The sequence below is a fragment of the Oryx dammah genome, unplaced genomic scaffold, assembly GCF_014754425.2.
Source record: "Oryx dammah isolate SB20612 unplaced genomic scaffold, SCBI_Odam_1.1 HiC_scaffold_3, whole genome shotgun sequence".
Lineage (NCBI taxonomy): Eukaryota > Metazoa > Chordata > Mammalia > Artiodactyla > Bovidae > Oryx > Oryx dammah.
Window position 1 is genome coordinate 56,432,579 of NW_024070187.1, and position 144,179 is coordinate 56,576,757.

The window sequence follows — 144,179 nt, forward strand, 5'->3', positions numbered from 1 at the left end:
GGGCAGCTTCATCTGGGCCTTGAGAGAACCCAGGACTGCCTCTCTCCCCTCGGCATGTTCCCTTCCTTTCTTCAGACAGGCTTCCTCAGCACGTCAGGAAGCATAGCCTCCACCAGCTTTAACCACCAGAGAAATGAACCACTTTCTTCAGCTCCAGTTGTTAAATATCCCAAGAAGAGACCCCATTGGGCCAGGTCACAGATGGTCTTGTGCCCACCTCAGTCACGTCCAGCTGTGGTCAGCAAGTGGGCCACCTGGCTGTGTTCTAAGAGGGAGAAGTGTTCTCCAGGAAAGGTGGCATCATTCACAGAGAGTAGAGGTGCTGGGCTGGAGTTTCAGCTGCCCCTTACACACACTACCTCTTCATCTTCAGATCTTTTTATCTTTTTCTTTTAAATATTTGTTTTATTTATTTTGGCTGTGCCAAGTCTTAGATGCAGCACGTGGGTTTTTTTGTTTTTGTTTTAGTTGCAAGATATGGGCTCTAGTTCCCTGACCAGGGATCGAACCCAGGTCTCCTGCAGTGGAAGCACAGAGTCCATGCAGGACGACCAGGGAAGTCCCCTCAGATCTTTTTTTCTACTCCTGTGCTCTGCCTCCTCCAAATATGGACTATCCTCTATTCAATGCCTCTTCCATGAGGGTTTTGAACTCTTAACTGTGGTTCAGACTCAGAGCAAGAAATTTCCTGGCTCAGCTCCACACCTGGAGAAAATTCTGTGTGCTGAGACTCTTCCCAGGCCACCTTGACCAGCTGTGGTGGGACAGAAACACACAGACCCTACCAAGCCTGGCTGTTGACAATGAGAGCACTCATCATCAGAGTGAATATGGAGATCATGGCAGGCCCCATGACTTTGCATGCATATTTCTAGTCCTTAAAAATCCTGTGAGACAGATCACTTTACAGTTAAGGAAACTGCATCTCAGAAGACAATTTCCCAGCATTATACCATCATGAGCATCAGAGCCTGGATTCGAACCCAGTAGCAAAGACTGAGCTACTTCTCTGAGATCCCACTGCTTCTATACTCATACCACTTTCAGGGCAGTATTCAGGGAATCAGGTTCCCTTCAAAGTGGAACTCAATGATTCCTACCAGCATCCAAGGTCACGCATGCAGGAAAGCAAGTTCCTAGGTAAGAAACTGGGTTTCCTGTGAGAAAGACAATAGAGACCAGCTGGCAGGGTCAGAAAATGAGTTAAGAAAAATCCAAATTTTTACTCCCATAAAATAGTTAATGATAATCTTTCATCTTTTTAAAGTAGATTTTTGTTTATTCGTTCAGTAAATCATCATGAAATCATGCCTATATACTTTCTGAGCTCCAGGCCCTGAGAGAAGATCCCCACCATCAACGAAGAGCCAAGCTGTGCCGCCTGCAGTTCTCGCGTTCGGCCGGCAGAGGGCGCGAATGCCAGCTCTGCGAGAGGCGGACGACAACCGTCAGGACAGCTGCTGAATCCGGTGGGCAGCGACACCAGCTGGGCGGTTACAGAATGCCCGGACAGAGTCCCAGGTGTCCTTTCAGGCGTTTGGATCTCCCATGAGGGACCTCCAGAGATCTGAGAACGGTCCTGAAGAATGGTCCTGGGAAGATGAGGAATGAAGGAAGCAAGCCCTGGACAGAAGCTGCCCCACAGACAAAAGGGTCAGAGGATTTAAGATCTGGCAAGGATCCTGCAAGCAAATCGGAGTCTCCTTTGACCACAGCCAAACCCTTTATTGGCGGGACCCCACTTCCAAAGCATCACCATCCTGCTGTCGTGGGTGGGAGGGAAAGAAGTGTTTCTCCATGCTTCCACTGTGTCAGATCAGGGTGGGGGAAGCCTTGATACCTGATTTTGAGGAAGAAGGGCAGAAGCATACAGGGCCATGGGCCCACATCTCCCTGGCACTTTCACCAGGACCTACCTGTGTTCAGAGAGAGCTGAATCCTAGGTAAGATCCTAGAGAGGATATCAAATTGTTGATTAAGAACAAAACCTGTAACCTCAAATGACCCCTTTCCAAAATGAGAGACTGGCGGGGGGAGTCCTAACATCTGCCCTCATGCGTACATTCTAGGTTTCCTGGTTTTCATGAGCTGAAAATTATAAAATTAGCTTTTCCACTTCCTTAGCATAAGCTGTTATTGATCATCTCGTTTTCAAGGAAAACACACACACACAGACACACATGAAAATTCAAAATCAGAACCCAATGAGGCACCACAAAACTGAAGTTTGCTGTTCATACATTTTAAGAAACTTAACCTGGATATGAAGGAAAGATGGAATGCAGACGATGACAAATGACTGTGTTAGAACTGAGTCACATAACCACGCCCAAGGGGTGGGGAACGAAGGTGCTGACCTAAGTAATTTTGGCTAACGGGCCTCTGGCTGGATTTTCTAAGGCTCAAAACTAGAAGAACAGTACACGGCACTACACCCTCATTGGAAATCTTTCTTTAGGGGTCTATATTCAAACTACTTTATACATATGCTACAGTTGAAACACATATAAAAAATCATAGATCATAAGAGCCAGGTTAATTGTTGGAGAAAAATTACAAAGGGGGAAAGTGGGAAGTTTAGAGGGAAGCCTGTGGAGCTAGGCTGGGGTCAGAGGCAGCAGTTACTTTGTTCTAAAGATAGTTACACAGAGGGTTTCCTTGGTGGCTCAGTGGTAATGAATCCACCTGCCAATGCAGGAGACATGGGTTCTAACCTTGGTCCGGGAAGATCCCACATGCCTTTGAGCAACTAAGTCTGTGTGCCACACTATTGAACCTGTGCTCCAGAGCCCGCTAACCACAAGTGCTCAAGCCTGTGAGCCCTAGAGCCTGTGCTCTGCAACAAGAGAAGCTACCACGATGAGAAGCCTGTGCACCATGATGAGAGTGGTCTCCGTTTGCTGCAACTAGAGAAGAGCCCAAGCAGCAATGAAGACCCAGCACAGTCAAAATAAATAAGTTAAATTAAAAAAAAAAAAATAAAGATAGTTACATAGGGACTTCCACTGTAAAAGGCACACATTTGATCCCTGATCAAGGAACTGAGATCCCACATGCCGCATGGTACGGCCAAAAGAAAACATAAAAAGTTACATAAAGAGGTGTACATGCATAGGTTAGTAGTGTGTGTGTGTGTGTGTGCATGCCTGGAAGCAGTAACACCCTAGCATCAGTGAGCACACCTAGTGCCCTGATCTCTACTTCTAAACACCATTCTCCAATAAAGGGAGCCAGAGCTCCTCGATTAGTGGTGGATTCCAAGGCTGAGATGAGGAAAGCACAAGATGAGAAGATGAGCCCGAAGCATCTTATGGTATCCGAAAGGTAGAGAGGGTAAAAAGGATAAAGAGAGAAAGTGAAGACAAAATAAAGAGAAGGAGCCATATCAAAAGGTCACAGCCACCGACCTGAAAGAGTCCCTCACAGTAAAAAGAGCTGCAGGCAAGACCCACCAATAGATGGTGTGGGGGGTTGAACTGTGTCCCCTAAAAAGATAGGTTGAAGTCCTAACTCCAGGTTCCTGTGGAGATGATTGATCGTATTTGGAATTTGGGTCTTTGCAAGTGTAATCAAAATGCAGTTATCCGAGATTACAAAGGGTCCTATATCCATATAATGATTGGTGTCCCCATGAGAAGAGTGAACAGAGGCCCACGCACACCCACGTACAGAGAAGATGTCCATGTGAAGAAAGGGGCAGACACTGGAGCAAAGCAGCTACAGAGCAGGAAATCCAGTGACTGCCAGTAAGCACCAAGAGGCAAGATGGGGCGTAGGACAGTCAGGCCTTCGCTTCCTCAACTGTGAAAGAATAAATTTTTGCTGTTTTAGGCCACCACCTTTGTTTTTTATAGGAGCCCTAATAAACTAAGACATGGTAAAAATTAAAGGGTGAAAGTTTAAGCAGAAATAGGATGTGCCTATTCTCTGGGGAAACAGTGGAAGACTTTATTTTCTGGGGCTCCAAAATCACTGCAGATGGTGACTGCAGCCATGAAATTAAAAGACGCTTACTCCTTGGAAGAAAAGTTATGACCAACCTAGATAGCATATTCAAAAGCAGAGACATTACTTTGCCGACTAAGGTCTGCCTAGTCATGGTTTTTCCAGTGGTCATGTATGGATGTGAGTTGGACTGTGAAGAAAGCTGAGCGCCGAAGAATTGATGCTTTTGAACTGTGGTGTTGGAAAAAACTCTTGAGAGTCCCTTGAACTGCAAGGAGATCCAACCAGTCCATTCTGAAGGAGATCAGCCCTGGGATTTCTTTGGAAGGAATGGTGCTAAAGCTGAAAGTCCAGGACTTTGGCCACCTCATGCGAAGAGTTGACTCTGATGCTGGGAGGGATTGGGAGCAGGAGGAGAAGGGGATGACAGAGGATGAGATGGCTGGATGGCATGACTGACTCGATGGACGTGAGTCTGAGTGAACTCCGGGAGTTGGTGATGGACAGGGAGGCCTGGCGTGCTGCGATTCGTGGGGTTGCAAAGAGTCGGACACGACTGAGCGACTGAACTGAACTGAACTGAATCTCAAAGTGTGTGTGCGCACGCATGCACGATCAGTTGAGTCTTTTTGAAACTCCATGGACTGTAGTTCACCAGGGTCTTCTGTCCATGGAATTTTTCAGGAAAGAATATTGGAATGGATTGCCATTTCCTCTCCAGGGGATCTTCCCGATCCAGGGATCAAACCCACATCTCTTATCTCCTACACTGGCAGGCAGTTTCTTTACCCCTATGCCACCTGGGAAGCCCCAATCTCAAAGTCTCTCCCCTTAAAAACTTACTCATTACAAAGGGAAAACTAGTGACTTCATAGAAATGAAAGCTGGTGGCCACCACCTGGGCCACACAGTGGAGGCTGACATCTCTGGTGATACATACGAAACTCACGTTCTCCCCCAACAGCCCCCGATATGGAGCAAGAGGAAGGGCATCATTTCTGTAATGCAAACCCTTGCTCTAATCAGGAGAAACAGCTGGCATACTTAGGTTGAAGGGCATTCTATAAGATAACTGGTGAGTACACACCAACATGTGAAGATCCTGAAAACCTGAGGGACAGTCACAAGTCAGAGACTAAGGAAGCCAACGGCTAAATGCGGTGGGTGATCTGGAACAGAACAGGATGTTAATGGGATACGTGGTGAGACTGGAATGACGTTGTGACTTAATCCATAGTGTTATACTGATGTTACTTCCTTAGCTTTGATCATCGTTCAGTGGTTATGTAAGATGATACTAGAAGGGAAAGTGGGGTGAAGAGGATACAAGAACTCTTTGTACTGCTTCTGCAATTGTTCCATACTCCAAAATTATCTTCAGACTTAAACAAAATAATAATCGGGGGTGATATCACTATGGGAAGAGGAAGAACCCAATGAGGAAAGTCAGCCAAGTGATCGCTTGACAATTTAGACATAAGGAAATGGTCACTGTGACATTAAGCTTGATAAATTATACCAACCACAATTGTACTTTTCAGCATCCAAGGCACCAACAATTGGATCATTCAAAAACAGCTCCCTGTGTTTAACATTTTTATTTTTAACTCTTCTTTGGTAGTACAAAAGTTGTAGAAGTACAAACCAGACAGTTAAAAATACATTTAACACTCAAAATGGTGAAAAATTCCCTTTACAAATTTTTACATCGAGGTGGTAGCCAACTCATTTATTACATCAGAAGTTAGTCCATCATTAGTGTTTTATACAGTAACTTTGTTGTGGCTTCCCAAGCCTTCTAAAGAAGGAGGAAAAACACAAAGACCTGTAAACATCAGTTGCACTGGAGACACTTAAGGATTCTTATTAGATAACAGAAACCAGTAAAAAGCGCATATATTGAAAATATTGAATGCTTAACTCTTGGCATATTTGGAAGCCAGTCAGACAGCAACTGCTCAAGTATTAGAAAATATTTAAAACATATGTACTCTTGGTATAAATACAATTTTAAATATTTTGAGTATTTTCTTATCTGTTGTATTGCTATTTAAAAAAGTGCTCTGACCTGAATAATATTAAAAAATAATTAAAGCTGAAGAATATCTTACACTTTATCCCTCATCATTTTGAGGGCATGATATTTTTAAAACAAAAAATGATTCCTTTTTATAAAACTACTGGTCTAGACTGCATGTATATTATTTATACTAATGCACACCCCCCCCAAAAAAAATTCTTATATTGCTACTTTTTGGAGCACAGTGAAATTTATTTCCATATTGCCTTCTCCTGGCCCACTGTGTATATGCAGGCACACGTACACTTTTTAATTAGTTGTCAGCAAAAATTCACATGAAATTGAACCTACCATTCACTTAAAAGGTTAGAAATTTTTAGTCTGGTGCCAGAAAAAGAATGGAATGAGTATATTTACAGTAAATAAAGTACATTTTCATAAGAATTATCTTTGGGGAGTAAATGAGAACTGTGTTTTCTTTTTGCAATAAAGGAAGTGCCCCGAGGCACCACAGCAATACTGGCGGGAGGCAGGTCTTGGAGAACCTGCACCTGGACTCCTTTCCTCCTGGCCCAGACCTACTGTAAATATACTATTTCCTTCACCTCTGGGTTCTTTCAGGTGTTCTGTAAACAGCTTTTTTAAAGTGGGGTATTCCAGGCCTACAGGAGAAAGTAACCCTCAAGAATCCTTTAAAAACAGGCACTAGCTACAAGATGGAGAACAGGAAGACCACCAAGGAAAACATACCAGAGGAAGGTGCAGGCCCGTCTTACATCAGAAGTGGAGATTGCTTTGTCTTGGTCTTGGGTTATCAAAACAAGGCTTTTTTAGAGTGACTTTAAACCATTTTCCCCCTTATCCAATGGCTAAATAAGATTTGCTTAGCTTGAGTTTAAAAAAAAAACTCACTATTTTATGAGAGACCTAGGAGTGGCATGCTGGTAGCAGGTGAGTGCTGGTTTCTGGTCTCCGAATCCAAAGTCTAGCATCTGGTTCCCTCCAACTCCATAATCTCTTGGGGGGGATTAAGTACCCAGGGCTAGACTACATCTTCAAGAAGACTTCACCAGCGAAGATACATCTTTTATTTTCTATTACAGTTAAACTGTAAGAGGATCGTCTTACAACCAGTAACAAAATGAGATCCAAGGGTTGGGGGAACAGAAGCACAGGTGCACAGACGTGTACACACACACGCGTGCACATACACACACACCCTGAGCATTAGCTCAGACCATACACAAATAGCGCCACTGTACATAGTGGCCGTACTGGAGAAACCGCAGTGTGTACATCAAGGCCACGGATGGGGGACTGGGAGGGACAGTGGCTGGGAATATTAAAAATATGAGCTCTTTTCCTCCTTGGATAAGGAATAAAACTTTTCATCAGACACTTTTTAAACCAAAATTTGTTTCAAAGCAAACTGAATTCTGTATCCAGCATAGCAACAATATTCCCTTTTAGCTTTCATCCACTTGCCTGTAGACTCTACCATAGAAATTGTATAAAAGATAAAAAATAATTCCCTAGGCAACTTCGCATGTTTTAAGTTCTTAGTCTTTTAGAACTCTTCACATATAGTCATACCTGCAAGAGAAAACAAAAAGGTAAAGCATTATAAAAGGCAAGCATCCTATCCCATATTAATCTGCCTGAATATTTAAGAACATGGGGGAATTGCAATCCATCCTCACCTCGTTCCATCCTATCCCACTCCATCCTTCCCTCATTACAGGTTCTTCTAGAATTCAGTCTAAGGAAATTTAAGTACCACAGGACCTCTTTATTTTACAAACCAAGAAAGAACAGAACTTGAGAACCACCCTAGTCTGAGGGCATTGGTCTGCTGGACACAAGGTTCTGGGGTGACCGGTGGGTATCCTCCCTGGATATCCTGTATTACTTATTCCAGGAACCTGTTCTTTAACTTTTCATTTACATTCTATCGAGTAACAAGTTACAGGGTGAACGTGGTCATCACAAGGATCCTTACGTGTGTCAGGCACAGGGTCTTTCCCAAGCCACACCAAACTGACTTAACTCCACATCTCCACTGAGCAAATGGGGCAGCCTGACTGGGACTTTGCTGGGCGAGTAAGAAAACAATGATAAAATGCTCGATCCTAGGTCTTCCTTCTCCTTCAGAAAGCTATATACAATATTTTTAGGTTCTTCTAACAACTGGCCCACATCAGAGTCTATGTTTAAATTATAAATGATGCCCCTTATAAACCTGAAAAATAATTTTCTACTTTTTTTTTTTTTCAAAGAGCGTTTTGTTTGGTTGGTTTACAGCGGTCTCACCTAAGTGACAGAGTTATTTACCCTTTTACTTTTCTGTCTTGAAGATCCAGGATACACAGGCATACTAAAATTCTACGTATGCCTGTGTATACCAAAACACACAAACCATGCAGGTTAAGGAACAACCTACATCGGGTTAAGGAACAAAACATTCTCTTGTCTCTCCAGATCGTGTTTGCCTATAAATGCTAAACAGAAAGAGATGAAACCAACTTATAGAAATATGAAGAAATAAAAAGAGTCAACAGTATGTCTTTACTGAAGTATTACTTTGTTTTTGTACTTATTTTTTTGTTGTACTTATTTCACAATTCATCCTTCAGGATATGTAGTCCAACACTGTCCACATTATCCTTTTCTGTCATTGTGTCATTTATAATATTCAGTGTGTGTGTGTGTGTGTGTGTGTGTGTGTGTGTGTGTGCGTGTGTGCGTGCGTGCATGTGTGTGTGTGTGTGTGTGAAAGACAGAGAGATTTCCCAAACTAAACGGGTTGGGAAAAGGACCCTTATCCCTTTAACTGAAAAGGAAATAAAACAGTGTTCTCTAAAACAGCATGAACCAAGTTCCTAATTATAAATGAATAAGTAATTCCCCACACTGCATTGTTACAACCCAGCACAAGTGAACTACGGATTTGTGCCATAAGACAACAAAGTCAACTCCGGGAATACTGTCATTTGAGAGTTGATTAATAATTATATGGAAGATACTAGCAAGGAAAAAAAGTAGAAAAGCCAGAGGTGCAAAAATAGAAAAATTGTCCTAAAAGAAGAAAAAAGTAAACAAAAAAGAGAATTTTCTCAGGAAAACTTCAAACTAGGCCATTAACTAGAAAATAGGTACTCAACTATTTTTATGTCTCCTTTTTTATCAGCTGCTCCCTCAGCCCTGGACTTTCTTGCATTACAGAAGCAAGGTCAAAAGCAAGGGATGTCAGGCTTAGAATGAAATGTGCCATCAAAGTAAACATTTTCATCATTCCAACTTAGTTAACTTCCCATTTAGAGTTCTTTGCACAGGTTTGACCAACCCAACTTTAAGGAGAGGGCATGTAAGCCCAAGGCTGGCTTAGGACGAGTCTGGGGCCAGTGGCCTGTCCCCAAATCCAGACCCCTGTGACTAGCTGTTGAACCTTGACCTCTCTGCAGCATCCCTCATAGAGCTGTTGGGGGGTTTTACATAAGAGGATATATGTACAATGCTTAACACAAGGCCAAGCAGTCAGTAGCCTCCTTAAAGTTAGCTATCATGGCCATCACCAGCATCCCATCACAGTGGCTCTCTTCTACAATGGGCTTCTGTGGCTGATTAAAAGTGCACTGCATACAATGTCTTTGAAAGAGGATGTGAAAAGTACAAACTGCTGCTTAAAGTCTTGATTACTAATATCTGGAACAAGGCAGAAAAAAGGAAAGTTAACCTTTTCAGGGGCTACTGAACACTACACCCAGCACTGCTTACAGTTCTGGGCTCTCCCTCTTCACAAAGACACACTTAACAAAAGGGAAAACTTGACCACCATGGCAGCTATCAATTCCCAGGTAAATGCCTGTCTTATCTGAGCAATAATCCAGAGGAAAGAAGACACCAGGTTCTGAACAACTTATAAATTTCCAACTGCAGCCTTATTTCTGGTACTGTGTCATGGTGCATTAAATTCCTTCTCATTTCATTCTACAGCTGTGAATACAACTGTATTTATAAACAAACATTTAAAAATAGTATTTCTATACTACAGCACATTAATGTTAAAAGGTGCCTTCTCTAAGGGCACACAGCAGTGTGAATGCCAGGGATGGGCTGGCGTGAGAGCTAACGAAGGCCAGAAGCAGGGACCACAGGGGGGAAAAACACTCCATCCGCCAGTTATTCTCAGGTCCACCCCTATGGGACCTTACATAATTAATAAGACTGACCTTTCTTTTGGGGGGGTAAGATGGGGGAAATTTGGAGATGATTATCTTACACAAGTGATTACTCAAGCTGGGAGAAATGAAACAAAACTTCCATATACTGAAAAGACAATTCAGAAGTCGCAAGTGTGACTATTTCCATCATAGAACAAGACTGACGGAGAGAAATTAAGAACGTTAGAGGGAAAAAAAAAATCTAGAAAAAAGTGGTCATGTTTTTCTGTAAAGTTTACTGCTTTCTACACATTTCTAATAATAAAAACAATCATTCCATTATTAAGGTTCCACACAAGCCACAGTAGAGCTTTGATTAGAACACATATGTCCCTTACTAAAAGGGATTCTCCAGAAAAAAGGATCTAACCCCTTTAATAATGACAGCCATGTTTTAAGAAATTACAGGCCTAAAAACACTCATTGACAGTGAACACTAAGACCTCCAAGGACAGGGGATTAAGGCAGGAGCACTGTCTGACTACCAACAACAGTGGCTGACATTTACACAGTGCTGTGTACCAGGCACTGCCATGCTAAGCACTCCAGATTCAGTAACTCACTCTTTCCAGTGACTCCATGAGTCAAGGCCGACTCTCATTTTTAATAAGTGGACACTGAGGATAGCAGGTTCAATAGCTCACCCAAGGCCACAAAATTAATAATAGGAAAGCAGTGGTTCCAGCCCAGGAGGTCACACCTGGAAGCCCCACAGTCACTGCCACACCAGTCACATGGGGACATTCATGGCACCGTGGGGTCTTCCGAAGCCTGCCCTTGTCTGCTCTTTCCTGAACACCAATGGGGAAGCTGTCCACTCCCTGTAGCTTTGAATTTTCTCACATTAGTTGTGGATATTATGGAGAAGTCTGAGGGTTAATCTGAGTTATAGCTTCACAGAACTTTTTAAAGACTTTTTGATGTGGTCCATTTTGAAAGTCTTTATTGAATTTGTTACAACATTGCTTCTGTTTTCTGTTTTGGTTTTTTGGCCACTAGGTATGTAGGATCTTAGCTCCCCGACCACAAATCAAACCCACACCCCTTGCACTGGAAGGTGACGTCTTAACCACTGGACCTCTAGGTAAATCCCACCTTCACAGCAATTTAAAGGTGTTCATATATTTAGCAACATTGGGCTTCCCAAGTGACAACAGGTGAGCTTGTGATTTACCAATCCAATGGATGGTGAGAATCAGAGGACTTATATTCCAAGTAAAATGGAAAGTTATTCTGTATCTGGAAAAACAAGGGTTCACTTGGGAAGGATTTAAATGAAATATAGCACTTCCCTACTAGTCTCAATACACCTCTGATTCAATATCTACACTAAGCTCCAGGCAGAACCACTTATGACTCCGAACAGTCCCACCTCTTTCTACTAAGGAAAACAAAACGAGCTAAACGCTGCCTGTCTACTGCCTTGCCTTTAGGAGGTCTCTCGTGCTCATGCTAAGTCACTTCAGTTGTGTGAGACTCTTTGTGACCCTATGGACTCTGGCCCTCCAGGCTCCCCTGTCCATAGGATTCTCCAGGCAAGAATGGGTTGCCTGGAGTGTGTTCCCATGCCCTCCCTCCAGGGGATCTTGCTGACCCAGGGATTGAACCAGCGTCTCCTAGCATTTCCTGCATTCCAGGCAGATTCTTTACCACTGAGCCATCAGGGAAACCCAAACAAACAAAACCACAACATCTTATAGGTTACATCTAACCTGCCTCTCTGAGCCTCAGGAAAATTAAGAAACATCAAAAACTATTCATTTGGGGGACTTCCCTGGTGATCCAGTGGTTAAAACTATGTGCTTCCACTGCCAAGGGCACAGGTTCGATCCCTGGTCAGGAACTAAGAAACTACATGTTACATGCCCCCCCAAAATTAAATTTTTACACTTTTATTTGCTAAGTGTTTAAATAGGCTCCATCTGACACAATATTGCAATAATAACATGAAGCATTTGCCTATTTAGCAGTTGCGAAGTGCCATGGAACAACATCCCTAGGAGGTAGCTGGTAGTATTATTATTAAGCCCATTTTGCAGATGGAAAAGCCAAGGCATCAGAAGCTAGGGAACTTGTTCAAGAATACACAGCTGTAAGATGCCAGGCCAGGACTTGCCACAAGGAGTCTGGTTCCAGAACCCATACTGTGGAGCTAGTACATCATACATCCTTGTAGAAAATAGATGACTACTAGAAAACAGGGACTACTGTTTATGTAGCTAGTTAAAGTCAGTAGTTCCAAGTCTTGAGTTACAGATTAAGAAACATAAAAACCCTGAATATGACTATTAATTTTCTCTTCTTTGCCATTTTAGGCCAAAATGTCTCCAAAGGCATTTCCTAGGATGCCTTAGGTCTGCCCTTTCTTTCATCCTCCAAAATCCCCGTGAGCCTCCAATGCTGCAGCTTCTGTGGTGAAAGGGCAGACATCCCAGCCCTCTTTCCTAAGCCTTGTCAGAGGGTGGCAGGGCCACCTGGGAGGACAGATAAGCTCCCTGAGCGGTCAGCGGGTCACCTTCCAGCCAGCACTAGGGAGGCACCCTGGAGCAGACCCTGGCAAGGGAGCTATTGAGGAAAGGAGACAGTTAACTTTGGTGGCAAAACAAAACAAAACCTCTGGGCCCCCAAGTTATCTACATTCTGGGAACACTGATAAACATTTCAGTCTCTCTGTACACAGATCAAAGGTGTGGAGAATAATTTAGAACACTATAGTTATAAGTATGTTTTAGGTCTACCCCAGACTCTCAGATTATGTCCATAAATGTTTTGGGGGCTATTCTCAACAACAGAGAACCAACAGGGCATACAACATTTTAAATTGAGTCCAGCATGTCCACTCCTCATGGCTAAATCAAGGTGGGAGAATAAAAACAGTTCAGGGAAGTTATCAGTCATCAACGTCAGTCAAAAGGAAGGTGCAGATACGTATCTAAGCTCTTATTTGTAGAAGGGCAAAGGAGGGGGCTGCAGACACATATGTACGTTTTTTAAAAAATTCTTTACATATTTATTGGGTCTTCGTTGTGGTGTGGGGGCTTCTCTCTAGTTGCCTGGTGGCGCATGTGAGATCTTAGTTCCCCAACCAGGGACTGAACCCACATCCCCGGCACTGGTAGGTGGATTCTTAACCACTAGACCACCAGCAAAGTCCTGACACATATATGTGCTGTATAAGCAGGTACATGCATAGCATAATCCTGAAAGGATACTGAGGACACAACCACCGTGGTCCCCTCTTGGGAAAAAGACTGGGAAATGATGTGTGTGTGTGGTAGGGGTGAAAGGGTGTAGACAGGATAAAGTCTTGGTTTTTCAAAGACATTTTTCCCTCCACAACTTTTTAATGCTATTTGAATATTATATTGTATGCATGTCTCATTTTTCCATTTTAAAAAAAGTGATTCCATTTCAAACACTTGTAATATCCAGGCTCTCAGAAGCAGTGAAGAGGTTGAACTATCAGGAAGTCCAAGCTCAGGCTCTGGAATGAACCATCCCTGATAAACTTGAACAATGTCCCTAATGTCCGAGGGCCTCTTTATTCTTAAACGAGGGGACGGGGCCGTGAGGAGAAACAATTACTACAAAAACTAGCAGAAGTTCCGTGACAGCAGGGCCCACCTCTGTCCCTTTTCCACACTGTTGCGATCCTAAGGCCTGGCACATAGCAGGAGCTCAATAAATACTTTTAAAAGACAAAACTGTACTGGAACTGACCTGAATTAGCCATCACAGGCTCCTCTGAGATTACAAAGTCTATGATCTCAGTCTGCTTGTAAGAAAACAGAATAGCTCACAAATTTGGACTGATCCAGACACAGCTCTATCAGCCAAAAACATCAGGTGGTCCCCATAGGAGATGGAGCCTAGGGAAAGTTGATAACGTTGAAATGATCACTGCTGTGAATTACAGGGCTACACTGAATGAGGATTGTTTTCTCTGTTGAAGAGAAGCTTCCTTGAACTTCAAAGCCACATTGGAGCATATTGGCTCCAATGTGTGGATTTCTTCCCACCTAAGCCCTCTCCCTACCTAGCTCAGGGATCTGGGAAAAATTCATCCCACTGAGCCTGGCTCTTCAACTACAAAGTGCAGAGATGACCACCCATAACTCATCAGGTTGCAGTCAAATGTCTATCCTCCACTTAGCTCTTCTCATCTGCCTGGTTCTACAGGCCTGTGTTTTGCACAGGCAGTGAACAGTCAAGGACAGACGTTAATCTCCCTCCACTTTCATATTTAAGATGGACTCAGTGGGATTGGTCTTTCATATAAGAACAACACAAGCATTAAAGAAAGTACTGCTTTTACTCTTTAGAAATGTATTATGCCATTTCTAAATCAGCCAAGTGGTCCTATCCATGGCTATTTGAGTGTAGTTTCTGTCTATAAATGCCAAGGAACCAACTGAAGGGGCTTCCATCAAATACGAGATCCTTTGGCTTTAAAAAAATATATATGTATTTTGCCCTGAAAAAAAATATAAGCTATAGAGAAAAAAATTAACTCATGGTACCTAAAGTTTCTCAGGCTTCCCAGGCAGCACTAGTGGTAAAGAATCTGCCTGCCAGTGTAGGAGACATAAGAGATGTGGGTTCAATCCCTGGGTCAGGAAGATCCCCTGGAAGAGGGCAGGGCAACCCACTCCAGTATTCTTGCCTGGAGAATCCCATGGACAGAGGAGCCTGGTGGGCTACAGTCCATGGGGTCACAAAAAGTTGGATACGACTCAGCAACTTTCACTGCGCTGCCTGTCACAAGAGTTCAAAGCAAAATGGAGAAAAGCATGCCTTCCCTCACAGTTAGTGTAGGAAATGAAAGCCCTGGAGGTCAGGAGAGGTGATCTTGTGCCTGGCCGTGGTCCTGAAGAGAAAGGGAGCATCATCCCTGAGATAGTCTTGGCAAAAAGGAGACTTTTATCCCAGAGCAGAGCCCCAGCCACGCAGCAGCACAGTTAAGTGCAGATAATTCAGTCCACATTGCCTCTTCATATAACCCCTCCTCTGATCTGTCTAATAAAAAAATTGAAGCTACAACACTTTTCAATTGCCTTGTTACAAATTCTGATTCCACCTCCAATAAGAGGGGCATGGTTATTTCTAAGCCCCTCTTAACACAAACAAGAAAATAGCCCAAATTCCTAAGAGACTTGCCAAGTATCTATTTCTGAAATGTCATCAGAGTCCAAAGCCCTAATGTTCTTAAGAAGTAAAAAGGGAGTCACAGTATCCAAAAGTGATGCTTGAGGAATGAGCTAATGAATAACGAAGACCCCTGAGAGTGGGGTGGAAATTACTGATAATAGTGAATAGTGAGTTAGTTAATACTAACTCTGTGCCAAGGCCTGATTTAAGAACTGTACATATACAGTATGTCATTCACGTCCAAACACCCCACCCCACACCACTTTAAAGATGAAGAACTGAGGATTGGAGGGGTTAAGTAACTGGCTGAAAACAATCAGTAGTTAGTGGCACAGTTAAAATTAAACCTAAGCAGTTTAGGGACTTCACAAGAATCCATCTGCCAATGCAGGGGACACAGGCTTGATCCCTGGTCTGGACACTAGGATCCAACGTGTCTCGGGACAACTCGGCCCGTGCACTGCCACTACTGAAGCCCTCGAACCCTAGAGCCAGCGCTCTGCAACAAGAGAGGCCCCTGCAGTGAACAGCTGGGCTCGCTGCAACTAGAGAAAGCCCATGTGCTGCAACACAGCGCCTGTGCACAGCGCAGCCAAAAATAAAATAATTAAAAAATAAAAATAAAAAAATTTAAAGCTTAAAAAAAAAGGAATTCTTAAAACAAACAACCCCCATCCTCAACTCAGGAAAACCTAAGCAGTTTAAAACTCAGCTGTCCTTTCTATTTTTTTTCTCTTGGTAGCACCACTCAGCTTGTGGGATCCCCTTAGGTCCCCAACCAGGGATCGAACATGGGCCCTCAGCAATGAGATTGTGATGTCCTAACCACTGGACCACCAGGAAATTCTTAAAACTCAGCCTTTAATCACTAGGCTAAAGGACTGAAATAAGAATTAATAGAATAGCTCCAATAACAAAAAAAACTGAAACAAAAAGATATCTTATACAATTTTTGTTTCCATAAAAAAGCATTGTTCTGTAAGCTTACCAAATCAATGTCTTCAATAAGGTACTACCATAAATTGGGAGAAAAAAAAAAAAGGCGGTGGGGGGAGAGATACTTCAGAAACATGTGCTGGAGAATGCTTACGACAGCATCACTTTTAAAAAGCAAAAGACCAATGATAATGAAGACAAAGCAGTGGCATTTGGAGGCTGAAAGCAATTTGATTTATTTAACTTTGAAGAACAAAAGCTTATTCTTCTAAGAAGAAATAAAAACACATTTTCTGTGGAAAAAAGAAACCATTTTAACTGCATTGCCAAAATAAATCAAGCAGAGGGCAAATCAGATCCAGCTACAAAACAGAACTCAGGCCAAGGAAACAGAGGGGAAAAAATGCCAAACAGCAGATTTTATTTTTTAAAAATAGAAGGAAAATGCCAATAAAAATTACTTTAAAAAAAAATAAAAAGAGAAGGAGAGGGAGAGAAATCCTAAATCCAGTTTGTGGTATCAGCCACTGGATTTTTTTTTTTTTTTTAAGAAGGAATCCTAATCACTGGGTAGATGTGCATTTGCATTCAAATATTTGGATCAGTCTTACATTAAAACAGTAGCCCCGGTTGGCTCAGACAGTAAAGAATCTGCCTGCAATATAGGAGACCTGGGTTTGATCCCCGGGTTGAGAAGATCCCCTGAAGAAGGAAATGGCAACCCACTCCAGTTTAAAACAAGGCATTTCAGTAAAATAGCATGGCCAAAAAATCCAAATTTAAACAAAAATATTTTTCAAAAAAAAATACAACTCTAAAGATACATAACACTCCTGTCTTACTGTATTAGCTACATTCCACTGCAGATCCTTTGATTCAGCTCAGAACAAGCTTAGAACTCTGCTATCTGGGTCCAGAAGGAAAAACTTTCAGATTTCTCTAGTTGAAAAATCAAGTCCTATTAAATAGCCATCTCTTGGAGGATGATAAATAATAAGAAACCAAGCAAGAAAAATTTTCATGCATACATAAATATTTTTAAGTGTCAATGAATATTCCCTTCCCTCCTTTCTTAGAGTCCATTCTCTGTTGGGCTCACCAGACATCCTTACTTAGCAAGTCCCAATCCCAGTAGACTCTAATCCCAGGACCTGATTTTCCCAGACCTGGCTGAGTGGTGACGTCTGGGACTCCAGGAGCCAGACTGCCTGAGTTGGACTCTAAACTCTACCACATTCTTACTGCTAACTTGAAACAAGTTGCTTCAACTCTCTGTGCTTAACCTGGCACCTCCCTACTACTCCTTCCAAAGCATGCCAGGTACACAGTAGATACTCAACACACAGCACATATTATAAATAAATTAGTCCTATGGGTATTCATGACACTATTCTCTCTACTTTTGAGTCTCTTTGAAATTTTCCAAAATAAATATTATTTTTTTATTCCAAAATTAATTAAAAAGTTGAAGGCTCAGAAAACACACGCCTTTCTAAGGTCACTCATGTGCTTGTTGATCCTTTGGCCAGCACAACACCACCGAGAGCCTACGACATGCCAGACACTCTCCTGGCACTTGCACTCAATTGATGAATTCAACATCATATTTCACATTCAAGAAAACCAAGAGTAAAAACAGTTAAGGACGATTTCCAAGCAGCAAAGCTAGGATGAAAGCCCAGGTCTCCTAACAAACCCAGTACTCTTTCACAAAATCCTGGGAGATGATTGGATGCTTTGCAGAGAGTATAGAATTTTAAACCAGTGAGATGTGGTCAGAATTTCGGATGACTGGATCAAATCCAGATACAGACAGAATTTGGACCAAGAACACTAGTTGAGCAAGCCTAATTCTTTTAACCTTCCCAGATCCTGAGTGCCTCTCTCTGGGCAGTAGTGGCCAAAACCAGCCACGGCACATTAGCAAGGCTGTAATCCTGCTGGGCCAGACCAAGGATCACCTTGCACTTCCTGCCTGAGGGCGAACAGTGTCTTCTTACCCATGGTATGCTCCATCCCTCAACACACTGCCAGGCTGATGACTCATCTGCAGAACTGTCATTACAACTCATGCTTTCTTTGCAGCTGACCTGGCTGGCCTTCCTCACCTTAGACTTGAATAGCCACATACTTCTCTTCCCAAAAGGCAAGCCCTCATGCTTTCAGTCAGAATGCTTCTCTAATTGACCCAAATCACTCAGAACTCCAGTTCTAACATCTGAGGACCATCTACTCTGTCAGTAACACTTTCTGCAACGATGGAAATGTTCCATATCTACATTGTCCAATATGGCACGCCCTAGCCATCTAAGGCTACTAAACACTTAAAATGTGACTAGTGCAACTATAGAACTAAATTTTTTCTTTTAATTAATTTAAATTTAAGTAGCCATAGATGACCAGTGACTACCATATTAGAGCACCAGGTTTTAAATCATTGGTGGAAATGTTCTGCATTCGTGGGTCTTCAGCTGCCCCTTCACGAGCACCCCAGGATGGCAGAAGAGTGTGGCTGGTCGTAGAGTCACAGACCTCAGCTCACATCAGCTCCTCCTTCCAGCTATGTGACCCACACCATGTATATTACTTATCCTTTCCATGCACTGATTTCCTCATCTATAAAGCAGGGATAAAAGTATTCATCCCATTAGGAAATGTTTATAATAATGACATGTGAGATATATCTCAGTACAACATCCAGAAGACTAGAACTCTGAACTGACATCAGTTGCTTTTATTATTATCTTCATCATCCACTTCCTTTTTCTAAATACTGGTTCCCTTCCCAAGGCAAGAGTAACTGACTAAAAAGGAACTCTGCTTTTAAGAAAGCCCCTATTGGGCTTCTCAACTCATGGAGAGGGGCCAGATCTTTCCAAGGGCAAGACAGCAAGAGTTAGTGCTGGAAAGCTGTGAGAACCCCTATGTCTTATGAAATTCAGGAGCACAATTCCTCCAGATGACTTCTGGATCATCCCCAACCCCTCTGAGCCTGGGGAGGTTATCAGAGAAGCTGCACTCTAAAGCCACTTCTCCCCCTACACAGCCACACTGACCACAAGTGAATTCACTTATAATGATTAGTAGCACTGACTGAGCATTTCCCTATCTGCCAGGCCCTGGGCTTCCGGCATTATTTCCCTCATATTTTACTGCCATCCCTCCAGGCAGGCAGTATTATTTTTACTTCCCAGTGAGGAAAGTGAGGCACAAAAAGCCCAAGCACCTTGCCCAGGTCCCAGCACTAGTAAGCGGTAAATGGGGACTTGACCTTGCTATTTCCCTGTACCTTCTAGGACCCTGCCTCCCCTTCCCTTTGTAAGTGGAACCTCTCCTGCCTTAACACTCAGGCTCTGATGGTTCCACTGAAGACTCTGGAGCTGGTCACTCCCTTCCTTTATATCTAATAAATAACATGAAAGGGATGGGCAGGACTCAAGCCAGGACAGAAAGCAAACAGGAAGATAAAAGCTAAGCCAATATCAAATTAGCGGAGGCGCTTTTTTTTTAAGTAATATCTTCCAAAGTTAAAACAGCCAAACTAAGAAGCATTCACTTTTGCTTTTAAATTGCTTCAAAATATCTGATGGAAAGAGTAACATTTCTACTAGGGATATTAGAACTGTGACGCATCAAAGAAAACTAGTTTCTCAAAGAAAAAAAGCATTGCTTTGCTTGCTCCAGTCTTTATCAAATCACCGTTAACCTAGAAGTGATGACAAGATTATGTGTCATTTGGCCTGAATGGTTTTTAGAAGGATTTTTACCAAGCTGCCAACATTTAAAAGTCTGTGGTGATTTTATATGTAAAAACTAGATTTCCATCTTTTTTTTTGCAAAGATATAGCCACACTAAGTGCCTCCTGTCTTGTGGGCATGCAAACCCTATGGATGGGGCATGTGAGCTCTAGTTTACCACAATCTCTACCACTCCTCATTGCCTCATAAGTAATCCTCCTCCTCACCACGTAGGCCAAGCCTCTAGAGGCACCTGTGTTGACGGGCTCTTCACACAAAGCTCTGGGCAGACAGGAGATGGTGTTCTGTCCCCTAGAGCCCTACCTGCTCCACTCTCATGTCCTTGCTGAGTCACTCTCATGTCACCACAGACCCCAGGGATGCTCTTCAGCACCTTCTCCCCGCCACGTGCCACCCCACCCCCATGCCGCCACATCTGCAACTCACCTGCTACTCTGCGTCACTCTGCTGTCTCTTCACAGGCGTCACCGGCACCTCCCCATTGACACTGTCGGTCCCGCTAACCGACATCAAACTTCTCCGCTCCTTCTGATTGGACTTGGGTTCCACTTTTGTAACTCTAAACCTGAGCGAGTGGAGTGGGGGGAAGAGGAGATGTGATGGGTTTTGCTTTTCCACTGAACAAGAATCACGAATGAACTAAACATCCACCTGGAGGATCCCAAAACAAACGCAGTCAAAAGTTAGGACAGCAGTGAAAATCACCACATTCACAGGTGCACACTACTATATATAATAAAATAACCAACAAGAGCCTACTATGTAGCACAGGGTTCAGTTCAGTTCAGTTCACTCAGTCGCGTCCGACTCTTTACGACCCCATGAATCGCAGCACGCCAGGCCTCCCTGTCCATCATCAACTCCCGGAGTTCACTCAGACTCACATCCATCGAGTCAGTCATGCCATCCAGCCATCTCATCCTCGGTCGTCCCCTTCTCCTCCTGCCCCCAATCCCTCCCAGCATCAGAGTCTTTTCCAGTGAGTCAACTCTTCGAAAGAGGTGGCCAAACTACTGAAGTTTCAGCTTTAGCATCAGTCCTTCCAAAGAACAGCCAGGACTGATCTCCTTTAGAATGGACTGGTTGGATCTCCTTGCAGTCCAAGGGACTCTCAGGAACTATACTCAATATTTTGTAACAACCTATAAGGGAAAAGAATCTGAAAAAGAATACATGTGTGTGTATAATAAAAAACAAATCACTGTGCTGTACACCTGAAACTAACATGACATTTTAAATCAACTATACCTCAATCAGAACAAAATTTTTTAAAAGAAAAGAAATTCACCATATACAACAGGAGGGACCATCCCACAGAGCAAGGCTCCCAGTCCCCCTCCAAACCTCCCAGCTACTGTTCACTCAACACATCACAGAGTCTGGTACACAGTTTATAGAGCACGTGAAAATGCACTAAGAAACAAGGACACTCAAATACGAAACAGCCTCAGAGCTGTGGTTTCTAACAAGGACCTGAGCATTTACATCAGTTGTTTTAACCACAGAGACTAGAAAAAAGCTTGACTAGTATGTAAATCAGATGTTCACCAGGCAGTTGCCTTTCTCAAATTTTTCCTGGCAGAGTGTCTATCTCTACACAAAGGCACACACACACACACACACACACACACACACACACACACACGGTCCCAATCACATGTTTATCAGCATCAGTCAAGAGGCAGGGATTTTGTGTATGCTTGGGTTTTGTCTGTTTTTTTTTTAAACAAATTTGGCTTTCATTAAGAGTTAAGGAATTTGAGAGAAATTTTCCTTAAGAATTAAAAGAGAAGGAAAATTTATTCAACTGGAATACTTTTCTCATCTATCACCATCAATATCCTTAAGTCTTTTGTAAGTCTCTAGTCCTGGTCTTCATTTCCCTCATAACCATCTAAAATAAATTCTCCTCCTTTGTCCAAAATGAGCTCACCCACCAGAAGCAGGAGAGAGATGCCTCAGAAGTGAATGGAGGATCAGGAAAAAAGCTGTCACCACAAACCTAGGCAGTCAAACTCAAAGACTCTCTTGAAGCAACATATGCTGAAAAGCAGCCTGTGCTCGTTCAATATTCATAGTATTTATTCTATTAATACCTCCAAGACACAGGGTTGGGTATGGGGCATTTTTTTTATTAGAGTTTAATTACTCTACAGTGTTTGTGCTAGGATCTGGGGCATTGAGAAAAGCCATATTGAATCTGAGTAAAAAGTTTCAGCAAATTTTTTTTTAAAGCAAACAAAATACACTCTGTCCAAACAACTTGCAGGTTCTCACCGACTCTACATTCGTAAGTTCCCATGACTCTGTTCTGAATAAAACAGCATAGTCACGAGCAGCACTGTTTTGCTGTAAGTGGCAAAGAGCCATGCAGTCTTCTTGTTGCCTGTGCAACACATGGTAAAACTCAGTGAAACTTAAATGATAAAATAATAATAACAGACAACAATTCCTTATTTCTAATTTTTATTTTATATTGTAGCAAAGCTGATTAACAATGTTGTGTTAGTTTCAGGCATACAGCAGAGTGATTTGGTTATACATACACATGTATCCATTTTTCAAACTCTTTTCCCACTTAGGATACTACATAATATTAAGCAGAGTTCCCTATGCTATATAGTAGGTCCTTCTCGTTAATAAGAGCCAACAATTCTTGAGTGTATAATAATCGACAAAAACTGAATTAAGATCTTTACATGAGTCACCTTATTTAGTCTTCACAGCCACCCAGTGAGGTGCCATTCCCATGTTATAGAGGAGGATACTGAGGCACAGAGAGAAGAAACAGTTTGTAGTGATGCCAGGACTCAAATGAGGGCAATTTGGTGAGTTTAGGCTACTCTTCCTAGAGTTATCAGCAGAGAAAGCAGGACCACATAGGCAGCACTGTCAGTGTTTGCTCAGGGCTTCCCCAGTCTGGCTCCAGCATGCTTACTCTCCACCACTACTCTCTACTGCCTTTGCCCATGTAGCATTAGCCATGCAGTTCCTGTGGGACTCTCAAAATCAACCAAAAATGCTGTGTGTGTGTGTGTGTGTGTGTGTGTGTGTGTGTGTGTGTGTGAGCACTTAGTCACTTAGTCACGTCCAATTCTTTGCAACCCCATGGACTGCAGCCCGCCAGGCTCCTTTGTACATGGGGATTCTCCAGGCAAGAATAGTGGAGCAGGTTGCCATGCCCTCCTCCAGGGCATCTTCCCAGCCCAGGGATCAAATCCAGGTCTCCCGCATTGCGGGCAGATTCTTTACCATCTGAGCCACCAGGGAAGCTCACTATACGTATCATCAAATTACTACCCTGGTTGTTCAGACCGTAAAGAAACTGCCTGCAACATGGGAGACCTGCATTCCCTCCCTGGATCAGGAAGATCTCCTGGAGAAGGGAATGGCAACCCATTCCAGTATTCTTGCCCAGGAAATCCCATGGACAGAGGCACGTGACAGGCTGTAGTCCATGAGGTCACAAGGAGTCAAACACAACTAAGTGACTAACACACACACATCGTCAAATTGAATCATCACCCCCAAAGACCTCCGCATCACATATAGGTCACCAGTAAATGGAACTTTAAGACCGGAGAACCAGGGCACAGAGGAGGCGAACTAAAGAAAGCAGTCCCAGGAACCCACATGATCTTACACAGCAGAGACTGGACCAGCTCCTTCTCCTTCCTTCTTCCCAGCACATGGCCGGATGACAATTTCTACCTCCCTGGGCATTAGGTGTGGCCAAGTAATTGAATGCCAGCCAGAGGAATGTGAGAATGAAATGTGCCACTTCAGGCCCATCCCGTTAAAACCTTTTGTGAACAGTCCTCTGAGGACTTTCTCCTGCTAGCAGACCTGGCAGAGGCACAAGATGGAAAGGACCTGGGGCCCCGGATGACCGCCCCAAGAGCCACCACCAATCTGATCTCCACGAGTGACAGGAACTGCTGCATAGAGTGGAGATTCTTTGTCTACTGGAGAAAGTGTGATGCTGTCACTTGTCCAGGCCAAGGGCTGCACGGGGAGTTGATAAAACATTAGTTCTGGGTGTTTCTGAGGGCATTTGCAGAAGGCTTTTGCAGAAGATATTAGCATTTGAATTGGTAGATTGAGTAAAGATCTTCCCCAATGCAAATGAGAATCATCCAAACCCTCAAAGGCCCGAATAAAACAAAATGGCAAAGGAAGACTGAATTTGCTGTTTTTCTTTGAGCTGACACATCACTCTTCTTTTGCCATCAGACATGAGCATTCCAGGTTCCTAGGCCTTCAGACTGGTGCCAAGACTAACACCATTGGCTTGCCTGGTTCTCAGACGTTTGGGCTTGGACTGAATTACCACCAGCTCTTCTGGTTCTCCAGATTGCAGACAGAAAGTCGTGGGGCTTCTTGGCCTCCATGAATCATGTGAGCTAATTCCCATAATAAATCTCTTCTCATACATATGTATGTGTGTGTGCATACAAATATAATATGGTGAAGGTTTAGTCCCTAAAGTCATGTCCAACTCTTGGCGACACCATGGATTATAGCCTGCCAGACTCCTTTATCCATGGGATTTCCCAGGCAAGAATACTGGAGTGGGTTGCCATTTCCTCCTCCAGGGGATCTTTCTGATCCAGTAATCAAACCCACATCTCCTGCGCTGGCAGGCAGATTCTTTTCTTTACCTGAGCCACCAGGAAGCATAATATAGAATCTTATTGATTATGTATATATATGCACGCATGCTCAGTTGCTTCAGTTGTGTCCAACTCTTTGCAACCCTACGGACTGTAGACTGCCAGGCTCCCCTGTCTGTGGGATTCTCCAGGCAAGAATACTAGAGTGGGTTGCCCTGCCCTGCTCCAGGGGATTTTCCCGACCCAGGGAATGAACCCATGTCTCTTTCATCTCCTGCGTTGGCAGGTGGGTTCTTTACCACTGGCGCCACTCTGGGAAACACACACACACAGACACAGACACACACACACACACACACACACTCTTTTACTGATTCCTGGAAAACCCTAATACAGCAAGTAATTAGTTACCTTAATCAATACATCTCACATCTGATCTCACAATAGCCACCTCTTAGAATTCTTCTTCTGTTGGAAAAATGCAGGACTCAGACCAGAAAATATCAAAGAAGGCAAGAGACAGGACCAAGCCAGGCTCAGGAGAACACACGCTACATTTAACAGGTGTACAAATCCACACAGCAGAGCAACCATGTCACACAAACCCCAAGCATCCCAGGACTCACCTGCCCACAGAGAGGACAGTAACCTCTCCTTGGCGCCTCGGGCGGCCCTCTTTGGACTTGTTGGTGGGTTTTATGAAGTGCCACCGCTTGTGCCTACACCGATGACACACGTCCCGCTCGACGGGACCCCCCACTGTGTGCAGATGGTGGCCGCAGACATGCTTCCCTGGGGTGCCCCCTGGTGACAAGGGCCCGGGGCTCACCGGCGGGCTCCCAGGAGTGCTGGGCGTCACTGGGCTAAGATAGGAAGAAAAAAAAATTAAAGGTTACTTGAAAGAAATAGCTATGTCATTCGCTCCCTCTATAATGTAAGAAAGGTTTAAATTAAAAAAAAAAAAAAAAAACCTCTTCCAATTATACAAATGGGCTTTGTGGACTGATCTCAGGCAGCAGGTACTCAGCTTTTGAGACTACACAGTGACAGCTCATTGTGAACAGTAATGATGTGATTTATCACTTCTAGTTAACTGGTTGGAAATGAACGACTGCTTTTAATGAAGATGCAGTGTTTGTCTTTGAAGTACAAGGTTTCTTTCCTTGTAGGGCTGATCTCCCTTCTCATACAATCTAATTTCATGCAAACTAATTTCTCATACTTACTCAAATGCCTTCTAGATCTCTAAGCAAAGAGAGGCCCTGAATATATACCCTGGAGGAAAGAAAAACTTAAATTCCAATCAAATCATTGGATGACTTAGGAAAGAATATTTGATCCAGTCTGACTATTGATTGGGTCAAAGGAAGAAAGCATTTAGGCCAAGATATCAAGTGATGCTCAAAAGAGATGTTGATAATAGTAATAATAAAAACCTAACACTTAGCATTCTAAGCATTCGATCTTTACAAAACCTCTAAATCGGAATTCTTTAAAAACAAGGACACGGAGCATCAGAGCAGTTAAGCAACTTGCTCAAGGTCACATAGCTAATAAGTAATGGCTCTGAGATCCGAATCTAGAAAGACTAAATCCGAAACCATGATCTTAACCATCATGCTACAGTGCTTCAGAAACAGAGACTACTTTGATAACCTAGAAGAAACCCAGCCAGACCATCCAAAGTATAAAAAGCACAAGTCTAAAGGTTAGATGCTGGCTGCTTTCAAAAGGCACGTGTCAGGCCTCTGGTAATCTAGAAAAGGAGGAGTCAAGACACGACAGGGCTGGCCTGACCAGGAATCTGTGCTCTGATGTGGAATAGGTGGGTGTGAGTGTGGGTGTGGGCCAGTCAGCGTGTCACAGCAGAGCCTGACTCCTGAGACCAGGCCAAGAGTCCCAAAGGCACCTGGAGGTCTCATGATAGCATCAACCACCCTTCATGCTACAGATAGTCAGCCACTTGTCCACCTCAAAAGGAGCATGCATAATTGAAGAGAAAGTCTCAAAGACTCCAAACAGCCAAAAGTTTCCTGGCGTTCGTTAAAGATACTTTTTAGGTTGTTAAAATAAAAACACACAGCTGCAGCTTTCTGGGGTAAAACAATGTTAATACCACATGTTAGGAGGTTGAATTGAAAGTTTAACAACATTCATTCAAGAAACATTTATCAAAAGAAAAAAAAAGAAACAATTATCTATACGTGCTGTGCATAAAACCCAGTGATGGGGACTTTAGGACACTCTAAGATGATCGAGGTGACACGGTCCTTAGATGAGGAGCCTGTGGTCAGGGCTGGAATGTGGGGGGACCCACAGCCCATAAGTCTCTATGAACTACACCAGGGCTCCCAACGCTGTCCTTGCTGAACTGAGTCACCTCACTGAAATGCAGATCTAACGCAGCCAGTTTCACAAACATGTATGAAACAGCTAAGATGTGCTGCATGCACAACCCAGAGAGTAAGCAGAAAAAGGTCCAAACCCCTTGCCAGGTCACTCAGACCCAATTTGCTTCCTTGGTCCTTCCCGCTTCTGTCCACAGCACATCCTCACGCCACCCTAGACTGAACCTTCCCGGGGCATCCCACACTTTCACTCTCCTGGGCTTTTTGTCCTGAACTTCCTCTCCCCACAAGCTTCCCATACTTCTTGTTTCTACTCCCCATTAGACTGAGTCCTCCTTGGCAAGGATGTATGAAGGCCCAGCTCCAGCATCATGCCCACCACACAGCAGGCACTCAATAAATGCTCTCTGAAGCATGAAAGGCTACACAGAAATATAGTTGCCTGTGATTATAATTACGACCAACTGTAAAGTTCAACAACCATAATCTAAAACAAACATCTATACCCTAATACAAAAATAGAACTTAGCAGGTGCTCCCAAACCAGCCCAGTTTTTCATTTAAGCAGAATTGTTCATGGAGGTCTTTCAATGCCCAAGATATTCTGTATTTCTTATGATGTTCCAGTTAGGTTGGTATGCTGGTTACCCCCAGTTTATAGATAATGGAACTTGAGCTCAGAGTAGTCAGTTAACTTACCCGATAAGAGGGGAGCCGTAAGTGGTGCAGGGAAGACAATTCAGGTGCCCAGTTCCAGGGCTTCCTCCTCCCATCATGGTTCGCTAACCCAGCAGTTCTCAACCAGGGGCGACTTCACCCCCAGGGGACACGGACAATGTCAGGAGACACTGTGGGATGTCACACCGCAGGAGAAAGGGACAATGGCATCTATTCACTGGAGGCCAGGAATACTGTTAAACTTCCTACAAGGCACAGGACAGTTCCCCACAGCAAAGAATTCTCTGGCTCACGTATCAATAAGGACAAAGTAGAGAAACCTGCTCCAGCAGATAACTGAAAACAAAAGCCTCATAAAATCAGGGGGAAAGCACTCACCTTTCAGGATCATACACGCTGTTATCTGCTACCATTGCGGCTAAAACATCAACATTTGCTAAAGAAAAAAAAAATTAAAATGGAATGTATTAGATGAGTGGTCATAGAATTAGCATATCAGAAAAACTGTTGGAAAAACACCTATTGAGTTTCTTCGATTCACAGATGAGGCCTTGGGGCCCTGGAGAAGGCAGGGCCTTTCCCAAGGAAAGTCCAGGTTTGTCTCCATCTACAGATAATTTTCAACCCGCAGGAAGTTAGTGAGAGTGGCAGAGGATCTATGCAAGGGAAAGCAGATCTACCACAAAGCTCTGCTTCCTATCCATCATCAGCAATATACCATAGAAATTGCTTTCTCCTCTTCTCAAGCCAAAGGGAAACTCAATTTAACTCACTCTCACAATTAGCCCTAAATTCTGGATACCCCATGTAATATCAAGTCTATGGGCTTCCCTGATAGCTCAGTGGTAAAGAATCCGCCTGCAGCACACACAGGAGACTCAGGTTTGATACCTGGGTCAGGAAGATCTCCTGGAGGAGGAAATGGCAACCTATTCCAGTATTCTTACCTGGAAAATCCCATGGACGAAGGCGCTTGGGGGGATATAGTTCATGGGGTCGCAAAGAGTCTGATCTTTGGACATGCCTGATCAGAGCACAGGAACAGCATCAAGTCTATCCCACACAGCGCTGGGGATGAGAAAGGGTTAATTTTTCAGGTGGGCCATTTGGTTAAGCTCTGCTCAAGGACCATACAAGACCTTAACTCTTGCCAGGTATCTTAAAATTTCAAATGCTGGTCAGGGTCACATGTGTGAGTGCTAAGTCACTTCAGTCGTGTCCGACTCTGTGCAACCCTATGCACTGTGGTCTGCCAGGCTCCTCTGTCTGTGAGGATTATCCAGGCAATAATACTAGGGAGGTGGTGTGCCCTCCTCCAGGGAATCTTCCTGACCCAGGACTGAACCCCAGGTTTCTTATGTCTCCTGCACTGGGAGGCGGGTCCTTTACCACTAGCGCTAACCTAAGAAGTTCACTGGTTACACACATCAGTTATCTAATACGGACTGAGTCAAATTAGACTTCTAATGTTAAATTTTTTAAAAAATCCAAATTTGTAGGTGGAGCCTAGGCTGGCAACTAAAGCCAGCTAAGGCCAACTAAACTGAATCTCAGCTTCTTGGGTGCCTACCGTACACAGACACACATGTGACTTCATTTTTTGTAGGGTGTCAAGTCTTAAGAATAAAAGATGGAAGTGAATGGTCAAGTTCCTCTTGGGTATCTCCTGGCCAGGCCAGATGTTATGACTGACTCTTGACCCCGTTCCGTTGATTTTCTTTTAAAAATCTTTATTTATTTTTGGCTATGCTGGGTCTTCATTGCTCCCTGGGCTTTTCTCTAGTTGCGGCAAAGTGAGGGCCCCTCTCCAGCTGCAGTGCACGGGCTTCTCACTGTGGCGGCTTCTCTTGTTGGAGCACAGGCTCCAGGCACATGGGCCTCAGTAGTCGTAGCTCCCAGTCTCTAGTGCACAGGCTTGTAGCCATGCCACACCGGCTTAGCTGCTCCACGGCATGTGGGTTCTTCCCGGACCAGGGACCGAACCCATGTCTCCCACGTTGGCAGGCAGACTCTTCAACACTGAGCCACCAGGGAAACCTCTCCATTGATTTTCAAAGTGCTGTTCTCAGTACTAACCACACATTCTCTAGACATAAAACAATTTTTTAAAAAAATCACTATTTATCATGTGAGCTAACACCAACATTTAATATTCAACAATCTCAAAATTCCAAGAGAAGGAAAATTAGCTCCAGTTTCAACACTGCTGCTTTTAAGTCAACAGTTAAAGATGGATCTAGTGTTCTGCAACTTTTTCTCATGACTGCTCCACCTAGAAGCTTTTTTTTTTTTTTGACATTTTTTCCTAATTCATCCTCCCATAAAACTATAATCTGAAGATAATTGTTTATGTATTATATGCATATCTGTGTTTTACATATAAAATGGTGAGGGATTTTTTTGCCCCCACAATCCAATATTATCCCCTTCACAACTGTTGCAAATGTATAGGATTTTTGAAGAAATACCAATGGAACACTTCATCATTTTCAAAAAGAAATAATTTCTTTGCCTTTCATGACTATCTGTGAAAATGCACAAAAACATTTCCAAATACAAGTTTTGATATAAAAAGACTCTTATCATTACAGAAAAAAGCACTGAAATGGATCAGTAGTGTCTTCTCCCACAGGACAAAAAAAGGCATGTTACCCCTCTAAGTCAAATTTAAATATAATTTAATCATTTCCCTTGAACTAATACTAAGAATTCCAAAAAACATTTTCTTTCAGATAAAGTGTTTAGGGAATACACAATAATTTGCCAGTTGACATTTATGTTATGCCATCTTTTACTAAACTTCAAAACTGTTAACAAAATGGGGGGGGAAATAACAACCAAAGAAAGAAATGGAAACAAAGATAACACTAATAGCATTCACTTATAAAGATGAGCTTTTCAAAAAGTTTATATAGTTACCTGAGAAAATTTATCACCTGCAAAATGATGACCGCTGTTAGAAACATCAAATTACAAAATGCTCCCAGGAAGATAATTAAAATATATTAAAAGCATTACTTTAGGCTTGCGTTGTTTCTCATATATTCATGTATCCCTGTACTTCACCCTTATTTCTTAGAAACAATAGTACACAACCCCTTTGTTTGCTATGAGCAATGATTTAAGAGTAGGCTCAAGTTTTTATGCAAATAACATGCATACTCATGTAGGACCAACACGTGCACACAGGCACTCATGTAGACCCTTGTCTCTAGGCTATCACCCAGTCTATACCAGGGAGTAAATCTCAGTGAACTATCCCTTGTGAACCTTTTTGGTTTCCTGTGATGAGAAAACCCTAACATAACACCACCATTAGCACATAAACACATGCTTAAATTTGGTTATAAAATTACTATAAAAGAGCAAAACCCAATTAAATTCTATTAAATATACATCTCCTTGTGATTACTCATAACTCCAATAAGCTCCAAGAGACGGTTTCCCCTACACCTTTTTAAAAAAACTTTATTTATTTGGTTGCATCGGGATCTTTGTTTCATCTTGTGGGAATCTTTCTTTATGGTGCACAGGCTCAGTAGTTGTAGCACACAGGCTTGGTTGCTCCACAGCATGAGGGATCTTAGCTTCCTGACCAGGGATCGAACGTGTATTCTCCCCATTGCAAGGCTAATTCTTAACCACTGGACCACCAGGGAATTCCCCTCCCCTACACTTGTCCATATTCTGTCCAACTATACTTCCTTTCATGGATGTCCAAAGGATAGGAGGAGTCAGTTACAGGGCAAGCAAAACCTGTCAAGAACAGGGGAAATTTTCTAGTGGGCAGTCATTTCCAAATACTGCTTCCTCTCTTCTTTCCTGAACTTCTGCCTGATAATATGCATAGAGTAATCACAATCAGCCCTGTTTTCTCTCCCACCATTATTCTCTTTAAAGTTTTCCCTTACATTCAAGGCAAGATCCTGGTATGTGCCAGCCACTGTCAAAAAGCTTTGTAGACCTTCCATGTTGGATTCACTCTAATAGCAGGCAGAATTATCATCCCCATTTTACAGACAGACACTGAGGCCTAAAGACTGTAACTGACTGTTCAGAATCCCACAGCTAGAAACAGACCTAGATACAAAAACCTGGTCTATCTGACTCTAGGGTGGGTGCATTTCACCCCAACCAACTCCTCCCTACTTCTGAGTCTCCATCCAAATCATGATGGTTTAACAGTTCACAGGATGTTTGCATACTCATTATAGCAAGTTTCAGAGATCTACTCAGTGATGATGGTAGTTTATGAAAAAATGCTTTTAGCCATCACACAGATTGAGTGCCAAGATAAGAATTTCACCAAGGGACCCCTCTCTTCTGCCCAGTGTAAATAACTATAATCAGGGGTGCTTGGACAGTAATCACAATACTGACAGGTGCTGCTATTTTCAGACAGTGTCTGGCCCTGGTAGAGAAGCCCAGCTGGAGAGTTGCAGGTACTTTCCAAACTTCCACAGTGATCACCCAAATGCTCTTCAGTCCTGCTCTGTTTAGAAAGGATTACAGACTAGTGGGAAAATAATCAATGTGCAGCTTAGCCCATAAATTCATCCTACAAGAGATATTTGTCTAAACAAAATGTGATCTGCAACATCCAAGACATGATAGGTTTAAACCATAAATAAGAATGTCACCATGAGTACTGGTGAAGTATTACCCCCTTAGCTAAATTAAAAATGCAAAGCAGAAGATGAGTCATATATCAGGACTGAAAGTGTTTTAAAATATGTAAATATAGGCAAAGAAAATCTAAATAAACATGGGAAAAGGGTAATGGTTTGTACTCAACTTTATTCATTTTTTCTTCAATGTTTAAAGAAAAATTATGTTATAGTGTGTTATTTTAAAAAAACAGAAAGTTAATTAACCTCAACATGGAGATCTAAATGGATATTAAGTTCAGAGTCTGTTAATGACAAAGAAAAGAAAAATACATTTTGTTCTACAGAGAATTTAAGTCTCCAAGGCAAACTAATAAAACTAGGTTATAAACTGGTAAAAGACCCAGTACCTATTTAATCCTCCAGCTGTGGTTTTGGCACAGGCTGGAAGCTAGAGAGGTCATTGTGTGTGAGTACCCAATGAAATCAGCTGTCTCCTGGTGGCCAAGGAGAACCAAGGCCACACAAGGATGAGGTCACAGGAGAAATCATAGACGGACAGAAGAAGGTGCTTACAGGGAGAAGAGTGAAGGATAAGAAAGGCAGAAGGCAAAGAACTGGGGAGCAGAGGAGAAAGAATGAAATCAGTGCTTTGATTACTCCACTGGTAATCAAGGCAGCAGAAAGTAAAAAGCTACTTTCCAAAAGGAAAAGGACATAATTAAAAAAGAAAAGAGGAGTCCTAGAGTCTGTGAGCGTGGGAGTGAAGAAATTATATAGTCTGCTTCCTTCAGGGACCCACAGGTTTCACCTCGGCTGTAATAGGAGAAAGGAGCCCACTGCTGGCACCATCCTGCCACAGGCCAGCTTGATGACCTTAGGCGACTTTCTTACCCTCTGGGCCTCTGTTTCCTCATCTGCAAAATGGGATGGTAACAAGGCTGACTTCATAAGGTGGTTTGGATAATTTAATGCATTAATATTTAGAGTTCTATAAAATGCCCCAGCTGTTTATGTTATCTCTTTGAAAGGAGGAAGTTTATCGTTCATCCTTCCGGACACCAGGAAGAAGCAGTGACAGTACACAAGTATGGACTCTGATATCAGAGGCTGGAGTTCAAATCTCAACTCTGCTAATTGCAGCAGGGTGACACTGGTAAGTTAGTTATGTGCTGTGGACCTCGGTTTCTCAACAATAAATTAGAAATGATATATCTGAATCATAGGCGTCCCAGAAAACGCTTAGAACAGGCCTGGCAGTTAGCAAGCATTCAGAGCCAAACATGAAGTTATACAGGAGAACTTCAGCCCCCAGCAAAGTGTTCACAGCTGACATCTCACATCACTCACCTCTCAGTAACCCCTCGTGCAGCACTCACTCACTCAGCAGCTGCTTCAGCTCTCAGAAGCCCAGGTCCCACAGGTCTCCAAGCTTCCCAAAGCCATGAAGGCGTTTTCTTTTTTTCTTTTTCCACCCCCCCAGCATTTTTTTTTTTGTATTGGAGTGAGTGATAATCACTCAGTCTTGTCCGACTCCGCAACGTCATGGACTGTAGCGCACCAGGCTCCTCTGTACATGGAATGCTCCAGGCAAGAATACTGGAATGGGTTGTCATTTCCTTCTCCAGGGGATCTTTCTGACCCAGGGATCGAACCCAGGTGTCCTGCATCGCAGGCAGATTCTTTACCATCTGAGCCACCAGGGAAGCTGTATTGGAGAATAGCTCTTTAACCAAGTTGTGATGGTTTCATGCGGAGAGCAAAGGGACTCAACCACACATATACATGTACATGAAGGCAGTTTCAACTGTGCAAGACCCAGGAGAAATGAAGGGCCATCCACACCTTACTCGGGGCACTTCTGCAACCACTGGAGCTTTTATGCCAAGAACAAATTTGTGCACTTCTTATGCAAATTAAAATCCACTTCTTTATGCAAAAGAAATATGCACCACTGAGTCCTCAAGAATAGCATCACCAAATACTGCTCCCTGAAGGAAAAGTGAAAAAAAGTGAAAGGGAAAGTCGCTCAGTCGTGTCCGACTCTGTGACCCCATGGACTATACAGTTCATGGAATTCTCTAGGCCAGAATACTGGAGTAGGTAGCCTTTCCCTTCTCCAGGGGATCTTCCCAACCCAGGGATCAAACCCAGGTCTCCTGCATTGCAGGCGGATTCTTTACCAGCGGAGCCACGAGGTCTGTTTTATAAAACAGATATCGAATCCAACTGATCACTGTCATTTTTGTTATTTGAAACGTCATCTTATTAAGTTAGATCACCTGGTTTTCAATCCTGGAGAAACTGAAAGTGACCAACTAGAAGAGAGGCGAGGCAATGCTTTATAGATGAAAGAGGCCCATGTAGGGCGGCACTACTCCCTAACCATGTGACCAACCAGTTGAGGTCTTCCTTTCTTCATCTGTAAAATGGGTATAATAATAGCAACTCCAGAGGAACAGTGTGAGGATTAAATGATATTATGCACATGAAGCACCTAGATCAATGCCAAATATGTAAAGTCCACTCCAAAGAAAAACGAAAAGTATGCTGAACCATATGAAGCTGCTGCTTCTCTAGGTCAGAGGCACTGACTGCAGCCTGGGCCAGGCAGGTGCTCTGGTTAATAGTGAGGCTATGGGGACAAAGGATCCCAGGGAGGGGCTTGGAACAGAAGGCAAGTATTTACTGAGCAGTATGGAGGTATTTCAACTTTCAGAGGGCTCAGCTGTGTCAGTGCATGCTGCCTGAGACAGTTGTTTACCAGGGCCCAGAGAGAGCCCAAGGAAAACATTTTGTCTTACATTCTCATAAGAATTCAAAGCATAGGGCTATTGGATATGTTGGCTGAAAAAACTGTGACCTAAAAGTTATGTGCAACCTAAAAGTTGAAAGTTATGTTTTATTCAGTAGACAAATCTGAGGACTCCAGCTCAGGAGACAAGACTCTCAAATAACTCTGAGAGACTGCTATGGAGAGACAAAGGAGGGAGCCAAGATAATACAAGAATTTTTGCAATAAAGATCAGGTAGTCAGAATGTCAAACTGTTACTGTTAATAAAAGAAAACCAGACATCCTAAGTCAAGGAATTCAGCGCTTTTCCATGTATGGGAAGATGTAAGAGTCTGGGCTCACTGAAATCATTCCTTTGATGTGCACCTCAGCTATCTGGGGCCGGCATCCAGTGTTCACATCCTGAGTTTCCTCAGGACTCACAGTCAGGGAGAGGCTGCAGTCTGATGGCTGCTAGATGGCAGGTATTCTCTCCTTGGGTTCCCTCAGCGTTCAGCACTGCGGCGCTGTAATGGATGGCTTGATGGCTATGACTTTCTTTGTTTACTGATATGAGAGGTGGCATTTTTAGTTCACAGGTATGTGGGCAGGAGTGCCACACGCCTCAAAAGTCACTTGGGGTGTGGTATCTTGTGGAGACAATCACCAGTGCTTCAGAAAAATGACCCTGATTTATCTAATCAGGATTAAACTAATTCTCCATTTAAGAAGACAGGGGTTTAGGATACATTTCAGAATGGAAAAAAATGCTTAAAGTCATTAAAGCTTGGTGGTAGTGGTTTAGTCGCTAAGTCATGTCCAACTTTGTGACCCTTTGGACTGAGCCCGCCAGGCTCCTCTGTCCATGGGATTTCCCAGGCAAGAATACTGGAGTGGCTTGCCATTTCCTTCTCCAGGGGATCTTCCCCACCCAGGGACTGAACCTGGGTCTCCTGTATTACAGGCGGATTCTTTACTAACTGAGCCACCAGAGAAGCCTAGACCTTTTAAAAGCTTTAACACTTAAAAACAGAGCATAGAATAGGTGAACTCATAGAGGCAGAAAGCAGAGGAAGGGTTGGCCAGAGGCTGGAGGGGAAAAGGGTGGAGAATGGGGAGTGACTGCTCAGTGTGTTCAGAGTTTGGGAAGATGAAAAGATTCTGAAACTAGATACTGGTGATCTTTGCACACTATTGTGAACATGTGTGTGTGAGTGTGTGTGCTCAGTCACGTCCGACTCTTGGCGGCCCCATGGACTGTAGCCCGCCAGGCTCCTCTGTCCATGGGATTTCCCAGGCAAGAATGCTGGAGTAGGCTGCCATTTCCTTCTCCATTGCGACTGTACTTAATGCCAGTGAACTGTACATTTTTTAATGGGTAGAACAGCAAATTCTATGTTTAGTGTATTCTACCACAGTATTTTTAAAAGCAGAAAAAAAGATAATATTTGAGTGCTTATTATACCAAGCAGCTTCTGTGCAATATGTCACAATAATACCATGTGGTAAATATTATTTTAGAGGAAGAAACTGAGGCTCATGAGGTAATATGACTTTCCCCCAAATCAAGGCGATGCCAGGATTAAAAGGTAAGCCTCCAGGGCTGACTTGGCAACACTCAGACCCACTGACTCAGAAAACTCATGAAACTCTCCTGATAGGATAATGCTGGAAGCTGGGCTATTTGTGAGCTTAGGTGGAAGGTGCTACCAGTAACTTCAGAAACGTTGACAGGAGAATCCATACAAACTCTCTGAAGCAGGTTTTTAATAAAACATGTGAGTCATGACTTGTGCTGGACACTAAAACAGCCATACCTTCGTTTTTCATGATGTACTGGACAATCTGCCCAACAGTGTCACTATTTTCGTTTACGCTGTCGTTCAACTCTGAAAGAGAAAGGGGAGGAGAGGACAGGTTACAGTTGCTCACCTGCGTGAGGTCAAAGAGACGTGCAGTCTCAGAGCCCAAGACTTCTCTGAACAGTCTCCAGAAAGCTCAGCTGATGACCCACGGTGATAAGAATTCTGCTTTCTTTTAACACACCTTTCTCTTAGCACACTCTTAGCACACCTGACTGAAAGCAACCAGCAACTTTCTCAGCAGAACAGGTGCAAACTGCCCATCAATATCTTCTCGAGCCCAGACACATGCTTAATTTCCAAGATGTCTTTATCAGTCCTTACAACTATTACTCCTCTCTCATCATTTTGTTAAACTCAAAGGGGAAATGGAAAGAAGAAAGATAATTAAAATAAAAATTTCTTGGATTTTATTTTCATTGTAGATATACCATATACAGAGTATTAATTTATTTCTTAAATTGGGTAATTATTCATCTCTGTCTTCACAATACTTTGAAATATACTTCCAAATGATCTAAATGTTGGCCACGGTTAATTACCTACAAACTCGGTTTACTTTGAGAGACTCTGTACATGGGATAGTCTTTAGGGAAAAAAAAAAAAGTCAAACCTTCAGTCTGAAACTGATCCTTATCATTTTTCACTTCCATAACACAAGAAAGAAGAAGGAGAGTTGACCTAGAAATCATGGTGTGGTATCTTACCCATGTAATCTGGAAAAGCATCTTCTCCACCCAAGCCACTCCCTCCCCGTGAACACGCACGTCCAGTTAGACAGTGCACATGCTGACCACTAAGCCAACCTACACAGCGTCTGCAGAGGATGAGAGAGAAAGGTCCCGCTTTCTGTTGACAAACATTCAGCCTCGGTTTGCTCATAAACGCACACGTGACTCATCGTGCAACTGTGCTCACTCCCTGCTGCAAAGGTCAGTGGGGGTGGGAAAAACCAACAGGCCAGCAAGCTGGCAAGGAATGAAGAAGCTCCCCAACTCTGCCCTTGATCCCACTTGAAGGGTGACCTATCCCAAATGTCACATTTCTGCAAAAACCGCCCTTTGAGGTCTGAAAAGGATAAGGAGAGTTACCGACTATTCCCCAAGGCCCAAAAGGATGGTTGAAAAGTACATCTGTGGTGAATACAGGACTTCATCTCTCAGGGTTTTCAAATACAATCCAGCAGCTCCATGTGAGGAGGAAATGCTGAGACACTCTGAGGTCAATACAAAGGTACCAGCTCTTGTCACCTTTTCACTGCACTGTTCACACAACCATTTACTTAATAAACATAAACTCCAACCTCATATTAGGTTGGTGCAACAGTAATTACAGTTTTGGACCCTGATTTTAAATCATTATAACTAGGCTCAAACACATCTTTAGTAATCAAAATAGGAGCCATTACACTCAAAATATTTTTGCCAAAGAGAAATAAGCTTGTTTATTCTTCTACCATAAAAATGCGTGCTTCGGGATTTGATGAACTCTTGGAAAGTATTTTCTACCTCCTGTTGGTTGTGAAAGCATTTTCATTTTCTCTGCAAAAAGTTGTCAAGATGCTTGAAGGAGCAGTAGTTAGTTGGCTACTTGGCACTATGGCAGATGAGACAAACTTTATAGCCCAATTTGTTCAACTTTTGAAGTGCTGGTTGTGCAACGTGCAATCGGGTGTTGTTGTGTGTTTTTTGTTGACCAATGTCAGCTGCACGCATCAGTTTTCCGTGCATTGCATCAATTTTCTGAGAATACTTCTCAGATGTAATAGTTTTTCTAGGATTCAGAAAGCTACAGTGGATCAGACAGACAGAAGACCATGTGACCATGACCTTTTTGGGGGGCAAGTTTGGCTTTGGGAAGTGCTTTGGAGCGTCTTCTCCATTCAAACACTGAGCTGGTTGTTTCTGGTTGTTGTATGAAATCCACTTTTCATCGCATGTCACAATCTGATCAAGAAATGGTTTGTCGTTGTTGCATAGAATAAGAGAGGACGACACTTCAAAATGACAGGTTTTGGGGTTTTTTTTTTTTTGCGGTCAGCTCATGAGGCCCCCCCCTTATCGAGCTTTTTCACCTTTCCAATTTGCTCACCAAACGACATAGAATGGTCAACATGAGTTCTTCAGCAACTTCTCCTGTAGTTGTAAGAGAATCAGCTTCAAAGATCTTCTCATTTGGTTGCTGTCCACTTCAGATGGCTGGCCACCGCGCTCCTCATCTTCAAGGCTCTCGTCGCCTTTGCAAAATTTCTTGAACCGCCACCGCACTGTGCGTGCATTAGCAGTTCCTGGGCCAAATGCGTTGTTGCTGTGTCAAGTTGTCTCTGCTGCTTTCTGACCCATTTTGAACTCAAATAAGAAAATTTTCTGTCTAACATCATTTCCATAGTCTAAAATACATACAAAATAAGCAGCAAGGAATAATTCATTAGCAAAAAACATAAAACATACACATGAAAATGATGTATAACATAACCATGTTGAAGAAAGTATTCTAATATCAAATGGCAAAGTTCAACAATGCAAAACCACAATTACTTTTGCACAGCTGAATAGATTTTTAAAGATTAACTCCACAAGCAAAAGTAGCAGCACTAAAACGGCGAGACCTATTCAGTTTTTCTATTGTGCTTATTAGAATCTAATTCAACAGCAACAGTAAGGGTTACTATATGAAAAAGTGAAAGTTGCTTAGTCGTGTCTGACTCTTTGTGATCCTATGGACTGTAGTCCGACAGGCTCCTCTGTCCATGGGATTTCCCAGGCAAGAATATTGGAGTGTGTAGCCACGCCCTTCTCCAGGGGATCTTCCCGACGGGATCCAACCCCAGTCTTCTGTGTCTACCAGCACTGCAGGTGGATGCTTTACCCTCTGAGCCAGGGAAGCCCAAGGGTTAATATATACTGAGTGCCACTTGTGACAAACACCAAATGTATCTTCTCTCTAATTTCACAACACTGTTACAAGGTGAAGATTATTGTCCTCATTTAAATTAAAATTTTAATTAAATTAATAAAATTAAATTTATGTTAAATTAAACATAGCGGTGATTTAGAGCATATTAACTTGCCCAAGGCCACAAGGTAAATAAGAGTAAACGACTTCATAGTTATTTAATAAATGAAAGCAACGTTTCTAACTCTAGGTGTGGTTCCTATAATGTTTACAAGGATGCTACACCATAGCATTTGCCTCTAAGATGGATCATTTTGTAAAAGTGCTGGTGAGGGTGTAGAGAAAGGGGAACACTTGTGCACAGTTGGTGGAAATGTAAATTGGAACTGCCTCTATGGAAAACAATATGGATGTTCCTCAAAAAATTAAAAATAGACCTATCATATGATCCAGCAATTCCATTTCTGGGTATATACCCAAAGGAAATGAAAACAGGAAGTGAAAGTGGAAAGATATATGCACTCCTGTGTTTACTGCAGAATTATTCAAACTAGCCAAGATATGGAAACATCCTAACGTCCATCAAGGAATGAATGGATAAAGAAGATCCACTGATCAAGTAGTCAATGAGAAGAAATAGATGTTTTTCTGGAATTCTCTTTTGCTATGATCCAACAGATGTTGGCAATTTGATCACTGGTTCCTCTGCCTTTTCTGTACTATAATTATCAAACTTACAGAGAGACTAGAACTGAATGATTCCTGCCCTAAAAACAACTGACAATTATGTGATAGAGGTGTTAAACATCACTACAATGACAATCATATTACAATATATAAATGCACCAAAATAATGTGTTGTACACTTTAAATTTACATAATGTTATTACATCAAATATATTTTGATGAAAAAAGATGGATCACTTGCTTTACAGAGACAGAAAACATACATGACTCATTTCTTATTAAAAAATTGTCTGCACTCACATTCCCACAAAAAAAAAAATAATCCAGATTCTTACCTATCTTTTCAACCTTTTCTCCTTCAACGTCTTGCTCAGCTTCTGTTGTACATCGATAGCCTTTCTTCTTAAGCAGGTGGCAAATGAGGACGCCAAAGAGACCCATGACGAAGAAGACAGGGACAAGGGCATACGCGATGTATTCCGGGTGTCCATTCCCAGTGTTGTTCGTGGGCGAGGGCGTCGTCTCGGTTTTGGAGGATAACGGGTGGCTGCCACTATGATCTGAGGAAGAAACATACACAGCCGCATCAGATGTCTACCGGAGACAAGGAACATCTGACAACCTTGGGTAATGTTCCTGTTAAATGGGAGTCTGTTTCCAAAACCACAGGCCAGGCAGAGGCTGGCGGGTCCGGCAGGACAGGCACATGGGCTTGAGTTCCTTTCCTGACCCTGCTACTCATACTCTGGGCCCCCTTGGGGTAATTTTTTTTTCTCTTAAGCTCTCCAAGCCAGCCTCTGCTTCTTCATCTGTGAGATTATCTATACAGCGTGGAGTGAATGCACAGTTTCAGCAAAGGGTCCACACAGTACACACACCATCACTAGGTGGTATCATAGCAGAGTCCTTAGCGGTTAAAAGCACAGACTCAGGAGACTTGGGGTCAAGTCCCAGCTCCACCACTTTGCAGCTGTGTGACTCTGGACAATGACTTAATCTCCATGCCTTGGTTTCTTATGAACAGACTTACTAATAGTAGCCAACCCACCCCTCGAGGCTTGTTATGAAGATGAAATAAATGAATACACATAAATCATCTAGAACCATTTCTACAACAAAGCAAATGCTTAACTTCATGGCAGGCATCGTTTTAGGCATTTGTGACTTACCACTGAGCAAAACAAAGACCCTTGTCCTCATGGAGCATGTGTCCCAGAAAAATTTAGTAAACTGACTGATCTAATGCATGAAAAAAGACAAATCCAGGACGCATCAGGTTTTGGCCTAGGAGCACATATATAAAAATGGAAGCACGTGCATCTGTGTATTTGCTTACCACCCCAAATTATCATTTATGGCATGACTGTTATATGAAAAGCACCAGCTGGGAGCTGCATAGAGAGTGGAAAACAGGAGAGCATGACCAGTGCCAACTTGGAGCCTGTAGGGTAGCGCTGGAAACAGGCACTAAACAAGTGAACCCCTGGGCAGGCATGAGAGACTGGGGGAAGGTATGCATGGGGCACTAAAAGAGATAGGAACCGTGGGGACCTATTTTACAACTTCAGAAATAGTGCAGCTGGGCAGCGGGCATCTACGGGGGAGAAGGAGCCGTTTGCTTCTGGACAAGTCAGAGTTCCACATGGACTTACACCAGAAGCAGCGGGATATCTGGGCCCACAAGTGTGCCAGGATATACACGGAACTGAGTCGCCTCCATGAAGGAGTGAGAGGGAGAAACAGTGAGCCCAGCTCGTACAATCATAAGATTCTGTGAGTTAAGATAATGGAGAGAGTCGACTGTGTGGAAAATCAGCCAAGTGTCAATTCACACACGCAAGATGAAAAGGGAGTTACCACACAAAGGAGGGGGTCAGGAAGGATGAGGACTAAAGGAAAATGTGGGGTTTGACTGAAAGGCAGTCTCGTTATTTGGGGTACTCAGATTCTGAAGTGATACCATGAGGTTTTCTGCATCACAGAGATTTACACATATTGCTGAAGAAACCCAGAAACTGGGAATCTAGATGCATTTAACTATAAACTCTCTCAAGAGTATTTTGGTGGGGGAAAAAAAAAAAACAACTGTATTGTAATGATCACATGAGGACAAATACCAGGTGTGAAATGACCACATTTCATCACTGCAGCAAAAAATATCAAACAGAGAGCACAGGACAAAGGGCTCCCTCACTTTCAGATGGAAATAACCATTATCTTTGCCCATGAAAGGAAACTGCTGGTTTCTCAGGTTTTGTAAAAGGTGGCACTCTTTATATTATCATGAAACCTCTAGAATCTCGGGATAAGCTACATATTTATTCTGATTTCTCTCCCAAGAATATAATTAATAAATGGATGAATGAATAAAAAAGAGTACACACACACACTTCCCTAAATATATGCAAACATGTCATCCAAATTAGGGTTTAACATCAGGACTTAATTTCACTAAAAACCAGAAATATTTAACTCCCTTAGTAATTCTATGCATTTTATTTATTAATTCCTTTTTAAAAACATATTCCATGCAAGAGGAATAGATAAAGCAGGCAACATGTTAAGACTGAAAGAGTTTTACTCAGAGTCATGGTCAGTTTCAATCTGGACGTGATAAATTCTCTTTAGGAAGCAGCAGAAACAGGAATGAAAGCAGGGGGCTCAGAATTGAAGCCAGGCAGCTCCTCCTGAATCAGGTGGTTAAGAATGTGTGTTCATCATTAATTTGACCTCTAGGAAACCCTTGAAAATACTATGAATTCACAGTTTGTGTTTTATAAACAGGTGTCAGTCATTTAATCTCATAATTACCACACCATGGAAAAAGCTGAGGAAGACACGACTCTAAATTAGTGAAATGTGAATTACAGAGACGCACTGTAGCTAAAAGGTCAGACTGCCTAGCATAAATAATTGCTTGGCCACTAACTAGGCATGTCACCTTGAATAAGTTTTTTCACTGCTCTGTGCTCAATTTCCTCATCTGTAAAATGGAATCAAAATGATTGTACCTTTCTACAATGGTTTCAAAATGTGGCCCCAAATTCTTTGGCACTCATTGTTTTAAGCCACTAAGTTTTGTGGCAATTTTTTAATATAGCAAAGAAACTGGAAGACTATTTGTTAAATTCACTGTGAGGATTACACACATTTATGTGTAAAGCACTTAGAGTATTTAGGAAAAGATAAGCACTATAAAAGTGTTTATTCTTGGGCTTCCCCGCACTCAGTTGGTAAAGAATCCGCTTGCAATGCAGAAAACCTGGGTTCAATCCCTGGGTTGGGAAGATCCCCTGGAGGAGGGCATGGCAACCCACTCCAGTATTCTTGCCTAGAGAATCCCCATGGACAGAGGAGCCTGTTGGGCTACAGTCCATGGAGTTGCAAAGAGTCAGACATGACTGAGTAAGCACAGCACATAGAAGAGTTTAGTTATTATCTTGATAGAACTGCACTATCCAATACAGTAATCACTAACCACAAATAGCAATTTAAATTTAAGTCAATTAAAAATAGATAAAATTAAAAATTCAGTTCCTTAGGTGGACTAACCCCATTTCAAGTGCTCAATAGTCATATGTGGCTAACTGGTTCATATTAGAGAGGTCAGATAAAGAACATTTCCATCATCCCAAGAGTGTCTAGATACACGTAAAAGAAGAGAGTGAAAAGCTGGCTTAAAGCTCAACATTCAAAAACTAAGATCACGGCATTGGTTCCCATCACTCCATGACAAAAAAATGGGGAAAAAGTGGGAAAAGTGGCAGATTTTATTTTCTTGGGCTCCAAAATCACTGCATATGGTGACTGCAGCCACAAAATTAAAAGACACTTGCTTCTTGGAAGAAAAGCTATGACAAACCTAGACAGTGTATTAAAAACCAAAGACATCACTTTGCCAACAAAGGTACATACAGTCAAAGCTATGGTCTTTCCAGTAGTGATGGACGGATGTGAGAGTTGGACCATAAAGTAGGCTGAGCACTGAAGAATTGATGCTTTCAAAGTGTGGTGCTGGAGAAAACTTTTGAGTGTCTTGGAGAGCAAGGAGATCAAACCAGTCAGTTTTAAAGGAAATCAGTCCTGAATATTCATCGGAAGGACTGATGCTGAAGCTGAAGCTCCAATAATACTTTGGCCACCTGATGTGAAGAACTGACTCAATGGAAAAGACCCTGATGCTGGGAAAGATTGAGGGCAAGAGGAGAAAGCAGTGACAGAGGATGAGATGATTAGATGGCATCACTGACTCAATGGACATGAGTTCAAGCAAACTCCAGGAGATGGTGAAGGATAGGGAAGCCTGGCCTGCTGCAGTTCATGGGGTCACAAAGAGTCAAAGGCGACTGAACCAGTGAACAACAAGAAGTTATATTGTACAGCCCTGTTACAGACTACAAAGAATCTTTAAAGAGCAAAAAGTTGACTGGAGAACCCTTGTTATCTACCTCAGCAATTTAAGAATAACTTTTAAATCACAAAGTAACTATTCACAATTAATCCCTAAGATCCTAGTTAACTTAGGTAGGCTTAATTGTTTCTTCAATTTACACTAATAATCTGCTTAGAGACACCACCTCCATCTTTTTTTCTTCATCTTTAGCTGACTCATATTTGAATTCTAAAAAAAACTGAGTCCAAATTAATAGCAAAGGTTGTTGTAACATTATTTATAAAAAGTCAAAAATCAGCAACAACTGCATGTTTGACAATGGGATAATAATAAAATACCTAAGTCAACCATTGACTATCCATTTGATGGAATAATATGCACCATTTAAAACTATTCATGAAGATTTTGTGAAGATATGGGGACATACTTATTATCTAATAATGAATTTTAAAAGATGGATTCAAAAACCATACATACTGTAGGATCAAAACAGTAAGTGATTCTGAGTAATTGAATAATAAGTTAATTATTAATTATATTTTTATGCTTTTCTGTAATTTTTTAAAATTTTACATATGTATTATATATGTACCAAGGTGGTAGACACTTTAAAGAAAAAAAAAAGATATAGAGCAGAGGTTGTGAGCCATTTGAGAGTCATGGATCACCGATCCCTTTGTAAACCTGTTTGATCCAATGGTTCCTATTTCAAAATTGTGCCTCTAAATTCTGTAAGCTCTGGACCCTAAGTTAACAGAAGTGCAAGTGAGTTGATAAGGATGACGCCCAGGCATCTGCATGAACAACATGGTGAACACTGGTGCCATTCACTGAGATGAAAAATATCTGGAAAAAAAATCAAGTTTGAATGGTGCTATGGGTTGCATTTTGCCTCACTCTCAATACATATGTGGAGAAGGCAATGGCAAGCCACTCCAGTACTCTTGCCTGGAAAATCCCGTGGATGGAGGAGCCTGGTAGGCTGCTGTCTACGGGGTCGCACAGAGTCGGACACGACTGAAGCGACTTAGCAGCAGCAGCAGCAGCAATACATATGTGGAAGTCCTAACCCCAAGCACCTGAGAACGTGACTATATTAGGATACAGGGTCTTTTTACAAAGGTAATCAAGTCAAAATGAAGTCTTTGGGGTGGACCCTAGTCCCATGTGGCTGTTGTCCTTTAAAAACAAAACACACACACACACAAAAAAGGAAATTTGGAGGCAAAAACATTGCATGAAGACAGAGATTAGAGTGATGCTTTGGAGAAGCCAAGGAACACCAGAGATCACCAGCAAACCACCAGAATCTATAACAGAAACATGGAACAGACAGACCCTCACAGCCCTCAGAAAAAGCAACCCTGCTGACACTCATCTTGGAGTTCCAGCCTCCAGAACAATAAGACAATGAATTTCTCCTTTTTAAGTCACCCAGTGTGTGGTGTTTTGCTACAGGGGACCTAGCATATATTAGCATATACGCTAATGTACGTGCATGGAGAAGACAATACTATATGTTTTTGAACATGTAGTGATAGAGGTAAATAAGCAGGGGACCTTCAAATGGAAATACCCACTGAGCAACTCGATCTACTCCATGAGGAATTAGGAAGAGAAGCCAGGACTCTAGCTTGGAACACAGAAGAGTTTCCAGAATGAATGAGCAGTCAGGTAGGTGAGATGCTTCAGGAGAGAGCAACGAAAATAGGAAGGAAATATAAAATGGTGCAGCCACTATGGAAAATAGCATAGAGGTTTCTTAAAAAAACAAAAAACAAAAAAACACACCAAGACTAGAATTACCACATGACCCAGCAACCCCATTTCTGGGCATCTAGCCAAAAGAACTGAAACAGGATCTTCTGCACTGCCAGACTCTTCGCAGCGTTTTTACAGTAGCCAAGCCAGGGGAACAAACGTTCTGATCTTTGAGCAGATAAAGAAATGTAACATGTACATATAATCAGATCCCATTCAGCTTTTTTAAAAAGGAGGAAAGCTCACCATAAAGAACAAAAATGGACCTAGAAGACATTGTTGTCGTTGTTGCTGTTGTGCAGTCACAGACTCTTCGCAACCTCACAGACTGCAGCACACCAGGCTTCCCTGTCCTTCACTATCTCCTGGAGCTTGCTCAGGTTCATGTCCACTAAGTCAGTGATGCCATCCAACCATCTCATCCTCTGTTGTCCCCTTCTCTTCCTGCCTTCAATTTTTCCCAGCATCAGGGTCTTTTCAAATGAGTCAGTTCTTCTCATCAGGTGGCCAAAGTATTGGAGCTTCAGCTTCAGCACCAGTTCTTCCAATCAATATTTAGGGTTGATTTCCTTTAAGACTGACTAGTTTGATCTCCTTGCTGTCCAAGGGACTCTCAAGAAGACATGAAGCCAAGTGAAATAAGCCAGTCACAGAAGGACAGTTACTGCATGATTCCACTTATATGAGATTATCTAAAATAGTCAAATTCACAGAAAGAGAGCAGAATGGTGGTTTCCAGGAGCCAGGGGCAGGGAGAAATGGGCAGCTGCTATTCAATGGAGATAAAGTTTCAGTTATGCAAGATGAATAAATTCCAGATATTTGCTGTACAGCATTGTGCCCTTAGTTAACAATACTGCATTGTGCACTTAAAATTTTGTTAAGAGGGTAATTCTCATTTTAAGTGTTCTTACCACAGTGAAAAAAATAAAAAGAAAAGAGAAACACCCTAAGAAGAATCTTTTGAAAGAGAATTGAGAAAAACTCAAGACAAACTGGGCCACGTAGAAGTTCACATAAGAACACATGGAGAATCTTTAATCGCTGACTTAGGAAGCAACTTGGAATTTTTTTTAAACTGTCCCCTTGTGCTTTGCTACCTCTTTCTCCATAGTCTCTTGAAGTAAACTTAAAATCCTAAACACATACATACATCGTACATAAAATTTAAAAATAAATAAATACAATAAAACAGGAAAGAAAAACCATTCAGTAGGAGATCTTTGTGGCCTTGGAGGGAGCAGTTTTTCATAGACCAGAAGGAAAGACTGGACTCCCTGGGCTGAGGAGCAGAAACAGCTCAGTTTGCTCTTTCTAGAAGCTCAATCTGAGCTTTAAGGGTAAGGGAGTTCACCTTCAGCATGAGGGGAAGAAATTTTTCTTTGCCTTTTTGAATTTTTTTTTCCAGCTGCACTGTGTGGCACATGATCTCTTAAGTTCTCCAATCTAGGGTTGGGCCGGTCCCCAGCAGTAAAAGCGTGGGGTCCTAACCACTGCACTGCCAAGGAATTCCCGGGAATTTTTTTTACATGACTGAAAGCAGAGTGTTTCTTTATAGGCAGCAGAAAAGGAGCACAAAGGAGAGTCTGAGACAGTGTGTAAAGTGATGACCTTGAGGAACTGGAGGAGATGATTTCCGTAAGAAGGAAGGAGGTGGATTAAAAACTCAAACAGGTAAAAGGACAGCTTGTTCTCCAGAGGCAGGGGGTCCATGAGTGATCCTTTAGGGTGGGCGGAATGACCACAAATGAAAAGATGCCTGGGAGCCTCTGCTGTCTCTGAAGGTAAGAGATGGCATCTGTTGAGACTCCAGGGAAGAATAAGGGGCCTGGGGGGACGGTGAGGCTTAGTGGAGAGTCTGCAGGAATGGGAGAGGACTGCAAAGGCATTCGGGGCACAGCTGAGATGGGCACCCCAAACCTGCAACTGGGCTAACCCATGCAGGAGGGCCACCGGAGCAGGAAAGAAAAACAAGAGACCCAAGGGAATCAGACACCAGGGATCAGGGTCAGAAGGGAGTGGAGGCCAAAACAGAGGAAGGAAGAGGTTGGTTTAAGGTAGAAGAGTTCTAGAAGCGCTGGAAATTTAGCTCAGACTGGTTTGTTACTCCTCTATTACTACCAACAAGAACTACCACCACCATAATTATGGAGTATTTACAAGCCACCACTAAGCTAAGCACTGACTCTTCAAAGCAAACTTCTGACACAGCTACTGGTATTCTCCCCATGCTACAAATGGGGAGAGGAAGCACAGAAAGGCCACACAGTCTTCTCAAGGTCACGCTGCTACTACACAGCAGCACCTAGATTCGTGCAGGCAGTCTAGATCCTGCCTGCATGGATGCTGCTTCCTCCTCCCTGACCTGAGGTCATCTCTTACCAACTCTTCTGTTAAAATGCTAAATGCAGGTTTGCTCTCGTATTTCACAACTGAGATCAAAGGCTCCCCAGATTTCAAAACTGAGTTCCAATTAGCACAGCAGAAAGTAGGATATTTTGAAAATGCCTACTACCAGACCTCAGAGCCGTTTCCTGGATGAACAAGTATAAAACTGAATCTGTCCTCCATCTCTGAGCTTCTACCCAATTCCCAAATCACAGCTCATCGAATGCAGGCCACAACCTTAGGTCCCTCAGCCTCTTCAAAACAAGCCCATCATCTCATCTTTAGTATCTTTAGTACCCTCCACACACACCATAACCTCAGATATGCAGATGACACCACCCTTAAGGTAGAAAGTGAAGAGGAACTAAAAAGCCTCTTGATGAAAGTGAAAGAGGAGAGTGAAAAAGTTGGCTTAAAGCTCAGATTCAGAAAACGAAGATCATGGCATCCGGTCCCATCACTTCATGGGAAATAGATGGGGAAACAGTGGAAACAGTGGCTGACGTTATTTTGGGGGGCTCCAAAATCACTGTAGATGGTGACTGCAGCCATGAAATTAAAAGACGCTTACTCCTTGGAAGAAAAGTTATGACCAACCTAGATAGCATATTGAAAAGCAAAGACATTACTTTGCCAACAAAGGTCCATCTAGTCAAGGCTATGGTTTTTCCAGTGTTCATGTATGGATGTGAGAGTTGGACTGTGAAGAAAGCTAAGCACCAAAGAATTGATGCTTTTGAACTGTGGTGTTGGAGAAGACTCTTGAGAGAGTCTTGGACTGCAAGGAGATCCAACCAGTCCATCCTAAAGGAGACCAGTCCTGGGTTGTCATTGGAAGGACTGATGTTGAAGCTGAAACTCCAATACTTTGGCCACCTCATGCAAAGAGTTGACTCATTGGAAAAGACCCTGATGCTGGGAGGGATTGGGAGCAGGAGGAGAAGGGGACAACAGAGGATGAGATGGTTGGATGGCATCACCGACTTGATGCACGTGAGTTTGGGTGAACTCTGGGAGTTGGTGATGGACAGGGAGGCCTGGCGTGCTGTAATTCATGGGGTCGCAAAGAGTCAGACACAACTGAGCGACTGAACTGAACTGAACTGAACTGACACACACCAAAAGCCATTGAAACAGGGAGTGTCTCAGCTCTTACTAATAAACATGATTCCCTTCCACAACATCACAAGTCGTGTCCAACAAAAGCCAGGGGTTATCAAAATCCTTTGGGTTTTTCCTAGACCCAGTCAGGTTGTCTTAATTCACTGTATTTTGAGGACACATTAGTATTGAGTTTTGCCAAGATCCTGTTGACAAAGTCACAAAAGAAAGCAAGAAACTGAGGAAGAGGTATGAGGAATGGCTCAAAGTCAAACCCCCAAAATCAAAAGCAGTTTTCTAGCCTGGTTTCCAATAACACTTAAGTTTCCAACTGACCCCAATGGTAACAGGAGCTGAGAAGCAATGGCGCAGAAATGGCATTCCTCAAACCCAGAGGGCATAACTCAAGGGTTGCTAAAATAATGGGGAAGACAGTGATAACCTGAGACTCCAGATAAGGACTCCAATGATAACCTTAGGACTCCTCCTAAGCAGCTTCATTCCAGCCAGGGCCAAGAGCATTTTGATGGTTCTGATAGCAACACTATCAGGAAAGGGGTACATTCTCAGAAGCTTGGGTTACCCAACAACTCTGTGATGGGAGAAAAGGACTTGGCTAGAAAGTAGATAGCCTACCCAGCTTGGTTGGAACATTGCTTTTAAACCCACTCACACACCCCCTTGTTTTGTTTTTTTTTCCCAGCAAAAACAGTCAAATCACAGGATCCAAAAGTCTATTTTTGGACTACATTACTGACTAGGAGGGCAAAATTTGCATTTCTCTAGAGGGGTTTTTCCTCCTCCAGCTTTGCCCTGTCTGCCTCTGTGATTCACCTCTCTGTGCCTCAGTTTGGTCAACTGGAATATTAAGTGCTGGTGCCAATGTCCTTGGTTCTTGACATTCCACACTCAGCCTTCCTCAGCTCCATCCACAGTTCCCTCTGGGTTGGTAGATCACACAAACCTACCCTCCTGTGTCCACAAGGCAAAATCCCCAAGATTCTAAAGATAAGAAGTCTTATACCTCATTTCACAGCAAAACTCAATCTGACAAACTCATTGGTAGCAAAACTTGATCTGATATGAGGCTATTTACAACCTCTACTCCACTGAGTCGGCTGCACAAATATGAATATACTTGATGAGACCTCGCAAAGGGGCTTAGGCCATGGGGCTCAAGGGTTTTTGATGGTCACAGTCCTATGAGGTGGGAATTCATTAGAGAGAGGAACTGGAGGTGGGGGAGGGTCTGTCCCTTGCCCAGGGTCACAAGGTTGGAAACTAGTAAGAGCCTGGAGGAAAAGCCAAGCAGATCTCATTTCAGGACAATGCTCATAGCCAACTCACATACGGCCTCTCAATCCTACTCTGGCTAAGCTAACATCTATTAGCTCCTGAAAAACAATCTCCTTTATTAAGCTAATTGTTTAAACACAGTTTAAATCAATTATGTACACAATGAAAGGGCAAAATGCAGAGCAAATTCTACAAAATAAAATCATTCCAAATTATTTCTATTTTTGGCTACAGAGATAACCAAGGCCATGGAGCTCTTAAGAGACATCACCCCCACCCCCAGAACCACTGACTGAGACACAGCATTTGCCCAAAGCTTAAAATGTATGAAGAGAAAAGATGAGCTTATATAGAAATTGGAAAATAATGAACTTCAATATATAAAAAAGTCCTAAACTTTGTAGTGAAACTTCAGGCAGCTACCAGTTTCCAAACGCCTCCCAGATAGACAGCTGCGACAGCCCACCCTCCCCCACTCCACAGCTGTGACAAGATAGGAAGGGGACACCCAGACAGGACCCACTTGCCCAGAGATCACCCACCCATGACACAAAATCCCTCCCAATGCGTACAGTCACCTTTACCTTGTTGAATTGCTTGAAATGCTATCCTGATACTGGAAGATTCTCTTTTCCAATTTTACTTTTTTATTTTTAATTGGAGGACAATTGCTTTACAATGTTGTGTTAGTTTCTGCTGTACTTGATTCTAGACAGCAAAAAAACACTATAGGAACAGATGGAGGCCCAGAAAGCCTTCCTCAGAAAAACGTGCATAAATCAGCAATGTCTGGTTGTGAACCCGATTGACATGTGCGTTTGGCTAAGAGGTCTCTGAGGTTTCTGCTCATACCCGAGAGAGAGACCAGCTGCACGCTCTGCTGTGCTTAGCTGCTCAGTCGTATCTGACTCTTTTTGACCCCATGGACTGTAGCCCACCAGGCTCCTCTGTCCATGGGATTCTCTAGTCAAGAATACTGTAGTGGATATTCTTGGAGAATATCTTCTATCCCTTCTCCAGGGGATCTTCCTGACCAAGGAATCGAACTGGGGTCTCCTGCACTACAGGCGGATTCTTTACCATCTGAGCTACCAGGGAAGCCCCAGCTGCACCCTGGAGGATGCTAAAATGGAGTGCTCAGGGTAGCAGGAGCACCCCAGGATCCAGAGACAGGCATTAAGCATGGAAGAGGAACACCCAAGAATTCAACATACCAGGAAAGCTCACCAGGAAAGCTCCTCACCTCCCCCAGTACTTGGCTAAATGTGGCTTCAAAGAGCTTTTGTTAGAAATAATATGACAAAATGAGGTTTGTAAACCTGATGGCAGTCTGGTTCCAGATCTTAAACAATAAAAATTTTAAAACAGCAATAAAGGCTATTTTGAGGACAACAGGAAAATGGATTAAACAGTATTACAGACTTACTGTTTATTTTCTTAGCTATGATGATGGTGTTGTGGTTATGTGGAAGGAAGTCCTCAGTCCTACAAAATGATAGCAGTGGGATTTAGGTGAAATGCAACACTGTCTACAACTTGATTTCAAAGAGCTCAGCCAAAAAAAGTAGGTAAATGGATGGATGGACGGGTGGACAGGTAGGGTGAGCAAGTGAATATGGTAAAATGTTGAATCCAAGTGGTTCATACAGCAGTCCACTTTACTTTTCACCTTCTCTGTAATAATAAAGTTCTCTAAGTCCTATGTTGTCACTTTCTAAATAGCCTTTGTCGGAGCCTAATTATTATTTTTAATGGGAAAATGCATTTCAATTTCTAGCGTACTTTCCAATTACTCAAAATGGAATGTCTGGAGCATAACCATTCCGTAAGCTGCAGTTTCTTTGTATAAGTGCCATAGGAGGTGAGAAGGGAAGTATTATAATTAGTGTGGATCCAAGAAGAAAATAGACTTTATATTAGATTTCAAAAGAAAAACTGAATTTGGCTGGACAAAAAGGAAATAAACATTCTTGACAAGCAGGAGGTTGGGAGGACAAAACTGAATTACTCTTGAACCCCAGGTAGCAACCAGAACAAAGGACTGAAACTGCGGTGACGTCAATATAAAGATACAAAAATACTTTAAAATAATGCCGCAAACTGTAAATATTTGCCATTCCAGGTTTCCATTTAAACTAGAATGGGAAAACCAACTCTGCAGAGTAAAAGTTCCTAGCATTCTCCACAACTGTCTCAGATTTACCATTTAAAGTGATTTCTTAAGGCCACAGAACTTTCTGACCAAACACAACTCTTCAAGGGCACCAAAAGACTGAATACAGAAAACAACTACAGCCCCATAGCTACTCCTTGGAAAGGGATTCAGTTTAGGACACAGGTGTTTTGAGAAGCCAAGGAGCTCAACTTCTAGATTCTTCCCAAAACTTCCAGAATACCTCAAAGGTTTACATTCAGACAGCACAAAAGGTTCATCTAACCCGAGCTCACCCCCATGGGGTAAAGTCAGCTTGCCAGTGTCCACAGTGGGACACAGGCCAGGAGGCCACCCACCATGCCTCTAAGACAGAAAAGGCTGAGGAGCTCTGAGGGGAGCCCAAGGGGTGGGCACATCGTGGGGTGCTCTGAGAGGGGTGTTGTTGTTGTTCAGTCGCTCAGTCATGTCCGACTCTTTGCCACCCCATGGACTGCAGCATGCCAGGCTTCCTTGTCCTTCACCATCTCCTGGAGCTTGCTCAAACTCGTATCCACTGAGCTGGTGATGCCATCCAACCAGCTCATCTTCTGTCATCCTCTTTTCCTGCTTTCAATTTTTCCCAGCATCAAGGTCTTTTCCAATGAGTTGGCTCTCCACATCAGGTGACCAAAGTATTGGAGCTTCAGCATCAGTCCTTCCAATGAATATTTAGGACTGACTTCCTTTAGGATACACCAAGAAAAAGAAAGGCAAAAAAGCAAAATGGCTGTCTGAGGAAGCCTTACAAATAGCTGTGAAAAGAAGAGACGTGAAAAGCAAAGGAGTAAAGGAAAGATATACCCATTTGAATGCAGAGTTACAAAGAATAGCAAGGAGAGATAAGAAAGCCTTCCTCAGTGATCAATGGCAAAGAAATAGAGGAAAACAATAGAACGGGAAAGACTAGAGATCTCTTCAAGAAAATTAGAGATACCAAGGGAACATTTCATGCAAAGATGGGCTCAATAAAGGACAGAAATGGTATGGACCTAACAGAAGCAGAAGATATTAAGAAGAGGTAACAAGAATACACAGAGGAATTGTACAAAAGAGATCTTGAAGACCCAGATGATCAAGATGGTGTGATCACTCACCTAGAGCCAGACATCTTGAAATGTGAAGTCAGGTGGGCCTTAGGAAAAGCATCACTACGAACAAAGCTAGTGGAGGTGATGGAATTCCAGTTGTGCTATTTCAAATCCTAAAAGATGATGCTGTGAAAGTGGTACACTCAATATGTCAGCAAATTTGGAAAACTCAGCAGTGGCCACAGGACTGGAAAAGGTCAGTTTTCATTCCAATCCCAAAGAAAGGCAATACCAAAGAATGCTCAAACTACCGCAGAATTGCACTCATCTCACAAGCAACTTCACTTTCACTTTTCACTTTCATGCATTGGAGAAGGAAATGGCAACCCACTCCAGTGTTCTTGCCTGGAGATTCCCAGGGACGGTGGAGCCTGGTGGGCTGCCGTCTATGTGGTCGCACAGAGTCGGATACGACTGAAACGACTTAGCAGCAGCAGCAGCACAGTAATGCTAGCAAAGTAATGCTCAAAATTCTCAAAGACAGGCTTCAACAATACTTGAACTGTGAACTTCCAAGATGTTCAAGCTGGTTTTAGAAAAGGCAGAGGAACCAGATATCAAATGGCCAACATCCGCTGGATAATCATAAAAGCAAGAGAGTTCCAGAAAAACATCTACTTCTGCTTTATTGACTATGCCAAAGCCTTTGATTGTGTGGACCACAATAAACTGTGAAAAACTCTGAGAGATGGGAATACCAGACTGCCTGACCTGCCTCTTGAGAAACCTCCGTGCAGTTCAGGAAGCAACAGTTAGAACTGGACATGGAACAACAGACTGATTCCAAATAGGAAAAGGAGTATAACAAGGCTATATATTGTCACCCTGCTTATTTAACTTATATGCAGAGTATGTCATGAGAAACGCTGGGCTGGATGAAGCACAATCTGGAATCAAGATTGCTAGGAGAAATATCAATAACCTCAGACATGCAGATGACACCACCCTTATGGCAGAAAATGAAGAAGAACTAAAGAGCCTCTTGATGAAAGTGAAAGAGGAGAGTGAAAAAGTTGGTTTAAAGCTCAACATTCAGAAAACGAAGATCATGGCACCCGGTCCCATCAGTTCATGGCAAATAGATGGGGAAACAGTGGAAACAGCGGCAGACTTTATTTTGGGGGGCTCCAAAATCACTGCAGATGGTGATTGCAGCCATGAAATCAAAAGACACTTGCTCCTTGGAAGAAAAGCTATGACCAACCTAGACAGCATATTAAAAAACACAGACATCACTTTGCCAGCAAAGGTCTGTCTAATCAAAGCTATGGTTTTTCTAGTAGTCATGTATGGATGCGAGAGTTGGACTACAAAGAAAGCTGAATGATGAAGAATTGATGCTTTTGAACTGTGGTGTTGGAGAAGATTCTTAAGAGTTCCTTGGACTGCAAGGAGATCCAACCAGTCCATCCTAAAGGAAATCAGTCCTGAATATTCACTGGAAGGACTGATGCTGAAGCTGAAGCTCCAATACTTTGGCCACCTGATGCGAAGAGCTGACTCATTGGAAAAGACCCTGATGCTGGGAAAGATTGAAGGCGGGAGGAAAACGGGACAACAGAGGATGAGATGGTTGGATGGCATCACCAACTCAACAGATATGAGTTTGAATAAACTGCAGGAGTTGATGATGGACAGGGAGGCCCACTGCAGTCCATGGGGTCACAAAGAGTCGGACATGAACTGAGTGAGTGAACTATACTGATCCTTTAGGATTGACTGGTTGGATCTCCTTGCAGTCCAAGGGACTCTCAAGTGCCTTCTCCAATACCACAGTTCAAAATCATCAATTCTTCGGCATTCAGCCTTCATTATGGTCCAACCCTCATATCCATACATGACTACTGGAAAAACCATAGCTCTCACTATATGCACCTTTGTTGGCAAAATAATGTCTCTGCTTTTTAATACACTGTCTAGGATTGTCTTAGCTTTTCTTCCAAGGAGCAAGAGTCTTTTAATTTTGTGGTTGCAGTCACCATCTACAGTTAGAGCCCAATAAAATAAAGTCTGTTACTGTTTCATGGTTTTCCCATCTACTTGCCATGAAGTGATGGGATCGGATGCCATGATCTTAGTTTTCTGAATGTTGAGAGAAGAGTGTAAATGAGGGTAATGCCCAAGGTGCTGTGGGGCCCAGGAGAGCACAGCAGTTTGGACCCCAGCTGAATCCCCCTCCTCTTCTCCTATTCTCTTACCCTTTCCTATTCTCTTTCTTTTGCTATTTTCATGGTTGTCCATTTGGGGAGTTTTTTAAGTCTTTAGTTACTGTAGCACTGTCAGTCTCTTGAAAATCGGCTGGGTGGCTAGAGGACAGGAGTGGAGTGAGACTTTGTAGACCTTCCTGTGCCTTTCAAATCATAAACTATGGGGCTTCCCTGGTGACTCAGTGGTAAAGAATCCAGCTGCCAATGCAGGGGACACAGGTTTGATCCCTGACCTGGGAAGATCCTATATGCCATGGAGTAACTAAGGCTGTGTGCCCCAACTACTGAGCCTGTGCTCCAGAGCCCAAGAGCCACAACTACTGAAGGCTGAATGCCCTCGAGTCTGTGCTCCACAGCAAGAGAAGCCACCACAACGAGAAGCCTGTGCACCACAAGGAAGAGTATCCTCTGCTCATTGCAACTAGAGAAAAGCCCTCACCCATCAGGGGGGACCCAGCACATCCAAAAACAAATAAATAAAATTATTTTTTAATTGTAAATTATATCCACTCAAGAAAGAAGTATAATTTATTTAAAGACATTCTTGATATGACTGCAAAACAATGGGACTTCAGAAATTTAGTATTCACTTCAGATTCTTTTCTAAAGGAGGCGTGTTATAAAGAATGAGTTGCTATAAGAAGGTAACCATAGGGTAGCGTTTACCTAGTGTCTGCAGTGCTCCAGGAAGTGTTCTATCAACAGATGCTTCATACACAATCCCATTTCATTTTCACAACATCCGTAAGGTAGGTTATCTCATTGCCCCCATGTGCAGATGAGGTTCACAGGGGGTTCAATATACATGGGGTTCAATAACAAGTCCTAACATATGGTGGGACAGGATTTGAGCCAGGCCATGTGATCCCAAGGCCCCACACTTTTAGCCACGTTGTTTAACAGTATCTGGAAGGATGGAGATTGGTTTTTGGCTTTACCTAGTAAGTGGCACATGCCTCACAGTAACAGGTGGGTTAAACCATCACAATTGACCAGACAGCTGGGCTGAGACCCATGTCCAAATTCATCCACTCAAATGCCCTAAACCTGCTTCTCCAAATGACCCTATTATGTGTGATAAACACTGGAATCTGCATGCATCTTGTTAAGTATAAAAATTGTCTTCATGAAAAAGGATTAAAGTCAGCGAAAGAAGTATGAAATTTGTATTGACTTTATTTTTTAAAAAATTCTCAGCAGCTTAAAATGTCCCAGTATTAATTTTATCCATAAAAAAGTAAAAGATCACTCTATAGTAGAACTCTATCTGATTCCTCCTTAACTATTCTATTATGAAAATAAAAGGAAGACTTGTTCCTATCTATTGAAAAGCATCTTGTTCACAGTGTACATTTTCACATTATTACTCACAAACTATTTTACTTAGAAGCAATTCTATAGCCATCACAAACATAATCTGTGCTAACAATGTTCATTACATGGCATCCAAAAATCAAGACGAAAAAAAGAAGAAAAGAAGGAAGGAACAATAGAAAAGGACAAAGACTCTTCAATCATACATATTACTAGCTAGAGACATTGTATAGGATATAAAAGTTTCCACACAGATGACACGATCCTTTCATTGTTTTATCTGAAACCTCTAATCCCAAGGAGGTAAACAAAAGGGTGGATGAGATTCTCACTTTGCAAATAAATCAGTGGTGTAACATGACCTCACTGGGGAGAGGCAAAGAAATAAGCCAAGTAGAAAAACCAACACTCAGAGCCTATAACAGCCTCTCCAACCACTTCACTACAAACACATGGTTGGGCAGACAGTAGCCAATGTTAAGAAACCCAACAGAGGTGACAGACTTCACAGGAAAAGCCCAATTTAAGTCAAACATGCCTATTTCCCCAAGTGGTAGGGAAAAGATCCTTTTGTTGAACGCCTAACCCCACCACAATTCCTGGAACACAGTTTTGCTGTGCTATGCTTAGTCGCTAGTCTTGTCCAACTCTTTACAACCCCATGGACGCCCACCAGGCGCCTCTGCCCATGGGATTCTCCAGGCAAGAATACTGGAGTGGACTGCCATGCCCTACCCCAGGGGATCTTCCCAGCCCAGTTGGCAGCACTTTAAACATTTGCCACACAGAACCTGTGAATCATGAAAGCAGATTCCATCCTCCCAGAGGGGCTCCTCAATTACTGAGGAAGCATCCCCTTTCACTGTAACTGGACCAGCAGTTTTGTTAAGATGCTATTTGATGGAACAGAATGACTAATGTACTTGTGTCTGCATTTGCCAAATACTTACAGCTTTTAAAAACATATATAAATAGGTTCTTGTCAGAGCTTGGATGACTGATCCACGCTGCAGCTTTACCCACTTATTAGGTAAGCCCTTTCCAAAAGACATACATATACCAGCAAGCTCCTGTATTCTTCAAAATCAACAGAAGTTTCCCATTAGCAAACATTCAAAGGAAGGCCCACAAAGAGCACTAGGTACCCTGACACGCCCTCACCAAAGGCACTGCCCTCTTTCCACAGGGGCCTGATCCCCAGCAGATCTGTTCCTGCACACTCCTCGCCAGCGCCCAAGCAGGCACTAGGTCAGGAATTATTCAAAATATGGGAGGAAGCTAACCTGCAAGTGCCAGGACAAAACCACCAAACGGGAAGAGTAGAGGCCAGGATGGCCTATTTCTGGCAGACACTGCAAGAGAGGGATCTGGGGAGGAAGGGGTTTCCTTAGGAACCAGGGATTCCCTGGAGCTCCACAGAGAGGGCGCTGACTCGGAGAACCAGGCTTCCAGGAACTAGGTCCCTGGGTTTCTGGGTACAACCAGCCCCTGCCAGGGTGGGAGTCCAGCCAAGTAATTTCCACTGCACAGAAGACAACACTTACTAACCACGTGGGAAAATAAGGGGTGTTGCCGAACTGCCTGGTGCTAGTAAGCAAGGGCTTCAGGAGGGAAGACTACCCCGTGCCCAGCCCTACAGAGAGAGGGGGAGATACTGACAGATTTTCAGGGAGTGTGTTGGGGGTTCACCATCCCACTTCCAGAGCCTCTGGGATGCTCCACCACTCTATCACCAACCGCTAACAGCGGCAAACCTTCACCGAGTGCTGACATATGAGCCTGGCATCTTTACTTGCATTTCTTTTTTTTTTTTAATCTTCAGGACTCTTAGGTGTTACAATGAAACCCATTTCAGAAATGTAGGCATTAAAGAACAATGTATTGAAGTCAAAGTCACTCATCTGGGGAACAGCCAGGATTTGAACCAAGGTCTGCTGCAAGCACAGCATGAACTCTCAACCAAAGCTGCTCCCTAGAAAGAAAGGAGGCAAAGCAAAAGCAACTTTTTTCTTGGCTGCACTGTGTTCATTCAACTTGCTTCCTGGTTGTGAGACCCCAGGCAAGTCCATTAACTTCCCAGTACCTCAGTTTCCTCACCTCTAAAATGCAGATAATAACAGAATGGTTTCTAAACAGGAATTGAAATGAACTCGGGTCTTTGCACAGAGTAAGTGCTCAGTAAACATTATTAAACCAGTTCAAAGAAATCAACCCTGAACATTCACTGGAAGGACTGGTGCTGAAGCTGACGCTCCAATACTTTGGCCACCAGATATGAAGATCCGGCTCTTTGGAAAAGACCCTGATGCTGGGAAAGACTGAGGGCAGGAGGAGAAGGGGACGACAGAGGATGAGCTAGTTGGATGGCATCACCAACTCAATGGACATGAGTTTGAACAAACTCCAAGAGACAGTGAAAGACAGGGATGCCGGGCACGCTGCAGCCCATGGGGTCGCAGAGAGTCGGACGTGACTGTGAGACCGAACAACAACAAAACATTATCCAGCATTGCAGTGATGCTTATTATCAGTAGTAATAAGTGTAAACGCTGCTATCCTCACAAAGTTCCCAGCTCCAGCGGGAAACACAAAGCCAGGAGACAGGAAACTGAAACTAAAGAACATGAGCCTGACTGGAGGGCAGTGTTAAGTGTGGGGAAGAGAGCAATACCTTACGCCCTGAAAGTGAGGAAGCAGCCGCCCTAGGAGGCACTCTCAGGGCCCATCTTCAGCTCCCACAACACTGACAGCCGTCCAACTTCTCTTCCTTCCAGGAACAGGAAGCAGGTAACGATTAAACAGAAAACTACAGGAATCCTAAACACAGGGTTTTTCCAATTAGTCACAGGTTAGGCCAGGCAGTGTTCCTGCTAGACAGGCATGTGGCCAGCCTTCTGGGAATATGGGAACTGGCGAGCAGAGGTGGTCTATGTGGAAGGTCACGGTCCAGTCCCTGCAGGGAAGTCACGAGTCCTTTGACGCAAAGTCTCCCCTGGGGCTGTTAGAGCAAAGGGAAAAGGAACTAGGATGTTTTCTATCCTAGACCGCTTCAGAAAAGGCAGAGTCCAGATTAAACAAGTGCAATTAGGAAAACCCCAGATATAGAGACCCTGATTTTGAAGGGGAAGAAATGAACGTCAGAGAGTCGGACACGACTGAGCGACTTCATTTTCACTTTTCACTTTCATGCACTGGAGAAGGAACTGGCAACCCACTCCAGTGTTCTTGCCTGGAGAATCCCAGGGACAGAGGAGCCTGGTGGGCTGCCCTCTATGGGGTCGCACAGAGTCAGACACGACTGACGTGATTTAGCAGCAGCAGCAGCCTGAACTCAAATAAGAACTCTGAAAACCAGTAGCAAAGGTTAGACACAGAGAAAAATTCTATAAATAATAGTCACATACTGATGCATAGTATCAGTGCTTTGTATAATCACTAGACCAAGCACTTCACAGGTATGAACTTGCTTAACCCTTACAATAATCCTATGAGGTAGGCACTATCGTTTTCAACTCCATCTTCCAGATATGAAAACTACAGCACAGAAAGGTCAAATAACTTATACCAAGTCACACAGGTAGCAAGCAGCAAAGGTGAGTTTTTAGTCCAGGCAGCCTGTCTCCAGAGCCCCAAACTCTGCTCTATTGCTTGTGAGAGTTAACAGTTTTAATATTCAGTAAAGTTCCACAAAATGGGATTATCCATTGCTCATCTCTATGGTGAGTTAGAGTCTTGAGTAGAAAAATCTATGGGTAATCATTACTCATCCAATTCAGTAATAAACCAAAAGTGAGAGAATGGTGAATCACCTATTGGGAAGACAAGGTACATTTAGGTTATATTCTCTCCCAGTCAATTTATCTTTTTTTTTTTTTTTTTGACATTAAGTACTAATTTAAAAAAAAATTCCTGCTATGATTTATAAGAAGCAAATCAAAAAAGCCATCTGATCTGCATTCAACACTGTTGAAACTGCTGATTACTTATTGAAATTTCTAAACTTCCCTTTGACTTTTAAAACAATAGGAACTATTCGCCTAAAGGGATCAGATTTGCCATATCCCTTTGCCCAAAATGATCGCAACTGTTAATGAAAAATATTAAGTGAAGGAATAAACATAAAGTCGTATTTTGAGCTAACATGATCTCAGTTTTTATTCAAAGAAAAAAAATACCAAACTGTTTACATTAGTTATCTCTGAGTAGTGAGATTATAGGTTATTTTTTTCTTTTATTATTTTGTATCTTTTGTTGGTGGAATTTGGGAGTATTTTTTTTCTTTTTTGACTTTTAACATTTTTTAAAATGTCCTGATGACAGTCACTACAGTTGTTGGCTTTTTTTTTCCACTGCAAGTATAAAGTTAGTAAAGAACATTCATTCCTATTAAGTTGAACCCTATGAAACTGTTGTCACTGTAGATCAAAAACAGTGGAAAACTGGTAATTTCACGTGGCTTATCCAAATAGTAATAGTAATGCTGTAGAGGTAAACCAAAATACTGAAAATTCCTTAGTAAGTTCAGTTCAGTCACTCAGTCATGTCCGACTCTTTGCGAACCCATAAACCGCAGCACGCCAGGCCTCCCTGTCCATCACCATCTCCCAGAGTTCACTCAGACTCACGTCCATCGAGTCAGTCATGCCATCCAGCCATCTCATCCTCGGTCGTCCCCTTCTCCTCCTGCCCCCAATCCCTCCCAGCATCAGAGTCTTTTCCAATGAGTCAACTCTTCGCATGAGGTGGCCAAAGTACTGGAGTTTCAGCTTCAGCATCATTTCTTCCAAAGAAACCCCAGGGCTGATCTCCTTCAGAATGGACTGGTTGGATCTCCTTGCAGTCCAAGGGACTCTCAAGAGTCTTCTCCAACACCACAGTTCAAAAGCATCAATTCTTCGGCGCTCAGCCTTCTTCACAGTCCAACTCTCACATCCATACATGACCACTGGGAAAACCATAGCCTTGACTAGATGGACCTTAGTCGGCAAAGTAATGTCTCTGCTTTTGAATATACTATCTAGGTTGGTCATAACTTTCCTTCCAAGGAGTAAGCGTCTTTTAATTTCATGGCTGCAGTCACCATCTGCAGTGATTTGGGAGCCCAAAAAATAAAGTCTGACACTGTTTCCACTATTTCCCCATCTATTTCCCATGACGTGATGGGACCAGATGCCATGATCTTCGTTTTCTGAATGTTGAGCTTTAAGCCAACTTTTTCGTTCTCCTCTTTCACTTTCATCAAGGGGCTTTTTAGTTCCTCTTCACTTTCTGTCATAAGGGTGGTGTCATCTGCATATCTGAGGTTATTGATATTTCTCCTGGCAATCTTGATTCCAGCTTGTGTTTCTTCCAGTCCAGTGTTTCTCATGATGTACTCTGCATATAAGTTAAATAAGCAAGGTGACAATATACAGCCTTGACGTACTCCTTTTCCTATTTGGAACCAGTCTGTTGTTCCATGTCCAGTTCTAACTGTTGCTTCAATATCACGTAAACCAAGAACTTCCATATGTTCAAGCTAGATTTAGAAAAGGAAGAAGAACCAGAGAACAAATTGCCAACATCCGCTGGATCATAGAAAAAGCAAGAGCATTCCAGAAAAACATCTACTTCAGCTTTATTGACTATGCCTTTGACTGTGTGGATCACAACAAACTGTGGAAAATTCTTAAAGAGATGAAAATACCAGAACACTTTACCTGCCTTGAGAAATCTGTATTTCTGTATACAGAGAAATTTGTACAAAATCTGTATACAGAGAAATCTGTATGCAGTCAAGAAGAAAGAGTTAGAACCAGATATGGAACAATGGACTGGTTCCAAACTGGCAAAGGATTAAGTCAAGGCTGTATACTGTCACTCTGCTTATGAGTACATCATGCGAAATGCCAGACTGGATGAAGCACAACCTGGAATCAAGATTGCCGGGAGAAATATCAATAACCTCAGATGTGCAGATGACACCACCCTTATAGCAGAAAGCAAAGAGGAACTAAAGAGCCTCTTGATAAAGGTGAAAGAGGAGAGTGAAAAAGTTGACTTAAAACTCAACATTCAAAAAATTAAGATGATGGCACCTGGTCCCATCACTTCACGGCAAATAGATGGGGAAACAATGGAAACAGTGACAGACTTTATTTTCTTGGGCTCCAAAATCACTGCAGATGATGACTGAAGCCATGAAATTAAAAAAGGCCTGCTCCTTGGAAGAAAAGCTATGACAAACCTATACTGCATATTAAAAAGCAGAGACATTACTTGCCGACAGATATGCACATAGTCAAAGCCATGGTTTTTCCAGTAGTCATGTATGGATATGAGAGCTGGACCAGAAGGATGGCTGAGTGCTGAAGAACTGATGCCTTTGAACTGTGGTGTTGAAGAAGACTCTGGAGAGTCCCTTGGACTGCAAGGGTATCAAACCAGTAAATCCTAAAGGAAATCAACCCTGAATATTCATTTCAAGGACTGATGCCAAAGCTGAAACTCCAATACTTTGGACATGTGATGTGAACAGCCAACTCATTGGAAAAGACCCTGATGCTGAGAAAGATTGAAGGCAGGAGGAGAAGGGGATGACAGAGGATAAAATGGTTGGATGGCATCACTAACTCACTTAACATGAGTTTGAGCAAGCTCCAGAGATGATGAAAGACAGGGAAGCCTGGAACGCTGTGGTCCATGGGTCATAGAGAGTCAGACACGACTGAGCAACTGAACAACAACAAATTTAACCAGGCTAACCGACCACAAACTCAAGGCCTCCCAGGATCTCCTTCAGGTTCAACAATTTGCTATGATGACTCAGAGAACTTAGGAATGTGTATACTTACGATTACAACTTTATTATAAAGGATACAATGTAGAAGTGGCCAAAGGGAAGAGATCCATAACACAAAGTACAGTGCAGGGGTGGGGGGTGGAAGATAGGGTGGTGCAGACCCTCTATGCTCTCTCCAGACACACCACCCTCCCAGCACATCCACAGATTCACCAATCCAGAAGCTCCTTTAGCCTCCTTATTTCAGAGCTTTTATCAAAGTTTCAAGAAATTTCATCACATAGGCATGATCATTTTGAAGTCACTGGCCTCTCGTTATTAACTCAACTGCCAAGACCTCACATTTCCCTGAGTTCAGGGGATGCAGCTAAAAGTTCCAACTCTCTGTAATCCTGAAGTTGGTCCCTCTGGCAACTGGCCCTCATTCTGAAGCTATCTAGGGGCCCACCAAGAGTCATTCATTAGGGTGAACTCTGGTATGGTCTAAAGGGCTCATTGTGAATAAGGAAAGACACTCTGATCACTCAGGAAATTCCAAAGGTTTTAGGAAGTGGGATAAAAGCCAAATATAGAACTTTTATTATACCACAATGACTCCAGGTCAAGAATTTATTTACATATCAAGATGCAGCACTGAACAACATGGAAAAGACCAAATATTTTATCATATGGTTCAAGCAAAAGAATTCTCCTTCCCTCCTTGAAGACACCCCCCCGCCTTCCTATCCCACCCATCCAGGCACTAAGACACACCAACTCGCCTGTCTCTGTACCCCTATTTCCATAATAAATAGGCACCCATGTACACTAAACTACTTTCAAGTGGGTTATCCTTCCTCCCCCAAGTCTATTCAGTCACACTGTAAGAAATCAAGGGACTAAGAAAACGGACTTGCAAGAAACAATGGAGACAGAGAGCCCTTAGCCAAGCAGGATTTAATAAACTGACCCAAAGTTGATCTGCATGTTTTATTTAAAGACACTGCCCTAAACACTGATGGCCAACACTGCCCTCCTGACCTGGACCCGCCTGGAGAGAGGAGAAAACAATGAGAACTTCACCAACAATGGGGCAAAAACTGGAAACACACAACAATCCTCTAAAAATAAGTGTTAAGCAATAAAGAATTCAGGAGTCAAGATGATTTGTATAGTTTTAGAGGATTTACTCTAACTTGAGATATACACAAATAGCTGGCTTTTACCGTTAATGAACAATTTCTGGTCTTCATACCACCAAGACTATTACTGTTCAGTCGCCCAGTCATGTCCAACCCTTTGCAACCACATGGACTGCAGCATGCCAGGCCTCTCTGTTCCTCACCATCTCCCAAAGTTTGCCCAAGTTCATGTCCATTGCACTGGTGATGCCACCCAGCTGTCTCACTCTCTGATGTCCTCTTCTCCTTCTGCCCTCTATTTTTCCCAGCATCAGGGACTTTTCCAACAAGTCAGCTGTTCACATCATATGACCTAAATACTGAAGCTTCAACTTCAGCATCAGTCCTTCCAACAAGTATTCAGGGTTGATTTCCCTTAAGATTGACTGATTTGACCCCCTTGCTGTCTAAAGGACTCTCAGGAGTCTTCTCCAGCACCATAGTTCGAAGGCATCAATTCTTGGTTCAAAGGCACCAAGACTATTGATTGCACTTATTTCATGATTTTAATTTCCCAGCAAACTTTGAGGATTTGTTTCTGTCTATATATCAAATGCATTATATTAAACCTATACATTATAGAGGTCATATTCATATTACTTACAAAGGACTAATAATATTCTTTTGACTCTCCAAACTGCTTTGAGATATATTAAAAACACATATATTCATCCCCTCTCCTCCCTCCCCATTTCCCTGCCCACCCCCAACCCTCATCTTTCTCCAGATGAGGAAACAGAACAGCAGTCTCAATGGCCTTGCTGAAATTACTAGGTCCATGTCTGGTACTCAGGTCTTATTCAGCTCAGCATCTGGGGGTTTTCCATCACATTGCAATGCCTGAGGACCCCTTCTGGTCCCCTACCCTCCACTCCACCCCACCCTCAGCCCCTGACCATCTACACAATAAGCACCTAGTTTCAGGAGCCCCACAGCCTAGCATCATTCTCCCTTCTGCACTAACTTCTCCTGACCTACCTCCACACCTCTGCACAAACTGTGCCTTTTGCTGAGCTGCCATGCCCACACTCCCTTTTAAGGTTTGCTTAACATGCCAAGTTTTAGGCTCTCAAGGCTTCTCCACCCCTCCTATCAGAAGGAAAATCTTCTCTGAGATCCCATTTCGTTGGTAGGTCTCTGATGATCCCAAACACATCCTCCTTTATTCTGTACCGATTTGTATTCAGAGCTTATCTCCTCTGCCATTTCCATCTCAAATTGGTGGAGAACAGAAACCAAGATTGTTGTTCATTTCATGTACCTACACAGCACCTAACAGTATTTCAAAGAAGGTCCTCATTTTTAAATGAATTGCATGTTGTTTGTATGGAATATATATACATATTTTACTTGCAAAGACTATGAAGACACTGACTTGACAATCATGCATAGCAAATGAGTCTTACCTTCAAAACCCAGCTTTCTTGGCTCTGGGTTTAAGCAATAGCCCATGCCTCTTTTTTTTTTCTATCAGTAGTGGTTCCGTATTTTGCTTCAGTAGAGGACGAGTAGATTGGAAAGAACTGAGGAAGTTGCAGAAGCATTCAGGTCATACAAACATGCAAAGAAAAATGAAGGAATGCCAGTTCATCAGCCATCTGCCACTTTACCAATGCCAGGAAATTCCAGGCTGCCATTTCTTATAATGTGAATAATTCACATGATTGTGTTGGAGACTTCCAGCTATGAAGAGCTGTTGGAATATTTGGAAATTAGTGTTTCCGAGTTATACTGTGAGACAGAAAGCCCAATGAATTCTTCCTGCTTCCACCCGTTACAGGAATCTCTGAGAACCACATTATGTTGGTTTATGCATGGGGGAGGAAGGCTTGGCATGTTCCTGATACTGAAAAGAACTGTTGTTTGTTTTTAACCCTACCTACCATGTGACATTTTATATACAAGTTCTTTTTCCTTTCTTTCTTTTTCTGCTTATTTTTATTGAAGTATAATTGATGTACAGTGAATAGTTTCAGGTATACAACACAGTGACTAGACATGTATATGCATTATAAGATGATCACCACAATAAATCTGGTTACCATCTGTCACCATTTAAAGGTATTACCATATTATTAACTACATTCCCTATTATGTATAATATATCCCATGACTTATTTATTTTACAACTAGAAGTTTGTATCTCTTAATCCCCTTCATCTATTTCAGCCACCCCCCACCTCCCATCCCCAGGTTCTTTATAACTCTCCAACCTCTCTACTAAACTTATCTGGCCACTTGAGAAGGGTGTAACTGTCTAATCTGTGTCTTTTCAAGAAGCTGAAATTGATTTTTAAAAATATCTCCCTCATGCCAGAATTTTATAAAAGTCATTTTGAAATCAAATGACATGTAAACTGAATTAGTCCCTTGAAATATTTACTCTAAAAGTAAATAGACAATTTCTGAAGAATTCCTTGGATAATCGCCCATTTTCCACTAAGAACAAAATCTACATTCAATTAATAAGCCGCCTTAGTTTTCTCTTTAAGTAGATGGATCTACAATGAAAAAGTAAGTGATAATAATAATAAACTTACATAAGACCTTCCTTTCCCCAGTAGTGCTGAGCATGGAGTACATGCAATTTCCCATAACAAAAAAGAACATTTGGGATCAATGAACATGTATATAGCTCTGGCTTCCCTTCACCTAGGGAAGCCCTCATAGCTCAGTCAGTCAAGAATCTGTCTGGAATGCAGGAGATCCAGGTTCAGTTCCTGGGTTAGGAAGATCCCCTGGAGAAGGAAATGGCAACCCACTCCATGGACAGAGGAGCCTAGCAGACTACAGTCCATGAGGTCTCAAGAGTTGGACATGACTTAGCAACTAAACCACCACCACCATCCTCACCTAGGACTTGAATGAGACATTTCCCTTCTCTTCATCTTGGCTATCCCTCTGTATGTCTGTTTCCTCATCTCTACAAAACCGAGAATATAGCAACCTGCTCCTCATACCAGTTGCAAAAAATAAATCTGATCAAGCAGTCAAACTTGTATGCCTTATATGCTCTGTTGTCTACTTAAGACAAAACACAGTAGAAACAACTGCCTATAATTCTGTGTCAAATAACATAGAATACTGACTTGGCAATCATGCATGGGAAATGAACTTTACCTTCAAAACATGTATTAATGGACTCAAGGTATATATTTGGGCTTCCCTTGTGGCTCAGCTGGTAAAGAATCAGCCTCCAAAGCCAGGGACCTGGGTTTGATCCCTAGGATGGGAAGATCCCCTGGAGAAGGGAAAGGCTACCAATTGCAGTATTCTGGCCTGGAGAATTCCATGGACTGTATAGTTCATGGGGTCACAGAGTCGGACACGACGGAGTGACTTTCACTTTCACTTCAAAATATGTATTCACAGACTCAAGGTATATATTCACAGAAGGAGATATTCATGGTAAGAATACATAGGAAAGCTTTCCTGGCAGTGTTATCCACAGTTTCAGCCTCAAGGAAGGAGAGGAAAACAGAATGACTAACCTAAGGAGAGGGGAGGGATTTCCAGGTTAAGATACTTGGGCAGCATCTTCCACGAAGGAGGTAGAAATGCAAATTCTCCAGTCCCTTTGGGGACCTACAGACACCAGGGGAGGGGGAGAGTGGCTATCTGTGTTGTGAACAGTCCTATAGTTCATTCTGATGCATGCTCAAGTTTGGGGATCAATGAGAAGACTTTGCTTGCCCTTACCCCTCCCTTCCATGACCACCTGTCCTCTTCATCTGGTTAATGCCGACATTTTCACAAGTATAGGTTTAAACTTCATTTCCTCCAGTACTCGCTCAACCAGTACTCCACTCTCGTCCCGCCCCCAGCCCCAGGTCAGGCACTCTGGCCCTGTGCCACACTTTCCTTATTGAGGTAGTAATGACACTTTATCATGATGGCTTGTTTAACTGTCCTCCCTGATAACCTGTGCTGGCTCCATAAAGGCACAGACTGTGTCTGTTTCACTCTCATCCCTTCAACCTAGTGCCTCGCACACCACTAAGGCACTTGGCTAGCATTTGCAGAATGAATAAGTAATTTAAAGAATTAACCTGCAGGACTTCCCTGGTGGTCCAGTGGCTGAGACTCCATGCTCCCAATGCAGGGGGGTTTGGAGTTCAACCTCTGGTTGGGGAACTAGATCACACATACCAAGACTAAGAGTTCACGTGAAGCAACTAAAGATCCCGCATGCCACAACTAAGACCCAGTGCAGCCAAATAAATACATAAATATTCAATGAACCTGTGAGAAGTATAAAGGAAAAGGTATAAAGTATTATAAAATTGACACTATGATATGAAATTAACAGATGCATTTAAAGGACCAGTTAGGTAAAGTAAACTTCATGCATGGATTTGGGTTTTGAAAATCTTTGCACTGAAAAATTTCACTAACACTTTCAAATATATCAATCTCCCACCATATTTGCCTGATAACTTTTGTATCGTCATTCTTTTCTCTTCATGACCAGAGTCTTCATCTTAGACTTTTGGAGCAATATAGCCCATAAAACAGTACTGAGATCAAACGATGCTAGACGGGCAGGGGTAGCAGGCAGCACGCGTGCGGGGGTGGGACCTGTGGCTCTTAAGTCTCCTGCATCGGCACCAGTGCCACCTGGGAAGCCCCAGCAGACAGCAGACCTGGGATTCGAACTCGTGCAGCTCTGCTCCGAAATCCAGGCTTTTACCCAATACAGGTGGCTCTAGCAGTAAAGAATCTGCCTGCCAATGCAGGAGACATGAGACGCTGGTTTTATCCCTCAGTCGGGAAGATGCCAGGAGGAGGGCATGGCAACCCACCTCTAGTACTCTTGCCTGGAGAATCCCCATGGACAGAGGAGCCCGGTGGGCTACAGTTTATAAAGGTTGCAAAGAATAGGACACGACTGAAGTGATTTAGCACGCAAGCACGCAGCCCATCAAAACTGGCAAACAAACTATCTTTCCAATTTGGGAGGAGAGAGAGGAAACTTACAGCTAAGATTTGTGGGTGACTTTGAAAAGCGTAAGTCTTCGCTTTATTATAAAGAAAAAGCCTTGGGCTGACTCAGAACACCTGGATTTCAGCTCGGACTTCCTTCCTCCATTCATTCAAAGGTTTTAAGCCTGTGCTCTGTTCCAGGTCCTACACTTGGATCTGAGCCTTGGACGGCAACCAGCACACACACATACACACACACACACACACACACACACACACACACACACACAACGTTCTGCTCCTCCACCACGGGCTATGGCCATTCTGACTCACATAGACTCCTGAACCTGAAGGTCCCCCGTCTGCAAAGGGAGGGTTTAATTAAGATAACCACGGCGTCCCCTCTGACAGTAACATGGCATGATTAAAACAGCACAATTACTCTCAGAAGTCAGTTAGTCAAGTCATGCTTCTCAGGGGCTGCTCATCCACCCCAAAGCCAGAGCGCTGAGAAACCAGAGCCTGGAGCATGAGGGCCCAGGGCAAGAGAACTTACCAGAAGCAGCAAAGTGGGGTCCATGCAGTGGAGAGGCAGCTTTAACACAACGAGAAGAGTCCAAGACAGACTGCAGGATCTGCTTGAGACCTGGCTAAGCCAACTCAGTATCCTCATCCACTAAACAAGGTTTGAGGAGACGATCAGTTCTAACGCTACAGGGCTGTAGCTCATTTGTCCCAGTATGAGATAGTAGGATGGCATCATCGAGTCAATGGACATAAGTCTGAGCAAGCTCTGGGAGATGGTGAAGGACAGGGAAGCCCAGCAAGCTGCAGTCCATGGGGTCACAGTCAGACACAACTAAGCGACTGAACAACCACCAAGCAACTGACTCAGTCCCTACACTACCTGAAGAAAGTGTCCTACCCCACAGATTCACACCCACAAGGCTGCACCCCCACCCCACCCCCAGCAGAAACCAATTCCAAGTCCATGTTGTCATCTGTGCTTCGGACCAACTGGCTATACAACCCCCTCGTTGAGTATGGTTTAAGTTACTAGAGTGGCTCAGGGAAACATTTGACTTAGCAGATCACCAGTTTATTATAAAAGGGTATAACCCAGGAACAGACAGACGGGAGAGATGCACAGGATCGGAAAAGAGTGGGGTTTCCGCTCACTACACATTTCAGGCTCTCACCAACCCAGAAGCTCTCCATCTTGTTATTCAAATTTTTAAAGCGCTTAATCTGCGATCTTCCCCCAGCTCTTCCCCTTCTCAGAGGTGGCTGGGCAAGGCTGAAAGTTTCAGCTCTATCCTCACCCTCTTTCAGGTGACCAGCCCATCCTGAGGCTATCCAGGGACACCACCCTAAGTCATCACCAGATTAGTATTCACTCAAAGGGGGCTCCTCACGGAAAAAGACATCCTAATCATTTAGGAAATGTCAAAGGTTTGAGGAGCTCTGTGCCAAGAACTGAGGACAGAGACTAAATATATTTATTATACATATATTACATTTCCCTTGTGACTCAGATGATAAAGAATCTGCCTGCAATGCAGGAGACCTGGGTTCGATCCTTGGGTTGAGAAGATCCCCTGGAGAAGGAAATGGGAACCCAGTTCCCAGAATACTGGGAATGGGAACTCCAGTATTCTTGCCTGGAGAATCCCATGGATAGGGGAAACTGGCAAGCTACAATCCATGGAATCGCAAAGAGTCTGACACAACTGAGAGACTAACACTTTCTTTTCGTACATATATTATACATCATATATTATTGTTTATGTTATATATACTTCTAATTATATTCTACTTTAACATAACATTCACCACTGAACAATGAGAAGATGAACAATGAGCAGTTATACTCAGGATCATCAAAAAGGATGTCACCAGGACAATTACACCAATCCTAGGGGAAGACTGTCAAAAACAAGATCCATGGCTAGACAAAAATCAGTTGGTGAATCTTTCAAAATTCTTCCAAAAGAAACTGCCATGTTTTACCCTTATCAAGATGAACAGTTTCTTCCTTTTTTCTTCCCCTTCTACCGTGCCTAATTTTGGTAGCTAATGGCTCAGCCTTGCACATCCCCTGCACCCCGAGAGAGCTCTCTGCCAAGTTCACTGGTCCCTACTCCTCCTCCCCTGGGGCACTGGCTCTGCCCCCCTTGCCTCCTCAGCTCCCGCCCAGGACATCTGGGCTCTGAGCAAGATGAGTCAGAGTGATAACAGAGGACTGGAAAGGAAAATTCTGGAGCAGGTAGCAACTTCTGTCCCATCTGAGAGCTGTGACAGGTAGTCTTTGGTTAAGGACATAGAAATATACTTTTTTAGCACCTGCTGCATGTCAAATACTGAGCCATGCACTCTTGTTTTTATCTCATGTAGTCATCGTAACAATCCCAATGAAGCAACTCTGCCATATTTTCTCCACAACACAGATGAGGGAAGTGGTTCAAAGGTTTTTTACTCTCTGTACAACAGGCATTTTCTCTGTGGTTGGAATGCAGTTATACACAGGGATGTGCACACAAAATGGGATGGAGGAGGGAGATGGGAAGAGCTGGCAGCTGTTTGAGATGAAAAAGACAAGAAAGCAGGAAGCTTGGGGCACTGCATAGTGGGGTAGAAAAACCCTGAGTTCAAGAAGTTTGGCACAAGGATCTTCAGGGTGAGATGACTGGGCACAGGAACTCAGTTTGCCTGGGGTATCCAGCACCCTCTATCATCCCTCCCTCCTCAAAGAGGCCCTTGGGAGGATTCAGGTTTTTTTCTCCCTTACAAAGAAAGCTGTGTTAGTACCTGGCAGAGGAACGCAGAGTTTCCATTATAATGTGCATCCTATTACGACCCATTCCTAAACCTACCTAAAATACTCGAATGCTCAGCTTTACCCAAGTTATCTTTACTTTAGATTCCATGCTAAAATACCCAAGCAGTGCTTCTTTTCACAAACTGCCATGCATCGGAGGAGTTCTTTTTCTCCATAAGGTATTTTGCTATTTTGAGCAGTTTTACATTTGACTGCCCACAAACAAGAAATAGATGAATTGTGGAAGAGGAAATGCAGGACCATAATCCCTTACCTGAAAACCTGGAGGTCAGATGTGCCTGGGAATTCAGGCTGTAATACTCAAAAGGTAACACATGGTTTTAGCACACATTTTGTAACACTTAGAAATCAAATTCACTAATATTACTGCAGCCAAAACTCAGCAATATTCAAACTAAGTGAGATAAATAGACACTGTAGAATCCCACACTGGTTCAGGTTAGGTATTACCCACCAAGAAGGTATGCAAAAAACCTCAAAAATCTTTCTGTTTTCAGACTTTGGAATTGTCCATAAAGAATTACAGACATGCAATCAGTTCAAACACTAGAAAAAAATAGTCAACCTACCCGTAATCAAAGACATACCAATTTAAACAACCAAGGTTCCAATTTTTGCCTCGTGTGTGTTAGTTGATCAGCCATGTTCAACTCTTTGTGACCCCACAAACTGTAGCCACCCGGCCCCCCTCCAGGCAAGAATACTGGAGTGGACTGCCATTCCCTTCTCCAGAGGATCTTCCCGACCCAGGGATAGAACCCTGGTTTCCCACATTGCAGGCAGATTCTTTACCGTCTGAGCTACAGGGAAGTCCTACAGGAATTTTTGCCTTATAAGTTAGCAAATATGTTTTGCAGAGAAAATACCAACAATGTCAAAAGTGAGTCCTTTGACCAATGCTGTGAGAATGTAAAATGAGACACCCTTTAGTCACTAAGGTTGGTGTCCCCAGTGGCCTCAAACATAAATACCTTTGACCCCCAACAGTGCCTTTTCAGGAACTCATTTTCTCTGAAAGTCATTGATATCTAGACAAAGGTTTATGCATAGGTATTCACCTAAACAATGAGCTTTAAAATTCACTTAAAAATAATTAGCAAAAACTAAAATCGAAAATGGAAGCACAGTGAGGTAAAATATAGAGAATCCATATATTGGAATATTATGCAGCCACTTTTTGAGTGTATAGAGAAATGGAGAAACCCTTAAGTATAACATTAGGTAAAAAACACAGAGTAAACAAGTATATTTGCATTAAGATCTCCTCCAAATGGAAAATACATATAGAAGACCAGGCTGACAGGGGTAAGTGCCTTGAGGTAATGAGATCAAAGGTGATTCTCTCCCTTCTCCAAACTTTAAATCTTTGGGGGAATTCTCCAAAAATATCAAGAGCACTGTGTTTTAGCTGAGGGAAAATAGGAAAAAAAAGGTCAGGCAGTGGCAGCAAACTCGTGAATCTGAGGTGTCACTCCAGACTTTCATATGTTCACAAGCAACCTATGATTCCAAACCATTACCACCTCCAGAATGAAAACATGTGTGGTCTACATTTATTAGACAATTTGACTGACATTGTAAGTCTAGTCTAAGGGGCACTGTGGGTAAAAAATACAGGGGAAAAAAAGATACACAAGGGAAAAAAGATACACAGTGGATGAAAGCTATATACCACTTTGCCATTTGCCAACACCTTTCAGAGACAATAGCTCATTTGCTCCTCACTAGCGGGCACGACTGAACTGACTTAGCAGCAGCAGCAGCAGCAGCCAGTAAGGCAGACAAAGATAGGGGTTGGCACATACCCATTTTACAAGCAAGAAAACAGAGGCAGAGAGAATCACATTCTAGAAAGTGCAGGCACACTTTAAGTCCAGGGTTATGACTTAGAGGTTGCTACTCTTTCCACTCTATCATGTCTTTACACTATTAATGACTCTTTACAAATATCTTTGGGGCTTCGCAGGTGGTGCAGTGGTAAAGAATTTGCCTGCCAATGCAGGACACATAAGAGAATCAGGTTCCATCCATGGGTTGGGAAGATCCCCTGGAGAAGGAAATGGCAACCCACTCCACTGTTCTTGCCTGGAAAATTCAATGGACAATGGAGCCTGACAGGCTACAGGTCATGGAGTCACAGAAGAGTTGAACACAACCCAGGGACTAAAAAACAACAACAATATGTAAAAGAAAAACCTATTTCTCTAAATATCTTAGAATGAAAAGAAATTCCTCACTATAGGGCAAAACAAAATGATCTGGCAATAAAAGGCCTCAGAATTGAACAGATGTGAGTCAAGGTCAAAATCCAACATACATACTCAAGTGACTTGTTCAAGTTAACTTCTCAGGATTCAATTTCCTCATCTATACATGGAGGAATAAAATTATACAGCTAACAGGATGCTGTAAGAATTAAATGGTCTTAGTACTTAGACCAGCACCTGCCACAAAAACAGGTAAAATAAATACTACATTCCTCCCTCCAAAAAAGAGTAAAGTGCCTACAGGGTACTAACTGCAAATTCCAATTTTAGTCCTGTTAGTCACACCAGATTCACTAATCTTTCTGCTTTCAGCAGCCCACCAAATCTTTAGAATTACTGAAGTGACTACCCTACAATTCTCAGAAACCACTCAGCATAATAGTTTTAACCAATGACAATTTCAATCATTTTTTATCAATTTTTAAATAACTTCTCTTCTGTCCCAATATGTAATTGAATTTCAACATCAGAGACAAACAATTCTTTAAAAAGTAACAACAAAACTTTTTCCTCCATCACCTGAGTCTTTGATCTCTCTTGTTCAAACTCAACTACTCAAACTCCCAAATAGCAATGGTTGTTTAATTTACTTTGGGGGGATAAGTGGGGAAGATGGGAAATGGCAAGCACATCTCTAATTTTTCATTTCCTCTTTCAATACAATTTGGGCTCGGAAGCCCAAGCCCCAAAGGGTTGCTTTCTCAGAACATCCTGCCCACTGACTGTGAATAACATAGATACACAGCCAAGCAGCTACCTGGCCAAAGGACAATCTAGAATTTAATAAAGCTTATCATGAGCATCTAAATGAGGAGTCAGGAGGCTGGATGGAAGCCCACAGAGCCCCAGGAGAGAGCACCTCTCATTCACCAGTCCCTGGTCCTTTTCAGTCCACTCTTTACTCAAAGGCTATGTCCATTGTCTGCAGAGAAACTAACTCCTAAGTAATCAGAGAACTTAAAGACATAAATAAGCCAAGTGTGGAAAACCATCCATTCTGGTGCAGTGGTATACAGTTTCAAATGCTGCTACTAAGACAGAAGCTTAAAGAGTTTCTACTAGGCAAGAAGTCAAAGAGACATTGCCACTACCCATTGTGCACTTAACTGTCCTTATTTTCTCTGCTTCCCAAAGTCCGATAACCCCACACTTAATACTATGATGTCCTAAACTCCCTATCCTGAAGCCCAGCTAGACACCGAAGTTGATTTCTCTGAGGAGCAGTGAGGTATAGGGGAAAGAGAATGAACTTTGGAATCAAGCAGGCTGGGTTATCAAAGATAAAGATACATGTAGACACACACACACACCCCTCCTAGTGGTTCTGCCTCTCTGACTGAATGCTGAATGATACACTAGATATGGGATCTTGGACTAGTTGTTTAACCTCTCTGGGCCTCAGATGCTGTGCTGGAAATAAGAACTTCATTGAATTATGAAAAATAACTATAAAAACGAATATAAAGTGCCCAGCTGAAAGCTTGACACATAACAGTTACTCAACATTTCTCCCAACTTTTTCCCTACTTCCCTAAACTAAGCCTACAAAAGTTAACACTGTCTTAGATTCCATGGGCACCAGATGTTAGCTGCTCAGGGCATCTTTTCTCCATGAAACAAGTCTCAAGTCACACTGGCATATCTGTACTCTGTACCATTTCCTTTTACATACCTCCTTCTTCTAAAGTGTTATATTGTGAAATTAAGAGCTTTCATCATCACATTCCAGTCTGGAAAGCTGGTGCTGCTCAAAGATCCATCAAAATACTTACTCACACTATGGAAGGATTTCTCCCGCTATGACTGATTACATGCATCATGTGCTGAATTTTTAACAACTTCCCTCCCAGGTTAAGCTCTTCAAATTCTGGAGCAACTGATTTTAAGCCCTGTAAGTACCGTTTACAACCTGACGACCAATTTGAACCTGATGATGCCCCTATCTGGGCTTCCCTGGTGGCTCAGACGGTAAAGAATCCACCTGCAGTGCACGAGGCCTGGGTTCGATCCCTGGGTCTGAGAAGATCCCCTGGAGAAGGGAATGGCTATCCACTTCAGTATTCTTGCCTGGAAAATTCCATGGACAGAGGAGCCTGGAGGGCTACAGTCCATGAGGTTCCAAAGAGTCAGACACGACTGAGAGACGAACATTTTCACTTTCATGCCCCTACCTGTCTCAGTAATGGTATGCAAGGGGAAACCCAAAATCTCTTATCCAATAATACACGTCACTAGTGGCCATTTCCTTAGGGTGGTTGGCTGAAGGAAATATGGGTCTGCTAATAAAGACTCAAGAGAGATACCGTTCTGTTCCCTTCCTAACATATTCTGGTTTCTATGAAAGAGTGAAGACCAGGTAGATAAGCCAGTTTAAAAGCTGCAAGCAAGCAGAGTCTTCTCAGGAGAGAAGAGCAGTATATGTGTTTTTAGGGAGGAGATAGTCATGGTTGGAAAGCTTCCAGTTACTTGCTTATTATTTGGACCTGAAGAGGAGCTGCTCAAGCTTGGAAGGGTTTGCTGACGTAAGATTCCAGGCTGTAGTAACCCCAATTGGCAAAGAAGGTATACATTTATTATTTTAACTACTGCTGTGAGGTGGCAATTAAGAGGGGACAAGTGGTAAGGAATCCCTAGCGTCTATAGTTATAAAAACAAGAGTGTGAAAAAGGACTTCCGTGAAAGTTACACCTCGTCTTAGATTTCAATTAAAAACTCCTGTTCCATGTTCATCACTAGAGGTAGTATTCTATCATCTCTGCTGATGGCTTCCTGCTCTGACCACAGAAGGTTCCTCTTGTGGTGACAGGAATCAACTCAAAGAAGGAAAGGTAAGTTTACAAACTCGCCTTCCCTTTTTCCAAAACTGATGCTAAAATAAAACTTGGAAAGAAAGTGGAACTCCTCAAGGCTTTAATATTTCAAATTTTTTAAAAAGGCGGGGGGTGGGGGCGGGGAGGAAGCCGACGACGACAGCGCACCCGGTCGCCGGTGTCACAATCTTCCGCTCGCGGGCACTTTGAGGACAAGGGGAGGAAAGGGGTCCGCAGGGCTCCGGGTCGCTCTAGCCAGGCGGAAGCGCTGCCCAGGAAGGCAAGAGCCGCCCGGGTCCCCACACGCCAGACAGCTCAGAGGTGGGGGCGGGGGGACTGGTAACAGGTTCTCTCAGCAGCAGAGAAGGGAGAAGGCGGGAGCCGAGCGGGCGGGAAGGGCCGGGAGCCATCGCCACGCGCCGCGCCCGACCCGGGCCACCCCCCGGACAGCCAGATGCTCAGCGCCGGGATCCCGCGACCGTGCCAAGACCAGGGGAGCTGGGGGCTCAGCGGGGCGGCAGTCCGGATCCCTCGCGCTCTCCTGCGCGCCCCCGCCGCGACAGGGCACTCACCCGAGGCGACTAGCGGCGAACTCACGGCGCCTCCCACGAAGACAGCAGCGGCGAGCACGGCGGACCCCGGGAGTCCCCGCGGAGCCATCGCTCAGTCCCTTCGCCCTCCTTCCCCGGGGCGCCACGTCCCGGGCTCCGGCAGTGAGTGCAGCTCTGGGGCCCGCGGGCGGACAGGGTTAGTCTTAGCAGGGTTCAGCCCCCACGCTGCGCAGCCCGCCCGCCCGCCAAGGATCCTCCCTCGGGCCCCACCCACCTCAGCCCAGCCCAGCCCCGCCTCTCGCAGCCTAGCCCCAGGCTCCGCCGGCACCAGCAGGAGGCACATCCAGTGACCCCGCCCCCGAACCCGCCTACCTCGGCCTGGTCCAGCCTCTCCCCTTCACCTCCGCTTCCTCTTCAAGTAGGTCCGCAGCTCCGGCTGCCCGGATTAGTCCATGGCCCCGCCCACAGAGCCGGCCCCGCCCTCCTGTCCGCGCTCGCGCTCTCCCTTTCCCAGAGCCGCTGGACAGCCGCTGCCCAGTTAGCGCGGGAGCCTGGGGTCGGGGCAGGGTCGCCGGGGCTTGTCCTCCCGGACGCCTGGACTAGACGGGCGTGGGAAGAGAAAAAGACACAACAGGTCCGGAAGCTCTGTATGTGCAGACATGGACAGCGCGGGAATGGGCAGGATCTCTTTTCTCTGCTGGCATCTCTATTCAGGTGGCATTCCCCTCGGTGACTGGTCTGGAGAGGGGCGCTGCACGGGATGTCAGGTTCCAATGTTTGAAAATGAGGAAAGTCAAATCATTTAAATTTCTTCCTATCTCCACTTCCATTTAAGCTACTCCTATTGGGGAGAAAAACCTCTACGTAATCTCTAGAAACAAATTGCCTTTGTTTTAAAATCGCGTGCCCACATTGCACCTTGCAAATACTTCTACGAAGTAACTCTTCGAGTGCTTAGTCACTTGGTATCTCCTTGTATCGTCATGCCAGCTCTGTGAAGTAAGCAGTACCCAGTAAACCGACGATGACCAGGCCACCGTGATAAACTGAGATTAACTTGTCTTCATTGTGTTTGCTCATTGCTGTGCCCTCCCCGCCTGGCTCAAGGACTGCACGCACACTGTGCACTACATAAGAGGTCAGAAGAGGGTTTTGAAGTTGAATTATCATCACAAGGAGCAGTTGACCTCTGAGTCTTTCTCTGAGTAGTTCCCTCTTTGCATGCATCCTCATGGACTGCAACCTGCCACGTTCCTCTGTCCATGGAATTATCTAGGTAAGAATACTGGAGTGGGTTGCCATTTCCTCCTTCAGGGTATTCTCCCAACCCAGGGATCAACCTGTTGTCTCCTGTGCTCCTACATGGGCAGGCAGATTCTTTACCACTGGACCCCCTGGGAAGCCAATTCCCTATTTACTGCCCTTTGGAGCCTCCTCCTGAAACAAGGTGGTCAGGTCTTGAACAAATGTTCAAGAACACAAGCAAGAGGATGAGATGGGCACTGGAAGTTTTCACAGAACAGGCTCTTGGTTGACCTGTCAGTCTTGGATTTTCAAAGGAGGACTGTTTAGTCTCTTCACTGAGTCTTCTACACAGTCTACTGCTGCTGCTGCTAAGTCGCTTCAGTCGAGTTCGACTCTGTGCGACCCCACAGATGGCAGCCCACCAGGCTACCAGACTCTCGCAAACATTTACACTGATGTGGGAATTCCCAGAGAAAGCAGTCACTACAGATGGCTGCAGCTGAGGATGCCCCTTTGAAGACAAAGGAGGGTATGTGTGTCCTTTGCACTATGGTCCACACATCCTGCAATCTGGCAAGTGAAGCAGTTTATTCCAACTCAAATACAGAGTAGCTGCAGGAGAAAGAGGCCCGTGTGGGTTTCCAATTTAAAAAAAGAAGAAGAAGGAGTCCTGGGCCTAGAAATTAAACTATAAATTATAAGTTGTAGCCAGAGTCTCATGTAAAATGGAAACTTTTTTTCAAAATTAAGAATTTCAAGATAGCCATAGTCTGGTACGGAGCCTCTCTAAGCTTGAGGCCCTGTGTAGGTCACATTCCCATAAAGCCAGTTATAGTTTGGGAACTTAAAATATAGCCAAATGATTGGACCAAGATATCTCTTCAAAATGACAAATAGTTTAAAAAAGAATAGTGTTTCATTCTTTTCTTACAGATTGAACTTACTGTTAAAAAGACAGGACCATTTTAAACAACATATTTGAATTGGATGTCTGCTTGTAGCTCTCCAGAAATAAAAGTACAATCCAGTAGTTAAAGTTAGAGGAGACCTCAGTAATCATCTGCCAAGCCACTTATTTTACAGATAAGAGATAGTTAAGTGTCTTGCCTGCTATCTCATTGCTAGTGTGAGCCAGAATTGGAACCTAAGTCTCTAAAATTTTCCTTCTCAGACTTTTCCATAACACTTAGCTGCTTGACTAAGTGTTTTACTATAGATATTTTGCTGTCACGGAACTTCATGTACATGCATTTGCACATCTTGTTAATGGGGAGAGGGAGAGAGGGAAGATGGGAGGAAGGAAAGAAATGAAGCTTCACTTATTTTCCAGGTATTTAACTCTATAGATTTGTTCACCCAATTTAAAAAGCCCCACATACGCATTATCTAAAAGTCATTCAGTTCAGTTTAGTTCAGTTCAGTCGCTCAGTCGTGTCCAACTCTTTGCGACCCCGTGAACCACAGCACGCCAGGCCTCCCTGTCCATCACCAACTCTCGGAGTCCACCCAAACCCATATCCATCGAGTCAGTGATGCCAACCAACCATCTCATCCTCTGTCGTCCCCTTCTCCTTCTGCCCTCAATCTTTCCCAACATCAGGGTCTTTTCAAATGAGTCAGCTCTTTGCATCAGGTGGCCAAAGTACCAGAATTTCAGCTTCAACATCAGTCCTTCCAATGAACACCCAGGACTGACCTCCTGCTGTTTTATTTTAAATGTGAAGACATCAATGTGATCAAAGTTCTCATTCATATTAGGAAGGGTTTGCCATATTTCTTCTGAGGAAATAAAAATTTAACATCCCAAGACTAAATAATTTTCCCTTTTTTTTCAGAAATAAAATTAAAGAATCATAGGTAGAGATAGTTGTAATACTAGCTCTCCTTTACTCATCTCTTAGATGATAATAACTTAAATAACTTAGATGATAAATAACTTAAAAATTAAGTTATTTATGGGAATATGTTATAACTAAGAGCTTCTAGGAAGCAAATTTACAAACATGCAATTTTCCATCCTTTCTGGTTTTTGTTGAATACTGTGAGCTTTTTTCCAGTTTCTCTATACGAATTCAGTTAATAATTCTAAGTAGAAACCTTTCCTGTTTTCCTCTGTGCTAGAAGGTGGCAATTTTCATCACAATCATTTAAATGCATTAGACTCAGTTGGCTGGTATTTACTTTAATTAATGTTGAAATTACTTCCACAGAAGGTCTCTGTAGAATTTCTTCTTTCTGTGATTTAGATGTAGTCATCTTTTGTTTTGAGAGATTATATCCGGAGAGAAGCCTACCGTTCTTTGAAGGATATGTTTGCAGGGGGTATCAAATGATGTTTTATAAAATCTAAGGTTATTGTGATTTGACAACAAAATGTGTACTGTGTTCCTTGTATTGGGCTGAGGGGAGGAGGTTGGAGGGGAGAGTATTGCAGGTAAATTAATGGATCCTAACCTGGCTTATCAGAGAAGGCAATGGCACCCCACTCCAATACTCTTGCCTGGAAAATCCCACGGACCGAGGAGCCTGGTGGGCTGCAGTCCAGGGGGTCACAAAGAATCGGATACGACTGAGCGACTTCACTTTCACTTTTCACTTTCATGAATTGGAGAAGGAAATGGCAACCCACTCCAGTGTTCTTGCCTGGAGAATCCCAGGGACGGGGGAGCCTGGTGGGCTGCTGTCTATGATGTCGAACAGTCGGACATGGCTGAAGTGACTTAGCAGCAGCAGCAGCAGCAACCTGGCTTATAGAAGCTTTTAAAATGTACCTGGGAGAAAGGAAACAATTGCATTGTGAGATGGAAGTGGTCAAAGACACAGGGATCAGGATAAAGCCATGCCAGAGACTCACTCTGTGACTTTCAGCATCTCTTTGGTCAGTCTTCTTACCCAGACAGTTCAGGCAGGAGATAGCATGATTTCTAAAAGTTCCCATCCAACTCTAAGATTCTATACCATCATGAATAATCAAATGATAGGGCGTATGGTGCCGAAGTTGGGCTAGACTGTAGGGTTTCTCAACATTATCAATATTTGTGGACTGGATAATTCTTCGGAGGCTGTTCTGCGCATTGTGTAACATTCAGCAGCCTCGTTGCATGTGTTTGTGCCAGGTCACTTCAGTTGTGCCAAGCTCTTTGTGACCCTATGGTCTGTAGTCCATCAGGCTCCTCTGTCCAAGGAATTCTCCAGGCAAGAGTACTGGAGTGGGTTGCCATGCCCTCCTCCAGGGGATCATCTGGATCCAGGGATTGAAGCAGTGTCCCTTTACGTCTCTTGCATTGGCAGTCAGGTTCTTCAGCACTAGTGCCACTTGGGAAGCCTGGCAGCCTCTTTGGCCTCTACTAATTAATTCCCTTCGCTGGTTGAGAAAAGCCAAAAATATCTCCAGATGTTACCAGGTGTCATCTGGCAACAAAATTGCCCCTGATTGAGAACCTCCGGGCTGTTGTTGTTCAGTCACCAAGTTGTGTCTGACTCTGCGACTGCATGAACTGCAGCACACCAGGCTTCCCTGGCCTTCATTATCTCCTGGAGTTTGCTCAAACTCATCTCCATTGAGTCAGTGATGCCATCCAACCATCTTGTCCTCTGTCCTCCCCTTCTGCTCCTGCCCTCAATCTTTCCCAGCTTCAGGGTCTTGTCCAATGAGTCAGCACTCCACATCAGGTGGCCAGAGTATATTGGAGCTTCAGCTTCAGCCTCAATCCTTCCAATGAATATTCAGGGTTGATTTCCTTTAGGATTGACTGGTTTGATCTCCTTGCTGTCCAAGGGACTCTCAAATCTTCTCCGGTGCCACAGATCAAAAGCATCCATTCTTCACCACTCAGCCTTCTTTATGGTTCAACTTTCACATCCGTACATAACTGCTGGAAAAACCATAGCTTTGACTATATGGACCTTTGTCAGCAAAGCTAGGTTTGTCATAGGTTTTCTTCTAGGGAGCAAGTGTCTTTTAATTTCATGTCTGCAATCACCATCCCCAGTGATTTTGGAGCCCAAGAAAATAAAACCTTCACTGTTTCCATTTTTTCCCCATCTATTTGCCATGAAGTGATGGGACCAGATGCCATGATCTTTGTTTTTTGAATGTTGAGTTTTAAGCCAGTTTTTTCACTCTCATCTTTCACCCTCATCAAGAGGCTCTTTAGTTCCTCTTCACTTTCTACTATTAGAGTGGTATCATCTACATATCTGAGGCTGCTGTTAATTCTCCTGGCAATCTTGATTCCAACTTCTGATTCATCCAGCCCAGAATGATGTACTCTGCATAAGTTTAAAAAAGCAAAGTGACAATATACAACCTTAACATACTCCTTTCCCAAGTTTGAACCAGCCCATTGTTCCATGCCCAGTTCTAATTGTTGCTTCTTGACCTGCATACAGGTTTCTCAGGAGGCTGGTAAGGTTGTCTTGCATTCCCATCTCTTTAAGAATTTTCCACAGTTTGTTGTGATCCACACAGTCAAAGGCTTTAGCATAGTCAATGAAGCAGAAGTAGATGGTGGTTTTTTTTTTTTTTTAATTCCCTTGCTTTTTCTATGTCCAGCTGATATTGGCTATTTGATCTTGGTTCCTCTGCTTTTTCTAAATCCAGCTTGTACATTTGGAAGTTCTCAGTTCATGTACTGGTGAAGCTTAGCTTAGCATTACCTTGCTAGCATGTGAAATGGTGCAGTTGTACCATAGTTTGAACATTCTTTGACATGCATTACCAAGTGTCACCTGGGGGCAAAATTGCCCCTGGTTGAGAACCTCTGGGCTATAGAAATTCCAAAACCAAAAGGATTGCAGCAGAGGCTCTGAGCAAGGCTTCATGAAGAAGGTGCAATTTAGGCTAAATTGAGGGAAGTCCAGGGATTAGTGGGGGAAGTGTGAGGACATGGACAGTGACAGGCTAAGCATGGTGTAGGCTCCACAATGGCGAGTATGCAGGAGGGGAAAAGGGAGGGGAGAATGGATCAGCAATGGCTGTGGGTCAGAGCTGAGCACAGTGGTCAATAAAGGAGAACTGAAAGCTATAGAGGCTAGAAGCTGTCATAAATTAGACCAAAACAGATTGTTTTAGGGATGCTGAGATGAATTTCAGTTGTTCAATTAGATATATTTTTTATCATAGGTCAGGAACCTGCAAATATAGAGAAGTCCCAGTTTTGCCAACTTTTTCAGTAGACATCAGAGGCATCTGATTGCTGGGTTAGCAATGATAGCCATAATCTGCCTCATTTCTGACCACCAAGTCAGATTTTTTTTCATGGACACAGTCTCCTTGAAAATGTCACATAAATGACTCAGACCATCTGCTTTTAGAGCCTCAAAACCAGGGAGATATACAATGATGTGGTCTTCTCTATAAAGAACAAGGTAGAAAGGTAGTGATGAAACCCACAAATGCATGTTTTAGAGAACAAACTCTACAAAGTATAAGGTGTCTGTCTTAGGCAAGCTTCCTTTTGATTGTAATACACAGAAACATCAACACTAGCTGAATAAACAGTACATTTATTATAAAGGTAAAATATTTATAGTTATAAAAAGGACCAGGTCTCAAGCCTTCAAGCAGAGACAGAGACAGAGAGGAAGTATATAGTTGCTAGAGGTGGAAATGAGAACAATGGGGTAGGCCATTGAGAGAGAGATTTAGAAGGAACCCACACACCCTACATTTCTTATCTACTGTTCCCAGTTCTGATTTGCTTAAAGTCACGGTGAGCAAGACCTGAGTGCCAAGGAACCATGTGGCTCATCACTGCATTTCATGCTGTGCATGCCCGTGGAAGAGTACACTTGTACACTCTCACTGATGCTCACACTCACACACATACATACACACATGCATAACTGTCCTATGTCAATCACTTGCTGAGCATCTCTTGAAGTTTCTTCTCTCATTGGAGGAGCCTGATTTGTGCCAACCAGACTCCAACCTTACTTCTTTTTCCCTGGCGATGTGCAGAATGTGCAAGCTGCTGACACTACAGGGACCCAAGTTCTAGGGGTGGGGGGCACAGATTGTCAGAATTTGGGCACCTACATGAGTGCAGTCAGGCTTCCCCGGTGGCTAATGGGTGAAGAATCTGCCTGCAATGCAGGAGACCCGAGGCAGGTTCAATCCCTGGGTCAGGAAGATCATCTGGAGGAGGGCAGGGCAACCCACTCCAGTGTTCTTGCCTGGAGAATCCCATGGACAGAGGAGCTTGGTGGGCTTAGGGCCCATAGGGTGGCAAAAACTAAGCACCTTCATACATATGTGTAGTCAGGAATGCTTCCTCCTAGGACTCTGGAAATCCCATTTCCTCGTCCCCAGGGCAGAGTTGTCCAGACTGCACAATAATACCAGAATAAACTAATTAGATGGAGGAGCTCTTTTTGCCAATTCTCAGAGATTCTGAGAGTAGTAAAGTTCCCCAAAGAGTACAAGAGAGCTGCCTACCATATGCACTGCTGTGCATTGCTGAGGGTAGAGCTGGGGCTGCAACCCATGAATTTTTCATGGACCATTCTGCTCGATTGAGTGATGCTCAGTAACTGTGCCTAATGATCCAGGGATAGGAATGAAGAAAGCAGTTTAGGAGACAGATTCCAGTTTAGGAAAAGCCTGACATCTTAGAAGTTTTTCAGGGAATTTGGCAGTTTTGAGGGATAAGAGTTTGAGGTGACAAGATTCAGTGTAGGCTGGGTAGAACACAAAAGGACTGATGCACAGAGAGAAGAACTTAAAGGGTCTGGTGCCTAAGATGTTCCACCTGGGCAGTGGGTTGGAGGGGATGGGACAGCTGCAGGAGGGGAGGACCCTTTCTCAACATAGACCAAGACTCTGAGAATCCCATCTGGGCCATTCTCTGGCGAAGACCCAGGTCAATAACAAAGATTCTCCCCTCTTCCTTTTGGCCAAAAAATTAGTCTGCATGGCCAGTTCTTAGCAGTTGCTGCCACCAACTCTGCCCCTCTGTGGGGATGACCTTCTCACCCCATCCTGGGTTCAGGGTGGACCACCACAGCCCAGACAGCCTCTGTGATGCTCAGGAAGATAGCCTGTGAGCTTTTCTACATCAAGAGCTTTTGTGAAATGACTGCACAGAACCAGAAAAAAGATTTTTTTAAAAAATAAGGAACATGAGATCATGTGGATTCGTTACCATCTGAGCCACCAGGGAAGCCCATGAATGCTGGAGTGGGTAGCCTTTCCCTTCTCCAGGGTATCTTTCCAACCCAGGAATTGAATTGGGGTCTCCTGCATTGCAAGCATATTTTTTACCAGCTGAGCTATCAAGGAAGCCTCACAAAGATTACAGAATCTTATAAAAGAAGGCTTGCATAGTTTAAACCAGATTGTAACTATATGATTTATGTGAATTAACTTCATGATTATTTCTATCTAGACAAAATAACATTTCTACTAATAGAATTAAAATGCAAGCTTCATATGTAGTTTAACATTTGGTGAGATTAATTTCAGTAATATATATCATTTAACCTAATGGATCCAAAATATTATCATTTTAGCATGTTCTCAAAAACTTTAAATGACTAGTGAGATGTTCAACATTCTTTTCACTAAACTATGATTTCAGAATCTGGCAAATATTTTTCCATTTAAAACACACCTCAGGGACTTCTCTGATGGTACAATGGATAAGAATCCACCTGCCAATGCAGGGGACACAGGTTTGATCCCTGATCACAGAAGACTCTACATGCTGCAGAGCAACGAAGCCCACGCTACAGTTCCTGAGCCCACGGGCTGCAGCCACTGAAGCCTGTGCACCTAGAGCCTGTGCTTCACAGCAGGAGAAGCCACTGCAATGAGAGGCCCAAGCGCCACAACTAGAGAAAGCCCTTGCACAACAACAAAGGCCCAGTGCAACCAAAAACAATTTAAAAATTAATTAACTAATTTAAAAAATAAAGCGCATCTCAGTTCAAGTGCTTCACAGCCACATGAGACCATTAGTACCATGTAAATCTGGGCTAGAAACCCTTACGTCCTTTCTCAGTTGTTTAGTCGCTAAGTCATGTCTGACTCTTTGCAACCCCGTGAACTGTAACCCACCGGGCTCCTCTGTCCATGTGATTCTCTAGGCAAGAATACTGGAGTGGGTTGCCATTTCCTTCTCCAGGAAGTCCTTTTTGAGGCAGTGACTGAACGGCTGCTGGACTTCTCCCGTGTTTTAGTCCTCAAGGTCATGTTTATCAAGATTCCTCCATTCTTAAGAGCAGATGCACTTCAGTGTGTGAACCTTTGACAGCTCATTTTGCAGCAGGGTTAAAGGCTGCAGCAATTCCATTTCCATTGGTGAAGGGCCGAGACATGCCTTCTTAGCAAGAGAGTCCAGAATGCCAGAGAGAACAGCCTGCTTGGTCATGCATGCTGGTTCAACTGTTTATTTTTATCACAATCCCATGCATGGTCTTGTATATCTTTGTGCTGAAGGCAGACGGAGCTATTATGGCCCCTGCATAAATAATCTATTGTTTTCAAATATGTTTCGTCATTACTCTCTCAGCCATAAATACCTTCATTGCTAGCATGCTGTTCAAAATCACCATAATCAGAAGAGGGACATTTTAAATCCTCTGTTCACATGATCTGAGCAGTATTTTTGCATGACTTTAGGGAATAAACAAGGGGGGACATTTTAAAAATAGAATAAGCTTAACGGCTTTTTCACTTATTTCTTTAACCACATTAGTATACTATGGGGTGATATGCACTAACTTTTGGTAGAAAGGGGGGCCTATTTTGTAACCAAAAGAAAGTGGAAAATGTTTCTGTAACATTTTTACTTTCTTTCAAGCTTTCAAATGACTCAAAAGAAATATGGAATAATAAAATAAAAACTTGAAGGCTGCCAAAAAATATCCTCCATTCTTGTTGTACACCTATAACTTATGTAATATTGTACATCAACTATATACTTCAGTAAAAAAAAAAAAAATTAAGACTCCTCCTTCCTTCTGGCTTCCATTCTCTGCTTCCCATAGTGCTCCTGTGTCCGCTCTGTCTGCAGATACAGTGAAGAAGTAACAGTGCAAACTAACGATGTTTCAGGTATGGTATGGACTAAATAGAGCTTCACAGTTCTGACTGGCGCCCAGCCTTACCTATGACTCTTTTACCAGAAACCAACCTGGATGAAAGGGAATCTGAAGCCAGTTGACATCTCTGCCCCTCCCATTACCCTACCCTCCACTCCACTCCCCACCATCAGACTTAACAAGGAAATTTCATTGCTGAGATTCTAACTCTTGAATAATTTCAGGATTAATAAAGATGTAACTTTATTGAATCTCAATGCTGAGATTCAGTGCTAAGATTCTTCTCTTCTGTGAGGACACACTGAAATGGAGGAACTTGGTGGCCAGTTCCATCTACTGCAAAGCAATCACACAAGTTATTTGCTTGGTTTGTTTTTTTCTTGCTGAAGAAGCAGGACAGTTCTGTTTGACTTTGGAAAGGCACAGCTAAGTCCAGAACTGCTTCTCCCTAAAAGGCATGATTCTAAGGGTTTCATCCTCCTTTTGTGTTCCTAGTGGTTCCAAGTCCTGCAATGGCCTCTGAACAGCCTGTCTCCAGCATATTCTGGTCCACTTGATCCCCAATCACTGCTCCGGTGCTCCTTCTAAAACCCCACTGATAGCAGACTTTCCTCTGCTCAACTCCCTTCAAGGGTCCAGCCCTTCGTTACCTACAGGGTCACATTTATACAGGATCACGTTCACATAGGGTTACATTCAACTCTTTAACCTGCTGTAACCTCAGTGTCTCCCCTCGTATCCAGGCAGGCCAGATCCAGCTTCTCCCTCTCAGTCAAAGGCCCCTTCAGTTCAGTTCAGTTCAGTCACTCAGTCGTGTCTGACTCTTTGCGACCCCATGAATCGCAGCACACCAGGCCTCCCTGTTCATCACCATCTCCCGGAGTTCACTCAGACTCACGTCCATCGAGTCCGTGATGCCATCCAGCCATCTCATCCTCAGTCGTCCTCTTCTCCTCCTGCCCCCAATCCCTACCAGCATCAGACTCTTTCCCAATGAGTCAACTCTTTGCATGAGGTGGCCAAAGTACTGGAGTTTCAGCTTTAGCATCAGTCCTTCCAAAGAAATCCCAGGGCTGATCTCCTTCAGAATGGACTGGTTGGATCTCCTTGCAGTCCAAGGGACTCTCAAGAGTCTTCTCCAACACCACACTTCAAAAGCATCAATTCTTCGGCACTCAGCCTTCTTCACAGTCCAACTCTCACATCCATACATGACCACAGGAGAAACCATAGCCTTGACTAGACGGACCTTTGTTGGCAAAGTACTGTCTCTTCTTTTGAATATACTATCTAGGTTGGTCATAACTTTTCTTCCAAGGAGTAAACGTCTTTTAATTTCATGGCTGCAGTCACCATCTGCAGTGATTTTGGAGCCCCCAAAAATAAAGTCAGCCACTGTTTCCATTGTTTCCCATCTATTTCCCATGAAGTGATGGGACCGGATGCCATGATCTTTATTTTCTGAATGTTGAGCTTAAAGCCAAATTTTTTGCTCTCCTCTTTCACTTTCATCAAGAGGCTTTTTAGCTCCTCTTCACTTTCTGCCATAAGGGTAGTGTCATCTGCGTATCTGAGGTTATTGATATTTCTCCTGGCAATCTTGATTCCAGCTTGTGTTTCTTCCAGTCCAGCATTTCTCATGATGTACTCTGCATATAAGTTAAATAAGCAGGGTGACAATATACAGCCTTGATGGACTCCTTTTCCTATTTGGAACCAGTCTGTTGTTCCATGTCCAGTTCTAACTATTGCTTCCTGATCTGCATACAGATTTCTCAAGAGGCAGGTTAGGTGGTCTGGTATCCCCATCTCTTACCTCTAACATATTTGGCTTGAAGAAGGGTGGACTCACGGCCATCCTAACTCAGTCCACATTGCCAGCTGCTTATTTGTGGTCACCTGACTCCTAACAGCTCTCTCTGCAAGTCTGGGATGGCTGCTCTGGCCACTAGGAAAGGCTTCCACACTCTCGGTTGACCCCCTCCAAACATGTATGCTGCCCATTCTCGCTCCTGCCCCCACCCTCAACATACTAACACAGAAGGGTTTTGTGTTACAGGCTTTTCCTAAAGGTTTGGCCAGTATTGTCTGTGGACCCAGCACAGATGGAACAGGAAATGAGGTGGTTCTCTGGATGCCCTCAGCCATCATGGCCATGGAAAATTCCTCCCTGGAAGTCCATCCACACTACCTGGGTCCCCACTCACCTCTTTGCTTTTAGAGTTAGAGCAAAGAGTCCTATCTATCCTCTCCTAGACTTCCAGGGCTTTCAACACACTCCTCTGCCAGCTCTCCTCCCCCAGAAAACACTAACAATTTTCATTACTTTATTATCATGCAGAGGATCAGGTAATCCTATTTCATATTGCAGGGTTTCTAACCTGGGATCCATGGGCTCCTAGGGAGACTGTAAATAGACTTCAGGAGGGGTTGTGGATTTGCATGGGGAGAAAGTTACATCTTCATTGTTTTCAACAATCTTGAAATAAAATTTTGCATTTAGTTCAGTGATAAGTGTAGCAACAAACCGCAGAGCCTGAGACATTGGCACCAATTGAACCACAGATATTTCATATTATCTTATGTTTGAGCAGATATCTCAAATACTGCTTATACCCATTATTATTTGGAAATTACTTTGAAATTATAAAGTACTTGTTAAAAGCAAAAAAGCTGGTTTAATGTGTGAAGTGGCATACATATTGGTATCTCAATTTTTTTATTTTAGTTTTAGTTAATTTATTTTTTAAGTTTTTTAAAGGCTTTTTGGCCAAACCATGTGGCATGGGGGATCTTAGTTCCCCAACCAAGGACTGACCCTGAGAGAAGAGAGTCTAGACTAGTATGAGAGGCAGAATAATGGCCTGCCAAAGATGTCCATGTTCTAATCCTTGGGACCTATGAATATGTTAGGTTCATGGTGAAGAGGAGTTTAAGTTGCAAATGAAATTAAGGCAGCTAATCAACTGACTTCAAAATAGGGAGATTATCCTGGATTGCCTGGGTAGGTAATCCTTAGAAAAGATTTTAACGTGGAAAAGGGAGTCTAAACAATAAAATAAGGGTATGTGACTATGGTAGAAAAACAGAGAGATGCAATGTTGCTGGCATTGAAGAGAGAAGGAAGCCATAAGCCACAGAATGTGGGAAGCCTCTACAAGCTAGAAATAGCACAGAATCAGATGCTCTCCTGGAGCCTCCGGAAGGAAACAAAGCCCAGAAACCTATTTCCATTGTCTATCCTACAAAACGGTAAGATAATAAATTTGTGTTATGTAAGTTGCCATATTTGTTGTGACTTGTTACCTCAGCAACAGGAAACTAGTATAGCTAGGTTACTCAGCTTCCATACAATGGCTCTTGGAGGGTTAGTGGAGAGAAGTGAGACTGTAAGTCTCTTGAATCCAGCCTCATGGGTTTTACTTTGGAAATAATGACTGGGTGTATAAGCATGAATTAAGAGCTACAACCTTTGAACAACACCAATATGATGCTGAAGGTTTAGCAAGGGATCATTGAGTCCTGGGAAAGCATTTACAACATTCAGAGCATCCACTCACTCTCAATACTGGTGCAAGGACCAAAATAATGATACAGGTACACTGATCAAACCATCCTTTCCCCATTTTCTCTCTCTCCTGGGGAAATCAAAGTAGGACAGTCTCCATACTGTGTCATTCAATCATTAGAAATATGACATAAGGCTGCAAATGCTAAAGTTGATTATATTTGTCATTGCAGTCTGGCATTGAATAGAGTGCCATGTAAATGTTTACATTTAACACTCAGTAAATGTGTTGACATAGTGTCTTAGACTGTCTTTTGATATGAATTAATTCAGCAGTTCTGTGATAAGCCATGGCAATTTAAATGACCATATAAGCCAAGATCATTATGCCAAGTTCCAGGGAAATCAAGAATGAATGATGCTTTTTCCTCTAATGAACCTCATCATAATTTTTGAGCTGGAATCCTAATTAAAAGATCAGTTCCAATATTTGTAACACCTGCATTTTCCTGACTAAAGCTTTACATTTAAAATCAACATTTGGAAACTTAGTGCAATTTGATTTTTTTATTCCCTCTCTTGGAGTTGAGGACTGCCAGTAGTGAGAATCAGTCTGGTCATAGGCATGAAGGAGCAAAATAGTAGATTGAAATTTCACCTTGAAAAAGCTTTTCCTACATCCTTCTTAAGCAGTTGGCAGTCAAACGTGGGGAGGAGGGGGGAATATTGAAATGTTGTTTTAGATGCAAAATCAAAATAAAGTCCCCAGTATCTTTGCAAGGGGTTGTTTCCAGCCCCTCACCTCCACCTGTGGTTAACAAAATCCAAGGATGCTCAAGTTCCTTATATAAATGGTGTGGTATTTACATATAACCTACATACATCCTCCCTTATATCAATGTTTTAAATCATCTCTTGATTACTTAAAATACCTAATACAACGTAAATGTTATGCAAATAGTTGTGAGTGTGACAAATTTAAGTTTTACGTTTTGGAAATTTCTGGTATGTTTACTAATATTTTTGACTGCAGGTTGGTTGAATTCACAAATACAGAATCTGTGGATATAGAGGGCTGACTGTACTCTGAAATGCAACAAACATCTCCACAGGGGGATTAATGTAAACATTTTAATTTATTTGATTATCAAATAACCAAAAGTGGCTAAGCAAGGTCTCAGTTGATGGAAGGGTCCTTTACCTAGTCTACCAAACACTCTAAGTAGCCTAACATGGATGGATCGTGGCATCCACCATGGATTTGGACAACATTGCAAAATGGATGGACTTTTGTTTTAGTACCTTCACACACTGTATAATTCACTCTCTTCCAATTCTTCCCCTACTCAATAGGTGTCCCAAGCCTACAATTATGCCTTACACATTCTTCAGCTTGAAAGCCAATGTACTGGCCTCTGCCAGACAACATATAAGTCACTGACAATCAGTCCTCTCAATAAGTATTTTTAGTTTTCCCTGAGAATATAGTTTTTATTTCAGCCTCTTGCTAATGTTCTCAATTGACTACTTTTTTCACATCCACCAGATAATTACAAAATGCCCATGTATGTGATACAGTCATTGAAAAGAAAAGGTTGAGCAAAATTATATAAAGTTTGACATATTATAATAGCTAATATAACATGGCTGTATAGTCAAAGCTATGACTTTTCCAGTAGTTGTGTATGGATATGAGAGCTGGACCATAAAGAAAGCTGAGTGCCAAAGAATTGATGCTTTTGAACTGCGGTGTTGGAGAAGACTCTTGAGAGTTCCTTGGACTGCAAAGAAATCAAACCAGTCCATCCTAAAGGACATCAGTCCTGAATATTCATTGGAAGGACTGATGCTGAAGCTGAAACCACAATACTTGGGCCACCTGATGCAAAGAACTGACTCATTTGAAAAGACCCTGATGCTGGGAAAGATTGAAGGCAGGAGGAAAAAGGGATGACGAGGATAAGATGGTTGGATGGCATCACCGACTCAATGGACATGAGTTTGACATGAGTCAACTCCCAGAGTAAGCTCTCTGGGAGTTGGTGATGGACAGGGTGACCTGGCGTGCTACATACAGTGCATGGTGTCGCAAAGAGTCAGACACAACTGAGCGCCTGAACTGAAGTGAATATAACACGTAATATATTTGCCATCAAAATGCTTTTAATGCCACCAACCTTTCAATTTACTGTTGAAACAGAAAAGCAATTCACCAATGACTTGCTTTTTGCTTTGGATTTTATTTATCTATCTGCCCTAAACCTTAAATACTTGTACTTCTTAAAAAAAAAAAAAAAAAACAACCTTTTTTTTCTCTAGCAACTAAATGTGAAAGAAAAGTGAAAGTGTTAGTCACTCAGTTGTGTTCAAGTCTTTGCGACCCCATGGATTGTAGCTTGCCAGTCTCCTCTGTCCATGGGATTTTTCCAGGCAAGAATATTGGAGTGGAAATTGCCATTTCCTTTTCTAGGGGCTCTTTCTGACCCAGAGATCAAACCCAGGTCTCCCACATTGCAGGCAGACTCTCTACTGTCTGAGCCATCAGGAAAGCCCTAGCAACTAAATAGTTTCTGTAAAATGCTTACATATGTACATATTTCATTTGTCTTTATATATATCATTATGTATATGTGTGCATAGTATAAATATATATAAAATAAACATCATGTGAAATTAAGATGCATTTATAAAATTGCTAAAATTTCAACCAGGTTGATTTCATCTGCAAAATGATAGGGAAGAACTGTCTGAGCATTGAGAAAGGGCTTGAAATTACTTGTGATTTCAAAATTACTTGTGAAAAGTTAAGAGTTTAATTTTAAAATCATCAAAGTTAAGAAAATGACTTTTTAAATGACTTGATCATTCTAACCGAAGAAAGGTGAGGTTTTGAACTGACTTCTTTATGCCATGACATTTCAGTTTCTCCATGTTTCAAATGATTTCCTCCTTGCCATCTGCACATGGCCTGTGTGTGTGTGTGTTGCTCAGTTGTGTCCGACTCTTTGTGACCCCATAGACTATATCCTGCCAGGCTCCTCTGTCCATGGAATTCTCCAAGCAAGAATACTGGAGTGAGTAACCATGCCCTTCTCTAAGGGATCTTCCTGACCCAGGGATTAAACCAGGGTCTCCTATATTGCAGGCAGATTCTTTACCATCTGAACCACCCAGGAAGCCTGCACATGGCCTAGGGGTGTTGTAATTTGCTTTATTATCACTTTCATCAACTTCACCAGCCCACACACTTGTCTTCTAAATAACATTTATTAGATCTCTGATGGGTAACAAGAATAAACACAGGCTGAAGACAGATCCTAGACTTTGAGATTGCCATCAAAATGCTTTTAACTCTACCAACCTTTCAGTTTACCCTTGAAACAGAAAAACAATTCACCAATGACTTGCTTTTTGCTTTGGATTTTATTTATCTATCTGCCCTAAACACCAAATAATTTGTATTTTTTTAAAAAACTTTTTTTCTCTAGCACCTAAATAGTTTATGCTCAGTGGGAGGAATGTGAAAAAACTGAAAAAATCAACATAAGCTAATTGTTAAGAAATACCATGTTGAGTACATTTGGGTATCTCATTGTATTGTGGGTTTTTTTAAAACGAATATCATTAGCATTTTCTCATATCATTAAAAAGTCTCTGAAAACATGATTTTGGTGACTGTAGACCATTAACTATTCTCTTGCCAAGAACATCTATGTTAATTTCTGTAATAATAGCATGAGAAACAGTTTTGTTCATTAACCATTAGATGCATATTTACCTTTTAAAGGATGCATTTCCAGAAGTGATTATAAGGATTCTTAGTGTTTCTTTAGGAATAAAGGAAAACCCATTTCATCCAGACTTATATGAGGATGCTTCATAGTTCTTTTCACTGACTAGACCTTCTAAGGCAGTACTGTCCAAAAAACCTTTTGATGGTGACAAAAATATTCCATATCTGTGCTGTCTAATATGCTCACCACTGGCCACATGTGGCTACTGAACATATGTGGCCAGCGAGAACGAAGAACTGAATGTTAAATTTTATCTTAATTAATTTAAATCAATTTTATTTAAAAATTTTTATTGACATATGGTTGATTCACAGTGTTGTGTTCATTTCTGCTGTATAGCAAAGTGAGTCAGTTATACATATAAATATATATTCTTTTTCATATTCTTTCCCGTTATTGTTTATCACAGGACATTGCCTATAGTTCCCTGTGTGGTACAGTAGGATCTTGTTGTTCATTCATTCTATATATAATAGTTTGCATCTGCTAATTCCAAACTCCCAACCCCTCCCAGCCCATCCGCCCTTAAGTCAGTTTTACTAACTACATGTGGTTAGTAGCAACCATAAGAGATGGCATGATGAAAAAGCAGGAAAAAACTGGAGTTTACCAAATTGTATTTTTAAAAATATTTCCTGAAGTGCAAAATCCACATTTTCTCTAATCACCAGCATTTGAAACCTTAATGTTTTAGCTACAGCACCTCTCCTTTGCCCCTTAGTTAATTTAACTAAATGGCTTTGATGAGTATATACATGATATACAAGGAAATACATGATATCCACCAAGCTAAACAACTTGTACTTTACAAAAGTTGTGTTATTTTAATTGCTACAAAGGAGCTACAGACACTTAAAAAATTCTGTTTGAGGAATATCAATTATGTTATTCAGATTTTCAGAAGTAGTTTGAGATATAATAAAAATATGACATGATTCAGAACACCAGAGAGGTTTAAAAGACAAGTTACCACAGAGTGTTGATAAGTGTTCTGTGTTCTGAAAAAGGAAGCATACAAATCAGCCTACTTTGTGGTTCTTAGTTTGTATCTGAAAAAAGTTAAATGAAATTTTGGCTCATCTTTGGGAGAAAGCTTACCAAGTTACACTTTTCAGAAAAAAACTGCCTCTGAGCTATGATCTTACCTATTTCACGCGTGTTTCAGTCCATCACCCACTCCTTCAGTGTTGATTCAGCCAACATGAATCAAGTTTTAATTGTCTTTTATATTCCCATTTTGAATACTCTTCCTGCCTATTACCACTTTTGTCTTCAACAAGATGACTTCAACTCATTTTCCAAATTCCTATGAAGTTAGAAGTTAGTATAATTCATTACACTGCTTACTTCCTACTCAATACCTGTCTGTCTTCTCCTCTACACTAGAAACTCCTTGAGGTTGAGGACCATGATTGTGTTGTCTTCTTGTTGCCATATCAAAAGCACCAGATAAATGATGGTAGATAGACAGATAGATAGACATAGAGACAGATACAGAATGTTTTAGAGATATAGATATATGGGTAGATATAGTCAGTGCTTCTTAAATATTTCATAAATGCATAAGCGAATTTAACTCCTCACAACTGCCATGTAAGGAACAGATTTTCAGTCCCATTGTGGATGAAGAAAGCGAAGCTCAGAGAATACACTTGCTCTGGGTCTCATGGCTGAGAGGTGAGAGAAGTAGAATTTTGAGTCCCAAGTCTGGAATTCTTTTCATTATATGAGAGTTGCCCTCTCATTCTTCTCTAGGCTGGCTTTTCTCATTCATCTCTATTTCCCTAGCTGAACAGATACATGAACAATGGAAGTAATTCCAGGAAGGACAGGGTTACAATGAAAATAGCTGCTGCCATGGAATAAATAAATGCAAGAATGGAGCTGTGTCTAGGGCTAAATACTCTTCTCATTGTACAATGAATTACCATGCTCTCTCCAGTTTGAAAAAATAAGGCCACAGACTGCAGCTCCCCTGGTTTGTAATAAGCATCACAGTTCCATTTAACCAGCTTAAAAAGATCCATGTTAAGTACTATAGCATTGTCCTACTACAATCCCATGGATTCTGCTTAAAATAACCAAATTACGTAGTACAGTTCCCCTTGCTATCCATGGAGGATTGGTTCCTGGACCCCCCAACAGATACCAAATTCAAGGATGCTCATGTCTCTTATACAGAATGGCACAGTATTTGCATATAACCAACACACATTCCCTCATATACTTTAAATCATCTCTAGTTTACTTAGAATACCTAATACAATGTAAATCTATGTAAATAGTTATAAATACAATGTAAATGTTATGTATGTATAGTTTCTGGGCATGTGGCAAATTCAGATTTTGCTTTTTAAATCTTTCTGGAAAATTTTTTTCTAGTATTTTCACTCCATGGTTGGTTGAATTTGTGGATGCAGAACCCAAGGACTCAGAGAAGACTATAAAAACACTTATTTCACCAAATTAGAATGAAAATAGACTTTAGATATAGCTCTTTTTTGCCATTTCTTTTTTCAAATGTAGAAATGGGATTCAGAGAAATGAGAAGACATGCCCAAGACACACAGCAGTAGGGTGAGAACAAAGTAATCAAGCTTCTTTGTCTGGTGGCCCATCCGCTCTATCAGTGATCTTCAGACACCAGGCTGCTGATGGGTGCTCACCTGTGACACGTCCCGTATCCATCCAGGGACATGAGAATGCTCTCAGTACACTAGCTTTCTGTTATAATTACCACAATTTGTAGTTCGTTACTTCTTTGTTTGTTTTCTACCTATTACACTCACTAAAATATTAGGTTCATGTGTCAAGGAGCTATGGCAGTCTACTGACAGTTCTCTCTTTCACACCTGGCAAACTTCTACCAGTGCTTCAAAATTCAGTTCAAGTGTGTCCTGCTCAGGGAAGCTTTCCCTGATCTCACCAGCGCGAGCAAGCACTGCCTCCACGCTCTGTCTGGGGTAACTTTCTTCTATGGTAACTGCCTTCATGCTCCGTCCATGGCAACTTCTATTTGTTGAATGAATGAGCCTTATATGCTTTTTTTCCCTTTAATTCTAAAGACTTTATTCATAACATATGTTTTAGTTTGCTAAGTCTGCTGCTGCTGCTGCTAAGTAGCTTCAGTCGTGTCCAACTCTGTGTGACCCCATAGACGGCAGCCCACCAGGCTCCCTCGTCCCTGGGATTCTCCAGGCAAGAACACTGGACTGGGGTGCCATTTCCTTCTCCAATGCATGAAAGTGAAAAGTGAAAGTAAAGTCGTCTAGTCGTGCCCGACTCTTAGCGACCCCATGGACTGCAGCCTACCAGGCTCCTTCGTCCATGGGATTTTCCAGGCAAGAGTACTGGAGTGGGTTGCCATTAAATACCACAAACTTAGCTTACAATAAGAGAAATATATTCTCTCATAGTTCTGAAGTCTGAAATCAAGGTGTTGGCAGGGCCATGCTTCTTCCAAGCCTCTGACAAGGATCCTTCCTGCTTCCAGCTTCTGGTAGTCCCAGACATTCCTTGGTTTGTGATAGTATTTCTCTGCTCTCTGTATGGCTGTGCTCCCTTGTGTGTCTTTCTCTCCTCTTCTTCTAGGACACCAGTCAGATTGGATTATCACTCTGTACTCCAGCATAACCTCATATTAACTAAGTACATTTGCAACGACTCTATTACCAAATAAGGTCACATCCTGAGGCAGTGGGAACTGAATATATCTTTTTTAGGAACACAGTTCAACCCACAACAATATATATAAAAAAATGATTACCTTCGCCACTACCTAATCCCAGAGCACTTTCATCATCTCTAAAAGAAACCCCAGGGACTTCCCTGGTGGTCCAGTGGTTAAGAATTCACCTGCCAATGCAAGGGACATGGGTTTGATCCCTGGTCGGAGAAGATTCCACGTGTTTTGGAGCAACTAAACCCATGCACAATTACCAAGCCCATGCTCTAGAGACAACGCTCTGCAACAAAAGAAGCCTCTGCAATGAGAAGCCCAAGCACTGCAATTAGAGAATAGACCCCACTCACCACTACTAGAGAATGCCTGCACACAGCAACAAAAACCCAGCATGGCCAAAATGAATCAATAAAAGAAACCCACATCCATTAGCAGTCACTTCCATCATGAACCCTGATTATCCCCACCCATGATGACCATGAGTCTACTTTCTGTCTCTATTCATTTACCTCTTCTGGACATTCATCTCATATCAGTGGAATCACAGAATACATGTCTGGCTTCTTTCATTGGCATAATCCTTTCATGATATCCATGATGTGGTATGCATCAGTACTTCATTTCTTTCTATGACAATAATATTCTATTGCATGGGTACACAGCATTTTGTTTATTCCTTCTTCAGTTGATGGACATTTGTGTTGTTTCCATTTTTTAGGTAAAATGAATAATGCTGCTATAAACATTCTTGTACTGTATATGTTTTGTGTGGATATTTGTTTTCACTCTCTTGGGTGTGTTTTTGTATGTTTTTGTACCCTAATCATCCAGCAGAGTTCAAGACTTATGGTAGATATCAACTGATTGATTGCAAGCTAAAAGCAACCCTAACCTCCGAAAACATTGTCCTCTCTCCAGGAAAACTTTGCACACTTGACTGTAGCTCCCCTGTGTTTGATCCCCATTGTCTGCATTCATCATTCCAGATAGTTAATAGTCATCTGCTTTTCCATCAGTGTTAGTGCAGGAAGCAGCCCGCTGCTCATGTGCTCAGAAAATGTCATCTGGGGTCAGGATGAAAGGGCATGTGCTTGAAATAACAAAATGAAATATTTTGGAAACTGTTGATTTGAAACAAAGCATATACCGATCAATTTTCCCCTGATGAGGACATCAAAGAAGGACAGCATTAGCGAGATCCCCTGGGCTCTGTTCTGTACACCTGACAACAGCGATGTGGGCATAGTAATAGATGCATGCTTCCAACTCTCTCGTTGCTTTTTATGTTTTGGAAGAGTGGTTCCTTAGTTAGATAAGCAGCTAGGTAGGTAGATAAATTCTTCTGAATGTGTAGTAAATTCTTTTGAATGGATGTATGGTATACAAGACTAGGTGTGCCTATTAACCCAGCTTGAGAAACAAAATATTAAGCAAACAGCTGAAATCTTTCCACCTTCTCCAGTGAATCAAACATACTGAATTCTGCAATAATTTTGTTATAATTTTACTACATTTTTGTCTATCTCTAAATAGTATATTTTTTATATTGCCTTGAATTTTATGTAAACAGGATCCCATTGCTTGTATTCTTCTGCCACTTGCTTTTTTCACTTTGTTTTATATTTGTAAGATTAATCCATATTGATACATTTCACTTTAGTTTACTCATCTTCATTACTCTGTTTTATGTAATTACTACAAATTATTTGTCCTTTATGATGTCAGACATTTGGATTCTTTGCCTGTTTTGATATTACAAACAATATTATGAACATTCTTATAGAAATTTATGGAATGTGCATTTTTCTAAGCGCACTTGGAAACACATACAACAGAAATGTAACATGAGGTATTTTCATCCTTATAAGTTAATGGCACATTATTTTCCAAGATGGTTATACTAGTTTGTGCCACTAGTGTGTTAGGAGTTCCCATTGCTCTATATTCCCACTAACTCTTGACACTGTCAGACTTCAGAATTTCGCTAGTCTGATGGCTGTAAAATAGTACCTCTCTCAGCTAGTCATTGCCACATACTAACTACCCCACAATTTAGTATCTTAAAATAATACCCACTTATTATTTCTCACTAGTCAAGCATTGGCTGGGTCGGTCTACTGATGGGACCAGGCTCTGTTTATTTCACCTACGCTTTCACCAGCCCACTGGTCATCAGTGCATTGGCTAGACTAGGATGGCCTCATGATTTAGCTTTGTTCCATGGATCTCTCATGCTCTAGTAGCAAAGTTTAGACCTGTCCTCATGGTAAGATAAAAGAGCAAGAGAAAGAGCAGAAACACACAAGTGCTTATACAAGCTCTGCTTGCAATAGGCTTGCTATTGTCAGGTGGAACATGGTCAAGTCCAGACTCAGTAAGGGAGGAAAGTACCAAACAGTGTGGACACAGGGGGCACTGGGGCCACTGGTGCACTCAATCCTCCTAAGTGGTCTTAACATACATATGGTTTTAATATACATATGGTTTTAATATGTATTTCCTTGATGAATGTAGAGGTTAAATATCTTTTCATATGTTTATTATTCATTTGTGTTTCTTCTTCTGAAATGCTGCTGCATGCATTTGTCCATTTTTATAACAAGTTTGTCTTTTTATTTATTCAGAAAAGATTATTATTATTATTACCATAAACATTAACCCTTTATCAGGTTATCTACATATTTTAAATCTTCCAATTTCTATCCTTCTTTTTACTTTTTTCTTTACTATAATAAATTCGTAGTTTTTTCCTTGTGTTTTGCTGTACACATATTTTTTTAATATCTTATTTGTGACATCTTTCTATATTCTAAATATTCTCTTCTAGTATTTTTGAAGTTTTGCTTTTCACATCTTGGTGCTTAACATACAATGAATTAATTTTTGTATCTGTTATGAATGAGATCCAACTTTCACTTTTTTCCGTAGGAAAAAACTCCAGATCCTGGCACCATTTATGGAGTACACTCTCCTTTGCCCACTGATCTGACTTGCTACAGCTATCATGTATCAAGCTTACATCAGCATTTTATCTATACCTGAGTTTTCTGTTCTGTTCCACTGATCTTTTTGTCAACATCCATACCAGCATTATGGTGGTGGTAGTTTAGTCACTAAATCGTATCTGACTCTTTGCAACCCCATGGACCGTGGCCCACTAGACTCCTCTGTCCAGGGGATTTCGCAAACAAGAATATTGGAGTGGGTTGCCGTTTCTTTCTCTGGGGGAATCTTCCCAACCTAGGGATCCTGCATTTTAGGCAGACTCTACAGCTGAGCAAGCAGCACTATACCCTCTAATTATTGTAGCTTTGTACTAAGTTTTTATATTTATTATAGCAAATTTCCACTCTTCTTATTTTTAGCAATTTGCTTCTTCATTTAAGTTTTAGTATCAAGACCCTTGAAAACCTATTGGAATTTAGATTGAAACTCGAGGTTCCCCATAGATCAAATTTGAGGAAATATGACATACTTGCCACGTTATGTCTTCTTTGCCATTACATGATATAATTCTACATTTATTTAGGCCTAATTTTGTGTTTTTCAATAAATTTTTATGATTTTTTTTTAGGTTTTGCCCAAATTTGTTAGATTTTTTCCATTTGCTGTTGTTGTTTTAGTCTCTAACTTGTGTCTGACTCCTTTGCAACTCCATGGACTATAGTCCACCAGGCTCCTCTGTCCATGGGGTTTCCCAGGCAAGAATACTAGAGTGGAGTGTGGTTTCCTTCTCCCAGGGATCTTCCTGATCCAGGGATCAAACCCATGTCTCCTAAATTGGCAGGCTGACTCTTTACCTGTGAGCCACCTTAACCAAATTTGTTAGATTTTTTTTCATAGTTACCTTTATTTTCTTTCTGTGGCTATTGCTAATTCTTTTATTTTCAAGTATGATTTTTTAAACTGTCACTACTGTATAAAAATATTTTTATAGTTCCTTGTGAGTTTTTGGTGCTTTTTGTTTGTTTGTGTGCAGATAATTATATTATGATTACAGTTTTGATTATAGCTTTGTTTTTTCTTTTCTAATCCTTATAACTTTTTAACTTTGTCTTATTATTCTGGTTCAACCTCTAGTCCAATGTTGCATAGACTCAAAGTGTTGATAGTGGCATCTTTATTTTGATTTCTTGATTTTAAAGGGAGTGCTCCTAACATTTTATTCCTATGCCTTTCTTCTTTTCTTATGACATCACTGCTCCAATGGGTTGGTTCAGAATGCTGAAAAATATGAAGCAGCCTCAAATGTAAAATATTTCTTTCTATTTAAAAATACTGAATAGAATTGGTTTATTGATTTTTTTAGTATTTTCACAATTGCAAAGCACAGTTGTGTTTTTTGTTTGTTTGTTTGTTTACATTTACCAGTTTATTATAGGATATGCTAAAGAATACAGATGAACAGGTGAAAAGATACATAGGGAAGATCCCTTAGAGTTGGGAGCATGGTTACTTCTCTAGTCCTCACTAATTATTTTCTAAATTGATTTGACAGGATTTTCACTTCAGAATTTAATGCTCTTTTCTCCCATATTTTGTCTCATCAATTATCTAATATATCAAGGTTCAACTGTTTGCATAGCTCCTGTTTTTTCAAGCAATAAACTTTTTCAGTATTCGTACACTTCCTTTCCTCTACGTGGTTGAATATAATAGTATGAAATTAGCATTTTTCAAACATGTAAATTGTTTACATGTCAAAGCAAGGAAGAAATAATATTTGTTCATTATCTTCTATATATGCTTTACACACATATATTTACTATATATTATTATATTATATTATAAAATATCCATTTTAATCAATAACTTCTTAAGGTACTTATTGTTTCATATTGTATTGACTCCAAAATGTATCTATCTTTGTTCACATTTTAACATCTCTGAATTTTGGATGCATTTTAAAACCAACATGATAAGAAAGCATATTACTACAGTTTAACTGGCTGCTTTTTAAATTTCTTAATAGTGCTTAAAATAATGATGCATCTTATAACTCATGACATCTTTGATTCAATAGAACACAGCGTTTAGCAATTTACAGATAAGAATCCTTGGCCTCAAAAACATCAGGAATTTACCCAAAGTACACAGGTAGCAAATGCCATGAACCCAAATCTGTCTTAAACCAAGAATACCCCAAGTTTATGGTAATTAGAACATGTTCATTAACTGTTAGTCCCAACAATAGCAATTGCCAACTACCTTTCCAATAACTTTCATACCTATTATCTAGTCTAATGATGTGTACACTTAGTCTCTCAGTCATGTCCAACTCTTTGCAACCCCATGGACTGTAGCCTGCTAGGGTTCTGCTCCTCTATCCATGAGGATTTTCCAGGCAAGAATACTGGAATGGGTTGCCATGCCCTCCTCCAGGGAATTTTCCAAACTCAGGAATTGAACCCAGGTCTCCCACATTGCAGGTGGATTCTTTACCATCTGAGCCACCAGGGAAACCCCCAGTCTAATGATACGTGTTGTACGTTTGACAAACATACAGTTTTGTTTTTGTTTTGGTTTTTTTTGGCCTCGTTGCCCAGCATGTGGGATCTTAGTTCCCCAACGAGGGATCAAATCTACATCATCTGCGTTGGAAGCACAGAGCCTTAACCACTGAACTTAACCACTGAACAGCCAGGGAAGTCCCTATAAACATTTTTAATAAGAAGCTGAAAAAAAAAAAAAAGAAGCTGAATTAATAATTTATATCAAATGAGGTACTTGTGCAACATTTTAAAAGTATTTAATCTTTCCAAGAAATTCACTCACTGATGTCTGTTAAATATTTTCTATGCACTGGATATTTTTCAGGGAACTATAGGCTATCACAGCTATGGGCAATATGGATAAGGCTCTTGCTATCTTGGAGCTGATGGTTGAACCAGTAAAATAATTCCACCAACATTTCTTGAAAATTGGGAAAAATTAACTAAGAGCTAGGAAACACTCAATCAGTTACATAAGCTTAGACAATCCAGACAGAATATTCTAGTATTCAGAAGATATTAGTTCACTGACTGACCTGCCCAAATCTGAATCTGAGAAGCTGTAGGACATTTGTCAGGACCATCCAGTTCAAATATTGAGCAGCAAGAACAATGCCTGAGCTGCTTGACAGACTAGATACAAACTATAGAATAAGAATTACACAGTTTTCTAAGCCCTAATTAAATATGTGTCAACATACTAGCGTGGTGTGGGTTTCCCTAGACACAGACTCTGAAACAATTGATTCAGTTGGGAATTCATCTCAGGAAATCCTGACAGGTCAACAGGGAAGAGAGATAGGAAGCCAATAAATTGCATGTTTTCAAGTAAGTGTTGCCAGGACTCAGTCCTACTGGGGACCCTGGGAGACAGTGAAGGGCATACCTGAGTCTTCTGCTGAGAGACAGGGGAACTGGGTTACACATCCACCATCTCCCATTGCCCATTGGTGGGAACCTGCTGGGCAACGTGTGTGGGAGAGGTGGTGGGTTGTTAGTGGTAATGGTGGTTAAATCCCCAGCACCTCTTAATACTCAAGAAAGCCCTTCAGGCTGAGACAAAGAGCTGCAAGCTCCCTAAGCTGAAATCTGGTAAGAAATAAGTGTTCCAAGGGGCTATGAATGGAGCTACATACACACCCACCATAACTACCATACTGTCTAGTTCTAAAGTTCATCCCAAGTGTTTTCCACATGAAAAGAATGGGAGGAAACTTTCACCAGATATGGCTGAAGGCTTGTCTTCATTCCCCTTTAACCGCCTTTGTGCTACATCACTTGCTGACCCTTTTTTGGCTTTCACTGCAACTCAGGTACCAGGCTGTTTGCCTTGGAGAGGTAATCCATTGTATCACCTTGTAACATCAAGAATTTCTCTCGGGGTTCCCTGATGGCTCAGTGGGAAAGAATCCTCCTGCCAAAGAAGGAGACACAGGTTCCACCCATGGTCCAGGAAGATTCCACATGCTGCAGAGCAACTAAGCCCAGGCACCACAACTACTGAGCCTCTGCTCTAGAGCCCAGGAGCCTCAACTACTCAAGCCCAGATGCCCTAGAGACCCCGCTCTGCAGCAAGAGAACCCACCTCAATGAGAAGCCCGCACACCACAATTAGAGTCGCCCCTGCTTGCCGTAACTTGAGAAAAACCTGCACAGCAATGACAGTATAGAACAGCCCAAAATAAATAAAATTATATATTAAAAAAAGAATGCCTCTCCACCTGCAGTTTCTTAGTATCTTCACTGTTGAAGTCTAAGAAGGATTGTTTTCCTCTGAAGGACCACTCTCTCTGAAATGTCTGCACAGATACTGTTTTGCCCACTGTCATTTTATTGTTTACTCTTAGAGTGGACACAAGAGCAAACTTATAACACCTACAGCTATGAGTGAGCTGTCTCTAGGACTATGTTTTAACATTCAATCTTGTATTTTACAGACAGATGAAATAACATAAGATTCCAAGGGCAGATTCTGACATCCAACTAAATTGGTTAAATTCTGCATCTCCACACTCTCCTATGCCTCTTATTTCTCTTAGAAAAAAGAAAATGATTATATCTCACCCACAGAACTGTCATGGGAGTTGAATGGGTTAACACTGTATGACACTTAAAAAACTGTCTGACACACAGTTTGAGCTCAATAAATATTAACCATTTTTCAATGTGTCTCTGATTAGAGTTTATGCTTTCTTTTGATGTCAGGATTTTTTTTTTTTTGAGCCTGTCATTTAGTAACTAGAGAGAAAATTTAATCACTCTACCATGTTGTCATTAAGCAAAGCAAGAAGTTAAAGGAAATAACTTAATGACTTTGCCATGCTCCATAACTAATTAAGGACTGAAATCGTTCTGAACTGATGAAAGACGATTATCTTAGAAAGCACCATCCTACCTTTCACCTCTTACTTGTATCAACAGAAAACTTGCAAAATGAGTTTGCACAGGCCTGAATTGCCTCTTTCCTCCTCCAGTGAGTCACTGAACTTGAATTACCTAGTAGTTCATGTGAGGAAAAGAACAACTGCCGAAAGCTGGCAGACTCCCAAGTGCCTGGTGGCACAGCTGAGATAAAAATATAGGTGTTTATGCATGACGACATTATTGGGATCGTGAAGTTTTCCTAAGATAAGCCCTGGCTAGTGAATGGCTCTCTTCTCTACTCTGTCCATGAGCTTGCCTTTTGTAGGGACCAAAGTAAAGAAACATTGCAGTTGCAGCTCTCAGTGTTGACTTCTGTTCACTAGCTCACTTTATCCTCACGACAATCTGGTGAAGTACACAGAACCAGTAGTTTTATACTTCTGTCTTACAGACCCGTTCATTGTTGGGCTTAACACTGTGTAGTTATTCACATTCAACCCTAAAAATAGGAGCCACTTTTAGGGTCATTTAGATTGGAATCAGGAGGTTCCTTTTTCCTTACTCTATTAATCTTCCTGGAGACCAAAGCAAACCTAACCAAATAACAACAATAATAACAGCAAAAAGATGAAACAAAAACTCTTTTGAGTTTGTACCTAACTTCAGTCAAACTTATCTAAGAAGCTTCCTCGCCTTTAAGATGTCTTAGGAGATCATCAAGGAACTTGAGATAGTTCAGTTTCCATGGGTTGTTTGTTCTGGAGGAGTGGAAGGAAAATACAGATAGGCAAAAAGGCTTCCTTGGTGGCTCAGACAGTAAAGAATCCACCTGCAATGCAGGAGATCTGGGTTTGATCCCTGAGTTGGGAAGATCCGCTGGAGAAGGAAACAGCAACCCACTCCAGTATTCTTGCCTGGAGAAGTCTGAGCAGAGGAGCCTGGTGAGCTACAGCCCATGGGGTCACAAAGAGTCAGACATGACTGAGGGATTGAACACACACTAACATATACTAAATGTATTTCATGATCCAGTGATTCCACTCAAAGGTATATATCCAAAAGATATTCATCAAAAAAGGCTTATGATAATAGTCATAACTTTATTTAAAATAGCCTGAAACTCAAAATAAGTCAAACGGCTTATCAAAAGGACCATGTATGAATAAATTATGATCTAAACATGGGAAACTATATAGCAATAAAAACTGAATGAGCTACTGCTACATGTTACAATATTGACGACTCTCATACGCCCTGTGTGATTCCATTTCTGTAAAGTTCAAGAACAGGCAAAACCGAACTCTGGTGATAGAGGTCAGAAAAATGTTTATCATCGGGGAGGTAAAGGTATTGTCCGGGAATGAGGGAGTGTTACTGGGTGTTGGAAATATGCTATATCGTGACCTAGGTGGTGGTTACACAGTGCGTATATATATAAAATTTCACTGAGAGTTACACTATACAATAAAGATTGCATACAGTCTTTATAATACAATTTACACTATACAATGAAGATGTGCATTTACTGTGTGTTGTGTGTGTGTGTGTGTGTGTGTGTGTGTGTGTGCTCAGTCATGTCTGACTCTTTGCGACTCCAGGGACTGTAGCCCACCAGGCTCCTCTGTCCGTGGAATTTTCCAAGCAAGAATACTGGAGTGGGTTGCCATGTCCTTCTCTAGGAGATCTTCCCAACCCAGGGATCAAACCCCTGTCTCACCAAGCCTCCTACACTGGCAGGCGGATTCTTTACCACTGCATCACGTGCCTTTACTACATTTTATGCATCAATAAAATCTTTAAATGCACAGAAAACACACATCACTGTGCCTGGCATATAGCAAATGTTCAGTAAACATTTGATATTGTGAACCCAGCTGCTTCCTGCAATAGTCTGAAGGATCGAGGTTGGCAAAGCACCCATAGTCGTAGTGTTTTCCAGTGGGGACAGTGCATTCCTTGTGGGTTTAAGTTCTCTGAGTTGTTGAAAGTCATTGGAAGAAGAATATGGAATAAGCAGCCTTAGCAATTTGTCTTCTGAGATACCGGTTTGATAAAGCTCTCAGGCAAATCTGTCTTACTCCCAAATGAACTATCCTCAGTAGAGGTCTCAGGAAGAGAAAACATAACATAGAGTTCTGTTTAGCAATCCCAGGGCTGGGACTAGGAGCTAAAAAGGCCACAATACCTGTAACATTTGTTAATCCGGCATCTTCTCCGGGGTCACCCTTCCTCAGAAAACAAAAACAACACTACCTGAGATGGTATATTTATTTCATGGGGAAGGTGGACGATTGACTGGCTAGATAGATCATCTACAGATGATGATGCAGGGTTCAAAAAATTTTTTAATTTATTTTTGGCTGCTATGGGTCTTCGTTGCTTTGCCTGGGCTTTCCCTAGTTGTGGCAAGCAGGGTCTGCTCCCTGCTGCAGTGCACAGGCTTTTCACTGAGGCAGCTTCTCTTGTTGCATAGCACAGGCTCTAGGGCTTCTGCTGCTGCTAAGTCACTTCAGTTGTGTCCAACTCTGTGCGACCCCATAGACAGCAGCCCACCACTAAGGAGGTCCTAAAATTTGTGGTTTTAAAGCTGGAGAAAGTCTCATTCACAGATGGATTGTCTGACTGAGTTTTTTTGTCATAGGTCAAAAGGAAGCTACGATTACCAAGTGAAGTCGCTCAGTCGTGTCGGACTCTTTGCGACCCCATGGACACCAGGCTCCTCCGTCCATGGGAGTTTCTAGGCAAGAGTACTGGAGTGGGTTGCCATTTCCTTCTCCAGGGAACTTCCCGACCCAGGGATCGAACCCAGGTCTCCCACATTGTAGACAGAAGCTTTACCGTCTGAGACACGATTACCAAAGCAGCCATCAAAAACAGAAAGGAACTTATGGCCACGTGGGTCAGAGGAAACTTACCAGTTTTTTGAGTGAGGATGGGATGAAGGTGGTTGACACGTTAGCAAACTGCCAGTTTCTGTAGGAACTGTTTATCACTTGATAAACATTTTGTGTTTGGGGGCTTCCCTGACTGTCCAGTAGTTGAGACTCCATGCTCTCAGTGCAGGGGGTGGAGATTCAGTCTCTAGTCAGGGAACTAAGGGCATGACACACAGGGCAACCGACAGTTGTTTTTTTTTTTTTAAATAACCCATATATTTGGTCTTCCGAATGAATCACCCTCACTAAGACTCTGATGTCCTTCATGTGATAATTAACAGCTACATTGACTGTAAACTAACTTCTCCCCAGAAAATCTCAGTTCCCTAATGTTTCAAGGCAAGAGCAGGCTGTCAAAAACAAAAAAAAAAAAACAAAAAACAGCATAATATCAAAGGAACCTGAAAAGATGAGCATTAAATATTCATGGAGATGACCTTGATCCCTCCATAGTCTTCCTGTGTTCATCCTTGAACTCTCTATTTGCTCATTTCTCATATTCAAACCACCACTGAGTCCTAAATACACCTGGCATCCATCCTCTTCTCTCTATATCCACCCCCATATCCTGTGTTTCCTTCATTTCTCACCTGGATTACTTCAACGGTCTAATCAGACAGGTTGCATATTTACATCTTAGCTCTCACCTTCCTCTATCCTATACTACAACTGAAGATTTTTTCAAAACACAAATTTGATGGCTTTATCACTTTTTCTGTCTGCCAAGCACTTCAGTGGCTTCCCATTGCTTTGAGAATAAATATTAAATCTTTATCATGATCATAAGGCCCTGCAGGATTTGGCCCCTGCCCACTTGTCCAACTTTATCTTGGACCACACCCTCCCCAGGACCCATAAAGTTCAGATCACGCCTTGCTTTCTCTTACTACAGGGCCTTTGAACATGTAGTTGCCACTATGTGGGAATATCTTTACCTCTCTCTTCACCTGGGCTTCCTTGCTGGCTCAGAGCGAGGTTTGATCCCTGGGTTGGGAAGATCCCCAGGAGAAGGGAATGGCTGGCTACCCATTCCAGCATTCTTGCCTGGAGAATCCCATGGACAGAAGAGCCTGGCAGGCTACACTCCATAGAGTCACAGAGAATTGGACACAACTGAGCAACTAACAGTTTAGACTCTCCTGGTGGCTCAGACAGTAAAGACTCTGCCTGCAATGCAGGAGACCTGGGTTCAATCTCTGGGTTAGGAAGGTTCCCTGGAGAAGGACATAGCAACCCACTCCAATATTCTTGCCTGGAGAATTCCACGGGCAGAGGAGCCTGGCGGGTTACAGACCATGGTGTCAAAAAGAGTCGGACACGACCAAGCAACTAACACTTTCATTTTTACTTACCTCTCTCTTTACCTAGTCAAATCCCATCTATTCTTCAGTTTCCATCTCAATCATCCCTTATCAGGAAAGGCTTCCCTAACCTAATGGCACTTGCCACACTTAAGAAGTTTCTAGTTATGTGTTTGATTAACGACCAACCCAGTAGGGTAGAGAGCAAGCTCCTTGAGGACAAAGATGGTGTAGTTTTTTTCTCATCATTGTATCACCAATGCTTGGCATAGTGGCTGGCATCTGAAGGTGTTCAATAAATGTTTATTGAATGAATAAATGCAAGAATTACTGAATGACCTTTCAAGGTAGAACAGCCAATAGCAATCTTCAGCCAGAATTTGGGCCCCTCTGATGTGATTTTAGAGGTAAACGTGCTTCAAGGAATCAAGAAGACACATGACTCATGACTCAAAAAGCAGTGACTATGTCCCTACTCTGAAAAGCACTGACTGAAACTGATGAAGTAGTTCATCTAGTAAAGGAGTGCCCATGAAAAAAGAGACTACAATAGGATGCAAATGTGTCACATAGTAAAAATAGCCTCTGATGTTACATTGCACTGTTCTCCATTCTGTAAGAGAGAGGCTCATCTTGAATGGAGATGTGACCAACTGCCATTTTCTGAACCCGGCATCAGACTTTGTTTATTGTAATGATCACAGAATCAGGATGCTTGGTATACATAGCCAGTGAGCAGTTCCTAGTGTTTAAAATAGAGCAGAGTGAACTAAGGGAAAAAGAAAGCCTAGAATCTATTTCAAAGGTAATGTCATTTGGAAAAACAATGGAGAAAGGTCTATGCAAAGTTGGAGAAGACTGAGCTAACTATATGAAAGAATATTTTCCCACATCTCTAACATGGTTAGACCCAAAAGAAATAGGGAGGTGCTGGTTATAATAGTTAAAATTAATTGAATAGATCAAGATTAGAACACATCAGGTTAGAACACATCTACTATCAAAGGTTAACATTTGCTGCAAGTTTCTGCTTAAACCTAAGACAGGAGATGCCTTGTGTTTTGAAATTCATCTCAAACTACAGAGATGCATTGTTAGTAAGATTACTTGAGTAATCTCTCAGAATGACAATCTCTAGCTTCCGAGACTAATTGTCCTTGTCACTTCTCCCTGTCAACACTAAAATATTGGAAGCCATTTTATTTCACTGGGAAATAAGCTTTATGTCTTAGAGCAAGCCACATAAGAAACATGCTAGTCTGGGTCTGAGATACATAGCATAGGTCACATCCACATGTGAGACTCAAAACTCTTTTGAGTCACAAGATTTTGTATACAGTCTGAGAGACTACAGTCAGAAGAGATGCTCAGTGCATAGAATGTGAACTCAAATAATGGATTGTTCCAATATGGTATGAAGACTATGCAATCATGCATCCAATACTGAAATCCAAAACATGACATCTGGAGACAGAGTATAATTAGGATCATTACTCAGCACCACGATGCTGCTGTCAGCCTGATGAGTAGTTGTGGAACTGCCCATAGATTTGTGAAACTTACTCCAGGGTGGGTAGCCTCAGCATGGCACAAGGCCTGCCAGCTGCCAACGCTTTTTTCCCATTATTCCACATTCTAAGAATTCATGTCCTCTAAAAATTCAGTGTTCAAAATGTTACCAAGGGGAACTCTGGTGCCTCTGGTGATGTAGTAGTTTCTGGTTTAAAATGTGTAGAATAGGGTCATCTCCATACCCTAGATCAATCCCATCCCCTTCTAGAGCCAATTATTGGGAACAAGGTCACAGTGGTAGAGAGAAAACAATCAGTAAAGAAGGGGAAATGCTGAGCTACTGACTGTACTCTACTTGAATCAGGAAAATGCACCTGAAGGTACCAAGAAAAGTCAAATTCATAGAGAAGGTACATCGGTAGATGCCGGGGCCGGGGGCTGGGGGGTGGGAAGAGGGAATGACAGTGAGTGATTCACAACAGTGTGAATGTGCTTAGTGCCACTGAACTAATAGTTAAATGTGGTTAAAATAGTATGTTTTATATGACTTTTACCACAATAAATTTTTTACCTTTTAAAAAAAAACAACTTGAAAGAAAAACCAAAAAAGAAAAGTCAAGATGATTCAAACTGTACTTGGCAAGTCTCCACAATGCCTGATTATGGGCACTTTACAATGTTATTAATAATAATATTTTTATGTGCTTCAAAGATGCATTATTTGAGGGTGTGCATAAAATCAGCCTCCTACAAAAATCTGTATACACCATGATCAGATCATATATTTTATTTTCCAAAAATTCAGTGATCTACTTTAAGGTTTATAAAATAAGAAAAATAACTTTAAATAATTTTTGCTATTATTGATGATCTGTTCAGAATCAGATGGAGCTACATCTGAATATTATCTTCTCAATTAAACACTATTATGGAAATTATTTTTACTTACTTATACTCCAGCTTTATGTGATAAATTCTAATAGAAGCTGTTAAACTCCGTGAAACAAAGGCTTCCAAAGAACTTGGAGAGTAACAAGAGATAATTCCCATCGAGTAAAAAATAGTATTTTCAAGAATTCAAGTAGAATCACTCTTAGTTTACTTGTTAGCTTCCTTTTCTAAATGAAAATCAAGTTTGCATCAATCTTTTAAATGCTCAGATTGTAAAGAAACCTTGAAATTTTAACACAAGATATCTTTGTCAGATACTGACTTATTAATATATTCCAACCTAGATACAATGGGGATCTTTGATTGCACTGTCCTAACCACAAATCCACAAATCAATTGATGGATTTTCCAACAAATAAATGCAAACATACAGTAAGAGGCAGGAAAATGTTTTTGAGCAATTCTTTCCACTCGCACTTGAGTTTCAACCATTTCCCTATGAACATACATTATACTGAACATGCTTCATTATTTATCTCAGTCTCAAAGTAATCACTTTACACTGAAGTGGATATTCTGAAGACCATGTCTAGATATCTGATTAGACAACTAGAACTTGGGACTTCTTGGGACTCATCCCAGCCTGTGCTCTTTGCTTAGCCCTGGGTGAATCACAGCCTATCCCCAGAGTCACATTTTTCAGTCTATCAAATAGGACAGAAACCTGCCAGGCTTTTCATCTTCTGTTCTGTACAGTTCTCAGTGCTAGGCAAAAATATCTCTGAGGACTCTTATGAGGTCTAAGTAGATGATGCTGAGAAGAAATATGCTCTGTCAATAGATGTAAGGCATTTATTATGATGAAACTGAAAATCGTTACCGAAGTACTGCAAACAAGTCAGAATGTCTAACTGCCTAAATACAAGTTGAATGCTCAGCAGAGCATCACTTTCCTGACTGCAAAAGTAATGCATGTTCGATTTGGAAAACTGTCAAGGTCAGGGGTAGGCAGAGGTGCAAAATAGGTGAAGGTGATTAAGAGGCACAAACTACTAGATATAAAACAATTAAAGTTACAAGGATGCGATGTACAGCACAAGGGATACAATCAATATTTTATAACAACTTTGTTTGGAGTATCATTTATAAAATAATATATATTTTATATATAATATATAAAGTCTTAATATTATATATTAAATTTTATATGATATAATAATATTATAATTTAAAATACCAAATTACTAGGTTATACACCTGAAACTAATATAATCTTGTAAGTAAACTATACTTCAATTTTTTAAAAAAAACTGTCAAGGTAATAAAAAAAAAAAAACAAGGAGAGTCTGAAACTGTCACAGCCAAGAAGGGTCAAAGAAGACATGAGAACTGAAAGTGATGTGGGACCTTGAATGGGATCCTGGAACAGAAATAAAATATATTAGGTTTAAAAAGGAAATCTCAAGAAAGTATGGACTTTAGTTAACAATAACCTGTCAACATTGGCTCATTCATTGAGACAAAAGTGTTATCCTAACAAAGGGTGTTACTATTAGGAGAACTGGGTTTGGAGGAAGGTATATGCTGTAGTTTTCAAAACTCTTCTATTGTAATCTAAATCTAAATGCAAATCTAAAATTCACCTTAAATTAAAAGGTTATTTTGTGAAAAAAAAAAAGTCTAATAATAAAACCAATTTTAAAGATTTTATGTAGAGACTAAGGAGATGCTGGTTCCAAATCGGAAAAGGAGTATGTCAGAGCTGTATGTTGTCACCCTGCTTATTTAACTTATATGCAGAGTACATCATGAGAAATGCTGGACTGGATGAAGCACAAGCTGGAATTAAGATTGCCAGGAGAAATATCAAAAACCTCAGATATGCATATGACACCACCCTTATGGCAGAAAGTAAAGAAGAACTAAAGAGCCTCTTGATAGAAGTGAAACAGGAGAGTGAAAAAGCTGGCTTAAAATTCAACATTCAAAAAACTAAGATCATGGCATCTGATCCCATCACTTCATGGCAAATAGATGGGGAAACAATGGAAACAATGACAAACTTTATTTTGGGGGGCTCCAAAATCACTGCAGATGGTGATTGCAGCCATGAAATTAAGACGCTTGCTCCTTGGAAGAAAAGTTATGCCCAGCCTAGACAGCATATTAAAAAGCAGAGACTTTACTTTACCAACAAAGTTCTGTCTAATGACAGCTATGTTTTTTCCAGTAGTCATGTATGGATGTGAGAGTTGGACTATAAAGAAAGCTGAGTGCTGAAGAATTGATGCTTTTGAACTGTGGTGTAGGAGAAGACTCTTGAGAGGCCCTTGGACTGCAAGGAGATCCAACCAGTCCATCCTAAAGGAAATCAGTCCTGAATATTCATTGGAAGGACTGATGTTGAAGCTGAAAGTCTAATAATTTCGCCACCTGATGCGAAGAACTGACTCGTTGGAAAAGACCCTGATGCTGGGAATGATTGAAGGCAGGAGGAGAAGGGGACAACAGAGGATAATGAGATTGTTGGATGGCATCACTGATTCAATGGACATGAGTTTGAATAAACTCCGGGAGTTGGTGATGGACAAGGAGGCCTGGCGTGCTGCAGTCCGTGGGGTCACAAAGAGTCGGACACGACTGAGCAACTGAACTGAACTAAAGGATATGCTTACATCACAGCTCACCCAGCTAAGCTTGAACATCCTCCTGCACTAACTCTCTGTTCTGTCTCGAACCTCTTCCTAGGAGTCTTCCCAACCGAGAGTCTGTTCTCTATATTCTCTGCCCCTCAATCCTCTATTCCCAATCAATTAGTGCAGCTCCTAGAAACCCCCAAGCAATTCAGCTTTTGTCCTCAGCCTGCACAGTCCACTAAGCAGACTCTATCTGCAGATTTACTGAACAGCAATCAAACCTTGTTCCTCAAGCATGCTCCTTGGATAAATTCGCTTCCCTACCATATTCAGTTAAGGGAGATGTCCTTAAATGCTTTCATTCTGACTCAGTGTGTCGTTTCCAAATAAATTTCAAAACAACTCCTAAAGTAAAAAAATTATGTGGCGGAAGCTCTTAAACCTAACCTCAAACAACGAGACAGCATCCAAAAGCCTGTAGGATTCCAAGAGATTCTATGAAGCTCAATTATCATCGCCATAAAAATTACAAAGTAAAGAAAGAGGCTCAGAGTATAGGCGCCTAATAAGCTGAGAGGCAAAATTGATGCCTGCCAAGAAGACACACAAAAGCAGAGCTCTGGGAAAAGGTTCCCCTTGAATTCTAGGCTCCCCACTGCCCAATTATCTCCTGATATCAGAGGCCACTTACAAAGAGTCTGAATGCTCCTCAGATGTGGTGATGGTTTCCACAGACTCGCCCACTCAGTCTCCTTATTCTTCTGGGTTAAACAACAAAGAGCCACCTTAAAAAGAGTCAGGAATGCCTAGGGTGACCAGGAGACGGCGGTGTGAAATGCCCATGACCTTGGCCGCATCCTCATTATTTCCTATCCACAATGAGTTCAGTAGGCAGAGAGGGAGAAACCTTAACTCTTGGAGTAAACCACAGCAGGAAGGTCCTTTAATGGTTAACTAGCTAGCAGTATAAGTCAGTGATCCTGCCAGAAGAAAAACAATAGAGGGAATGACATTCTTCTTAAAAGAATCATTGTTATCTATTAACAAATGTGAGTGTGCATTTGCAGAATGATAGAACTCTACCTTTACAGTCTTCAGTCTTCAGTATCTTCAGGATACCTCTGTTTTAAGAAACAAATATACAGTTTTCCTTGGTGCTGACCTTACAGTCTGAGGCAATCTGGAGCCTTCTCAACAATCTTGGCATTTGCACACAAATCTCTACAGCTCGCCTGAGTTTCCCATGCCATTCTGTGATTAGTCGCCCAGTTGTGGCCAACTCTCTGCAACCCTGCCAGGAATGGGGTCTGGACTATAGCCCACCACGCTCCCCTGTCCATGGGATTCTCCAGGAAGAATACTGGGGTGGGTTGCTGTGCCCTCCTCCAGGGGATCTTCCCAATCCAGGGATCAGACCCAGGTCTCCCACATTGCAGGTGGATTCTTTATCATCTGCGTCACGAGGGAAGCCCTGTGTTTCCCAGCCTCCCTTTATTGTGACCTTAGAAGAAAACAGCCATCCTGGACTTCTGGAAGGCAGAGAAGGAGTCAGAGCAGTAGCCAAAAGCTTGCAAATCAGAAGTCAGGGAGCCAGTAGGAGAGGCATGGAGCTCACCAGTGGCCATCATGGTCCAAGGAAGGGCAGAAGCAGCCCTCGGGGCAGAAGCTATGTGACAGAAGGAGGCCAGGAGAGGCTTCGAAAAGACCTACCCAAGAATCACTATGAGCTGAGGAGAATTAGGGACCAGACCCCAAATCTTCAAATCCCAAATTGACACACCACCCACCTGAAGAAATTTTGAATTTATTTTATCACTCTTCCTCCTATTGCATTACTCATGCAGTAAATAACAGACTTTAGAGCTTTTAGAGTATTCACTCATTCTTTTCTTAGAAGACTCATCAGAAATTTCCTGATGGGAAGAGTACCAAGAATTTGGAGTCATGTTTTAAAACTACCAGTAGCTTTTGATATCAATTCATAGCTCTGAGCTATCAGTAAGAAGCGTGACTCCCATGATGTTGCTATGCTCTAAGGAAGCTAAGTCACATGGAGAGGCTGAGTGTAAGTGCTACAGTGAACAATCCCAGCTGGGTCCATTCTTGGGCCATCCCAGGATGCTTAATGAAGAGGCCACTCCAGCCTCCACCCATTCAATTTACACACCCTCTCCCCAATATGAGTCACTCCACCCGAGACTCCTGACATCATGAAGAAGAGAACAGTTTTTTTGCTGTGCCTTTTTTGAATTCCTAGCCCACAGATTCCATGAACTTAACAAAAATGATTGTTGTTTTAACACCAATAGTTTGATTCCACCTGTTACTCAGCAACAGGTAACCAGAGCCATTACTCTGTACCAAGCACTTATTCTGTACCACTACTCTACATATGTTCTACAATCTTTACAATGCTATCAGGTGAGGAATATTATACAGATGAGAAAACTGAGACTTAGAGAAGCAAGATTATACCTCAGGAAGTGATGGTGGCAGGGTTAAGTCCCATGCCCATTCAGATCTGAAGCTGAAGCTCTTACCCACTCCAGGAGCCAAGGGAAATCCTTCTGATCAGAAAGGAGAGAGGTGGAGAAAGGTGGTGGCCCTAGCTGTCTCCAAAACATGTGCTGATCTTCTACCTTAATAAATGTTACCATGAAGTGCTTCATTCTCTTGAATATTTCTCTTCTTAATTCTAAACCTTCCCAAAGATGAGAGATTGCTGCCGTTCGATCACTAAGTTGTGTCTGACTCTTTGTGACCCCATGGACTGTAGCCAGCCAGGCTCCTCTGCCCATGGAATTCTCTAGGCCAGAATACCGGAGTGGGTTGCCATTTCCTTCTCCAGGGATCTTTCTGACCCAGGGATCACACCCAGGTCTCCTGCAGTGCAGGCAGATTCTTTACTGTCTGAGCCACCAGGGAAGCCCTTGCTTACTGAGGATGAGTCTAAATTTCTTCTCTATTTTGTTCTACTAACTTACTAACACTCATAACAGAGAAACCAGTGTAACAGAAGCATGTTAACAGAAACAGAATAGAGATGTCAAAGCAATATTAGTAAGCGCAGGATGTTTATTAACTCTTATCCAAAATAATTCATCTCATTAGCATCCAGTGTTAACAAGTCATTCTATAAAATTTTAGCTAAGTTTATATTATCTTTGGATGAAGCAATAGTTCACAGACCAATGCTGTTGCCAACAGCATTGTGAGCAACACTCCTTGAAGCGGTTAATCACACTCAGATGACCTGCACCAGTAGGTTTGGGGCACAACAAAGGAATACATGTATTAATGAACTAATTTCAACTATTGCTACCACTCCCCACAGTTAATTAAACCTGAAGTGACAATATGGAGCAGCAGCTGGTGTATTGTGACACTCAGAAGTATACTGAGGGCAAATTTACTGGGTCTTGAAAATGTTTCTCCATGCTGTAACTATAGACAGGGTCTTGGCTTGTCTAGTTATTATATAATCAAAATGGTAAAATTAATTAATATTTTAATTCTTAATTATTCTCATTATCATTCTAGAATATAATTCAGCAGGAAAGCTGCTGCTGCTGCTGCTGCTAAGTCACTTCAGTCGTGTCCGACTCTGCAGCCCACCAGGCTCTCCCATCCCTGGGATTCTCTAGACAAGAACACTGGAGTGGGTTGCCATTTCCTTCTCCAATGCATGAAAGTGAAAAGTGAAAGTGAAGTCGCTCAGTCGTGTCCGACTCTTAGCGACCCCATGGACTGCAGCCCACCAGGCTCCTCTGTCCATGGGATTTTCCAGGCAAGAGTACTGGAGTGGGTGCCTTTGCCTTCTCCCAGCAGGAAAGCACTTGTCTTTAAAATGATGATAAGGCTTTCTGAACAAATGATGGTGGATGCCATATTCTCCACCTATAATTAATAAAATGGTATTGGGCTTCCCTGGTGGTTCAGATGGTAAAGAATCTGCCTGCAATGTGGGAGACCTGGGTTCAATCCCTGGGTAGGGAAGATCCTCTGGAGAAGGGAATGGCAACCCACTCTACTATTCTTTCCTGGAGAATCCCATGGACAGAGGAGCCTGGTGGGTTACAGTCCATGGGGTCACAAAGAGTCAGACGTGGCAGAGCGACTAACACACACATTGTGCACTTCAAAATATGTTAAGTGGATATAGATCTCATGTCAAGACTTCTTAACACATATAACACACATACACACACAAACACACACACACCCTTAAAGCCACAAAAAAAAATTATTTGGAAATAATAATTATCTTTAATACCTTGATTTTACTGGATGTTTGCCTATGTCCAAACTCATCAAAATATATACATTAAATATGTGAGGTTATCTGTATGTCAGCTATCATCAGCAAAGATTTTTCCATGATTTGTTGTGATCCACACAGTAAGAGGCTTTAGCGTAGCCAATAAAGCAAAAGTAGATGTTTTTCTGGAATTCCCTTGCTTTCTCTATGATCCAAACAACGTTGAAAATTTGATTTCTGGTTCCTCTGCCTTTTCCAACAAATTGTGAAAAATTCTTAAAGAGATAGGAATAGTAGACCAGCTTACCTGTCTCCTTCCTGTGGGACTTCCCTGATGGCTCAGACAGTAAAGCGTCTTGCTTACAATGCGGGAGACCTGGGTTTGATCCCCTGGGTCGGGAAGATCCTCTGGAGAAGGAAATGGCAACCCATTCCAGTACTCTTGCCTGGAAAATCCCATGGACAGAGGAGTGTGGTGGGCTACAGTCCACACTGAGAGTGGACATGATTGAGCGACTTCACTTCACTTTCACTTACCTGTCTCCTGAGAACCTGTATGCAGGTCAAAAAGCAACATCTAGAACCAGACATGGAACAACAGACTGGTTCAAAATTGGGAAAGGAGTAAGACAAAGCTGTGTACTATCACCCTGCTTATTTAACGTCCATACAGAGTGCCTTTTGTGAAATGCTGGACTGGATGAATCACAAGCTGAAATCAAAATTTCCTGGAGAAATATCAACAATCTCAGATACACAGATGATACCAATCTAATAGCAGAAAGTGAAGAGGAACAAAAAGCCCCTTGATGAAGATGAAAAAAGAGTGTTAAAAAACTGGCTTAAAACTCAATATTCAAAAAACTAAGATCATGACATCTGGTCCCATCACTTCATGGCAAATAGATGAGGAAAAAGTGGAAGCAGTGACAGACTTTTTCTTCTTGGGCTCCAAAATCACTGCAGATGGTAACTGCAGCCGTGAAATTAGAAGATGCTTGTTTTTAAGAAGGAAAACTATGACAAACCTAGACAGTGTATTAAAAAGCAGAGACATCACTTTGCCAACAAAGGTCCGCATAGTCAAAGCTATAGTTTTTCCAGTAATCATATACAGATGTGAGAGTTGGACCATAAAGAAGTCTGAGTGCTTTAGAATTGATACTTTCAAATTGTGGTGCTGGAGAAGACTTGAGAGTCCCTTGGACATCAAGGAGATCAAACCAGTCAATTCTAAAGGAAATCAACCCTGAATACTTATGGGAAGGACCAATGCTGAAATTGAAGCTCCAACAGTTTGGCCACCTGATGCAAACAGCCAACTCATTGGAAAAGTCTGATGCTGGGAAAGATTGAAGCCAACGGGAAGAGGGGGAAGCAGAGGTTGGATGGCATCACTGACTCAATGGACATGAATCAGAACAGACTCTGGGAAATAGTGAAGGACAGGGAAGCGTGGCATTGCAGTCCATTGGGTCACAAAGAGTTGGACATCACTTAGTGACTGAACAACAGCAACAACAAAAGCTTTTAAAAAAGATAAATAAATAATTTCACTTTAATGTAAAGAAATAAGAAGATTCTCAATGAAAGCAATTCGTTTTGAGAAAGATGATTTCTCATGCTAATGAGATACATGAATCAGGAAGAACTGGAGGCAATAGTTGAGATGTTGATAGTTCAGATATTTTATTAAGCATCAGTAGGAGAAATTTCCTTCAGGTTTAACTACAAATTTTAATTATTCATATAACCTACTAATAGGAAATTTTAAATTGAATTTTTGGTTGTAAGAACTCAATTTAAATAATTTAAACTACTTTCATCTTAACGTATATTTGATTGTTATTTTTTTCAAAATAATATACATATGAATCTGGTCCTAAAGTTGATGCACTTCACATACATCATCTTTGTATCATAATACAAAATAATTCCTGAGTATGCTGCTTAGTCGCTCAGTCGTATCCCACTCTTTGCAATCCCAGAGACTGTAGCCTGCCAGGCTACTCTGTCCATGAAATTATCCAGGCAAGAATACTGGAGTGGGTTGCCATTCCCTTCTCCAGGAGATCTTCCCAACCCAGGGATCAAACCCGGATCTCCTGCATTGCAGGCAGATTCTTTACCTGAGGGAGGCAGCTGGTTCTCTGAGAGAGGAAGCTAAATCAGAAATCACCTCAGTTTTAGCAGCATTCTCCTTATGCTTGCCACTCAGCTGTTTGCCTTTACAAGTTATTAGTCTTTCTTTTCACATCTGTATTCCCTCATGCAGGGATTATTGTTCTTGTTTCAGTTCAGTTCAGTTCAGTCGCTCAGTCGTGTCCAACTCTTTGCGACCCCATGAATCGCAGCACATCAGGCCTCCCTGTTCATCACCATCTCCCGGAGCTCACTCAGACTCACATCCATCGAGTCTGTGATGCCATCCAGCCATCTCATCCTCGGTCATCCCCTTCTCCTCCTGCCCCCAATCCCTCCCAGCATCAGAGTCTTTTCCAATGAGTCAACTCTTCGCATGAGGTGGCCAAAGTACTGGAGCTTCAGCTTTAGCATCATTCCTTCCAAAGAAATCCCAGGGCTGATTTCCTTCAGAATGGACTGGTTGGATCTCCTTGCAATCCAAGGGACTCTCAAGAGTCTTCTTCAACACCACACTTCAAAAGCATCAATTCTTCGGCGCTCAGTCTTCTTCACAGTCCAACTCTCACATCCATACATGACCACAGGAAAAACCATAGCCTTGACTAGACGGACCTTAGTCAGCAAAGTAATGTCTCTGCTTTTGAATATGCTATCTAGGTTGGTCATAACTTTCCTTCCAAGGAGTAAGCATCTTTTAATTTCATGGCTGCAGTCACTATCTGCAGTGATTTGGGAGCCCCAAAAAATAAAATCAGCCACTGTTTCTACTGTTTCCCCATCTATTTCCCATGAAGTATTGGGACCAGATGCCATGATCTTCGTTTTCTGAATGTTGAGCTTTAAGCCAACTTTTTCGTTCTCCTCTTTCACTTTCATCAAGGGGCTTTTTAGTTCCTCTTCACTTTCTGCCATAAGGGTGGTGTCATCTGCATATCTGAGGTTTTTGATATTCCTCCCAGCAATCTTGATTCCAGCTTGTGTTTCTTCCAGTCCAGTGTTTCTCACGATGTACTCTGCCTATAAGTTAAATAAGCAAGGTGACAATATACAGCCTTGACGTACTCCTTTTCCTATTTGGAACCAGTCTGTTGTTCCATGTCCAGTTCTAACTGTTGCTTCCTGACCTGCATACAGATTTCTCAAGAGGCAGGTTAGGTGGTCTGGTATTCCCATCTCTTTCAGAATTTTCCACAGTTTATTGTGATCCACACAGTCAAAGGCTTTGGCATAGTCAATAAAGCAGAAATAGATGTTTTTCTGGAACTCTCTTGCTTTTTCCATGATCCAGCGGATGTTGGCAATTTGATCTCTGGTTCCTCTGCCTTTTCGAAAACCAGCTTGAACATCAGGGAGTTCACGGTTCACATATTGCTGAAGCCTGGCTTGGAGAATTTTGAGCATTTCACAGAGACATAAATAGATCCATGGTGGTAAGTGGGGTTTTTTGTTTGTTTGTTAGTATTTTAGAGCTTCTACACAGTTAGTGTTTAAACCAAGATCTTCTAATTCAGAGGTCAAGACACTTTCATCCTCATTTGGTGATCCTGAGAAATCTATACTAAGCATTTATCTGAAGATGTAAAATGCTTTACTCGGACTACCTCACTCATCTTTATAATGAAAATATGCATTTTATGTACATTCATAATGAACCACCAAGACAGTATAACACACAATTCATTTTCTTTGCAAACAATCAACACGATCACTTGAGCAAAAGCGCTGTCGTTGATATTGATGGAGTTACAACCTAGGAATTCATGGGGAGTCATTCAATATTTCAGTCCAGATAACAAATTCACTTATCTCCTACTAAGTGCTACATGCTCTATTAAAAGTCGGAGAAACAACAACAAAATGAACAGAAACAACTTCTACAATTAAGGATAGAGAACTCTGGGTGTGTTTAAAAACAGAGGCCTCCTTCAGGCAGAATGCCAAGGTCTGAGTAACATGTGAGAGTCCTCAAAATGGGAGATGTTAGAGGTTTACTCATGGAGGGTTTACAGGGTTGGCAGTGCTTGTATCTGGATGTTACCCTGGTGACGGACTACAGTACATCTTATAATTTTTGACTGTGGCTTCACAATAAACATCATTATTAATGTGCTTCAAAATTGTCAAGCCTTGAAAATATACATCTACGTTCAGAGGCAGATGTCATTTAGAATTGGGCTTTTAAAACTTACTTTATAGAAGTGTTTTGATCGATGATTTCTCTGCTGCCAAGAAACCACACAGGAAGTCACAGACAGATGGCAACAGCAGAAGCTCCAGGAAGCGCATAATGATATTCCATATGGCATATGGTGTGGGGTTTATAAAAGTGGTTCTAATGCCCAGAAATGAATTAATCAGCTGTCACAGGGGAATTAAATCTTCTTTCGTGACCTTTATGGCCATGCAGGACTTCATTACAAATCAGCACACAACACACCAAGAATAACAGTGACAGAGTCTGGGAGAACAAATGTGAAGTTAAACCAAAATGAAATGCAAATCAAGCCATCCAGCTGTAGAACCATGAAGCCTTAGCAGGCAAGCAGAGCAAGCTTCGAGAGCCAACCAACTGTGTGGAGAGGTGCTGAGATTTTATAGGAACAGAATTGAAATTTGAATACTGGAGCAATATTTTAACTTAGGGCTGAGCAAGCCACAGCTCACAAATGAAACAAGGCCCATGGCTTTTGTACTACCTGCAAGCTAAGGGAGTTCACATTTTTAAAGGGTTGAGGAAAATATCAAAAGAATAATATTTCATGACACATTAAAGTTGTATGTCATTTCAAGTTTGACTGGAACCTCTAATAGATTTGCGAAACTTCCAGTCGTTTTCCTGGACCACAGCCATGCTTGGTTTTAGGTATTGGCCATGGCTGCTTTGTGCTGTGACAGCAGAGTTGAGAAGTTATGACGGAAACAGTCTGGCCCGAAAAGCCTACAATATTTATTCTCGGCTGTTTTCAGAAAAATGCATGCACTTCTGTCTTAATTCTACATCAACAATGTGAAAATGAGAAATGGAGGCATGCTATGTGGAGACTTCTTGCACTAAGGACGGTGCACTCAGAACAAGGATTTGTCTTCACCTGGTTACGGTTCCAGCGCCCACTTGATTGTCTTTCCTCGTGTTGAACTGTCCTCTCTCTTAGATCGTAAGCTCTGTGTAGGCAGGGGCGGGGCCTGCTGCCTTCACTGTTGTGTCCACCCTGATGCTCAGCTGTATTTGCCGAGTGAAATGATCTCCTTCAAAAGCCTCTTTACTTGGACTTCCCTGGTGGTCCAGTGGTTAAGAATCCACCTGCCAATGTAGGGTACACTGGCTCAATCCTTGGTCCAGGAAAATTCCACATTCTTTGGGGTAACTAAGCCCACGTGCCCCAGTTCCTGAGCCTGCATGCCCTAGAAACTATGCTCCACAATAAGAGAAGCCACCGCAGTAAGAAGCCCGCACACCACACACCACAACTGGAGAGTAGGCCCCATTCACAGCAGCTAGAGAAAGCCCATGTGTAAAGACCCAGTGCAACCAAAAGTACATAAACAAATAGGCAAGAGCTCACAGATGCTCAAAAAAAAAAAAAAAAAAAAGACTCTTTACTACTCCCACTGTGATCTTCCTAATGTTAAAAGTGGTTTTCTCATTATAATGTAAGTTTTTACATTAGTGGAGAAGGAAATGGGTATAACCTGACATGGTACAAACTTAGAAATGTACAAAACATATATGATAAAAAGGGAGTTTTCCTCTTATTCGGTCCCCCAACTACTCAATTTGGAAGACAAATGCTGCTATCAGTTTTAGTTTCTCGTGCCTCCTTGAGGAGAAATTCTATGAAGAAACAAACTTAACATGCATTCTTTATTTTAGCCCATGCTACCATATTGTACCTGCTGTTCTGTACCTTGTTTTCTCCCCCGCCCCGGCAAACTTTAAACTTATTTTGTATTAGGGTATAGCCGATTAACAATGTTGGGATAGTTCCAGGTGAACAGTGGAGGGACTCAGCCATACACACACACATATCCATTCTCCCCCAAGCCCCGCTCCCCTCCAGACTCACACATAACATTGAGCATTACAATAACATTGTGCTATACCATAGGTCCTTGTTGGTTATCCATTTTAAATATAGCAACGTTATACCTTGTTTCCTTACAGCACATTTTGGAGCCTGTTTTATACTAGAATATAAGGTGGCTGTCAAGTCTAGTAACATAAGGAAGGAATATGCTTGTGAAAAGATAGCATGTTGATATGTAAAATATGATAAAAATGATATGTCTGTTTCCAGACTTTATAGTCAGGCAGTATATTAACTGGGATAAAAGTCTCTATATACATTTTAAACTTCCCTCGATAGTTTCCTCCTTTCACTCTTGGTTGGTCTCCTGTGCCTGGTGGCCCCCCACTTTGGGACCTGCATCCAACACCACTGCTAGGCACAGGTCCCAGCTTCCGGAGCTGCTGAGGGCCAGACAACATCAGCCCCCACCAACTGGGAACAAGAAACGGGAGGAGCCAAGTCTCCCTCCTTTCCCTCATCCATAGACTACTCTGGGATGGTTCCTACTAATAAGCGGCCTGCTGAGTGAAACGTCATGTCCCTTACAATCCGTGATCTGGTCAGCGTGGTAACACATATACTGCACTTTCTCTTGCCTTACTTCCCATTAGCTTCACCCTCACCATTCTGGGCTTGTGCCTCCCAAATAAATTGTTGGCTTTGCTTTCTGGAGAATCTGATCTAGGACACTATGGATTTACTTCAATCCTTTTTTGTTTTTCAATTTTTTTGGAAGTGAGAATTTAATTTTTATTTATTTATCTTTTAAATTAAAATTAAAATTTATTTATTTTTTAAAATCTATTTCAAATAGAGCAATGTGTACATATCAATCCCAAACTCCGAGTCTATCCATTCCCTATGCTTTTTAAATAGCCATATGTATGGTTTTTCATTTATGTATATAGAAAATTTATTTAATCTGTCTTCCATTGGTGGACAGTTTGGTCATTAATTGCCTTTGGATCTCTGTGTTATCATAATCATCTCTTATTTGATGGTATTATATCACTACATAATTATTACTTTTAGTAAAAAAAAAAAAAAACAGCTAAACACTTTTAGAAGAATCTGGCACTTTCTTTCCCCCAGGGACTCATTTCTGCCACTCTTAACTTTAAACCTCAAGAGCCATTAATACTGAACTTGCTTGTAATTCCCAGAGCTCTCTTAAATCTTCTTGCTTTTGCACAGACTGTTCTTTCTCCCTGGAATGTCCTCCCCCTGACTATCTCCCTGGATATCTCCTCCTTGTCCTAAAGTCTGTGCTTGTGTCAAAATTATATCCTTCATGAATCTTTCTCTAATCCTCTCTAGCTCAGAATTTCTTTTTCCACGATCTACCTTTATTCCAAATATGTGACCTTCGTAGCAATTATTATGTTGAATATTCATCATTCGTTGGCACTTCTGTCTCTCCATTGGTCTGTAAGTTCTCTAAGAGACAAGAATCACATTTTCACCTTTATAACTTCAAGGCTGTAAATTATCAATTACAGTTACCTAAAAGCTACACCATTCTTGCCTCTAGGGACATCAATAGCAACCCAACAGAAGTAGATTTGGTGCCCTTTTCTACGAACAACTAAAGGTTTTTTCTATACACCATACATTTTGTCCTATGCATCTGTCAGAAAAAAGAAGAAAAAGAAGCATGTATTCTTAAAAAAGCATGTCTCAATCAAGACAGATCTAAGTCAGTTTTGCTGCTTACTCATTTGTTATCTTGCACAAGTTACTCCAACTTTCTGAGCTTCGTTCTCCTCACTGGTCAAGTGGCTATAATAATATTTACCTCTTTGGGCTAGGTGGAAGGATTAAATATAACAGTACATAATATATACACTGTCTTTCCTGAACCTGTATTAGAAAAGATGATCAAAAAGCGTTAGTCCTCTTATCCTTTCCCTTTCTACATTGCTCACTTGTTAACATACTATCTTTGTGCGAATTGTGTGGTCTCTTTTCATTTCAAAAGAATTTTGAGATCTCTAGAAACAACAAGCACTATACCGAGCTCGTACATGTCAAGCAATATTTTATGTGCTTTATATATGTTGTCTTAGTTACTGAAGTTGATTAGAGCTGTACCTTGGGAGAGTTACCATTTGATCGTCTGAATTAACTCACAAAGCATGGAGACGACAGACTTCTAAGAAATACCATCTTGGGTTCCAGCGATGACACCACATGACTAAAGAACTCCCATGAGCAATGCTGGTTCACCCAAAATAGAGACCAGGCACATATTTAGGGCATCACAAAAGTTGCAATCACCAAAAATATATATATTAAGTTTCTACTGTTATTTTTAAAATTAAATAAAACCATTAAAGTGGGTACTGGTCATGGGGGAAACTTTGGTTTCTATGGGTTAAACTTTGCATTTATTTTCAATTACTTGGGATGGGGAGAAAGGGAGAAAAATGGGTCCCAAAATCTGTTCAATGCTTAAAAATTGTGTCAACTGGCTCTTCTCATTGCCATCAACAGGAATTTCTCAAACAGCATTTGAAGATGAGTCCCAGGGAAGTCCTTTAAACTAGAACCTGGAAGATCCCAATACAGAATAAGATGTATTTCTGATGTGATGCCACTAGCCTCAGGCAGAGCTGTTGTTAACAGGAGTGGCTGGAGCTTCTTTCTTGCAAAATGGAGAAGTCTGTGGTTTCCTAAATACTATTTCTCCTCTTCCTCCCCCTTTTAGTCATTTCACTGCTTGCTCTCGCAGACAGTTTGCTGGCTGCCTAACAAGCAATCACTCCAGATCTTTCCTGGTAACAGAACATCAACCAGTGGAAATCCATTCATCTCATGAGAGGAGACATCTATTCCAGGCATAAGTGAACAACTGTGTTTGGTCTAAACCATCATACTGTCCCATTTTCCTTTGAGAGAATTGGGTTAGAGGTAGACATGTTAACCTGCTCTGGCCAAAGAGATGTCGGAGAAAGTTGGTTGGGAGAGTCTCTATCTCAAGATAAAATGACAGAACCTCAGAGGAATAAAGCCTTTATGTACCACCCCCCCTTCATTCTACCTTGGAAAGCTGATGTGAAGGTAAAATGCCAAAGGCCGCAGCAGCCGTCTTGTGACCCTGAAGTAATAAACACAGGATGAGAAACCAGTAGCTGCAAATGTCCTTTTCAGGGCAGAGCATGGGTCCTTGATGACATCACCGAGCCTCAGGAAAAATTCCAGATTCACCTCCAGACTTCTTATTAAGTAAAATTGTGTCCTTTGGGTTTAACTGCCATTTACTGGTTTTGCAGCTCATTTTTACCACAAACATTTTCAACTGATATAGTTGCCTTCCTGAGCAAACCAAAGCTGTCTCATTGGAAGACAGTCTCTGGGGCAGTGTTTCCAAAACTTAGGTGTATATTGGAATTACCTGACATCTTTAAAATATTCTTATGCCTGGTTCCCATGCCCAGATATTCCTATTTAAATCAGTATAAAGTGTAACTTGCCCATCAGAAGTGATAAAATCTCCCCCCAAAGACTCTAATATGTAGATGAAGTTTGGCAACCACCATCCTGGAGGAAGGTATGTGGTGTCTTGATGTTACATGCTGATATTATAATCACCTTTTTGAAGCATGTTAACCCTTGAATGAACACAGTTTGCATTGTCCATCTTTTTTCAATACAGTACAATCCAATCCAGGGTTTGTCAAATTCTTGGAGGCAGAATGGCTGATGCAGAGGAACCATGGATAGGGAGGGCCAACTAAAAACTGTACGTTGATTTTTGACTGCTCGGAGAGTGGGCACTCCTACTCACCTCCTCACCTCCAACCCTCACACTCCCCCACTACCTTGTTCAAGGGACAAATGAGACTTCTTTTTAAGTGGTTCCCACCTGGCCTCAATAGAATCACTGAGAAAGCTTTTAGAATACACTTCTTCTTGGCCTCACCTTCATAGATTTTGATCCAAATGGATCAGAACACAATCTAAAGCTCCCAGGATGATTCAAGGGCATAATCGGGGTTGAAATCCCCTGTATCGGGAGAACCCAGTGGAGTACTAACCGGCTGGAAGCCTATCTATGTTGTGAATCTGAAAACTCTAGGTGCTGGTGGAGCATAAAATTTTCCTAGCCAGGCTGATCCCTCCACTACCCACTGGGGATGTTTAAGGGTAAGTGTTTCCAGCTGTCCAAAACAGGAAATGTTTACACATATTTACAGAACTTCTCTATCAGCATTGAGCAAGATCTTGCTGTTTTTGAAGAGCAGCCAAGTGAATACTTGTAACCTAGGATTCATAAGAAATACAAGAAAGCTGGTTGAAGGTGCTCTAGAAATAGTGCTATGAAGCCATCGCAAGTTGTTCTCAAATGTACAGGATGGACTATATCATTCAGTGGAGATTGCTGCCTACAAGGGTATGTGCAGGGTGCTTAGGTATCTCCCACTGGATTCTAATTGCAACAGGGAGGGAAATAACATTTCAGTAGAAAGTTCTGGCAGTTACCACCTTGGGCTAGAGGTCACATTTATTTAGTCATGGTAGGACACCCTGACATTATGTGACTCCTGATGAGAGGCAATTGATGTTCACGGGGTCACCTATACAGTGTTTATGCCAAAGATGGGTGACCTGAATCTTGTCAAACCTCTGGATCTACCTTCCAGCCACACAAAATACTTGGGGAAAAGGGGTGAGATGAATGGCACCAGGAGAGAGTAAACAGATGAATCCAGACTGTGGGACCTTCTACAGGACCACTGCCTGTTCTCTTCAGATGGACAATATTTTTTTTTTGCTTGTTTGTTTGTTTTTAAAGTGCACAATACTTTTAGCATAAAGGAAAATAAAGAGATGTAACAACAAAATGCAATGCATCGATTAGATCCTGATTTGGAGTGAGTGGAAGAAAACACCACCTATAAAAGATATAGGAGCATTTGGGAGAAACTTGAGTAAGGATGAGAAAAATGAAATTAGTAATATTATCTCAAGTCTGATGTTATGTTGGAGAATGTCCTAATTCTTACCTCAGTTATTTAGGGGCAAAGTGTCTCAATGTCTGAAAATTATTTTCAGAAGCTTCAGCAAAATTCTAGATACACACACATACACAAACACACACCCATACAATCAAAAGGTTAACAGTTGTTGAATAAAGGTGTTGTACTCTTCTTTCAACTTTTTAGAATGTTTTAAATGATTTTCATAACATGTGAGGAAATATCTCCTTTCCTAATCTCTCCATACCAGAAAATGCTTCATCCAGATTTGGTTGCTAGGAGTGTTAGGGGTGGATGTCACTCCTATAACTTTTTCTCAGTCTCTTCTGTTAGACTCCTGAAGTGTTCACCCAAGTGCAGCCCATGTCAATGGACTGTCACTTTCTCAACCTGGACCTTCTGTTTCTGGAATGAGATAGATGTTCTCAGGCTCAGCTGAGGAGCTGCCTCACCTTCCGGACACCAACTAGAGTCAGCAGAGTCCCTAATGCAAACACCTCCATGCCTTGCCTCTGTTGGATACACACTTAAAAGAAAAAAAAAAAAATAAGGTATGAACATACTGTGATGTGACTGTTTTCAAAACAGCACACTATAATTTATGTGCTCAGACGTCCTCTTCAAAAGCATACCTTGCACAAACCGGTTTGGAAGTCTTCCTTGTAGGATCACCTTCAGGGCCCATGTTACATTCCCCTTAATGGCGACATACCTGTGTCCTTCAAGGTGAATTTGATTTGTGTGAACAGCTAAATAGCATTGAGGGTCACAAGTAGTAAACAAAGTAATTTAACAAGTGCAGGCATGTCCTTATGGCCAAACATGAAGTGTTATTACACACTGTGATATTTATTTTCTGATATAAACTGGCTCTAATAGTAATTCTTTTTAAAGGCAGTTCAAAAATGTTTAAGATGATGTTAACATCACTTGAAAAACATTACAAGCTAAGTTCTTTGGATAATCCAGTGCTTCCTTGAATGTTTAAATTTATTCTTGACTCTGAAATCACTGGCCAAGAAACATCTTCCTACTTCGGTTTTCCCTATCTGTAAAACAGGAGTAACTATGCCTCCTCAGGCCTCAGTGAGTTGATACATGCAAAATACTTAGAACAGTGTCTGGCGTGTAGCAGAGCTTAATAAATATTATCCACTACAAGTGTTGTTACTGCTACATATCAAACATTCAATCATACTACTTTCCAGTTATGTTTAGGAATAGAAACTTTAGTAAGATGGTCCTTTCAGTTATAAATGAGATAAATCCAATTCTAAATAGTGTCAGTTTAAAATAAATAAATAAATAATAGGATTATCTATTTAGGAAGTTCAAGTGCCATGGTATAGCTTCAGGTATGGCTTGATCCAGGATTAAAACAATGATGTTAAGGCTCTGTTACTTCTTTTTCCACCTCTCGGCTCTGCTTATATTTTGGTGATGGGCTGTGGCAGCCTCCCCCCAGGAAGCGGACAAATTTCTTCATGGTAGCTAGGCAACAACCCAACTATTTAGGCACTGTTGATCTCAATGCCAGATAAAGGGACCCTCTTTCCTCCAGCAGCTATAGTCATCATTCAAAGGTAACTCCAAGTAGCCAAACTTGATCCTTGCCCACCTTTGTGCAAATTTCTGCATTTAGATGGAGCACAAAGATATGCTGGTGTGGGTCCCGGTTACTCCAAAACCCCGTGCAACGGGGCAAGGTAGTTACCAAAGGAAGTCCTTGGGAAAAAATTCAAGTCTGCTCTCTCGGAAGTGAATAACCGACATCAGATGGTTCTATCTCCATTTATTTATCACCTGATAGTTATTTTTTGACAACCATTTACTACATGGCAGGAACTACACTGGGGCTATATGTGAAAGTAAAATGCAATCATATGTAAATTTGATTAAATGGTTGATATGTACCAGATTCTAAGTTTTGTATTTCAAATGGATTAACTTATTTAATCTTCCTAATAACCCCATGAGGTAAAAGCACTATTATTATTCCTAGCTGAGAAAACAGAGGCCCAGAGGAATTAGTAATCTTCCAAAAGCTATATGTGTGTGTGTGTGCTTAGTTGCTCAGTCATGCCTGACTCTTTGCAACCCCATGAGCTATAGTCTACCAGACTCCTCTGTCCATGGGGGTTCTCCAGGCAAGAATATTGGAGTGGGTTTCCAAAAGTTATACCCCTTGGTAAAATAGGGTTAGACTTTGGACCCAAGGCAACCTGACCACAGAGCTCTTGCTTTACAAGTTGCGTCCATTTGATTCTCATAAAAGTCCTATGAGACAATGCCTATTTAATACCATTATAGGGGCTTCCCTGATGGTTCAGGGGTAAAGAATCCACTTGCCAATACAGGAAACATGAGTTCAATCTCCAGTCCACATATCAAGGAGCAGCTAAGCCACAGCTACTGAAACTGTGCTGTAGAGCCTGGGAGCCCCAAGTACTGAGCCCACATGCTGAGACTGCTGAAGCCCACACACGCTATAGTCTGTGCTCCATGAGAGAAGCCTGCACATGCAGCCAGAGAGTAACTTCCACTTGCTACAACTAGAGAAAAGCCGGCTTAGCAAGGAAGACCCGGAATAGCCAAAAATAAGTAGATAAATAAATAAAATTATGTGTTTTTTTTTAACCACTATATTACAGATGAGCAAACAAGTCTGAAGAAAGCCACCCAGTGCCTCCAGAGCCTTTCTCTCCAGTGCAAACAACTTGTTTATACTTGCTTGCTTTCCATGCATAAACATGTTTTCCTTTGTTTTTAAACATATCTCAAAAACAACATATGCAATGACAAATTTCATGAAGATGTTTTTATGACATCTCTTAAGCTCAACATGTTTACAGTTTGTCAAACTAGAGTGTAAACACTCTGTCAAAACAGGTTCCTTTGTGCGGAGAAGAGGAATGAGGCAGCCCCTGAATCCTTGTACAAACCACACACATCACAAGACAGTGTCCACAGGATGCAGGAGCAACAGATGGCCCAGTAGCCCTATGTAGGCGAGCTATCCCGCCCTCCCGGGCTGCCCCAACTGGGACTGCAAAGAGCAGACGCTTCTTTCTTTCTGAAGCCACTGAGTTTTTGGATTCTTTTGTTCTATCTGCCTACCCTTTATCCCAGCACATACACAGAGTGAGAGAAAGGAGACAATCAACATTTACTGAATAACTGAATGAAAGCATAAGCAAAGTGCAATTGAACACACATTTCCTCATACTTCTAGAACAATGGAGCATCCTATATTGTTTTATCTGTTTCTGGGATAGTGTGTTTCCAAAGACAGCTCCAACCTGAAGAAGGTCACAGAGTCACACAGAGCCAGGATGGGAATGTCAGTTACCGAGGGAGAGACAGCCCCCTCTCTGCCTCGTGCAGCTGCTGGTGGCCACTGAGAAACTAGGGCAGGACCTCTGGCCTCCAGGTGCCCTGGGAAATCAATACGATCGCATCGCCTCCTCCTCGCAGCACAAATGCTCCTGGGTCAGAGATCTCTGAATGGAAATTAAAGAACAGATGGCAAAATAAAGCATTTTTACAAATGTGGAGTCTGTGCTTTGTCTGTATGCATATACACTTTCTTGTATGCAGCCCACATGTACCCCCCTTATTATGGATAAAGAGTTCGTGTTGCCAGCCCCGTTTGCAGCCAATAACCAACAATTACAAATATTGATGTTCTCTTCACTGCCACCTTCTACCATGTGAATGTTTATTGTCAATGTTAAACCACAGAAAAGAAACTTTGCAGGGAGCTGGCCTGATTTGGTAAGTCAGCTTAACACTGATTGTTAAGATGAAGGAGGAGGTACTTCCCTGGTGGTCCAGTGGTAAAGACTTGTGCTTCCACTGCAGGGAGTGGGAGTTCAACACCTGGCCAGGGAACTAAGACTCTGCATTCCATGTGCCATGATCAATAAACAAATAAAATTAACATCTTTAAAAAAGATGAAGGGGTAAAGTGAGCCAGCACGATCTATTGGGAATATGATATACTAATCCATCGGGAAGATCCCCTGGAGAAGGGAATAGCAGCCCACTCCAGTATTCTTGCCTGGAGAGTCCCATGGACAGAGAAGCCTGGCAGGCTACAGTCCACAGGGTCACAAAGAGTCAGACATGGCTGAACGACTAACACACACACACACACACACACGCACATGATATACTAATACCAACAGGAACTGTTTACAGGCTCTAGATTTCTTAGAGCACAGACTAGGTCTAAATATTATCCTAGGTTCAGAGATCATGTAAATGGTCTCTATTTCCTATGCATAACAAAATGACTGGCTAGGGACTAGCTGAACTAGAGAAAGCACAAACTATCTTACTAGAAACAAAGTCTGAGGGCAGAGACTACTCATCCATTCCAAACTGTACTATAGTTTGTAACAATTCTAAATTATAAACTTCTATATCCTTTAAGGCACTGCAACGTTAGCTTTCTTTGTTTCAACAGTTAGCTTTTATCTTAACAAATAATCCCAGCAAGATAGATGAAGTTCTTAAATATGCCTGCATGTAAGTTTAGCTCCCAGGCAAATTCACTGCTGTGATCAGGGAGTCAAGAAGAGTGGAAGGAGCAGAGAGATACTTCTAGAATGGTGGTGGAAGAGGAGGCCTGCAACTGGAAGGAGAAGCAGGTGAGGGGAGGGGACTCTGCTTCCTGCCAGTAACTGGGCTTGCAGCTCTGGAGGTCATAATGCTGACAGCCCTATGATGCTTACTTTGACCAGGAACAATTCTAACTTATATGTGTGTTAAGTCATTGCATCCCCATGAGAACCTTTGAAATAAGTAGTTAGTCTCTTCAATTTATACTGAAACAAGTCACAGAGAGGTTAAGTCAGTTGCCTAAGGTCACACAGCAGTAGAGTTATGACCCAATCCTAGAAACTTGGCTCTTACTGTGCTATACTGTCAAGGTCCAGGGGGGCAGATGGAGATTAAAATGCAATCTGTGTCTGCATAACAGAGGAAAGGGGACCTTTTTCTATTAACAATTGGCTCCAAGAAACTTTTGATCTCCAAGGTTGCATCTGTCCAGAAAGGACACTTCTTTCTATTCTCATTTAAGTGAGGTGTAGCCTGGCAGCACCGCCTCTCACTAGAACAGGCTGACTTAGTGTGGCCGCAGGTACATGTGGCATCTGCTGCTATGCGTGCTGGTAAAGCTACAACCGTGATGACTTACTCCCACTCTTAACGGCTTTTGGGTTCTCCAGTCATCCACTTTCGTTCATGTGAGCAGCCCGGCAGACATGAACTACAATGAGCAGGAGCTTAGAGCCCTGGGCTGGCCGCCTGCCAGATCTCTGCATAAAAAACACAAAACTTTGTGTGCCTGCCCTGCTGGGCATAGCAGGAACAGGGCAACCTTTTGGGGACAGTTGTAGACACACCAAGAACCACAAAAACCAAGAGCCACACCCAAAGTTAAAACTCCACTAGAGAAGGCTTTCGCTTCTGTTGTTTTATAAGAAAAAAAAATTGAATGTTCTAACTGTTATATCAATACATTTGAAGATATGTAGCAAGAAATTAAAACTTTACCAACAATGAAATGTACTTCTGTGCCATAGACAGCTGCAGGGTCAGGAGAGTCAGGTCAAGGTCTTAGCTTGGACATCTCCTACTATATGAATGTGATCCATCGCCTCAACTCTCTGGATCTACCTGTCAGTTCCTGACATAAAACTCCTACACCTGAGCGATGGAGTACAAGGAGCATCTTTTGTTCTAATATTTGGTGTTTGACGCTAGTTCCTGACACAGAGTGCCTAAATCCCTTGGCATTTCTTGGGTGACAGAAATGTCTTATATTGTAATGAGGTGACTCTGGATGGGTTCCTTGAGAGTTTCAGGATGGTCACTGGAAAAACTAAGTCGTGATTAAAGGCTTGGAATTTTTAGCCCACCTCTATCCTCTGGGTTGGGGAGATGGACTGGAGATTGAGTTAACGATCAATTCAGGTCTATGGGGTGAAACCTTCATAAAAATTCTTAAACTCTGGGATGTGGAGAGATTCTGGGTTGGTGAATAGGAGGGTGTGCACCCTAACTCCACAGGGACAAAGTTTCTGCACTATGGACTCTTCCGGACCTCACTCTACGAATCTCTTCATCTGTTTGTTCATCTGTATCCTTTATTATGTCCTCTGAGTGCATGGTAAATCGCTTCAGTTGTGTCCGACTCTTTGCGACCCTGTAGACAGTAGCCTGCCAGGCTCCTCTGTCCATGGGATTCTGCAGGCAAGAATACTGGAGTGGGTTGCCCTGTCCTCTCCAGGGGCTCTTCCCAACCCAAGGGTCCCTCTCCAGGGGCTCTTCCCAACCCAAGGGTCAAACTTGTTTCTCTTACATTCCCTGCATTGGCAGGCAAGTTCTTTACCACTAGCACCACCTGGCAGGCCCTATGAATAAGACTCTATAATAAACTAAGAAATATAAACACGTGTTTCCCTGAGTTCTATGAATCATAGCAAATTATCAAACCTGAGGAGAGGATCATGGGAGCCCCCAGTCTGCAGCCACAGAGATGTGAGTAACTTGGAGATTCACTGCATATGATTGTTGTCTGAATCGGGGGGCAGTCCTGTGGGACTAAGCCCTTCACCTGTGGGGTCTTCCCTAACCCTGAGTAGTCAGTGTCAGAATGGAGTTATAGTACATCCAGTTGGTGTCCAGAGAGTTGGCAAATTGATTGGTGTGGGTAAAACACCCACATATTTGATGTCAGAAATGTGAGAAGAGTAAGAAAGAGATTTTTCTTTCCCATCAAAAAGGGGAGGTAACTATGTCTCAAAGGGTTGTCGAAAGAAACAAATGGAAGCACCCTGGTGGTCCAGTGGCTGAGACTCCATGCTCCCAATGCAGGGGGCCTGGGTTTGATCCCTGGTCAGATCCTGCATGCAGCAACTAAGAAACAAGTGGGACAATATGTGTGAAAGTGCCTACAAGAGTGACTGGCACAGAAAGAGTGCTCTAGAGAGACCCCTGTTCCCCCCAAAAATGGGGGGGGAGGACTAGGAGTTATTCTCCCAGTTGTTTTCTCTCTCTACTTGGGAGAGGAAAACTTGCCTTCAAGTCAAAAAGCTATCTCATATTATATCTTGCAGCCCTCTCCCCAAGGTCATTGTCCTTACACTTATCTTAACAGATAAGGTGTTTCAGGTTCTGAGAGGTTAAGTGGTTGGACCAAGGTCATAAAGCTTGGGAGTAATTAATCCAAAACTAAAAATCAGGTCATTATGACAGCAAGGCTTATGCTGCTTCTCAACACAGAGAGGAAGCAGAGAGAGAGGGGGAAAGGAGGGGCACACATGAAGAGAGAATGGGGACTGAGAGACACCAGGAAGGGGCAAAAAGCAGGAGGCAGAGTCTTCTTTCTCCGTTACTCCCGGGGACCGGGGTCACGCATACGCCCTGTCATCTCATTGCTTGCCTTCATTAGGTTTCTAACTTTTCAGTAGTTATTCACTGTCTGAAATTAGCTTTCCCAGTTTGCAAGTTTTCCATTTTGGAAATTCCTTTTTCCTTCCCCAGGTACCTGAGATAGGCTGAATAACAGCTGCCCAAAGATGACCACCCAGGATTCCCTCAGTGGTAAAGAATTCCCATGCCAGTGCAGCAGACCCAGGTTCGATCCCTAGGTTAGGAAGATCCCCTGGAGAAGGAAATGGCAACCCACTCCAGTATTCTTGCTGGGAAATTCCCTGGACAGAGGATGGGGTTGCAAAGAGTTGGACACAATTTAGAAACTAAACAAAAACAAAGATGACCACATTCTAATCTCTGGAATCTGTGAACATTTTACCTTATTTGGCAAAAAAAAAAAAAGAAAAAAAATTGCAGAGGTAATTGTGTTACCGATCTTGCGATGACGAGAGTTTTCTAAATTATCTGGGTGGACCTGATGAAATCACAAGTGTCCTTAGAAAGAAGTTGCAAGGACAGAGCAGGGGCCAGAGAGGAGAGAAGATGCTCTGATGCTGTCCTTGAACATGGATGGAAGGGGCTGTCATGCAAGGAATGGAGTCAGACTCTTGAAGCAGGAAAGGGCAAGGAAGCAGATTCTCCCCTAAAATTTCCAGAAGGAATCAGTCCTGTGGTACTCTGACTTTAGCCCATTTCAGACTGACCTCCAGAACTCTAAGAGCACAACTTTGTGTTGTTTGTGATCATTGTTTCAGCAGCAGCAGGAAAGTAACACAGGACTTCATCCCCACCCCTTGTGCATTTTTACCTCTACAGTTTGGCACTCTTGGGCCTTAGTCTGAATCATAAAATTAGTAATAGCCACTTTCACAGTGCTTCAAGATTGGCAAAGACAATTCAGTAACACTTGAGTGCTTCTCCTGTGCCAGGCACGTGTAAAGCTCTTTGTGTGTTGACCAATGGGTCCCACAAATATCCTATTACTTGTCCACAGCATCCTGAGCCAAAATTCAAACCCACAAACTCACAACCCATACTCTCAACTAGAACTCCCACCAGCCTCTTCATTTCCTGTTATATATTCAATACCTCACTTGATCTTTGTGCAAAGCCTTTAAGGAGGGCATTTTTTAATCATTCTTCATTTAGAGATGAGGAAGTCAAGAGTCAGAGAGTTTGAGTGACTTTGCCAAGATCATTTATCCAGGGAGAGTCAAACCCAGCCCACAAACAGATCAATTGCTTCCTTCTCTCTTCAGGAGAAAGAAATGCTCCTCCCGTGATGCCCACAGGCCTTTGTATCAATAAATACCTCTATCACCACAATGCATTCCAATTATTTATTTATGTAGTGGGAGGATTTAGGATGCCAAACTCTTTAGGTTCTGTGTTTCACTGACATCAGAATTAAAGAGGCACAAGCAGCCAAAAAACATTCAAAAAAGGAAGCCTTTATTCTTTAACTTATCTCTCAAAAATAAAGGCATGGGTCCCATTCAAAATCTTGTTACACTTTCACATCTCTTCCCTCTAACCTCCCACGCATACACAGCCCTCCCTGCCTCCCATCTCCCAGTTGTCTTACCCCGTAACCTCTCAGCCATCACCCACCTCCTGTGCCTCTCCTCTTCCAAGCCCAAGAGCCATTTTCCTTTCACTTCTCATCTCCCCTCACTGAATTCCTTACTATTAGACCACTTAGCCTCTCCTCTATCAGCTGTATTTATTTTTTTATTATTTTCAATGTTTATTTTATTTGGCTGCACCAGGTCTTTATAGTTGTAGCACAAAAATTATTAGTGGCAGTATGTGGGATCTAGTTCCTGGACTAGGGATCAAGCCCAGGCCCCCTACACTGAGAGAACAGTCTTAACCACTGGACTCCCAGGGAGGTCCCCTCTCAGCTCCTTTTAATTCTGCATCCCAGTCTTTTGCCTCACCTCAGAGAGTGTTTCACATCCAAAGAAGCCCACTTGTGAGCAAACCAATAAAGCAGTCTTTTCAACTGGAGCAGAGTTGGGGGTGGGCAAGGGGCAGCCTGGAGAGACTGTCACTCAGCCTTACACTCTGCCACACTAGTCATGACGGTAAAGTATCTTGTGGGCACCACTTTTGTTCCAGATGCTGTCCTGGTCAGCTTGTCTATGTTATTTCCAATCCTCCCAACATCCCTGAGGAGCTGCTATTTCGTTAGAAGAAACCAAATCAGAGATTGTGTGATTCCCCAAGGTTCCCCCAGACTCCCTTCAATGCCCTCTTCCTTGCCCCGTCCCACACTAACTCCCACCAAGACTTCTACTTAATTCTGAGTTCCTCAAGGTCAGCCACTATTTCTTACTCATCATTTACTTCCCGAGCTGGGCACATCAAGAGTATCTGATGCAATGCTCTCATGACACCTTCAGTACAATTCTAAAAAGTCACCCCTGGCATTATCTCACCCCCACCCACAAAACCTTGCCCTCCCTTAGTAAAGCCATAAAGTTTATATCTATCCTCAGGCCTAGGCCCGGGTGAAATTTTGCCTAAAACTAGTCCAGTCCTCTTACTTTACCTGTGAGGAAACAGCCCAGGGAGATGATTCACCTGGTCAATGACCTTGCCCGGCACTTTTTTCATGAGATTACAGGGTTTCTCCTTGCTGAAGGGAAGTTGCAAATACAAAGCAGGAATTTGGTACTGGCACTCCTCTGGTGGTTTTCTTGGTGTCAACATGGACCTGTTCCCAGCAAGCTATACAGCAAGCAGGTTATCTTTTTCATGATTTTCCAGGAAGTTTTATGCTCTATCACTGAGCTCAGAATGGGTTGAACCAAAATTCTCCTTCAGTTCTGGGAAAGCCATTTGACCTCCTAAAGGTTTTATTTATTTTCCCTTCCACCGATAATGGAGAAGGAAATGGCAGCCCACTCCAGTACTCCTGCCTGGAAAATTCCATGGACAAAGGAGCCTAGTAGACTACAGTCCATGGGGTCGCAAAGAGTCGGACATGACTGAGCAACTTCACTTTCACTTTCCACCAATAAAAGAAAAAAACACTTGTCTAAGAAGGAGACTTGGGTTCTTATCTAGACTCTGATACTTCATCTCTGGTAATTTCCCAAATGTCTGACAGCTGTCTTTGACTCAAGGGCTCGCTGATGGCTTTCACAAACTGCACAGCTGTCTATTCACGTTCTGATGACGCTTCTGGCCATGTCTGGACCCTCCTCCTCATTTTGTCTCAGGTGCTTCCCTTAATGGAAGCTGAAGAGGATAGAAGTATACTGCTGTTTCCCGGAATGATGTGAGCCAAGTAGTTGAGACTGTTGGA

The 144,179-nt window shown here is 42.2% G+C and overlaps 1 protein-coding gene across 1 annotated transcript; it reads right to left on the minus strand.

Annotated features, from left to right (window-relative positions):
- Window positions 1-5,524: 5,524 nt before the first annotated feature.
- RELL1 (RELT like 1) lies at window positions 5,525-79,847 on the minus strand. The gene is made up of 7 exons (XM_040238000.1): window positions 79,587-79,847; window positions 40,828-41,052; window positions 36,866-36,937; window positions 28,046-28,103; window positions 25,268-25,504; window positions 20,455-20,593; window positions 5,525-7,558 (listed from the first exon to the last, which is right to left on the minus strand). The coding sequence occupies exons 1-6, from the start codon at window positions 79,672-79,674 to the stop codon at window positions 20,458-20,460; spliced, it is 816 nt and encodes a 271-aa protein (XP_040093934.1). The 5' UTR covers window positions 79,675-79,847; the 3' UTR covers window positions 5,525-7,558; window positions 20,455-20,457.
- Window positions 79,848-144,179: the final 64,332 nt, after the last annotated feature.

Excerpts from the sequence above, each read along its gene's own strand:
- RELL1 (XM_040238000.1), bottom strand. The coding sequence starts at position 79,674 with ATGGCTCCGCGGGGACTCCCGGGGTCCGCCGTGCTCGCCGCTGCTGTC. Across the intron at positions 28,104-36,865 it reads GTACATCATGAAAAACGAAG|CAAATGTTGATGTTTTAGCC; the intron begins GTATGGCTGTTT and ends TTTTTTCTTTAG. Across the intron at positions 20,594-25,267 it reads ACTGTCCTCTCTGTGGGCAG|GTTTAGAGTTACAAAAGTGG; the intron begins GTGAGTCCTGGG and ends CCACTCGCTCAG.